Consider the following 124,737-nt stretch of genomic DNA (forward strand, 5'->3'; position numbering starts at 1 on the left):
TCCGCCAGCCGGAGCAGCTTGTCCATGTTTGCTTCCAGAAGGGTGGCCCTCGGGGTCCCCTAAGGCCACGGCTCTCTTTCCTGATGGGAAGAGAAACGGAGCTGGCGCCGTGGGTCGGCAGCTGGGCGGGGGGCAGAGGGACTCCGGGGCCAGGAGTGATGACTCAGCACGCACACAGCCCGGCCCAAAGGACGGGTTCTCCTCTGCCAGAGGACACGTGACCTCTTGCTCTGGCCGGGCCGGGCGGCTCTGCCGAAACAGCATCCTTTCAAGGAGCCGTACGGGACACAGAGGGGCCGCGGACGGTACCACCCTTGCCCTCTCCCACCGTCTTGGAAACCTGGGAGAAGCTGAGGAGGAGGAGCAGGCTGGCTGGGAGCCCAGAGCTCAGAGACTCAGTTTCTCATCTGTAAAATGGAGCAATAGCCTGTTTCCTGTGCCCAGGTGCCGGGGAAGACCCAGGGAGATCGTGGAAGAGGAAGTATTTTGGAAACTCACTCACTCCCTTAAACACTTCGGTAGAAAGCCTGTGACGGGCTAGGCTGGGGAACGGGACATGCAAGGGGGACCGTCCCGCGAGCCCTGCCCTCCAGGTGTTGTCAGTGTGGCCAAGAAGCAAACAGGCCACCAGACCATCATAGATGGGCCTAGGAACCTGAGAGTGCCAGGACATTCCGGAAGGTTCCAACGTCAGGAGGGGAGCTGCAGCTGGAAGCATGAGAGGGCAGTTAGCAGTCTGACTCTGGGGAAAGAGCAATCCTGGAGGCATGAGGCAGTCAGAACACGAACTCACCCCGAGACTCTGGGCCCTCCAATCCCCATTGGTCATTGAGGAAGCTCCTCAAACAACCAGTGAGGATCTGAGGCCCGGGAGGGAGTGACTTGTCCAAGGGCACACAGCTAGCACCTGGTGGAACCTTCCCATGACAGCCTGTGCAAAGGCCCTGGGGTGTGGGGGACTTGGGAGAAGTGACAAGTTTGTATTGGGGGTAGGGGCAGGCTCTGAGATTTTAGGGCCACCCCCAGCCCTGAAACTGAAGTCGTGAGATGGTGATGGGAAGGTGTGGGGCGATCTGAGCCAGAGGGGAGGCTGCGGACAGAATCCTTCAGTCCCCGTGGGAAGCACACGTGCCAGGAGCTCCATCCATTCCCTGGTGACTCTCCTCCTCCAGAGTGGGGTGGGGGGAGACTTTCTGGCTGGGGATGTGGGACACTGCTTGGCCCTATCCTTCTGGACAAACATTTGGAGCAGGGTGGGGACATTTCCTCCTGGAGATAAGGCCAGGGCAGGCCTCCCGGGCAGCTGCCTGCAAGGACAGCTGTAGACACAGAGCCTGGCTCCCTGGGCCTGGAGATGCTGCAATTTTTCTGCTGATAATTTAGCCCCAAGCCCCCAAAGATCTTAGGGGCTTAACCCACCTCAGGGACTGTATGATGTTTTCAGACAAAATCCAGCTGGAAAGTCTGTAGCCTTTAAAAAAAAAAACAACCCACAATTTGATGGGCTGCTCTCCTTTGCTGTGCTATGTCTGAAGGGCTGACCTTGAAGGAGGGGCTGCAGGACAGAGCCCTAACTTGGAGATGAAATTGAACTCAGGTAACTTTTCTAAACTTTTCTGCTTAGCGGTCAATTTGGGAAAAAAATCAAAATGTTCACAGGTCACTCTTTCCCTCCCCGCCCCTCATGAACAATAAAAAAATAGCTTTAGGGCATCTCATGGGGAAAACATGGGTATTTTTTTAAAGGATCTCTTTTGGGATATAATTCACACGCCACACGATTCACCCTTTTGAAGTACACAATTGGGTGGGTTTTAGCATATTCAGAGTCTTGCAACCATCAATACAATGACTTCTAGAATATTCCATCACCCCTAAAAGAATCCCTGTACTCTTAGCCATCCCCTCCAATCCCCCCACCCCCATCCCAGCCCCGGCAACCACGAATCTGCTCTCTGTCTCTATGGATTTTCTTCTGGACGTTTCATATACGTGGAATCCTACAAGCTGTGGTCTTCCGTGTCTGGCTTCTTTCACCCGAGCATAACGTTTTCAAGGTTCATCCACGTTGCAGCCTGTGTCAGTGCTTCATCCCTTTTTATGGCCAATATACTATTCCATTCTGTGGAGGGACCACGTTTTGCTTATCCATACATCCGCTGATGGACATGTGGGTTGTTTCCACTTTTTGGATGCTGTGAATAGTGCTGCTATGAACGTTCGTGTGCAAGTTTGTGCGTGTGTACCTAAGTTTTCATTTCTCTTGGGTGCGTAAGTAGAATGGCTGGATCATACAGGAACTCTACAACTTTCTGAGGAGCAGCCAGACTGACTGGGAAATCACAGAGTTTTACAACTTAAACGACCCATTTATTAAAAATTCACTAACACTTGTTTAGCACTTACTCTGGCCAGAGTGTCACATGAATTATCATATTTCATCCCCACAACAAGCTTATATGGTGTGTACCACTGTCGTCCCCATTGTACAGGGCAGGAAGCTGGGGATCAGAGAGGTTGAATCACTGAATAGGGTGGCCCAGCTTCTGAATGTAGAGCAGGGATTTGAACCCAGGTAGTGGGTTCCCTTCCTTCCTGAAGACCCCTGATGGGCAGCCTCTATTCTAGTGTCAGGAAAAGGACTGGGCTTCCTTTTTAGCTGTAGATGTTGTCATTTTGGAGAACTGACAACCCAAAGACCACTTTCTAATTCCTCCTCCTGGGAATTGATTAGGGACTGGGTCACGATGTTGTATGACCATAACTGACTCATTCGTCCTTCACATTAACCACCCACCTGGCCCAGCTCGGGCCGAGTCCTGCCGGGCTGGATCCCTGCTCCAGACCAACATCCTTGTAGCAAACTGCACCAAACTGGGCTTTTCTTCCTCAAAGCAGTATTGACATGTGACTGAACACGAACCAGTGTTACCATCTTGCCTGCTTCACTGAAAGCAGTGGTTCTCAACCCTGAGCTGATCAGAATGCCCTGGAGGGATGTTAAAACCCAAATTGCCTAAACAACCTAAGTGTCCATCAACAGATGAATGGATAAAGAAGATGTATGTATCCACAATGGAATACTACTCAGCCATGAAAAAGAACAGAATAATGCCATTTGCAGCAACATGGATGGACCTAGAGATTATCATACGAAGCGAAATAAGTCAGAAAGAGAAAGACAAATATCATATGATATCACTTATATGTGGAATCTAAAATATGACACAGGGAATTCCCTGTGGTCCAGCAATTAAGAATCTACACTCCCAATGCAGGGGGCCCGGGTTTGATCCCTGGTCAGGGAACTAGATCCCGCATGCCGCAACTAAAGATCCTGCATGCTGCAACTAAAAAAAAAAAAAAAAATGACACAAATGAACTTATCTATGATATAGACACAGATATAGAGAAAACACTTGTGGTTGCCAAGGGGGAGGGGATATGGGGGAGGGATGAATTGGGAGTTTGGGATTAGCAGATACAAACTACTATATATAGAATGGATAGGGCTTCCCTGGTGGCGCAGTGGTTAAGAATCCACCTGCCAATGCAGGGGACACAGGTTCGAGCCCTGGTCCAGGAAGATCCCACATGCTGCGGAGCAACTAAGCCCGTGCACCACAACTACCGAGCCTGTGCTCTAGAGCCCATGAGCCACAACTACTGAGCCCGTGTGCCACAACTTCTGAAGCCCGTGCGCCTGGAGCCTGTGCTCCACAACAAGAGAAGACAACGCAATTAGAAGCCCGCGCACTTCAACGAAGAGTAGCCCCCGCTCGCCTCAACTAGAGAAAGCCTGCGCGCAGCAACAAAGACCCAACACAGCCAAAAATAAATCCATAAAATAAAATAAAAATGAATAAAATCTATCTTTAAAAAAAAAAAAGAATAGGGCTTCCCTGGTGGCGCAGTGGTTGAGAATCTGCGTGCCAATGCAGGGGACACGGGTTTGAGCCCTGGTCTGGGAAGATCCCACATGCCGCGGAGCAACTAGGCCCGTGAGCCACAATTACTGAGCCTGCGTGTCTGGAGCCTGTGCTCCACAACAAGAGAGGCCGCGATAGTGAGAGGCCCGCGCACCGCGATGAAGAGTGGCCCCCGCTCGCCGCAACTAGAGAAAACCCTCGCACAGAAACGAAGACCCAACACAGCCAAAAATAAATAAATAAATAAATAAAATTAAAAAAAAAGAAAAGAGTATTAAAAAAAAATGGATAAACAAGATCCTACTGTAGAGCACAGGGAAATATATTCAATATCCTATGATAAACCACAATCAGAAAGAATAATGAAAAAGAACATATATATGTATAACTGAATCACTTTGCTGTACAGCAGAAATTAACACAACATTGTAAATCAACTATACTTCAATAAAATAAATAAATAAATAAAACAAAGCCAAATTGCTGGGCCTACCCTCAGAGAGTCTGATGCTGTGGGTCTGGGGTGGGACCTGAGAGTCTGCATTTCCAGCGAGCTTGCAGGTGAGGTTGACTCTGCTGGTCTGAGGCAATAGGAAGTCAGCAGTATCAGGGCTGGTCCGTATGATTTGAATAAGGTGTAAAGTGCTTCTTTCTCTAGTTGGGCAAAACTGCATGTGAGGAATGAGGTTCCTGATTCATTTGGGACCTTTCTGGACCTCCACCTGGGGGATGCTTGGAGAGAATGTGGATTCAACTGGAAGGAAGAAGAGGGGCTGCCTAGACGGGGAGGGCAGGGGTTTCACAACTTATCAAAGTACCAATTCAGACCCCTCCCTTTGTATTTGTAAATTGATCCCTGGTGCTCTGCTGCCCCCTAGTGGTGGGCAATTCTGTACCGCCTCCTTTGGGAGGTGCCCCTTGATTGCTGACTGTAGGTGGGGGGTGCCTGCTCCCCCGACCCCAAGGCCAGGGTCCTGGTACTTGCTCTTTCTTGGGAACTGATCTGCTGTCAGTCATTTACACTTTAGTAAGAGTCAGTTCAAGTCCTTGAGCTCCGTTCCAGGGGAGACTGCCACTTAAATCCCAAAGCTTATGCTGGAGAACAGGAAGGATTCCCCACTGGCTTTAAGTTTCATGTGACAGAGAATAAAGGGAAGGGTCCTTCCAAGAACCCTGCAGAGCAGCTGCCTCCTCTGACCTGGCAAGGTGGGAGAACCTGGCCGAGGTCCTGTTTCCCAGCTCTGGGCACTGCAACCTGGAAGGGCGGGTGTGCATTTTACATCTGCCTTGTGAGATGCTCACCTCTGATTCTGGGCGCTTGCCCTGCGCTCAGCATTATTGCTGCATCTTACAGCAGCCCTCCAAGGTCACAGTTACCAGCGGGGGCTCAGACAGGCTCAGAGGCTTGCTACCTTCATAACCGGAAAGCGAAGTGTCTGGAAGACATCTGAGTGGGCAGGCCAGTGGGTGGTTGATCCTGGAACTCTATGGACCTGGAACTCAGGGAGGCAAAAGCTGAAGGGGGATGTAGGGTGACCTGCACGTTAATAGCACTTAAAGCTTTTCAGGGAGGGTGGGTCCAAGGAGGAGGGAAGAGGCCCAGGGTCAGGCGTCAGAGGGGAAGGAAAGGAGCTGGCAGGAGACGCCAGGAGAGAGGGGAACGGGGCGGGGGGTGAGGACTGTAGGTGTTGACAGGCAGATGCCAGCTGGAAGTGTGCAGTCTCAGAAAAATCCGTCGTTTGATCAGCCACTTTGCTGGCTGTAGGTCAAAGCCTGACTGCTTTGAAGAGGGGCCAGGGACCCAGCCTGCAGCTCCGTCCCTGGGGTGGAACTGAACTCAGGCACCTTCCCCGTCCTTTTGCTTGAAGGCCAATTTGGAGGGATGCGGCCACAAGCCAAAGAAAGTCTGGGGCCACCAGCAGCTGGAAGGATCTTCCCCTAGAGCCTTCCGAGGGAGGTGACCCTGCCAACACCTTGATTTTTGGACTTCTGGCCTCCAGACTGTGGGAAAATATATGTCTGGGGGTTTTTTGGTTTTGTTTTTAATTAATTTATTTATCTTTGGCTGTGTTGGGTCTTCGTTGCTGCATGCGGGCTTTCTCTAGTTGCAGCGAGCGGGGGCCACTCTTCGCTGCGGTGCGCAGGCTTCTCATTGCAGTGGCTTCTCTTGTTGTGGAGCACGGGCCCTAGGCCCGCGGGCCTCAGTAGTTGTGGCACATGGGCTCAGCAGTTCTGGCTCTCGGGCTCTAGAGCGCAGGCTCAGTAGTTGTGGTGTACGGGCTTAGATGCTCCACGGCATGTGGGATCTTCCCGGACCAGGGCTCGAACCCATGCCCCCTGCAGTGGCAGGCGGATTCTTAACTACTGCACCACCAGGGAAGCCCCATGTCTGTTGTTTTAAGTCACTCAGTTTAGGTACTTTGTTATGGCAGCCCTAGAAAACTAATATAATAAATATCGAAATATCTGTATACATATATAGATATAAAATAGATAGCCTCCCTTGCCTACATATATCATACATTGTATAAAATGAGAGTATACCGGCCGTGTCAGTGTTTGTCAAAGTGTGGTCCGAGGAACCCCTGCATTGCCTGGGGACCTCATCAAAAATGAAGATCGCCGGACCCCTCCCAGACCTACAGGACCAGGCTCTCTGGGGGCGGCCCCTAAATGGGCATTTTAAGCCAGCTTTCCAGGTGATTCTGAAGGACCCGGAGGCCTGGAACTCCAGCGGTCCCCTGGATGTAGCCGTGAGGGTGACTTGAGGGCAGGTGGGAGGAGAGTCATCACGGAGGGCCCCGGAAAGCATCCGAGCAGAAGAGGAGGGACAAGGACAGACTGTTCTGCTGAGGGGAGGTGGCTGGCGTGCCTTCCTCGAGGCTGGTGTGTGCTCGGCCCAGATGTTCGGGGTCACAGGGACCCAGCTCCTCCCCCTTGCAGCTGCCTGTGGGAGGAGCCAGGAGCACAAAGGCTGCTTGACACGGTCCCTCTGCACGCCTGGCCTTCCCAGACGCTTCGGCAGCTGCTCCGTGTCAGGCTCCTCCAGGAATTCCAGGGCCCAGGAAAGAGGCCGGGGTTGACATCCCAGAAGCAGCTGGTGGGATGGGCCACAGGCCCATCTGGAAGTTTCCGGGCCTCAGGGAACATTTATGTAACCAGTTCAGAGGGGACGTTTGGACGGTGGATTAGCTGAGGACACAGGAACCCCCCACACGCTTCGCCGAGGGTCAGGGCAGCCCCTCCCAGCCAGTCCGTGTAACGAGGACCATCCCTTATCCTCAAGTGGGAGCCAGGGAACCCGGGAGAAACCCTTAGCCCAGCCCTGGGAGGGGACCGTCCCTTATCCCGCATGACCCCCGCCTGCTCCACGCTGCCGGGGGAGGAAGGGCAGATGCACATGTGTAAGCTCTCCTTTTGCTTCGTCACTCACAGTTGGCGGAGGGCTTGGCACGCAGTAGGCGTTCGCTAGAGTTTGCCGAGTGAACGCGTGGACGCATGGACCAGGTTTCTACCCGGGAGGTGGGATCTGGGCCGAGCAGGGCTTCTCAGAGCGGGGTGCCCGGCCAGCAGCATTAGCATTCCCTGAGAACTTGGTAGAAATGCAGGTTCCTGGGCCCCGCCCAGACCTCTTGAATCAGAAGCCCGATGGGTGGGTGATAGGCTCTATAACCTTTGGGGGTCCTGCTGCCTCCCCGAGGGAGAGAACTACTGTGTAGCGGGGTGACGGTCAGCCCTGGCTGAGTGCTAGCGTCACCTTGGGAGCCTACAGCGCCAAACCAGCACCGGGCTCCCTGCAGGCTGGCGGATCAGAGCCCCTGGCGCGGGGCCGGGCCTTAGCTGCGCCCCGTGATTCTCTTGGGCAGCCGGATTGCGAACACACAGTGGGCCTGGGGAGTGACACGGGTTTGGGTTCAAATCCTGGCCCTGCCTCTTAAAAGCTGGGAGACTTTGGGGACATCAGTTTCTTCATCTAAAAACAGAGGACCGTGGTAACAGGACCTTTCTCATAGGTGCCATGGAGAGTAAGGTGTTCATTTCTGTCTCGTGCTCCCAACAGCGTTTGGGACAGAGCAACTAGTAAGTGGGGGCTGCTATTATTGGTAGTAGTAGTATTACTATTCTTACTATTCCTCCTACTGTTATTATTACTACTACTATTACTACCATGATTATGATCACTACTATTACTCCTGCCATCACTATTACTATTACTACCATCATTATCACTGTTATCACTATTGTTACTATTGCTACTAGTATTAATACTATTATCACTGTTATGATTACCACTGCTATTACTATCATTACTAGCATTGTTATCATTGCTACTATTAATACTATTACCATTATTACTACGATTAGTAGTACATTGCTATTGCTACAGCTTCTATTATTACTGCTGCTAGTATTATTACTATTAGTATTATTGCTACTATGACTATTACTACTGCTGCTACTATTTTGTCAAGGCAGAAGAACTCTGTCCTCCAAAATTCTTCAAGGAGGGACAATCACCTCTCATGCAGGCTGAGTTCTGGACTCTTGGATCAGGAACGCAACTAAAAGTCCAACCCTTTGCAGAACCAAAGGGGTCAAGGTCTTCCCGGGCCTCCAGTGCTACAGCACCTGGCTGCACCCATGGTGGGGGAAAGCCCTTTGGCATTCACTGGCTGGAGGCCGCAGAGGCCTGGAGCACGGCCTCCTTCCCCTGCATTTGCATTTGGGGGGGTTTATCTCCCTGGAATGGGGCCATGATCTTCCCCAGACAGTCGGGGGATCCCCCTGTGCCAGACTCAGTCCTTCAGGCTCACATTTTAAAACGTTTCAAACTTTTGTCCTTCCTGAGCAAACAGATGAGATTTACGGGGGAGGTTGCTTCCAAGTGGCTCTTCCCCACCCAAATCCTATCTTCTCGGGGTTAGACGTGAAACAAAACAGTGCACCTCTCCACGCTTTTGAAGCCAGGGAAGGGAACACCTCATTTTTTTAGAAAGGCCCAAGTACTGCAGGAAGATGTCAAGCACTTGGAGCTGTGGTGTGCTTTGCACGTTCCTTTGGGAGAAAGGGAGAAAATATGATACTGAACTCAAAAACGAAATTCTTTTAGAATTCAGAATACAATCCACACACCTGGACTTAACAAATGGAGCAAAAATTTCTTGCAGAGATGGTGAGGACAGAGCTTGGCTGGCAGCTCCTGGTGGAAACAGGTGAGGTTAAACTATGGAGTCCCCACTATGGGACTTTTCTCTCCCTGCTCTGAGCAGCCAGACTTACTCTCTGGAAAAAGCTGAAAAACTACCTCCATCAGAGGCAAGGATTGTCCTAGAATTGATCGAATGCATATTGATTTTCACTTGTGGTTTTCCCTAATTATTGTATTAGTACATGGTCATTAGCGATCATTTGGGAAACAGAAAAAGGTAGAAAGAGGAGAATCCTGTGTTCAGAGAGAACCTCTGTTGATCTTTGGTGAATTTCCTTTCAGTCTTTTTTTTGTACGTTTTAAAACAAGGATATTGTACTGCAGATTACGTTTTGTATTTTTTAAATTTACCACGACAAAGATTTTTCTTTCCCCCGCCCAGCACCTGGACCAGTTTCTCTAAGCCAGTCACCTGGGGGTGACTGTGACCCTGCCTTCTCCCTCTGCCCAAAGCCCATGAACCCCCAAGTCCTGTCAGGGTGGCCCCCTCAGTATCTCTCAACCCACCCACTTCTCTCCATCCCCTCGGCCACGCCGCCCAGAAGTGGAGGGAAGCACTTTAGAAATATTTGGCTGTGGGCCTCTCACCAGGGCTGGGCTAAGGTCTCCTCCCGGGTTCCCTGGCTCCCACTCTGAACTCCAACCATCCATTCTCCACACTGTAGCCAGAACACGCTTTCAAAATGCAAATGTGATCATGTCCCCCCACCCCCACCCCGGTTAAAACCTCAATTGCCGTAGCCCACTGCTCCTAGGATAAAGACCGGATTCCTCCTCCAGGAAGCCTCCCTGACTGCACACATGAACACGCCCACTTCATGGCACCGCACGCCCCCGACTGCCATTCTCGAGGGTGTTGGCGGGTCCACCGTCCAGCATCCCTGAATCACGGCCCCTTTGGGAACCACTCCATCGGCGGTGCTCAGCCAAGAGCAAGCACTCTGAGAACGCATCTGTGGATGAATGAGCGCCATCCATAAACAGTGCTGGTGCAGCCTTATTATTCACATCGCGATTTCTTACGTCTTGCCTTCTTGCCGGAAGTTAGGATACGTGATCACGCAGTGTGGTGCATCTCCACACAGCCACAAAATTTTGGCATTGCCATCTTAAATGCTGAGGATGGTATGATCACTCCAGTTTCATCTGGTTCTTAGTCTATAGACTTTCTGGGGAAATAGCTCGGCAAAAAAGTGGAGACTAGAGACAGTGGTCCCTGGAAACCCTGTTAGTTACCTGCATCCTTGCCTCCCAGGCATGGAAGGAGCAGCCCCAACCTGGGATGTCCCCTCTCCTGGGGTCGGGAGATGCAGGTGTCCTGTGACCATTATACTAATCACTGAAGACCACTGTCAAAGAGGGAGCCGCCTGGGGCCATTCTGAAAGGCAGCTGCCCAGGTGAGCCGAGGCCACAGGTCCAGCCCAAACAAAAAAACTGTTGGAATCTTCCCAGGGGCCAGCTTCTGAACTGTCTCTCCTCGACTATACCTTGGGGTTAGGTCCCCAAGCCCCTGGGGCCAATGCAGCAATGACACAGGAAGAGGCTACCGAGGGGTGAAACGTGGAGCCTGAGGTTTTCGGGGACCCGTCCCTGCCGACACTTCAGGGTTTTCCTAAGGTTCCCTAAGGTTTGCCATCACTGTTCTTTCGGTTGAAATAATAATTCTCTTCCAAAGGGGCAGGTGGTGAGGTTTGTGACTCTTGCTTTTGGCAAAGAAACAAGGGGAAAAACAAACCCACACAGTCTGGAAGGAAAGGAGCTGGCCAAAGAGTGAGATTTGGACCTAGTTCCTCAGCATCTGGGCCACGAACGGAGAAAATGAAGTGTTTCAGCCTCAAAATCATCGTCATTCTGATCAACATCGCCGCCGCCGTTATAAAGTTTGTCCAGCCTTGAGCCAAGGCTGTGGGCACTATTACTGTCTGTATTTCAGGGACAAGAAGGTGGAGGTTTAGACTCAAGATGTCAGGGCTTCTAAGTGGCAGGGCTGGGCCTGCGCCGCACGCAGATTCCTTACCTGGGCATCCTTGTCTGCGGTGTTCCCCTGCGCCCCGGACATCCAGCCAGCTCCGGCAGGTAGAAGGCTGGGAAGTTGAAAGATCAGGTTGAGTGGGGACCTTGGGCCCAATTTTCCCATTGGTGTGATCACTCCAATTTCATTATCAGGGGGAAGAAATCTGGCTCTTAGTCTATAGAATTTCTAGGGAAATAGCTCAGCAAAAAGTAGACACTAGAGACAATGGTTCCTGAAAATCCTGTTAGTTATCTGCATCCTTGGCTCCTGGGGATGGAAGGGGTGGCCCCAACCCCAGACGTTCCCTCTCCTGGAGTGGGTTCTGGTCTCCCCGTAGATGTCACCCCTCTTGCTCATAGGAGGGTGTGGCAGTGTTCCAGTGTGGATCCCAAGGCCACCACGTCCTAGCCACAGCACCTCGGGCAAGTTAATTACACGCCTGGAGCCTCAGTTTTCCCACCTATAAAATGGGCTCAGGGTACCTAACTCACAGATTTGCCGGGAAGCCATTTTGCCCCCTCTCCTCCTTTGGGCCTTGGTGTAAATTATTTCCACCTGGAAGCCTTTCCGCTCCCACCCTGCTCCGGACAAGTAGGTTCCCGGAGCACCTCTCCTTGGACCCTCCTCACCCTTGAAATTCCTGTCCTGTGTTCGTTGCTTCCCTGAGGGCGAGGGCGGGGGCGGGGTCTGTCTCGTTGACCCTGGAACCACCAGGGTCAGCTCCAGGGCCTGGCACACAGTGGGTGCTTTTGGCATCTCTGGAGCTGGGAGGGACAGGTGAGGATGTCGAGGGCAGCCGGGGCCTCTCAAACAACCCGAGCAATGGGCCGCCCACCTGAACGTGGTAATCTGCAGCAGCCACTGGGGGGACTGAGCGGGCACAGGTGTGTTTCAGTGTTTGTGGATGTCGAGCACCTGAAAGACAGGTGCTGGGCTGCGCTGTGACATCACAGATTTGGGGCTACTTCCTTTTTTTTGGTGGTTATTTTCTGTAACCTTTTTATTTTGGTATAATTGCAACAGAAAAGTTGCAATAATATAAGGGATTCCCGTGTACCTTCACCCAGATTCATTTACATCTTGCCCCATTCTTTCTCTATGTTTTCATGTAAATATAATATATACATAAGTTGCAAACATCAGCCACTTTTCTCCCTAAACACTCTGGTGTGTCTTTCCTAAGAACACGACTTTCTATTACCTAAATGCAAAAAAATGATCCAAATCAGGAAATTTAACATCTTACCAGAGTATAATACAGCTGAACCTCAGAGATATTGCTGGCTCGATTCCAGACTACTGCAATAAAGCAAATATTGCAATAAATCACCCGAATTTTTTGGTTTCCCAGTGCATATGAAAGTTATGTTTATACTATAGTCTGTTAAGTGTGCAATTACATTATGTCTGAAAAAACAATGTACATGCCTTAATTTAAAAATACTGCATTGCTAAAACATTCTAACCATCATCCGAGCCGTCAGTGAGTCATAACCTTTTTGCTGGTGGGGGGGCTTGCCTGGGTGTTGATGGCCGCTGACTGATCAGGGCAGTGGCTACTGAAGGATGTCATGACTGCGGCAATTTCTTTCTTTCTTTTGTTTTAGAGAGCAGAAAAATAATTCATTCCAAAGGAGGGCAGAAATAAGAAATTCATCCTGAAAACATACTTTGGTATAATTCTGGTGGGACAGATTTTCCCTCTGAACATGTTCTCCTACTGACTGCCCCACTGGAGTCTTATTGTCACGTAACAGTTTTTAAACACTTCGCTGATTCTCATGTTGTGAGTAGGCAGGAGCCATCTTCAAATCCACAGTTTCCAAGGAGAGAGTAATGTTATTTCTCCGAAGAACAGCATTTTCTACCTCGGAAGAGTACATAAACATTTTATAGAGGCAGCACAGTTTAGACTCAATAGGCACACCATTCATCAAAGTGCAAAAAAGGTGACAGGAAAAAATACTGCATTGTCGAATAAGATATTCAAATGTGGTGGGAACGTTTAAGGCAGCTGACGGCCAAAGTGGGCGAGTCAAGGAAGGTGGTCTGGGTATGGAGGTGATTTTGCATCCAGAGGAGTTCTCTTCGTGACCTCAATGACTGAGCACTGGCGAGCAGGTCTTCTTACTCAAGGCCAATGATGCTTGAGGTTCCAGATGGTTTCATTTCTCAACTGTGGTCCAAAGAGGGGGTTGAGTTGGGCCAGAACTGCAATCAGCCAGAAGAGGTACCTGCAAACGGAACAGGTCACCAACATGGTGATCCTGACTCCCCGGATGGGACCCTTAGGGATGAAGCAGGGTCACCAGGAAGCCGACGAAGCCCCAGAACACGCGCATCACGATGAGGGACGCGGTGAGGCCGGTATACGCCACGGTTGCTGCGGGAGGTGCCAGTCCCTGCCCCGCCGCCTCACTCGCGGCAATTTCTTAAAATAAGACAACAGGGGCTTCCCTGGTGGCGCAGTGGTTGAGAGTCTGCCTGCCAATGCAGGGGACACGGGTTCGAGCCCTGGTCTGGGAAGATCCCACATGCCGCGGAGCGACTGGGCCCGTGAGCCACAACTACTGAGCCTGCGCGTCTGGAGCCTGTGCTCCGCAACAAGAGAGGCCGCGACAGTGAGAGGCCCGCGCACCGCGATGAAGAGCGGCCCCCGCTTGCCGCAACTGGAGAAAGCCCTCGCACAGAAACGAAGACCCAACACAGCCATAAATAAATAAATAAATAAATTAATTAATTAATAATAAGACAACAGTCAAGTTTGCCACATCGATTGACTTCCGTGAACAATTTCTCTGTAGCATGTAATGCTGTCTGATAGCATTTGACCCACAGTAGAACTTCTTTCAAAACTGGAGTCAGGGCTTCCCTGGTGGCGCAGTGGTTGAGAATCTGCCTGCTAATGCAGGGGACACGGGTTCGAGCCCTGGTCTGGGAAAATCCCACATGCCGCGGAGCAACTAGGCCCGTGAGCCACAACTACTGAGCCTGCGCGTCTGGAGCCTGTGCTCCGCAACAAGAGAGGCCGCGACAGTGAGAGGCCCGCACACCGCGATGAAGAGTGGCCTCTGCTTGCCACAACTAGAGAAAGCCCTCGCACAGAAACAAAGACCCAACATAGCAATCAATCAATCAATCAATCAATCTTTAAAAAAAAAACAAACAAAAAAAACAGTCAGGTTGGCAGGACAAGGGGTCCCGGAGAGCGTGGAAACAAACAGCCACCCCATCCTAAACACAGACCAGCTTTCTTTAATAAATGCTGTCACATAATAAACATCATTCATCAAGGTTTCACTTCATAAAAAAAACAACAAAAAAAAAAAAACTGGAGTCAGTCTTCCCAAACCCTGCTTTATCAACTAAGTTGATATAATATTCTAAATCCTTGGGACATCCCTGGTGGTCCAGTGGTTCCACTGCAGGGGGCGCAGGTTCCATCCTTGGTTGGGGACTAAGATCCTGCATGCTGCGTGGCGTGGCCAAAAAAAAAAAAAATCTAAATCCTTTGTTGTCATCTCAACAATCTTCACAGCACCTTCACCTGGAGTAGATTCCATCTCAAGAAACCACTTTCTTTGTTCATCTATAAGAAGCAACTCCTCATCCGTTCAAGTTTTATCATGAGATTGCATCAATTCAGTCACATCTTCAGGCTCTACTTTTCTTTTTTAAACGTTATTTCCAGTGCACTTTTTTTTTCTTAATTAATTTATTTATTCTTGGCTGCCTTGGGTCTTTGTTGCTGCGCACGGGCTTTCTCTAGTTGTGGCGAGCAGGGGCTTCTCACTGCGTTGTCTTCTCTTGTGGAGCATGGGCTCTAGGCGCGCAGGCTCAATAGTTGTGGCACGTGGGCTCAGTAGCTGTGGCTCGCAGGCTCTAGAGCGCAGGCTCAGTAGTTGTGGCGTGCGGGCTTAGTTGCTCCGTGGCATGTGGGATCTTCCCGGACCAGGGCTCGAACCTGTGTCCCCTGCATTGGCAGGCGGATTCTTAACCATTGCACCACCAAGGAAGCCCCCAGGCTCCACTTCTAACTCTAGTTCTCTTGCTGTTTCCACCACATCTGCAGTTCCTTCCTCCACTAAATCCTGAACCCCTGAAAGCTGTCCATGAGGGCTGGAATCAACTTCTTCCAAACTCCTGTGTATGTCAATATTTGGACCTCTTCCCATGAACCATGAATGTTCTTAATGGCTGTTTCCTCTGCCGTGACCATCTCTCGTTCAGTGCAACCACCTTCATGGATGATCTGAGCCGCAGCTTCTGGAGGACTTGCTGCAGCTTCCCCCTCGGCACCTGCGGCTTCACCTGGCGCTTTCGTGCTACGGAGGCGGCTTCTGTCCTTCAACCTCATGAACTGACCTTTGTTTCAGACTTTCCTCTGCAGCTCCCTCCCCTCTCTCAGCCTTCGTAGAACTGGAGAGAGTTGGGGCCTTGCTCCGGATTAGGCTGTAGCTTCAGGGAATGTGGCTGGTTTGATCTTCTATCCAGACCATTCAGACTTTCTCCATATCAGCAGTACGCCTGTTTCACTTTCTCATCATCCGTGTGTTCACTGGAGCAGCACTTTAATTTCCTTCAGGAACCTTCTTTTGCATTCACAACTTGGCTGACAGTTTGGCAAGAGAGGCCTCGCTTTTGGCCTGTCTTGGCTTTTAACATGTCTTCCTCACTAAGCTTCTAGCTTTTGATTTAAAATGAGAGATGTACGACTCTTCCTTTCACTTGAACACTTAGAGGTTATTGCAGGGTTATTAATTGGCCTAATTTCAATATTGTTGTGTCTCGGAATAGGGAGGTCCGAGGAGAGGGAGAGAGGGGGGAACGGCTGGTCTATGGATTGGTCAGAACACACATGATATTTATGGATTAAGTCTGCCTTCTAATATGGGTGTGGTTTGTGGCGCCCCCGAACAATTACAAGAGTCACATTAAGATCACTGATCACAGATCACCATAACAAATATAACAATGGAAAAGTTGGAAATATTGTGAGAATTACCAAAATATGACACAGAAACAGGAAGTGAGCAAAGGCTGTTGGGAAAATGGCGCTGATAGACCTGCTGGACACAGGGCCGCCACAAACCAGCAATCTGTAAAAAATAGTATCCAAGAAGCGCAATAAAGGGAAGTGCAATAAACCAAGGTTGGCCTGTACTAGTAGGGCATCACAGTATATTTCGTGTACTCTAACGTGTCACAGTGCTACTGTGTAACCCACAGCTCACTCTCTAGGTCATCCCAGCGAAGCCTCTAGGAAGCCTTTATTTCCCGGGCCCAGGACCCACTTGTGTGTAGTTACCCCGTTCCTTTGTCTCCTCCGATTTGGAATGGTTTCCTGGACTGTCTTTCTTTCTTGACTTGCTTTTTTTTTTTTTTAATATTTTTGCCTTGTTTTGTGTCCTCAATTGGTTTTTCACTTCAGTTACTTTTTTTTTTTTTTTTTAATTAATTTATTTATTTATTTATTTATTTTTGGCTGTGCTGGGTCTTCGTTTCTGTGCGAGGGCTTTCTCTAGTTGTGGCAAGTGGGGGCCACTCTTCATCGCGCTGCGCAGGCCTCTCACCATCGCGGCCTCTCCCGCTGCGGAGCACAGGCTCCAGACGCGCAGGCTCAGCAACCGTGGCTCACGGGCCCAGCCGCTCCGCGGCACGTGGGATCTTCCCAGGCCAGGGCCCGAACCTGCGTCTCCTGCATTAGCAGGCAGGTTCTCAACCACTGCGCCACCAGGGAAGCCCCTCTTGACTTGCTTTTAAGAGTGTCCTTCTTGGACTTCCCTGGTGGTACAGTGGTTAAGAATCCACCTGCCAAAAAAAAAAAAAAAAAAAGAATCCACCTGCCAATGCAGGGGACTCGGATTCGAGCCCTGGTCCGGGAAGATGCCACATGCCGTGGAGCAGCTAAGCCCATGCGCCACAACTACTGAGCCTGTGTGCCGCAACTACTGAAGCCCTTGTGCCACAACTACTGAGCCCGCGCGCCTAAAGCCCGTGCTCCACAACAAGAGAAGCCACCGCAATGAGAAGCCTGCGCAACGAAGCCCACAACGAAGCCCGCAACAAAGAGTAGCCCCTGCTCGCCGCAACTAGAGAAAGCCTGCGTGCAGCAAGGAAGACCCAATGCAGCCAAAAAAATATATAAATAAATGAATAAATTTATAACAACAACAACAAAGAGAGTGTCCTTCTTGTTTTGACGCATGAGTTGGGAACTCTGAAAGCCATTCGGAGCCAAGTTTGGAGAATCAAGTGTGTTATGAAACTGATGCCCACCTTTCTGGTTACATCCTGTCACGTGGCCCTGAAATGTGGCTGTGAGCGACCCTGGGTCAGGGACTCCCTCTGAGGGTGGCGTGGCCTAGCGGTCAGGAGCAGGCAGTTTAATCCAACTGCTCGGGCTCAAATCCTGGCTCTGTTCCTTCTAGCCTGTGTGACCTTGGGCAAGTCACCTACCCTCTCTGTGCCTCAGTTTCCTCATCTGTGAAATGGAGATAATACTGGTAGCTACCGCATGAGGCTGTTATGAGGATTGATAAGTTAATATTTGTAAAGAGCTGAGAACAGTGCCTGGCATGGGTGAAATGGGGAGGATTTTTGGAATACGGTGGCTGTGGGGTTTCAACCATACAATCTTAAAGATGCAGTGAGTGTCACATTAATTCTGGGTACAGTGACTCGGTCTTATGAAAGTATTCATGCTCCCCGCTGTTCCTTTACCCTGGACTCTCCCTTTACACACACACACACACACGGGAGGAAACACAAGACCTCCTTTTCTCTGCTGATTTTCTAAGCCCAGAACACCAGGCGGGAAGGACATTTAAACTGTCACCTGAGGCTCCCAGCCTCCAATCCACTGCCTTCCGAGACTCTGGCTGGAAAAGGATTGGTTGCCACTCCCCAGACAACTCACCGGGAGAATTACTCCCCTTCACTGTTTTCCCTATTTTAGCTAGAATCACTGAACGAGGCAGGCAGGGTGAACATGGGGAAGGGGGCCTTGCAGAAACAAGTCCTCTTCTCGTAGGGCTGAGGAAGCAGCCTGTGGACCCAGCTCGCAGGTTTCCTGCACAGGGAAATCAACTTCTCCCCCTTCCATCCGTGTGGGCTCGGTTTACAACCACACACATCCTCACCTACAGCCCAGGGCTCCTGACACCGGAAAACAGGGCCAGGCTCCCATGGGCTTCTCCTGGTCTAGTCCGGTCAGTTTCATGTTCATTCATTCACTCATTTGTTCATCCATGTGTTGCTGGTATGAGCACTTTCTGTTGCTCAGCTATTTTTATAACCAGTCACTTATTATTGTGATACAATCAGACACATTTGCAGGGCTTTCTTTGTTATCGTATTATTCATCAGCCTTTATTAAATAGTCCAGGTGTTGTTTTAAACACCTTACACACACTATCTCATCGACTCCTCGTGACCACTCTATGAGACAGGTACTATTATTGGGCCCCTTGTACAGATAAGGAAATGGAAGCACAGAGAGGTTAAGGAACTTGCCCAAGATCACACAGCTAGAAGGGACCCCACAGGGACTCTGACCCTGGGGCTCCTCATTCTTTAGTTATACCCCCTTGCTTGATGATATCAGAGATGAAAAAGAGTTCTGAGACGGTGAGAGAAGCTGATGGTCACGTGGTTTGAGGATGAAGCCCAGCTCAGGCCTATCAGCTGTGGGACAAGTCTCCAAGGCGGGTGGGTCTCCCACTGGGGCTCAGAGAGGGACCTCAAAGACCGCCTACACTCAGCAAGTGGAGTGGACCTGGGATCCAGCGCAGGTCTGAGGTTCTGGCTGTGCACCTGGGTGCTGTGTGCCCCGGCGTAGTGGCCAAGGTCACAGAGGGGCAGCCGGGTCTACGGGAAGGTTTGGCCAGCATCTGGTTCTGCCTCTTGTCTGCATGACTTTGGCCCAATGATTTAACTCGGGCCTCTGGCAAGTGGGCATAACAACAACTCTTAGGTCATGGGGCTGACGTGACGACAAGATAAAGCATTTTAGCACGCTCAGCTCAACAAGGAGGAGGAAACAGGGCCCTTCACTTTGACATTGTGCTGTATTTGTTATCTTGAAGCAAGCCAAGGGAGGGGAGGGGGTGGCAGTGTGGTTTGAATTAAGCTGTTTATATGCACCCTCGTCCAGTGACAAATGGCTGTAGTGACGGAGGAGCGTGGTTTCAATTTTCCATCTGGGATCAGACGTCTCGAGGCTCTGCCAGCCTTGTCCGGAAGTGGGCAGGTCATCCTAGCAGCCTCGGGAAGGGGGGAAGGTGGCTCTTGATCCGCCTGCCTGCGCCACCAGACCAGCCGGGGGAGGAAGACAGTCCTCGCTGACCTCGCCTGGGCCTCGCTGGGACTTTCGCTCTGTCCTCGCCGGTGTGTCCACACGCACCCCTGCGTGACAAGGCCATCTTATTTGAGAGGCAAAACCGTGTTAGCCCAGGTCCACGCCCATCAGTAGAGATGCTTCATCTCAATCCACCCATGGGCCAGGGCTGGTGCTTCCAGCCCAGCCCAGCAGGGAGGGTCGGGCCATATCGGCAGCCGGAAGGGCAGGCTGGGCTTCTGTTCATTTCTGTCTTGATTTCCGAAGTCCCACAGAGTGCAAGGGCTCGCCAGAGGCAACTCAAGCTGGAAAGAAGCTCGTGATGAAGGCAGGTCTGGGATTGAGCTCAGGGGACAGATGGGCCTGGGCAAGGTGCTCGGCTGCGCTGGGCCTCGGTTTCCCCATCTGTAAATGGGGTATGTGGGGTTGTGGCGAGGAATAAATAGGGGATGTCTGTGAGGTGCGGTGAATTTTCCAGCCACCCACTCCTGTGAGGAAACTTGACCTTTGGATCTCAAGTCCCCCCCTCCTCTCCCCGCTATCTAATGAACTTGGTGGAATAAAACTGGTCATTCAGAGAAAGACATCCTGGTTTTCCGTGTTGTTTCAAGTTTAAATCAGTTCATTCAGAAGGCCCTCCTTCCCCCGTTCTCCTTGAGGTGGTTTTTAATGGCCTTTAAAAACAGAAGTCAGAGCCCAGCCCTCCATGGCCCTGGACCCACCTGTGGCCCCCATTTCCCTGGAGTCAAACCCCAGTCCTTCCCACGGCCCGATGGCTGTCCCCAGTCTGTCCTCGGCTCTCGCTGCCCTTGCCCGTGCTCTCCCTCCCCGTGGCCTCCGTTGGGCCCTTGGACCAGGCACGTTCTCTCTCCAGCACCTTGGGGCTCGCCGCTCCCTCCACCTGGAACTCTCTGCCCTCTGACTGCCACTGGGCTCCTCCCTCACCTCCATCCCCCCTTTTCAAATGTCACCTTCTCAGGGACCTGACCTCACCTTCCTGACCAATCAGTGTAAAATACCAACAGCCCCAGACTCGGCACTCCCTGACCCCTTCCTTCTTTGATCTTTATAGCACTTCTCACCAACTGACATAGAACGTGTGTAACTTGTTTTGTTTAATGCCTGCTTCCCCCACATGAATGTAAGCTCCATGTGGGAGCAGACACACTTGTATCTATTGTTTTTTTTCATCTGTAGTGTCTCTAGGACCCAGACAGTGCCTAACACACAGTAGGTGTTCAATAAATGTCAGATGGATGGGGGAAGGGATGAATGGATGGATGGATGGATGGATGGATAGATGGATAGATGGATAGATGGATGGATGGATGGATGGATAGATGGATGGATGGGTGGATGGATGGATGGCTGGATGGTAGATGATGGATGATGGATGGATGGACGGATGAATGGATGGGTGGGTGGGTGGGTAGATGGTGGATGATGGATGGATGGACGGAGGGATGATGGATGGATGGATGGATGGATGAATGGATGGGTGGGTGGGTGGGTAGATGGTAGATGATGGATGTTGGATGGATGGGTGGGTAGATGGATGGGTAGATGGATGGATGGGTGGGTAGATGGGTGGATGGTAGATGATGGATGATGGAGGGATGGGTGGGTGGCCGTCTTCAGTCTGCAGGCTGGGGAATCCTGCAAGTTCTGGAAGGAAGTGGGGAACAAGTCCCTTCTACTCTCCAGTTTCCTGGAACTGAGCTGGGGGTTTCCTCCCTTTGTCCCCGCCGGACTCCAGCACAATGAGAGGCAGGCACAGGTGGCCCTTCACAGCACCCTGTACTTATTTAAGCAAAAAAGGGACCTGTTACAAGAACACTGTGATTCCCACAGAATCTCAAGGAGGGCTGGAGGACCAGGCAGGGGGGTTCTGCAGCCAGAAATGACACCCAAAATCAGAATGGTCTGGTGGGACCAGACCTGTGGGTAGCTGCCATACAGCCCGCCAGGGTGGGAGTCCAGACTCTCCTGTTATCCCATGCCTAGGGTTGCCAGATGAAACAGAGGTGAGCCAGTTCACTTTGAACTGCACAAAAACAACAGTATTTTAGTAAAGGTATGTTCCATACAATATTTTAATGTTATTATTATTATTTTACTTTGTCTAAATCTGGCACCCCCACCTGCTATCCCTGAAGTCCCTCCCACTGCTCCCCCGAGAAAAGGCTCTGGACACCAGCTTCCTTGCACCAGGGGCTCCCAAGTGGAAGTTACAGAAACACGTCCCAGGCATGCACCCTAGCTGCAAGGGATTCTGGGAAAGCAAGTGTCTCCAAGTTGCTACAGCACGAGGGAGGCTCAGCCTCCTGGGGCTGGGGAGCCCCTCAGACCATGGCCAGCAGCTGGGTTTAGGCTTCTGCTCTCCCATTCTCTGCAGAGGCTGGGCAGGGTGAAGAACCAGATTCTCCCCAAACCTGCTGTGTGGTCCATGAGATGTGGCTTTTGAGATCCGAGCATCCTTTTCCTCAACCTATTTTCTCCACCAGAGAGTTTCACGTATCTATTTAGATACAGTCTCCACCAAAAGGAAGTAGGGCTCCTTGGAGAAATGACTGATTCCAGGACTAGGGCAAGGCAAGTACAAGGCGAGCCAGGAACACCTTGTGCCAGAAAGCTGAGCCAAAACTGATGGGCTGTGTCACAAGGACACAGAGCCAGCTGGAAGGGGCTCCCGTTGCTCAAATCTGGGATGATTGGAGCATCAGAAAAAAAAAAAAGCAACCAACATTGTAATACACTGCATAAAATAAGAATTAGTGAGTCCACAACAATATATGCCTGTGTGTATATATATTTGTATATAACATGTGTGTATATATATTGTATATAACATGTATATTCCAAGTAATACACTTGGAATATACGTTTATAAAATACAACGTGTGTGTGAATAAATAAACGAATACGGGAGACGGGAAACCTCTTCCTTAGAGGAAAGAGCCAACTGATAAATGTGGAAGGTGTAGCATAATTAGAGCAGTTACCATTTGACAGCCATCATAAAATACTTGTTTCAGGGAAGAGGCATCACTAGAGGGTAAAACTGGTGAGTGAAGGTTTTCTGGGGATAGGATATTTACATAGTTCCAATATATCTCTCTGCAAGATAATTATCTATTACCAAAAAATATAGGAACTTCACAGTGGAAAAATCTGGCAGACACCACCTTAATCAAGATCTCAAAATTGACATCAGAGCCCACAGCAAATAGACACATGCCCTTGGTATGAGGCACTGAGAAGCTTACAATGTCACTTCTGTGAGATTCCTTCCAAAAACGTGTCATCTGAATCTCAAGGAAAAAACATAAGACAAACTTGATTTGAGGAACGTTCCACAAAATATCTGGTCAGTAATCTTTTTAAAAATGTCAACATCATAAAAGAAGAACATAAAATAAGGAGTTGTCCAGATTCAAGGACACTAATAAGACATGAAAACTGAACGTGATTCATTAGCTGAGATTTTCTTTTGCCATAACGGACATTCCTGGGACAATCAGCAAAATCTGAATAAGGTCTGTAGATAAGATCACATAATGCATCCATTTTAACTTCCCTGATTCAGATAATTATACCAGGGTTTTGTAAGAAAATGTCTCCTTCCTCAGAAGAGAATGTTCTTGTTCTTAGGAAATACTGAAATATTTAGAGATAAAGTGGGTCTCATGTCTGCAACTCCCTCTTAAATAGAAAAGAAAAAAGGCAAAAAGGATGATCAAGGAAATGCAGTAAATGTTCATATCTGGGGAAGCTGCATGAAGGGTAGAGGGGAATTCTTTGGAGTATTTGTGTGACTTTTCTGCAAGTCTGAAATGACATCAAAAGAAAAAATTAAAAAAACCAGAAATCTGTCTAGTAAATCAAAAGCTAAATAAAATTCACCTCTTTGTTCCTGCTGTTCTGCTGTGGTCTCCCTTCCCTGAGAACAGCAGGGGCTGCTGCCTGAAGGCCCAGGGCAGGGTTTTAGATGGAAAAAAGTGGCAGGAATGCACAATATATTTGTTAAAATAATGGTATACAACTAACATGTATACAGCATTTATTATGTACCAGGCTTCCAAATGTTTTTAAAAAACTGTACTAACTTCTTTGAATCTCGTAACAACCATACAAAGTAGTTGCTATTACAGCACTACTCACAACAGCCAAGACATGGAAACAACCTAAATGTAAACAGATGAATGGATAAAGATGTGGTACATATATACAATGGAATACTACTCAGCCATAAAAAAAACCGTAATGCCATTTGCAGCAACATGGGTGGACCTAGAGATTATCATATAAGTGAAGTCAGACAGAGAAAGACAAATACCATATGATATCACTTATATGTGGAATCTAAAATATGACACAAATGAACTTATCTACGAAACAGAAACAAACTCACAGACATAGAGAACAGACTCGTGGTTGCCAAGGGGGAGGGGGAGTGGGGGAGGGAAGGAATGGGAGTTTGGGATTAGCAGATGCAAACCATTATACAGAGAATGCATAAACAACAAGGTCCTACTGTAGAGCACAGGGAAATAGATTCAATATCCTGTGATAAACCATAATGGAAAAGAATATGAAAAAATATATATGTGTGTATAACTGAGTCACTTTGCTGTACAGCAGAAATTAACACAACATTGTAAATCAACTGTACTTCGATAAAATAAATTTAAAAAAAAACACAAAGTAGCTGCTATTATTGTTCCCATTTTAGGGAAACTGACGCACAGAGAGGTTGAGTAACCTGTCCAAGGTTTCGCAGAGTGTCAAGTAGTAGAGCTGGGATTTGAACCCAGGCCCGCTGGCTCCAGATTCTTTTCCCACCCCTCAGAAGTGTCATATTGGGAAGATTTAAAGATTCAAACTATGAGGGGCTGAAAAGGGAAAACGGGACACGGCACAGACTGGAGATCGGAGCCATATCACTCACTAATTCCCAGAGTGCTGCCCCAACAGCGAGCGACGGAGGGGCTGGGGCAAAGACCCCAAAGAGCGCATGGTGGCCAATCCAAGTGTCCAGGGAGGTAAGCTATCACGTGGGCAACCAGCTACCACTGCTCAGCCTGCAGGACTGCTGTCTACCTGTTAGACTGGGTTGAACAGTACCCCTCCCAAATGCATGCCTTCCTGGAACCTCAGAATGTGACCTCGCTTTGAATTGGGATCTTTGCAGGTGTAATTAGTTAAGGATCTTGAGATGGCCATGTAAGCTGGGGCAGAAATTGGAGTGATGCGGTCATAAGCCAAGGGATGCCTGGGGCCCCCAGAAGCTGGAAGAGGCAGGAAGGACCCTCCCCTGGAATCTTCAGAGAGAGCGTGGCCCTGCCCACACCTTGATTTCAGACTTCTGGCTTCCAGAACTGTGAGAGAATACATTTCTGTTGTTTAAGCCACGGTACTTGTGGTCATTTGTTACAGCAGCTCTAAGGAACTACACCTGTGGAAGTTCACAGGTGAGCTGCACCTTAACTACCCAAGGTCCCTTCTCCCATTCTTCTTCATAGGACCCGCTTTACAGTTGGATCTGCAATGTGCTCAGGAAAAAATATGCATCTCTCCCAACTTCCTTGCAGCTAGGAATGGCTGTGGGACCCAATTCTGACCAACAAATTGTCAGTGGAAATTTACCGGCTGCGACTTCTGGGAAAGCTATGCTTCCATTGTTTTTCTGGGTGAGTTAGACTTGGGTTCTACTCTCCCAGCAATGGCAGAGTAGCTACAATCAGACCAACCATTCTATACGTGGCAACCATGAACTCCAGACAAAATATAAAATACAACGCTCTGATGGTTATTGGGAGAAGCAAAGGCAGGCAGAAACTGCATGGGAGTCAACACTTGGAGGAAGGGGACTGCACTGTGTGAGTCTCCAGTGTTTTTCAACTTTTTGCCTGAACACAGCCCTAGTCACCATCCTAGAGGGGTGGCTAAACGTCTAAAAGAAGCCTCAAATCTTGAAGAACCAGAGGATGCAGCAGCTGGAAAGTGAGAAGGGAACCTCCAGAAAGGAGAGAGTTGCAGAAGGGGAATGCCAAATTCTGGGTACAAGCTCTGCCCAAGTCTCTGGCTGGCCGCTGAACCAGGCATGCACACAGCAGACTCCCAGCAGCTCAGCGGAGGCCAACAGAACCGAGAGTGATTTCAGCTGCAGGCCACTGCAGTGGAGAAGAGTTTGAGTCCAGACAAGTTAATTCCCTGCTCAAACAAAATGTAACAACCTAGAATCTCCAGGGTGCCTTACTGACAATGTCCAAGATATAATCTAAAATTACTAGACATACAAAGAAATAAACAAACCAAAAAAATGTGTCCATCCTCAAGAGAAGAGGTCAGCACACTATGGCCCAGGGGACGGTCGTCTGCTTTTTCGTTTTTCTTTTTTTTTTTTTTTGGTCTACTTTTAAAAATGAAGTTTTACTGAAACACAGTCACGTGTATCCACTTACATATCGTCTACGGCTGCTCTCAGACCACAACCACAAAGTTAAATCATGACAGAGATGCTCACAAACCTAAAATATTTATCAATCGGGTCCTTTAAGAAAAAGTATGCCAACCCCTGTTCAAGAGAAAAGACAATGAATGGTGACTGGTCCAGATACAGGGATTAGCTGATCTATATCTAGGTTGAAGTCATAAAGAAAAATACATTCAAAATAAATGAAAAACTGAGAAATTTCACCAAGAATTAGAAAATTAGGAAAAGAACCAACTGGACATTCTAGAATGGAAAAATACAATATCTATAATAAAAGGGGGCAAAATCAACTGCCATATGGCTTCTGCCTTTTGAAATGTCTCTTCCTTTCTGGAATGTCTATGACTTGCTGGAGGTGAACCAGTCATTTTTCTTTTTTTTTTAAATTAACCAATTAATTAATTATTTATTTTTGGCTGCGTTGGGTCTTTGTTGATGTGTGTGGGCTTTCTCTAGTTGTGGCGAGCGGGGGCTACTCTTTGTTGCATGCGTGGGCTTCTCATTGCGGTGGCTTCTCTTGTTGCAGAACACAGGCTCTAGGCGCACCGGCTTTAGTAGTTGTGGCACGCAAGCTCCGCAGCTGTGGCTCATGGGCTTAGTTGCTCCGTGGCATGTGGGATCTTCTTGGGCCAGGGCTCGAACCCGTGTCCCCTGCACTGGCAGGCAGATTCTTAACCACTGCACCACCAGAGAAGTCCAAAGCAGTCATCTTTCAACCGCAAGGACACATGCCATGTGCTGAGGATGGCAGAGCAGTAAGTGGGAAGGAACCTGGTCCTTGAGAACTCCCCAGCACTGCACCCGCTCATCTAGGAAATGGGAATTTCTCACAACATCCTCACCCTCCTACCTTCCACTGTGGCTGGGTCTCTGTTACATGCAGCCCAACACATTTCTAGCTGACATGTTGACAAAGAAAATCTAATTAGGATTTGAATTATTGTATTCGACAAGTATATTGAATTAGCAAGTTGCTGATGGAGACGTGTGCTTATTAGATGAGACAGCATGTGTTTGGTGCCCATTCAGTGCTGGCACATGGTGGCACTTGGCACAGGTGAGTTCCTTTGCCACCTTCCTGGGTCAGGTAGGGGCGGGGGCAGCGGGCCTGGGCTATGACAGCAGGATGGAGAGGAAATATCCTTGGGACCACAGCCATGCTTGGTGTAAGAAGGTGAGAGCAGGTGAGCTACGAGCCTGCTGCCTGACGAAGCCAGCCCATCCCCGTCCAGCGTGGTGGCAGCCAGGTCCCACAGGGAGGCCTTTTGCCCACCTCGGAGGCAGGCCAGGCTCTGACAGAAGAATTGGTTTAATGGTCTGTCTCCCTGGTCCTTGGGTGAAGGCTGCTACCACTTTAGTTGGCCAAGATGAAAGAGCCAAAGGAATGCCATGAGGTTTTCAACACCTGGGCCTTTGGCAACAAATTTATTTTTTTAAGGGGCTAAAAGACTTTTTAAGGCCCAGTGGTAGTCTAGGACAGGTTTTGGTTTGGTGTGAAAAACTGGAAGGAAAATGGATAAAACAAACAAATAAAATTGAACCCAGTAAAACATAACGGTTTCAGGACCACCTACAAAGCTGTAGGGTTTTTGTTTTTCTTTTATAGAATGAAGTGGCCATGGTTTGAAGAGCCAGGATTCCATAGCTCATGTCACCCCTTCCGTGGGTCCCCAGGGCCCTCTGGGCAGGGCGGAGGAGGGAAAGGCAGGTCTCTGCTGGGAGCCAGAATCAGGAAAGAGGATTTAAAGGAGATCTAGTCTGAGGATCTTCTAGCTTCTGCTTGTATTCTTCCAAGGATGAGGAGCTCACTCTCTCTTCACAGGGGCCATTTCATCTTTGGAAGTTCCACCAATTTGAATCTTCTTTATTGTATTTGGTAGAAATCTGTCTCCCTGGGGCATGTAACCCCTGGCACTAGTTCCATGCTGCAAAGCGATATAGTGATCAAATGTGGCAGCTGCGTGTGCCCACCAAGGGCTGAGCACGTCTCAAGTTCGACCTCATTTAATCCGCATAACCACCCCTTGGAGTAGACACTGTTATTATTTCCCTTTAACGGAGGAGGTCACTGACGCTCAGAAAGGTTGAGCGACTTGCCCGGCGTCACACAGCTGGTGAAGAGCTGATGTGGGATTCAAACTCCGGCATGTCTGCGTCCTAGCTCTTAACTCTTACACCACATGACCCCTTCATGGCCCCCGGTCAGCCTCTCTTTACTCTAAACCTTCCTGTTCTATCACGACTCCTCGTGATAAACCTAGGAATGGGCACGTGACCCATCAGTGATGAAAGGGATTTAGAAACAAGTCTGCTGGGTGATCCCGGGAAAGATTTTCTTCCCTGAGAAAAGAGAGAATACTGTGAGAAGGAGGACCCTCCCCCTCATCCCTTTGTCCCGTCTCAGACTCAGTGCGGGGACAGTTTGCGGCCGGTGGCCGTCCTGACCACAGAGGACGGGGCGAGGTTTGCAGGGATGCTGACCATGTGTCCCGACATCTCTGAGCTGCTGTCCCCGAATCATCTCCCTCCTGACTTCTCACATAAGATATCTGAACGTTTCTCCGAGCGATGATTCTGCTCAGGCAGCAGAATCACCCTGAGGGCTTGTTAACTCCCAGAGGTCTGACTCACTGGGTTTAGGCTGGGGCCTGAGAATCTGTCTTTCTGACAAGTCCCGGGGCTGTTAGATGGGCTTTGTGTTATCTGCAGCCCCGAAGCATGCCAACCAGTACACACGGTTGCCATTATTAGTCGAGCACCTTTCAGCCTACAGCTCCCCTGTAATCTCTGCACTGCGGTGGGGATGCTGTGAGAAATTCCCATTTCCTAGATGAGCAGCCTGAGGCCCGAAGAGGCAAGAGTGACTTGTCCGAGGTCCCTCGATTGGTAAGAGGTGGAGGCAACCCAGGGACTCCCAAGTCCGTGCTCTGTCCCTGTGTCACCTTGTGCCGGAGCCCCCTCTGTCGGGGGTCCCCAAGCAGCGTGGCGCTGGCATTCAGCCTGCTTACAGCACTCCTGCAGACCTTTGCTGCGTCTCAGGCGGATTCTGCAAGAAGGAAGGGCCAGCTCCCTCCTCAGCTGCCAGTTCATCGTTTGTATGTTGGAGGTTTGGGGACCAGAAGTTTGGGGCCCAGGATTGTGGCGTCCTGGGAGCTCAGAAGAACTTCCAGAAACAGGAGAAAGAGGCACACCAAGGAAGGCTGCAGATTCTGCGGGAGGAAAGCCGGAAGGAAGGCTCCCAATGCCCTGGGGTTGCTGTCAGTGGGGTTGGGGAGGGCATTTCTATGGCCCTGACAATGCATTCGTCAGAAACCAGTATTTCCCAAACATCAGTCACTATTACCCCATCTTCGTGGGTTCTGCGGCCCACCTGCACACCTGCTTATGTGATATTTTAAAATCAACATTTAAAAAGCCTTAGATATATTTATTTAAAAGGAAAGCTGGGAATCCCATGGTGGTCTAGCGGTTAGGACTCTGAGCTTCCACTGCAGGGGGCACGGGTTCGATCCCTGGTCGGGGAACTAGGATCCCGCATGCCACATGCGCAGCCAAAAAATTTAAAAAACTTGGGACTTCCCTGGTGGCGCAGCGGTTAAGAATCCGCCTGCCAATGCAGGGGACACGGATTCGATCCCTGGTCCAGGAAGATCCCACATGCCGCGGAGCAACTAAGCGCGTGCGCCACAACTACTGAGCCTGTGCTCTAAAGCCCGCGTGCCACAACTACTGAAGCCCGTGCTCCTAGAGCCCGTGCTCCGCAACAAAGAGAAGCCACCGCAATGAGAAGTCCGCACACCGCAACGAAGAGTAGTCCCCGCTCACCGCAACTAGAGAAAAGCCCGCACACAGCAACGAAGACACAACACAGCCAAAAATAAAAAATAAATTAAAAAAAAAATTTTTTAAACTTAAAAAAAAAAAAAGGAAAGCTAACCCCGCCATCAATGAAAATGAGAAGCACTTGTTATAAATAGAAGGACCATGAAAGAAAAGGCAGAGGGTGGATGGCGAGAAGAAAAAGTCAGCCAGGAGCTCCCAAAATCGCTTGTAGGTGACAGCGTTTGGAACACAGGGGGACACACGACTCAACTGCACAAAAAGGGGCTGATGCCTGGGAAGAAGGTGACTGTTAAGGACTGAATTGGGTTCCCCCCTCCCCAAATGCATATGTTGAAGCCTTAATACCTGATATGACCATACTTGGAGACGGAGCCTTTTAAGGAGATAAAGTTAAATGGAGTCTACAGGGTAAGGCCCTGATCCTATAGGACCCGTGTCCTTATAAGACGAGGAAGAGACACCAGGGATGCTCGAACGAAGAAGAGGACACATGAGAAGGTGGCCATCTGCAAGCCAAGGAGAGTGGCCTCAGGAGAAAGCAGCCCTGCGGCCCCTTGATCTTGGACTGCCAGCCTCTGCAAGTGTGAGGAAACAAATCTCTGCGGTGTGAGCTCCCCCGCCTGCGGCGCTTTGTCACGGCAGCCCAAGCTGACTAGGACAGTGCTGGAATGAGGCTAAGCCCGTCGTACTCACCACGCACAGTGTGACTTGGAGGTCGGCAGTCTCAGCGCCACCGGGAGCCCGTGCAAACTGCAGCCCCTCATGCCCCAGGCCCAGACCTGCCGGACCCGGAACCTGCGTTTCGACAAGCCCCGCCCCCCCCGCCCCACGTGATCCACGCACATCTCAGGTGAAAATACTGCAACAATTAGCATCCGGACGCCCCGTGCGCCACGTTCCCGGGAGGAGCGGCGTAGAAAAAAGTAACGCGCCTGCAAGGAGGTTGTCATTGTTTTATTCTACAAACTGTTGAGATGTGTCCGTAAGAGATACGTCCCAGAAACGTTTTAGAAATCAAACCAGTTTTATTGAAACGACAGCAACGTGGTCCCTGTTCATGCGAAGCACACACAACATTTACAATAAACTTTTGTACATAGGAAGTAGTAAAATACATCATTTTTCATAGAAAAAAGCACACACGTAAGCTGCGGGCTGAGTGAGCCTACAGACAGTATGAAAAATCAGAACACGATGGGGAACAAATCAGAAGGAAACCAAAACTTTTCATTTTGGGGGGCCCAGTAACACTGTTGGCCGGAGTTACCATGTTTTTATGGGTGAAGTGCTGAAGGCACGATGGCCCTTTAAACACGCTAAATTAGAAGGGGCTCCCTGATTACAACGTCTTATACTTTGTAGCACTGTGTCCATTTCCGGAAGATAAATGGTTCCAGTTTCAAAATGTTTGTGAAGGTGAAAAAGACAGCAAGGTCTGGCTCTGGGCGAGGAGTTTCTAGCCCATTAGAGGGGGCGGTTAATGAGGCATTCGGGAACTCGGGAATTTTATTTCAAAATGAGAGCATCCACTCACATTGGACGTTTCAGATTCTCCCTCTGGCAGGATGCTTCAAAAGCAAACCTACTGAAATTCCCCGGGACCATCACTAATTCTAAAAACCCAAGCTTGCAGTCTGGACGTGGCCACAGACACAAAAGCCTGGTGACAAGCGAGAGTCCGACAGCATAATACCTAAAATCCAGAGGGTTCCAAAGACTCAGATCTTTGGCGGGAACTAGACGCGGTATCTGACAGTCTGAGCAAATTCTTCCACACTGACATTTGGAGTCGAACAGTCAGTACTTGTGAATTAAAACAAGCCCACAAGGCACAAAGCAAAAACAGTTCTACTCATTTCAGCTCTGTTAAGCTAAGAGTTTCATTGCTTTTACAAACTCCTTCAGGGGGGTGGGGGGGGGGGGAAGCTATTTACCTTCTGTTTCTTCACTAATTAGGGTTGCCCTGAAACAACACACCGACTTGGTTCCCCAGGCTGAGTTCCTTGTCCAGACTATCTTAGGTTTTGTTTGTCTGTTCGTTTTAAACTTTCTGCTAGTTCTTTTGCCTTCGAAATATTCTGATGGAGAGTGAAATCAACTTTGAAATCAGCATTCACGAAAGTGATCTACTGGCCGGCCTGGTGGAGGAGGGTGGAATTTCACCTTCTGCAAAGAAATGCTATTTACAAAAGGGTATTTTATTTCACCGTGGGTTTTGGGTCTAGGCTGATGAAGGAGTTTTGTACAGTGATGGCAGCCAGAGAGCACCGTACTCCTCGGAGCCTCAGGAACATTTGGCAAGAACTGTTTCACAAAAACAGGAAGAGAAATCCTTCTAGTGTGTTACCATCTCTCGTTGTTATGCCGCAGGACGTTTCATAACTGCAGGCTGTCCCTCTTCCCAGAGCTGCTAACCTCGGCGAGGAATGTACCGAGGAATGAAGCCATTCCTCTCATTGCTACAAAAATAGGTCATCCGACGGATGGGAAATCTGCACAGTTCAGTGCCATTTTTTAAAGGCAGCAACAAAACAGCCCTTCTTTGGCTGTTCTTAGACATCTCAGTGGAACCCACAGAGACAAGGAGGTGGAAAGAAAAAAGCGGGCTTCAAACAGAATTGTTTGCCAAGCAAAGACCCTGGTGGGAGACACAGAAACCAGTCTGGGCAGGGCGTGAGCCACAGCAGGGAGGGGTCAAGAAAGGGTCCTGGTTCATTAGTCCTCAGTGAGACCAAAGGTCACGGCAGCAAATAGATGGGCCACGTGGACGAAGGGAAGGACCAAGACAAGATACATCTCTGGAGTTACGGCTGAACTCGAAGTAAACCAGCACTGCTGTGCATAGAACCAGCCCGCACGCAGCAGGACGGGAACAGGACAGGTGCCAGGGCAGAGTCCCCTTGTTCCGGCCCATTTGTCTGACCAGCAAACATGAAACCCATTTTTCTCCATTGGTAGGGACGGACTGTGTTTTTTAATGTTTTAAATAGCTACCTTCTACTCCATCCCTGAAACTCCCCCCTGAGCGTTCTCAGTTCGCCCCTTCCCACACGCCTGAATGCCTCGCAGCATCAGCTCCAAATCCTTTGGAATCCTCTCTCCATCCACAAAAGAACACCTCCCAGGGGGAGACCCCCGGGCCTCGGCAGGATGGTCACCGGCTGTCTGCTCAGGACCCCAAGGATGCTCCCCTGTGTCAAGCTGAGACCAAGGCACGGCGGATGGGACACAACGCCAATCAAAGGAAGTTTCCTGACTCTCCATATCCCCGGCCCACCCCCCAAATGACAAAATAAAAATAAAAAGCGAACCCCCGAAGCCCTCTTGAAGACGCCCCCTTCTCCCCGACCCTGCAAGCTCACTGCCTGACGGCAAAGATCCGGAAGGCCTTTCCGTCTCGAGGGGTCCTCAAGCTGAAAAAGAAGGGAGAGCAGATGTTACCAAAAGATCTGCAGGGATGGAGCGGGGAGTGGGGGGGGGGAACTGGGTGTCCCCAGGTCCCCGCGGTGGAAGAAGCATGGCCGAGGGACACTTCGCGAAGCTGTTGGGAGCAGAGCATGCCCCAGGTGGAAGCAGCTGGCAAAGCCCTTTGCCTCTGCAGACGCGCCTGGGTCTCAAATGAGGTCAGGGTTGTTAACTTGGAATTTGCTGGCCCCCGTCTGCCTGAACTGAACCCAGCCTCCAGGACTTCTGCCTGGTTTTTGCTACCACCTGTCAACCCAGAGAGTGGCCACCTGCTTGACCAATGAATAGGATGGCATTATAACAATAATGCACGTGCTCCTGTTACTAAAATGGGCACACGGATCCAATTGGGCTCAGATACCGTGCAAAGGATTTTCTATACGCCTTTACCTCCTTCCGATGAAGAGCCATTAGTATCCCTATTTTGCAGGCAATGGAGAAATTAAGTGTCTTCAAGGTCACACAGCCAATAAAAACCACCCTCTCAACATAGGAGCTAAATCCCTTAGCTAACTGAACGCCTTTAAAAAACAACAAACAAACAAACAAAAACTTCATTAAGATATAACATGCCACGAAATTCACACTTCTGAAGTGTACAATTCAATGATTTTTAGTGATTTTGGGGGGCGGGGCTCGTGCAATCATCTCCACTATCCAGTTGTGGAGTGACCCCAGCTGCCCTGCTGGTTTCTCGGAAGCTCAGATTCCAGCGCCCTCCTCAGGCCTCTGGGCTACAGGATTTCCCCGGATCCTCTGCCCAAATGACGAGTCTGGGAGAATCACCCGGGGCTACGAGGCGCTCAGCTGTTCCACGTGGTGGGGAAGCCACACGGGGGACCATTGCCAGGGTTTGTGATGCTGACTCATTACCAGCGATTCTACGGACGGGGCAGTGGGTGCCTCCACGCACAGGGCCCCCTGACAACCCAGGGACAAGGGGCCACTCAGGCTGTCGTCCAGGCAGGTACCCTAAGGTTCCTGGAGGTCCTGCCCAGTCCTATCAAGCATTCCCATTGAACAACTGGCCCACCCGGAAGGCACGAGCGGGCCCCGCTGAACCGGGTGTGAATTTCTCAACACGTCACACAGCTGGCCGCCTAGGTATCATGTGACACCAGCTGTGGTCCCTTCCACTGCTTCAGGCAAGGGGGGGGGGGTCCCTATTGTTCAAGCTTCAAACATTTACTGAGCTCTAGTTCCGCTAGGAAAGTTGCCAGTTGTGTGTGTCTGATGAAAAACAAGTGTGATCGGATAAATTATAAGATAATCTCCTTTTCTAAATCTTGCCCTCTGACTCTTTTTAGCCTAGTTTGTAGCTCCCACAGGTATACGAAAAGGAATGTAAATTGGCACAGCATTTCTGGACAATTTTCACAAAAGGTACTGGATGAATTTTCTAAAAGATATTGAACAATTTTCGTTAACGGGCATTAAAAATCCTACAAGCAGTTCTGAACAAATAGCTGAACTCAGCGTTCTGTCTGTCATTCAACCAGTGTTTACTGGAGACCTACGATGTACAGGCATCAAGTTGGATGTCAGGGACACAGGGTTAACCAGACCGATGGGATTCTTGCCTTCATGGAGCTTATACAGTCTGGGGGGTGGGAGATCAACAGCTAAATATGTGTGAGAAATACAACAATTTCAGACAGTGGTGGGTCCTGGGAGAAAAACAGCTCAGGGTGACGGGATCAGATTAGATCGGGGAGGAGGGCTACTGCAGACCCAACAGCGGGATAACGCTTCCTCGGACAGGTGGCATTTGTATGTAGGTCTGAACGACGTGCGGGCCCAGCCATGGGAGGTATAGGAGCTGGGAGGGTCCGGGGTTGGATACTGGCAGGTGCAAAGTTCCTGAGGCGAGATCTTGGTATCCAGGAACAGAGAGAAGGCTAGGGACAGGCACTGCTGTGACGAGGAGGGTGATACACCAGGAGGGTGGAGAAGCAGGTGGGGTGGTGGTAGGTGTGGACCGCCCAGTAAGGGGCGAGGATTTTATTCTCAGCCCCAGGGGGCAGGGTATCAACAGGAGAGAGACACACCGTGCATCCCAGAAAGAAGTCGATTTGGTAGCTGTGGCTACTCTGATAAAAGGAAGTTACCGGGGGCTTCCCTGGTGGCGCAGTGGTTGAGAATCTGCCTGCTAATGCAGGGGACACGGGTTCGAGCCCTGGTCTGGGAGGATCCCACATGCCGCGGAGCGGCTGGGCCCGTGAGCCACAGCTGCTGAGCCTGCGCGTCTGGAGCCTGTGCCCCGCAACGGGAGGGGCCACGATAGTGAAAGGCCCGCGCACCGCGATGAAGAGCGGTCCCTGCACCGCAATGAAGAGTGGCCCCCGCTTGCCGCAACTGGAGAAAGCCCTCGCACGAACCGAAGACCCAACACAGCCAAAAATAAATAATAAATAAAATAAAAAGCAAGTCTTTATAAAAAAAAAAAAAAAAAAGGAAGTTACCTAAGAAAAGTGTGGGGAAAGCACACGGGCTTGTGCAAAGATGTCCTTTGCTGTGTTGTTTACAAGAGCAAAAGAAAAAAAGGAAACAACCCAGATGTCAGTCAGCTGGGTGAAGAAACGATGGTCTGGCCACACAACAGAATAGCGTGGAGTCACAGAAATGACAGCATGGCTATGTCAGGCATTGGAAATATCGGAAAGACACTCACAACCTGTTGCTGATTGAAAAAAAAAATAACAGAACGATGCAGAGAGTCTGATCCCTTTTTTTTTGGAGAAACAAAAACAAAAAACAAAACAAACACATAAGAAATAAGCTGCTAGTGTGTAAACAAAAAATCTGGAAGGGAACATACCAGAACGTTTACAGTGGGTGTTTCTGGCTATGGGGTTTTCCATGATAGTAATTTCTTTTCTCTCTTCTTTTTTAATTTAAAAAAATGTTTTGGCCACACCGCGTGGCACGCGGGATCTTAGTTCCCCAACCGGGGATCGAACCCGCGCCCCCTGCAGTGGAAGTGCAGAGTCTTAACCACTGGACCGCCAGGGAAGTCCCATGATAGTAATTTCTTAATATTATTTTCGCTATTTCTTGAAGTTTCTCTAATCTTATTATGAAAAGTAGGGGGAAAAAAGGAAGGAAGGAAGGGAGAAGGAGAGAAAGGAAAAGAAAGAAAGAGAGAGAGAGGAAGAGAGAGGGAGAGAGAGAGGAATGGAGGAAAGAAGGGCGGGATGGATGGAAGGGAAGGAAAACCAGCACAAAAATCCCCTTGCTGAACTGGGAAAGAACCTCAGCTGGTCTGAGAAGCTTCTGGGGCATCCCCTTGGGCTGACTTAGCGCCCAAGGGTCGCTGACCTATTGGGTAAGCTGGGATGGGTGCTCTGGGAAAGGTCGAGTGTCTGCAGCCTCGGGCGGTGTCACCCGCCCAGCCCCGCGGAGTGATTCCAGGCTTCTGATGGCCACTCACCCTGCCCTCGGCTCCAGTGCCCAGCCCTTCGTGCCAGCGGCTGTACCCGGCACACACACCACCATACCCCAGACGCCACCTCCATCCTTTAAGTAATCCTACCCCGTCCATGCCTCACAGCCCCACCCACCTCAAGATCTCTAGGGCTCCTCCCACTTACAGAGAGGGAACCAAGGCTCTGAGAGGGGATGTGATTTGCCCCAAATCCAACACCTGTGCCAGGTACAGCTGGGAGGTGGACGCAGGTCTGTCGATGCTCTGGGACCCTTTCCCAACCCTTATCCTAAATGGGTGGGCTGTGGCCACGCCAGCCCTGAGGACCACACTGGCCAACCCCGCATCGCAGTGGGGGACTCAGAGGCTGGGAGCCCCTCGGAGGTGGGAGGTCACAGGTCCTCCAGGAGCCGCAAGCATAAGGCTGCGTCCTGGAGGCTCACTCCTGCCGGTGAAAATTACTCAGGGAGGAATTGATCGGCGTGCAGCAGCACACAACACAGACTGGATTAAAGAGAGAGGACCGCCAGCCATCTGTCCTGGGAGGGACGGAGGGGTCAGCCACCAGTTGTCCGCTGACCCCATGGAGTCATGGAACCCAGAGATAAAAGGATGGCAGAGGATTGCTCTTCTGGCTTTTAAATGTGCAATATCTTGTTTATTATTAATATCACTTGTATGTGCACACGTACATATTTGTATTTATAGATGTGTGTGTGTTATACATATATATACAATTTTTCTTTTTAAGATTCTAACCCTATTCTCCCACTGTCTCACCCTCTACTGATCTTCCAGGAAAATTCAAGAGTCAGACACAGTTTCAGATCTTATCTGTTGGCCCTTGGGGTGGTTAATCTATTTCTCTGAGTCTCAGTTCCCACATATGTACACAGGGTCTATAAAAGTACCCCCTCCTCAGGGACCCTGTAGGAAGTGAATGAGCTTATCCAGGGAAAGCATCTGAGTCAGTGCCTCGCATTTAGCGGGCGCTCAAAGCCATGGGCCATGGATACCATCGCCCTGCTAGGTTTAAGCCTTGTTCTCCCATCAGGAGAACGGTGGGTACATGCACGGCGATGAACAAATTATCCACACAAAAGCCCAATCCCCAAGGAATCATCAAACCTCTTCATCTTATTTCATGAAATATGAAATATTTTTTAGAGAAAAAAATTTCAGAGCAGGGTGTATACACAATCTCCATTTTCATTTTTATGTGTGTTGCCCAGGGGGAAAAAAAGGCCTGGAAGAGCTCTAAATAAGCAGTTAACAGAGGTTAATAGGGTGCCTGCAGGAACTCTTTTTTTCTAATCCCTAGACATATTATTTAAATAATAAGTGTGTATTTCTTTTCTAAGAAATATTTTTAGGGTTACAAACAAGTATACCTTAGGACTGTAAGGCTCACCTCAACCCCTTCTGGGAGGGGCCTGTGCCCCAAGGTCAATGATTTGTCTGCGGTGAGGAGTCATGTGTGCTGGTTACAAGCATGGGTGCTGGAGCAGGCGTCCTGGGTTCAAGTCCTGGCCCTGCTGCTTGTTGGCTGAGTGACCTTGGGCAAGTCACTTTACCTCTCTGTGCTTCCCTTTCCTTACTGATAAACTGTGGTCCCCGCCTCACGGGGCTGTTGGGAGGGCGAGATGAGCTAATGTGTGGACAGATCTTAGAGCGCTGGGAAGCGGGTACAGGGAGGGAGGGAGACGGCAGAGGAAACCAGTCCAGCCTTGGTCCAGCCGGCCTGGGGGAGAGTGCTAATAAGCTCATTTGATCTGGAAATAACGGCTCAATTGTTTCTGCTTCCCAGAGTTTCTGGACATGTCGAGAGATTTTCAAATGCCCAACCCTCGAGACTCCCGGAGCTCACAGTGGCTACCGAGTGCTTGAAATGCAGCTCGCCCAAACTGAGACGTGCTCTGTGTGCAAGATACCCGGTAGGTGTCCCAACTCTTATGAATAAAGGAGAGTGCAAGTTTCTCATCAATACTTCTTCTATTCATACGTATTGAAGATAATATTTTTGATACACTGGATTAAATGAAATATACTCTAAATTCTCCCTTCTGTTTCTTTTTACTGTGATTACTAGAAACTTTAAAATCCCATATGTGGCTCGCCGTACGCGTCTGGGACATGCCGCGGTAAACAGAGGCCCCTGAGGATGAGGAATTTTGTCTCTTCTGTCCCTGCCATGGCTCCAGCCCCGAGCACTGTGCCCAGCACACAGGAGCTGCCCCATAAATGCCAGTTGAGTGAGTCTACTATTTGGATAAAGGTCCATCCACATATATACCATCAACCTCTGTAAATAGGTTATATCTGTTAAAACCAAGTGACCAAGGATGTTATCTGCCATTGTGTGGTATATTTCCCAATCTCATTGTAAAATCTGTCTTAAAAAATGGTCCTGGTCTCAGAAAAAATCCTGAAAGGATATTCATCCAGATGTCCAGCTTCTTTCCGAGAACATTTGGACAAACCCTGGTCCCAACATCTAAAGCTCTTCCACACCCCTTTTCCTTCCCTTCCTTCATGGGCACGTGTGTGAGAGAGAAAGTGCCTGTCCTCTTACATTATCCCAATTCTGCATGGTCATCTTTCAAAACTTTCAGGAAATCCTCTTCTAAAAACAGACAATTGCTAAACCAAAGCCACTCTGAAGCAGAAACAACTTTTGGCCCGTGTCCTGAGAATTCTGTATAGGAGGTTTTGTTTGTTTGTTTGATGGATTGAAGGATTCCCTAAATTTAGAACGCAGCTTGCTGTGAACGGGTTGCTATATGTCCAGTGTCCACGTCTCCCTTGGGACCGCTGTGACCACTCCAGGGTCCCAGAAGACACTGGGGACAGAGCCACCCTCCGGCCCCAGGCTGGGTTCCCAGAGTTCCTAATGGGAACAGGCTCTGGGGAAATTTCTCAGCCCTCGTCTCTACGCAGAGGGCCACTGAGGTCCCATCTAAACGAGGGGAGGATGGGGCGTGGCCCTGCCTGGGGCATCCAGATGTCTCCGCAGGACCCATGTCACCAGGGAGGCACCTCCAGATAGTAAGATGGGGCCCCGCTTGGTGTACTCAGCTCCCTGGTACCTCCCTCCATAGCCATGATGCCTGTGCCCTGCTACTGATGTTGTTATTTCTGCATGGTCTGTCCCCCAACTAGATGGCAAGTCCCACCAGGGCAGAGATCAGCCTGTGTGTTCCCTGCTAGGTCCCAGTGCCTGGGACATCATAAGGGCTCACCACGCGTATGCCACCTGATGGGCGAGTGCAGGTGGAAAGGATGGATGCCAGGGCGAAAAAATAATTCCTGTAGGATGCTTTTGCCCTTGTCCAGAAGATAATCCACGCAGGCTATTTCCTACAATTGAATTACTTGCCCCTACGTGAAAAGAACCATAGCGTCTTGAGGTTTGCAACAGGCCTTAGAGGTTATGTCATAGCAACGAGGCCAGCGGATCTATCAGACGCTTCCTCAGAGCCACTGGGTGAGTGCTTTGCACATACTGTCTCATTTAATCCTCACAGTAGTCACTGATAGAGGAGGAACCGAGGTGTGGGGAGACTGCCTGCCCAAGGACACCCAGCTGGGGAGCAGTGCGGCGGGGCCACAAACGCCATCAGACCCTGTGTGCCCTCCTGGCCTGGCCTCTTCCCTCTGTACATGCAGGGCGGACTCTATCTTCCTGGTGCCCACGGATCCCAGCACCGGTCCAGGCCACCCTGAATATGTAGTAAACCAAAGACCCTTCATCACAAACTATCAGAATCACGGACCGTGCCGCCTGTATGCCAGGGGCGTGGTCACCCTTGCATCACCCTCACAGTAGCAGCTCTCCCCCTCCAGTGGGCATCAGGACCCCCGGAGGGCAGATCCACGCAGACTGCCCAGCCCGTTCCCTGAGTGTCTGTCTGAGGTGGGCCGTAGGGTGTGCTTTCCTAGCAAGCTCCCCATTGATTTGGATGCCACTTGGAGACCCACTGTTTTACCACCACCCCAGGGGGTAGGTGCTATCATTTTCCCCTCTAAAGCTTGGGAAACTCACGCAGACATCACCACAGATTTCAGCACGCAGGACCTACTCAGGGCGAAAGGGTTCGAGAAGGAAGGGAAGCAGCATCTCCACTCGCTAAAACTTTTCTGAATAGTGCGGAGGGCATCAGCCACCTTGGGCCCTGGGGAAGGCTGCCTGGAAGAAGATACAGTCGGCCTTCCGTATCCGCGGGCTCTGCGTCCATGCACCCACGATTCAGTCATCCGCGGCTGTGGCGTCCGTGGATACAGACGGCCTCCTGTACTCTGACATTGTATATAAGGACCTGAGCATCCGCAGATTGGGGTATCTTTGGGGGATCCTGGAACCAAGGCCCCGCGGATACCAAGGGGCCACTATACTTATAATGACAGCGCAATTTGGGCGGGTCCTTTGGGCAGAGAGAACTACTGGTGGCGGGGGAGTTAACAGTGGGGAAGAAGACACTTTGGGGGAGCCCCTCTCAGTCCCTAACCCTCCCCAGACACCCACCTGTGTCCCAGCCCTGGGATGGGGGTGGCGGCTGCTGGGGTCTCCTCTCTCTAAGGTGGGCATAGAAAACAAAGCCCAGCCTACCAGCTTCTCACCAAGACAGTTTCTCTTAAAGGGGCACCAAGAGCTCAAGAGATTGGTGTCCTGGGATTTCTTTCCAGCCTGGCCAGGAAATTCCACCTAATCAGCTGCTTCATTTCCCTCCCATTAAATCCATGGAATTTCCCTTCATTAAGCTTCTCCCAAACAGAGGTTGCAAACTTTGAAGGAGAAAATGCAGAAGCTCTTAACTCTAGCTCTTCGGGGCTAGCTCTTCCATGACCGTGCAGCTCCCTCCCCACCCTGGGATTCTGCATCACTTGATTCTGCAGGGTCTTCCCAAACAGCACCGTCCTGAGGCTCAAAGCGCCCCAGCAGGCTGGGAGGGTGGGGACAGCCGCGAAGCTCCCTGGAGCCGTGAAAGCCCAGGCTTCAAGGGACCCAACATACTTTTTATTCTTGATTTTACATTCCTTTTCTAAAGCGGTCCCTCAAATATAAAATCTTCAGCATTCCCCTCTGGTATGGGCTGAACTGTGGCCCCCCAAGTTTATCTGTTGAAGTCCTAGTCCCCGGTACCCTCAGAATATGACTGTACTTGGGAGACGGGGACTTCAAAGAGGTGATTAAATTAAATGTGGTCATTAGCGTGGGCCCCAATCCAACGTGACTGGTGTCCTGGCAAGAAGAGCTAGGCGGGGTACTTCCCTGGTGGCGCAGTGGTTAGGAATCCGCCTGCCAATGCAGGGAACACGGGTTCGGGCCCTGGTCCGGGAAGATCCCACATGCCGCAGAGCAACTAAGCCCGTGCGCCACAACTACTGAGCCTGCGCTCTGGAGCCCGTGAGCCACAACTACTGAGCCCATGTGCCACAACTACTGAAGCCCACGTGACTAGAGCCCGTGCTCTGCAACAAGAGAAGCCACCACAATGAGAAGCCCGCGCGCCGCAAGGAAGAGTAACCCTCGCTCACTGCAACTCTAAAAGCCCGCGCAGCAGCGAAGACCCAACGCAGCCAAAAATAAATAAATTAATTAATTAATTTAAAAAAAAAAAAAAAAAAAAGAAGAGCTAGGCAACATCTCCATCAAGCCTCCCAACAGCCCCCTGAAGGGGAGACTATGGTTATCCCCATGTCACAGGCGAGGAAATGGAGGCTCCGGTGGCCTGCTCAAGGTCACAAAGCTGGTAAGAAGCACAGCCTAGTCTGTTGCACTCCAGACTCGGCTCTTATTTATGTAACGAAATGCAACTACATTCTGATGTAGCTGTACATAACCATCGTGTGACTATAATTTGATCCCACTGTTTTGTTGGGGACGTGGGCAGGGGGCCGCACACACACATATAGAAAAAGGACCCTTCTTTGGGACACGCATCAAAAATCTCAGCAACTCTCCCAGGTGAGACGTAACGGGTGGTTGTTTTCCTTTGGGCTTATCTGATGCCTCTAAGTTGTCTACAGAACATGTGCTGGTCATAGAGAAAAGTTCTCATTGTGAAAAAAGAAAGGAAGAGAAAAGAGAAGGACAGGCTTGTCCCAGGTGTTCTGATATTTTAAAGGGCACCGTCTTTGGCCCTCCTCCAACGCCCCTCACTGGCCTTGGGTGTCGAGGGTCCGAGGACGCAGCCCTACCTTTCAGACTGAACTCCGTTCCTGAGAGAGCCCACGTAGATTTCCTTTTTGTCAACGGGCATCACGTCCACGTAACCCCCGCTCTTGTTCCTGATGACTCCTGCATGCACGGCGGTCCTACAGATGCTTGAACTCTGAAAGCCCAGGAAGAGCTGTGATCAGTGTCAAGGTCAGGTGCTCGGGTGAAGCCCTGCTGGGGTCAACCGTTACTTGGCCTCCTGGCTGGTGGCCAAGGAACCCCTAGGAAGTAACCACAGCCTAGGAAGTAACCGTGGCTACCTCGATTCCTCAGTGGTCTCTCCAGGGAGACCTGGCCTCATCCATCCATTCATTCATTTGTTCATTTTATCGACAAATATTTTCTGAGCACCTACTATGTGCCGGGCACTGTACTGGATACAGGAGGATTCAGCGGGGAACAAAATAAAGACTCTGCCTTCATGGAGTCAAGGGAGACGGACAAACAAATACACAAACAAGGGACTCAGGCTATGAAGAAAACAAAACCAGATCATGAGATAAAATGACTGGTGGAGGGGGCTCTTTTAGAACGGTTAACAAGGGAAGACTGCTCTTGACGTGACATCTGAGCTCAGATCAGAGTGACAACACGGGAACCAGCCACAGCCATGGGAATATCTTTGGGCAGAGCATCCCAGGCAGAGGGAGCAGCTCGTGCAAAGGCCCTGGGGTGGGAATGAACTTGTCGTGTCCAAAGTACAGAAAGAGGGAGAGGGTGGCTGGAATACAGTAAGTCCAGCAGAATGTGGCAGGAGAGGGGGAGAGGTGAGAAGGGGCCAGTCACGTGGGTCTATGAGGGCCACAGGGTGGGGTCTGGGTTCATTCCAGGTGCCAAATGAGCCACTGGTTTTCAAGCAAGGGTAGGACGTGTTGTTTTCTAAAGTCATCACATCATCTAATTCCTGGGTAACAAAATTGTCGAGTTAAACTTTCATTAGGGTCTTAACTTACGCAATAGAAAAATGGTCCTCAGATTGGATTGTCTGAGAGTAATTCATCATTTCCCAAAGTTGGGGAAATTCATTCAGGGGTGGGGTGGCTGGTGCCTGCGAAAGATGCAGGTTCCTGGGCCTCACCTTGACCTACTGACTCAGAACCTCCCCAGGTGAGGGCCAGCTGATGCTGACACCCACTCAAGGTTAACAACCAGGTAAGTAGCACCCTCCTGCCTCTTCCACGGTCGTTGCATCTGGCCTGTGCTGGAACCTGACACCGGCCTTGGCAGTGAGTCCCCACCCTCACTGCAGCTCAGAGCCACCTGCAGCATCTTTATGTGAAGATGATGGCCAGGTGCCCGCCCTTCCCATCCCTCCCCCCCCAGATTCAACTGCTCTGGGGTGAAGCCCGAGACTGAGTATTTTAAACACTTGCTGGGTGACTGTCAGGTGCAGCCGGGGCTGCAGACATGAGCGGAGCTAATCCATCTGTGGGGCGAACAGCCTCCTTCATGGTAAGTGGAGCTATCGTCGACTCTGGGCTTATTAAATACCAGCCTGGGCTGCCTTTTGTTTGTCATCTCATTTAATCTTCCAATGACATGGGGGACTACTGTTATTCCCACTCTACAGGCCAGAAAGCACAGGCTCAGTGAGATTAGATGACATTGCCAACGCCCTGCAGACAGTTCAGGGTTTGGTAGTGATTCCAAATGAGATCTGGCGGACGGCAAAGTCTGTGCTTCTATGGTCGGCAGAATAACGGCCCCCAAAATGCCCAGCCTCATCCCTGGAACCTGTGGATATGTGACCTGACATGGCACAAGGACTTTGCAGATGTGACTAAGTTAAGGACCTTGAGATGGGAGAGGATCCTGTATTACCCAGGTGGGCCCAGTGGAATCTCAGGGGTCCTTACAAGAGGGAGGTGGGAGGGTCAGAGGCAGAGAGAAGCAGCATGAGAAAGACCCAACAGCCTTTCAGACTGTCAGCTCCTGCCACGTCCCTTCAAATTCCAGGTCATTCCAGACAAGTTACTGGTTTTGCAGAAGAAGGAAAAAATGCTCACACCAGAAGGCCCCGCCCTGCCTGCTCCCTGGGAAGTTAATACTGCTGTTAAAAGGTGGACAGTCTCAGAGTTGAAAGGCACCCTCATACTAAAGACGGGAGAATTGGATTTCTTGGTTTCCAGCACTAATTGACTTGAGTAACTGAAGGCCAGTTTTTCTAACCCCACACAAACATGTCTTGTCTTCAGTAAATAAATTAAATGGATGAGGGCAGGGTTCCTTAGCCTGAAGTGGGCTCTGGGGGTGTCTGTGGGGCCCTGAGGCTACAGGCATAACTCTGTGGGCCTACAGGGTCAGCAAGAACTTCCGAGGTTTTAGCACCGAGCCCAGGAAACCCCGCATCCCAGGCAAACTGGGATGGTTGATCAACCCTGTCGGCACAAGGAAGCCTTTTTATCCCCCTGGAGGAAGGATCCACGGCTTTTCAGTTCTCAGAAGGGTTTGTGCCCCCAGAAGATTAAGAAGCAATAGATCTGCCGCCATCTAAAAGAGAGGCAGGGAGACTGTGGAAATGAAATGATCATTGTAGAATCCTTCGAAGTTCGCCGTGAGCGGGGCTGAGCGGTGGAAGCGAGCATGGGCGGGGCTTCTCACCGGCAGGCAGAGCTGGGATTTTTTTCTGTCTCCCTCAGTATTGCTCACTCTCTGAGTTACCAGCCCCAGGGCCTGCCCGGGGAGGCACAGCCTCTGACGGTAGCTGCCAGGAGGTGGGCGCTTTGGTGTTGTGGCCTCTGTGACAGTCCTTTGCCCCGTCCCCGGAGGATTTCTGGGCACCAGAGGCACAGAAGTTTCCCATGATAACATCAAGCCGTGGGAGTGGAAACCACACACACACAGCCTGATTCTCCTCCCTGCACGGGCCCAGCGATCACTGCACACGTCTCCCACCGCTGATGCCGGACAAACCCTTTCCTCCCCTTTCCCCCTCCCTCTTCCCACCCCTCTCCTCTCCCTGCTTCTTCCCCAGAGGTACAAGTTACCTGCTTTCTCTCCTCAGGACCCAAGGCAACACCGATATCTGAATATTTATTAACAACCACTATCAACAAAGATCTGGTCTCAGCAACCCTGTCCCCACCACTTGTTGGCTGTGTGGTCTTGGATGACCTATTTTAACCCCCGGAGCCTCTATTTTCTCAGTATAAAGTGAGGATCAGGGGCTTCCCTGGTGGCGCAGTGGTTAAGAATCCGCCTGCCAGTGCAGGGGACACGGGTTCAAGCCCTGGTCCGGGAAGATCCCACATGCTGCGGAGCAACTGAGCCCATGTACCACAACTACGCCTGCGCTCTAGAGCCCGTGCGCCACAACTACTGAGCCCGTGTGCCACAACTACTGAAGCCCGTGCACCTAGAGCCCCTGCTCCGCCACAAGGGAAGCCACCGCAGTGAGAAGCCCGTGCACCGCAACGAAGAGTAGCACCTGCTCGCCACAACTAGAGAAAAAGCCCGCGTGCAGCAATGAAGACCCAACGCAGCCAAAAATAAAATTAATTAATTAATTAATAAAGTGAGGATCATCATGGGTAACCCTTTTGAGCATTTACCACGGTGGGCCCAGTTCTAGGTGTTTCACATGATTGATATGGCAATCTCCCAGTAACCTACAAGGTAGGTATTATTATTATTATTATTATTATTATTATTATTCCCTCTTAACAGGGGTTAAACGACTTGCCCCAAATCACTGGGCTGGCAAACAGCAGAGCTGCGACTGCCACCCAGAGCCAGCAAGCTGCAGACTACTCTACAGGGGTCAGTAAGAACCTAAGAGGGCCCATCGAGACAGTTAAGTAAGATCAAGGGCTAAATGCAGGCTTGCACACAGTTAAGCGCTCAATAGATGTTAGTTGATAAGACAAATATCACCATAATCATCACTCTCACCACCACCATTATCGAAAATTCTCAAGGGACTGTCGTCTCTAACCCAGTGGTCCTCAATGTGTGGTCCCAGACCAGCAACATCAACGTCACCTGGGAACTCGCTGGAAACGCAGATTCTCTGGCTCTACCCCAGACCCCGTGAGAAGGAAACGCGTGGGGTGGGACCTGGAACTCTGCGTGAACAGCCCTCTGGGGGATTCTGATGCATGCACGAGTGTGAGAATTTATCCAGCCACCGAGGGAGACGGGACAGGTAAGAAAACTGAGGTTCAGAGCAGGGAGAGGCTTGTCCACCATCCCACGACCGGTAAATGTCACAGCTAGGGCTTCAGTTTGCATCTTCTGACCCAGACTTCGTTCGTAGGCTACACCCTGCTGCTTCTCCTGCCTGCAGCTCACCACAAAGCATGGGCTCTGCCAGCTAACGCACTCCGGGGGAGCAGGCAGGAACTGCAGGCATTATTAGGCCCTTCGAAGGTCTGGAGACAACTCTCCCAAAATAAATCTCTCAGCTACACAGACATTTTCCAAAAGGCATCATCATTTCCCAGAATACAGAGTGACCTAGAAACCAAGGCCAGAAAAGAACCTCTGAAATGGAGGTAGCTTTCTCTTTCTCCCTTTCTTCCTTCCTTCTTTTATTCTCTCAAGAGCTGTTTAAGCACTGACTACTGTAGTATTTTTGCTGATTTATTCTTTCAACAAACATGAATAGAACAATTATTGTGTGCCAAGCCCTGCCATGAGCACAGTGGTTCCAAAAGCTCAAAACCCTAGTGAAGAAGTAAGAGACTGTATACAAGTTTTCACAAACAGGCCTGTTCACACCTGTGTATTTTTGAGTGTGGGTGCATTCACACAAGGCAGGACAGGGTAGGGAAAGAACAGACCCTAAGGCAAGATACACCCTCATTTGCATCTCGCCTTTGCCATGTACTAGCTGTGTGATTTGGGGCAGGTTATTCTGAGCCTCACTTTCCTTCTCCGTAAGACGGGGATAACAATACCTAGAGACAGTGTTTAAGAGCCTAAAACATAGTAAAAAGTAGCCTTATAATATTACCAAATTTTCATCAAGTTCTCCTTGTATTTCTAAATGTTTTTTTCTTTTTCTCTTTTCTTTTTCTTCTTTTTTTCTTTATACGTTTAGCTGCTACACTGTTTGGCGCATACAGATTTGATTTTCTTACCTTCATAAATTGTACCTTTTGTGCCACTGCATAACTAATTGTCTTGTCCCATTCAGTATGTTTAACTTTAAATTCCACTTCATCCGATAGCAATATTGTCACTCCTGGGACTTCCCTGGTGGCGCAGTGGTTAAGAATCCGCCTGCCAATGCAGGGGACACGGGTTCGAGCCCTGGTCAGGGAAGATCCCACATGCCACGGAGCAACTAAGCCCGTGCGCCACAACTACTGCCTGTGCTCTAGAGCCCGTGAGCCACAACTACTGAGCCCATGTGCCACAACTACTGAAGCCCGCATGCCTAGAGCCCACGCTCCACAACAAGAGAAGCCACTGCAATGAGAAGCCCGCGCACCGAAACGAAGAGTAGCCCCCGCTCACCGCAACTAGAGAAAGCCTGTACGCAGCCAAAAATATAAATAAATAAATAAATTTAAAAAAAAATATTGCCACTCCTGCTTTATCTGTTTCTTTGTATTTTGCTGGAATCATTTTGCTCATCCCTTTATACTTAAAGCACTTGAAAATCGAAGACGCTGTCTTCTAGTAGCAGATTTTGGCTCAAACATTTAGTATAACAATTGATACACAATATTTTACTCCTTCATGAAACTTTTAGAGCTCAATTTTGAATCAGCAGCTTTCAAGGAGAAAAAAAAAGACTCATTTAATCGGGAAAGAAAAAAAGATGGGAGTGGGGGGCAGGCAGCCACGAAGGTCGCTTTGACTTTGCAGAACTCGGTGAGCTCACATTTACAGGCCTCCAGAATAAATGAAGGCAGATGGGGGCGAAGGTGATGGTCGTGGGTGAGGGAGAACGGTAGAAATGAAGGCTGAGTAAAAATGTCAGCTGGGGATGAGCGATGCTGATCTCCTCATGGACTTTTAAATCTAGAAGATTTCCTGAACTAGAAAATCCCAGCTCTGGCTCATTCTACAGAGAGATAAGCAACTTGGCCAGAAGATCAAATAGTCTGTTGGGCAGAACTGTGACCACATTCACATCTTCTGGGTCACCGTGTCCCTAAATCCTGGACCACTGGAGCGAGCAGACTACTTTCTGTAGGATTCACTTCAGAAAAATCAGGCTATGCAAATGAAATGTTATATATAGGATGGATAAACAACAAGGGCCTACGGTACAGCACAGGGAACTATAGTCAATATCCTGTGATAAACCATAATGGAAAAGAATATGAAAATATACGTATATATGTGTAACTGAGTCACTCTGCTGTACAGTAGAAATTAACATAACACTGTAAATCAACTATACTTCAATAAAATTTTTAAAAAAGAAAAAGAAAAAGAAAAATCAGGCTAAAGTTAGGAGGGAAAAATGGAAGAATAGACTCCAATATAATAAGAGTGGTTATTCACAAGTAGTAAATTGGAGGTAGTTTGTATTTTCTTCCGTGTGCTTTTAGCTCAGTGTGTACACAGCCAAAAAGAAATGCAGTGAGTAGAGTGGATGAATAGCTATAAATGCATCAGGAGAGCCAGAAAGGTTATTAAATATCTGGGGGAATGAAGTGTGTGATGCATGGAAGCCTTCACATGAAAAAAGCACGTCAGTAGAGAAGCAGAATTCAATTTACCGAACTCTGAAGCCATCTGTGTAAAAGGAGGTACACCTGTGTCTGTATTCATTAGCACACATTGGTGGAAGTTCAAGTATTTCTGTAAATGGAGAAACTAGGGCAATGGTAGCAAAAAATGAGTGATCTAAATTTAGCTAGAGGCACAGGAATGGGATCTCAAGTTTCTGGTGTCCAGACCTTGGAATGTGGTTTCTGTGGGGTGGCAGCTGAAAAGGCCAGAATACTCACGTCTGCATAGATATTGGTTCCAAGCACAGGAGCCCAGTAGGACGGCTCATCTTTGCAGTGCGCTGGACAATGAACTCTGGAAAACAAGAAGCATTTAGGTGATGGTTCTAATCAGCAGAAAACAAAATTTCTTGAGAAAAGCAGCTGGCCCTCTTTATTTGAACATCAAGATTTAAGTACTTAGGTGAAAGGCAACTACCACACGGTTTACTCTTTAAGAAAAAAATACGCCTCTCCTACCCTAGCAGTGATAAAGATATTCTTCCTTAAAAGTGCATATAGAATTTTAAAACCCCTATGGGGAGGCATAAATTGGGAGATTGGGATTGACATATATACACTACTATATATAAAATAGATAACTAATAAGGATCTACTGTATAGCACAGGGAACTCTACTCAATACTCTGTAATGGCCTATATGGAATAGAATATAAAAAAGAGTGGATATGTATGTATAACTGATTCACTTAGCTGTACATCTGAAACTAATACAACACTGTAAATAAACTATACTCTAATAAAATGTTTTTTAATAAATAAAATTTAAAAAAATTGTAACTAAAATGAAAGGTTTTAAAGGTTTTCGGGTCATTTGCTGGTTGATTACTTGATTAAAATTGCTGGTTTACTCAGTGTACCTTAGTAATACATGCTTTCTGTTTCTTTTTTCTGACCAGTCACTTATTAATAAAATGGAATATCTTTATGGAAAAAAAAAGCCATACGACAAGACCTGTACAAACAGCAAGGTGAAAGGAAATAAAAATCTAAGAGAGGGGAGTATGGGATTGTAAGGGCTTGTTCCTCCCATTCTTGGATGTCAGCTGGTTCATACTGTGTCTACATTATGGAGATTACAATCAATAGATTTTTTCAAAGCCCACTTCCCTGTGTAGGGGAGGAAAGGGTGGAGGCCTTCACCTCCGTGAGTCACAGAATATTCCAGGCAGGGGGCACTGATAACCCGGGGCAGGAAGGGTTAGCTCACCGCTGTGGCCGTCAGCACATCCCTGCCATAGGGGATGAGGAGAGGGCCTCAACTGGAACCCCTCACACCAGGAAAGAGCGTGAGCTTTACTTAAACAAAGGTCTTTCGTCTTTACCCAGAACAGGTACACCATAGGCTGGAGCCCAGGGACCAAGGAACCAAAACGGCAGCCGGGAGCCCTCTGGCTTGCGAGTAGCAAAGGGGAGGATTCAGGAACCCCATCTGGTCCCCTCACTGGCCCCCTCCCGGGGCTCTTCCCTGCTCACACCTTGGGGTTCTCCACCTGTTAGGTTTTTGTTTTGTTTTTGTTTTTGTTTTGGCCATGCCGCACAGCTTGTGGAATCTCAGAGCTACATAACCCAGCTTCTGACAGGATCTAACAGGTATTTTGGAGATACCCCTTCTTTTGTTCTGATGCATCATCCTCCCAAAACTCAGCCAATTAAGGTTTGGGCAGATGCATGTAAAACCCACTCCTTAGACAAACAAATTGCAGTACATCCACAGAATGGAACGCCACTCGGCAACAATGAAAGGATAAACAAGTCACCGATTCACTCAACAACACAGATGTATCGCAAAGCACTGTGCAGAGTGGAAGAAGCCAGATACACAAGTCTCCACGCTGTGACGGCTCCATGTATATGAGATTCCAGAAAAGGCACGATTGTAGGGACAGAAAGGAGGTCAGTGGTTGGCAGGGATATGGGTGGGAGTTGGAGGGAGGGGGGCGGACTACAAGAGAACTTGCTGGGGTGATGAAAATGTTCTCTGCCTGGATCGTGGTGTAATTTGTCAAAACACATCGAACTGTATCCTTTTAACAGGTGGCTTTTGTTGTGTGTAAATTATACCTCCAAAAAGCTGAGTTTTAACGAGCTTGTTCTAAAGTGACCCATAGAAAACATAACAGATCAAGTAAAAGAATCAAAGAGCTGATTCCAAGGGGACCAGTGGCACCCAGCTTCCAGAGTTCTTGACTGATCTAAGAGGCCAAGAATGACAGGTCCCAAGGTCTGTCTGGGGGCTTGGGAAGAGCTTGGTGGCAAATGAAGTCAAATACTCTCTCCTTCAAGTGGAGGTGACATCGACAAGGGCAAAGTCATCTTTTCAGTTAAGTTCCCAGAGCAGGGCCCTGGGGCCTAGCTACACACGGGGCTCGCCCAGAAGCTTCTAAAGATGTGGGTGTCCTGCGGGGCCACGCCCGGAGACGGGGATTTGTTCTTTTAATGCCTCTCAGGCAATTCCAATGTGCAGCCAGGGTTGAGAACGAGTGGTCTCAGGGAGAGGTCAAGGGGGTCCTTGACTCGGAGCACAAAGCGACTGACTTCCTGGGTGGACACACAGCAGGGCCACGTCTAGGACTCAGCTGTGCATGGCAGTGACCCGCAACCCAACCTGGCCCTTCTTCTCTCGGCCCCCATGTTTGCCGATCCAGATGCCAGGGAGCCTTACCTGGGGCAGTGGGTCCCCGGCCTCTCATATGGGCAGAGCTGGGCCACAGTGGTGTAGCAGTCTAGGTCCTGCTCTGTGAACAGGAACACATAGGGGAAGGGTCAGGTCATGGGCAAGCCTGGGCCTCAGGCTACTGGCCTGTGAAACAGGCTGCTGGACAGCGGGTCCTAGGGGTTCCTTGGGCCCCCGAACCGGGAGGAGAGCCGGGATGAGGCCCCAGTGCTCCCGGCACCTCCCCCAGGGGCACTCTGGGGATGAGATAAAGCCCAAGGCCCAAGTGTTTTCACAGGTCAAAGGTGTCAGCACCCTAAACAGTTCCTCTGTGGGGCGAGCGAACTTTTCACTTGCATCGTGCTTTTCCACCTTGAAGCCGCTGCCTCTAGTTTATCCTGCTGGAGTCTCATGGCGGGTATTATACTCATTATACAGATGGGGAAACTGAGGTCCAGAAAAGCTAAGAGACCTCCTGAGGCTGCACAGGGCATGGTTGAGGGTCCAGGTTTCGAATTCCCAGCCTAGAGCTCTTTGCTCACACCCTTTCCAAGGGGCAGCTGACTCTTTCCTTCAAGGTCACATGTTGTGTTTTAACAACAGATGTAAGAAAGCGGTTCTAATACTGGCCACCTGTAGTCTCTGACAGCCTGTCCTTGTCCGGTCCAGGGCTCGCCAAACTCTTTCTTAAAGAGCGAGAGAGTAAATATTTCCAGCTCTGTGGGCCCTCTGGTCTGTGTTATTACCACTCAGCTCTGCCATTGTAGCAGGAACCAGCCACAGACAATGTGGAAAGGAATGGGTGTGGCCAGGTGCCACTAAAACTTTATTTACAAAACAGTCAGCAGACAGGATTTGGCCTTGAGGGTTGTAGTTTGCCCACTCCTGGTCCAGCCTATCACTTGGATGGGCCAGGGGTCTATGCAGCAATCCAGCAAGGGGATTGGTTTACTACACCAAGGGTCTGCTATACAATGGGATGCTGGGGAAATCATTAAAACGAGGTTTAGAAGTCCACTTAAAGGCACAGAAGACTATTCTTGATATATTATTATTTGAAAAGAAAATCAGGTTACCAATTCCATTTCAATTTTTAAAAACATATCAATGTATACATTACCAATGTATATACTCTTAAGGCAGAGGGAAAAGAAACACTACAGATATCCACCAAAATGTTCAGAGCAGTTATCTCTGAATGGTGGAATTTAGGTCTTTTTTTCTTTTTTTCAACAATTCTCTGTATTTTTAAATTATCTGGAATAAACAGACATTACTTTTGTAACAGGGGGAAAAGCTGCTATATGTTTTTATAAAGATATCTAACCAGATATTCTTGTATCCAGGGCAAATGACAAGAATTGCTTTCCCAAAAGAAGAAAGGGTCAGTGGGCAAGGATCTAGGGGAGGGTCCAGGGGAGGGTGCTGGGTGGGGCACCCTGGCATCCCTGCCTGCGTGAGACTATTCCAGTCAAGTGCCCAGTCTGGGCAACTATAACCCAGACCCCAATTCTGGTTATAGCGTGCTCTCCTGTGGATGCATGCCACCCTGCCAAATGAACATCCCGGAGGCCATACAAAAAGCTGGGCCAGAGACAGCAAGTATGGGCCACGGACTTCCCCACGTTTCCCTCTCTTGCCCATGGCAGACATTACTAATCTATCAAGCTCCGTGCTCTGCTGAGCCCAGAATGAGGCCTCAGAATCCTTCTCAAAACAACGCTCCAGCTAGCCACTATCACTCACTAGAAATTGACACTCCCTATGCAACCTATTAGCTACTCTAGACCCAGGCATTAGTATTTCTGTGACAGTCAGCTGGGAACCCATGCCTGTGTTTCAGGTTAGCTATCTAGGTCCATTGCCAAGTTCAGATTTTTTATTTTCACCTTGCCCCACGGTTTGCGGGATCTTAATTCCCAAACCAGAGATTAAACCTGGGCCACAGCAGTGAAAGCGCCAAGTCCTAACCACTGGACTGCCAGGGAACTCTCCCTAAGTTATGATATTTTAAAAAATTAGTTAAAGAATTGACCTCCTCAGGAACCTCTTAAACATCTTTACAAGGCTGAGAACAGCAATGTCAGCAGACATGGTAAACATTAAATCAATAACTAAGAGGAATGAAATTCCAGGGAAACCCAAGATAACCTGTGTATTGTGGTCATATAAGAAAAGCTGGCCAACTTACCTTTTACTTTTGACACCGTGAATGAGCTGGAGGACTTGTATTTGCTGTAAAAGGAATCATTAGGTAAATGCAAACAGAAATGCGTCTACAAGTACACGCTTGTTCCTGCACTTATTTTATTTACGGCCTCAACTTTACATTTTCCTACTTGTTTCCCATCAGCCTGAAAGCCCTTAGGACATTCCAGAGCAGGATCTAGAATGAGAACATTCTAGAACAGGGCTCGTTAGTCTTCTTTGTGCCAAGGATCCCTCTAGCAGCCTGGTAAAGCCCATGGACACCTTCTCAGAACAATGATTTTAAAATGCAATGATAAATTTAAAAGATTAGAAGGAAATCAGGTATTATTAATATCATTATCAAAGTATTAAAACAAATTTGTTAGCGTAATAGCTGTGCATCTTTATTAACGTATTAAAAACAGAATCTAGAGGCAGGTCTTCTAACTACTGTCATTTGGGGATCGTGACAGCAGAGACTGTTTCAAGGTGTCTCCGTCACGTGGATTCCTACCCGTGAGAAAGTCACTGGCCCTACGAGTGCTACTCAGATTGGGGGCTAACATCCATCACGGAAGAAAATACCACATTTCAATTAGAGGTTAGTGAAACTAAAGCTTTAATTTGCTTTGCGTTCACAGACTCCCTGACTCTAATTCTAAGACGTGAAGAACCCCACTCTAGATGTAAAGTTGGCCATTGGAAGGGACCAGAAATGGATTCAGGACAAGGGTCCCAGGCAAGGCAGGACCTGAACCCTTGGTCAAGCCCACAGCTCCATCGGTGGCGGGGCTGAGCTTCATGAAGGCTGGGGTTGAGGTCACCCAACCGATCTCTCCATGAATATTTTCTTTGCTTTCGTTTAAACTTCCTTGCTCTTTTTTTGTTTACATAAAATCCCCAGCTAAGACAGAAGAAGGACTATTGCAACACTGCCCGAAGAACCAGGCCTTTCCAAACAGAATGACTCACGTAGTTTTTGAAATGTTCTGAGTGGCCTCACTATTTGGAAGGGACATGGACATGCCACCTTGTAACTATCACAGGAGCGTCTGCTGGGTGCCTTCCTGCTGCAGACCCTGGGATGGGCACTGACACGGGGGTCCCTGACATGCTGCCTTGTGGTGGGTTAGCTGGGTGTCAGCCCTGGGTCCTGCCGTGGCCCTCATTTATAAATGAGGGTACTGCCACCCCGACGCGATGAAGAAGCCAGCCCAGATCATGCACAGGGAGAAGGCAGAGCCGGGTCTGTTTGACCCTAGAGCCCCCAGTGGGTCTCACCAGCTCCTGGTCACCTTATGCCTCAGATGCCATGGACAGGTCAAGACACGACCTCCTGCTGTTCTTCATGGTCCCCCCACCCCATCAACCCCCAAAAGTCAGAATGGCGAAGATGGTCTGCCCCGTCAGCCATCCACATACCTTACATGAAAAACATCTTGCAAAAACAAGTAAGTATATTTAAGAAATGAAAAGCCTCGTTCTCAGGGGGGAAAAAAAAGTGCCAATCAAGAATTAGCCTACGGGTGGGATAGGGAGGGTGGGAGGGAGGCTCAAGAGGGAGGGGATATGGGGATATGTGTGTGCATATCGCTGATTCACTTTGTTATACGGCAGAAACTAACACACCATTGTGAAGCAATTATACTCCAATAAAGATGTATAAGAAAAAAAAAGAATTAGCCTACAAACTCAAAGATACCATCAGTCATTACTGAAGTGTCTGAAGAGTTCTCAGGGACAAGGAAGGGAGAAAAAGCAGGATTCAGAACTCGTATCAGACTGCAAGACTATATGCTTTGGAAGGTCATGTACCTAGATTATCTCTGGGAAGTGGGAATGAAGAGATTAGTATTTCCTTATTTCCGTTTTTCTGTATCTTAATGGCTGTGTGTACATTTCATAATTAAGAGCAGTGTTAATTTTAAATACACAATAAACTTTCCTAAAACCTACAAAAACAAACAAACAAACAAGAAACAAAACTCAACCACATTAAACACACATACCGAAATCCACTGGGATGAAATAGGCTAAACGGCCCATAGGGGAGATTTCTGAGTTATGGGATTAAGGTCATCTTTACTGTTTTCCTGCCTCTTTATATTGTTCAGTACTTTTCAAAGTTTCAACAGTATTCTCATAATCAGAAAAGAAGTTTTCAGGAACCCTGATCACCGAATAGTTACCTCAAAGACTGCACGCCGTTCCTCTCAGACTTGACGAAAAAGGGGACCTTCCCATTCCTGGTGACGTCCACCAGGCCTCCCTTGTCGTCCAGGACCCCGTAGTGAATGGCGGCCCGGCAGATGCTGGACACCTGCGGGGGACAGGCCAGACTGTAAGTACATCTGAATTCACCTTTGTCTGCGATCATTTCCAGAAAAACCCAAGATGTTTGTCCTCAACCCACAAAAAGCCAAAAAGTTGGGCCAAGGCTCACCCCTCTTCTCACTCTGACTGTACTCTATGACACGTCTTTGTTCCCAGGGGTGGTTATCTTTAAGAACTCATCCAAGTTGCTTTACAAACTAAGAACAGGGACAAACAGCCCCTTCTCCCCATCCAGTGGAGCATTGAACGCTCGGGCTAAAATGGAGACTGGTCTGCTCGAGGGTCAGCCCCAGTTCCCAAAAGTGGCTTCACACGTTTATGACCCCAGAAACACACATGGATCAGCTCTACAAAAAGGGGGGTTTGACTAAGGAGTGGGAAGAAAATCTGTTCACCTGAAAACCAGCCACCTGCTTTTAAAACATAGACAGGAGTCCACACAAGCCATTTAAAGAAATGCTGGCCATACTTACGCTTTCATAAAAGAGAGTCCCAAAGATCTTTGCCCTGTTGTGCAGGCAGCCTCCTGGGCACTGGTACCTGATGGAGAAGAAAGAAGATGATTTTCAGAGGTAAACATGTTCCTGAAACCTCATCATGAATTTATTGCGGTTTTTTCCTTCAATAGCTCTATTATTACATATAGAAAAGCGTCAGTGATATAGCATGCATTGTTTTGGAGCAAGTCACAGTTCACCCAGGCTGAAGTTTCTAGTCACACGGACACAATTAGATTCAACTTGACCTCCTTAAAGACTATTTTCACGTGCTTCGGGTTCAAATTGAATAGATGGACAATTCTATGAATAGATGGACAGTTCACAGAATAAAGACAAATGGCTTCAAAGGCACCAAAAAAAATCCTCAGACATCAGTCACCAAAGACGTGCAGACTGAAAGGAGGTGGCATTTTCCAGGCGTCAAGGGTTTTTTAATAGAATAAAACTAAATGATGGTGATCATGTTCACAAATAACAGTTAATCGTTCCAGAAAGCCTTCAAAATTCATATCCCTTAAACCACAAACAAAACGAAAAGACGACCTCTGCAGTGGGAAAAAATATTTGCAAATGATGCTACCGACAAGGGATTAATTTCCAAAATACACAAACAGCTCATACAGCTTAATATTTTTTAAAAAACCACAACCCAATCCAAAAATGGGCAGAAGACCTAAATAGACATTTCTCCAAAGAAGACATACAGATGGCCAAGAGGCACATGAAAAGATGCTCAATATTGCTAATTATTAGAGAAATGCAAATCAAAACTACAATCAGGTATCACCTCACACCAGCCAGAATGGCCATCATTAAAAAGTCTACAAATAACAAATGCTGGAGAGGGTGTGGAGAAAAGGGAACCCTCCTACACTGTTGGTGGGAATGTAAATTAGTACAGCCACTATGGAAAACAGTATGGAGGTTCCTCAAAAAACTAAAAATAGAGCTACCATATGATCCAGCAATCCCACTCCTGGGCATATATCCAGAAAAGATGAAAAACTCTAATTTGCAAAGATACATGCTTCCCAATGTTCACAGCAGCACTATTCACAATAGCCAAGACAAGGAAGCAACCTAAGTGTCCATCAACACATGAATGGATAAAGAAGATGTGGTATATATATACAATGGAATATTACTCAACCATAAAAAAATAAAATAATGTCATTTGCAGCAACATGGATGGACCTAGAGATTATCGTACTAAGTGAAGTAAGTCAAAGACAAGTATATGATATCACTTATATGTGGAATCTAAAAAAATGATACAAATGAACTTATTTACAAAACGGAAACAGACTCACAGACATAGAAAACTTATGGCTACCAAAGGGGAAAGCGGGGGGAGGGATAAATTAGGAGTTTGGGATTAACATATACCTACTACTATATACAAAACAGATAACCAACAAGGACCTATACTGTATAGCACAGGGAACTATACTCAATATCTTGTAATAACCTATAATGGAAAAGAATCTGAAAAACAATATATATACGTATAACTGAATCACTTTGCTGTACACTTGAAACTAACACACTGTAAATTAACTATACTTCAATTAAAAAAAAATTCATATCCCTTGATTCTTGAATCTCCTAAGCAAAAAGACAGAAGGTCAGACCTCCATGTTATTCCAACCATTTGTAATAGGGAAAAACTGGAAATAAGTCAGCAGGTGTCAAAGGAATAGCCAAACATATTTTTGTGTGGCCAAATGTCAGAGTATTATGCAGCCACTAGAAATGAAGTTTTTGAGGAATTGTTACTGACTTCGGAAAATCTTAAGTGAAACCAGTACCACACAAGATCGCGTAACAGTATTAGCCTAATCAGCGCACAGAAACTACATAGCATTGTTACGGATGTTCATGAGATTCTGGGACACTTATTCTTTCCTTTATACTTTTTTTTGGTTGTTGTTTTCCTGAATTACAGTGAGCAAGAATACCTTTTAAAGTCAGAAAAAAGTCCAGTAAATATTATTTTTGTAAAAGCACCACGTACAGAAGACTGATGTACCAGATGGTGGGACGGCTTCCAGCAGCTGCACCATGAGCGTCCTTGCGGCTGCAGGTGGGCTGAGTTCTATATCTTGACTGGAGGCATCTAACAGTCTTCATGTGGACAGACCCCTGCCTTTTCCGTGCTTGGGGAGGGTCCCATCTATCCCCAACCCTGCAACTCTTTTGATGCCGACAACAAATGTTCTCCAGACCCTGTCATTTTGTCCCACTGAATATTCAGGCGTGATGCTCTTGTAACAAGCTTGCGGTTCAGATAGGCACGTCACCACCAAGGGGCAACTCGGGAGCGTTCCGGGAATCCCAGACCTGTGAGTTTGCAGAGCGGAGACCCCTTCCGGTGCGAGGGGACAGACGGTTATTCCACCACCCTCATTGCCACGTCTTGCTTATCTCACCAACAAACTGCCTGGATCTGCTTTCGTAGTACTTGCTGGCCCATCGCCAGCTGCTCGTGGGATGACGTACGAGCCCCTTGAACATCTGATCCTGGGCTGCTCTGTCTGTCCCAGGACACTCCTGCCAAAGTCTGAGTGATGCACTGTCCTGGTAAACCAGATCCCAAAGTCCCCATGGTATAAAATAGGACCCTCTCTTTTAGGTAATACAATATACCTTCTCTTTTAGCATGTGCTTTAAAGAACACGATTCAGGGCTTCCCTGGTGGCACAGAGGTTAAGAATCTGCCTGCCAATGCAGGAGACACGGGTTCGAGCCCTGGCCCAGGAAGATCCCACATGCCCGTGCAACTAAGCCCGTGCGCCACAACTACTGAGCCTGTGCTCTAGAGCCCGCGAGTCACAACTACTGAACCCGTGAGCCACAACTACTGAAGCCCGCGTGCCTAGCGCCTGCGCTCCCCAACAAGAGAAGCCACCGCAATGAGAAGCCCGTGCACCGCAACAAAGAGTAGCTCCCGCTCGCCGCAACTAGACAAAGCCCGTGCACAGCAACGAAGACCCAACGCAGCCAAAAATAAATATAAATAAAATAAATTAATTAAAAAAAAAAAAACGCAATTCAGCTTTAGATGAATGGATGCCAGAATCCATAGGAAGAAGACTAAGGCCCCTCCACCGATAACACAGTTTCCCGCCGTGAACCTGAGGATCTATGTAGGGCCGCCGCACCTGTTGGCCACTCACTGCCAGAAGGGGCAGCCCAGCAGCTACGTTGCCAAAACCAAGCTTGTTCTTCTTGGCAGATGTTTTTCAACATCTGAAACGGACGATACTAAGTGACTCCATCAGCTACGTGAATTTGTTCAACGCTGGGGGACACGCAGGCCGCTCTGTCTGGTGGGGCCCCTGTGGAAGCAGGCCGACTTGGATTCCACAGCAGCCGTGCTGGACCCGTCCACGGTCACACCTGCCCTAACGCTGCCGCAGCCCCAGTCGTCCCCGGCACAGAGCTCTGGGTAACGCCTTCACGCACAGAGATGGGAGGGAGCCCCCAGCCTCACAAAAACTTCAGTCAAGATCTCCCGGTCGATAGCACGTCTGCTGCTGGCATATCTGGCATTTCTGCAGATGTAGATCAGCTGACAGATCATGATGGGACCCATGACCGAGAGCAGGTGCTTCAGAGGGCTGTAGGCGGCGAGATGGGGATGGGCCCGGCCTTACCTGTTGCACGTGGACCCTTTACACTTGTCCTTCATCTTGGTGTCACACCCGATGACTTGGGCTAGGAGAGAAATGCAGAAATACTTGTCAAGGCAAGAAGCGGAGAGGATGAGTCTGAGTTAGAAGACCCCATCCCCCCTCTGAGGAACTCTCTGGAACATTCTGGAATCCATGTCATAACGAGAGCAGGAGCATGGCCCGGTGGCTGTAGGCTTATTAGGGTGAGGTTCAAATCCCAGATCCTCTTTCTAGTAGCACTGTCACCTTGGACACCTGACTTCCCCCTCTCTGAGGTTCAAATTCTGCTTATTAATGGGGATGAGTACAGTATCCACCTCCAACGGTTGCTGTGAGCCTTAAATGAGGAAGTAAATGTAGGCTTGGAAGGGAGCCTGGCACACTAAGTACCCCATAGCCTCACAGGGCTCTGGAGGGCAAGCCTTGTCCAGCCCGGTTGGCGGGGACCCAGCCATTCTCACCAGTGTCGTCTCCCCGCCCCCAGCCAAGATGACTTTGCCAAGCTTTCCTTTTTGGTTGATTTTATAGGGACATATTAGAATCTTGCAGTAGTGTCATAGTTTGACAGAAAGACACATTACTTTGTAATGTTACATTATTAAAGGAAAAAACAACTGAAGTGTTTGGAATTTCTGGACAGACAAGAACATCAGCGTATTTCCCGGTCAAAGAAAGCCACAGCTGACTAAACAGGCAGGAAGCCCAGGAGAAAGACATTTGAAGGCTCAGAGGAGAGAGAATGGTGGGGGCTGAGGGCAGGGCAGTTGACAAAATAGCAGAGGATTTTTGAGAAAGATGGGCATGAGCTGGCCTTCTACTCAGGGGTGAGTCCGGTTTTATGCTGTGTGAGGTTTGGAGGCAAAAGAGAGACACTGGCGGGCAGAGAACCCACACTAGGTGCCGTGTCTGTAAGAAAATGCCCTCCAGAGCCTCAACCCTTCAGTAAAGGTGCCGCATACACAGGTGAGCAGGGGAGGGGGTAATCGGAGCCGGGCAGGGGAGGGCAGAAAGAAAGGAGCAAGCCCTAGGAGGCGAAGTGTCTTGGGAGACCAGGGAGAAGAAAGTGCGACAGAGGTGAGCATGAGAACACTAGGCATCTGGGGACTTCCGGAAGTCTCTGGGAGAACATCCAACTTCTGGCCTTAAGGGGGGGTGTCGGAGGCAACTTGATGGTGAGCTCAAACACAGCTGACACTGGGTGGCCCGCGTTTATTGCAAATAATCCCCACAGCAACCTGACAGAGCTGCAACAGCTCTGGCAAGGAGATGTGTGAGGAGTAACAGATGAGAACGTTGACACACAGCCCAGGAGGCTTGTCCCAGGTCTAGAATCCATGGCCTTGTTCCTTAGTAATTGCTTCAGTTCTCCTTTGTCAAGAACACAATGCCGGGCTTCCCTGGTGGCGCAGTGGTTGAAATCCACCTGCCAGTGCAGGGGACACAGGTTCGAGCCCTGGTCCAGGAGATCCCACATGCCGCGGAGCCACTAAGCCCGTGCGCCACAACTACCAAGCCTGCGCTCTAGAGCCCGTGAGCCACAACTACTGAAGCCTGTGCGCCACAACTACTGAAGCCTGCACACCTAGAGCCCGTGCTCCGCAACAAGAGAAGCCACCACAGCGAGAAGCCCGCACACGGCAGTGAAGAGTAGCCCCCGCTCGCCGCAACTAGAGAAAGCCTGCGTGCGGTAACGAAGATCCAACGCAGCCAAAAAAAAGTAAATAAAATAAATTAAAAAAAAAAAAGAACACAATGCCTCTTGTAAAATATGGACATATGAAGTGCACAGGTCCATATCTCACTGATTTAAAAAAATGCTGACAGAGGCATTACTGCTCCCACTTTACGGATGAGCACATCAAGTCTCAAAGAGTCGGGTGACTGTCCGAGTCACAGGGCTGGTGCATGATGACCACGGGAGCCGGGCTCCACGCTGCACGTTCATTCTCCCTTTGGGAGCCAGGCACTTCCAACAGGAACCCGATTTCAGCCCAAGTCCTCTTTGAAAGGACAAGAGAAGGTCTAACCTTAAAATACCTGCCAGGGGGGAAAAGGCCACCCAAGCACAACTCCTATAATGCTTCTTTTGAAATGACTTAAAAATATCATTTTTTAGAAACGTCTTCAGGTTGTGCTTTTTGCAAGCTACACCCCACCCTGTTCCCTGCTGTTTGTCGACTTGGAGACCTCTCAACCCACCCGTTTCCCTCCTCTGCCCACCCCAAAGAAAACTGCCCCCTCCAGAGGTGGCTGGCAGAGGGCAGAGCCCCACTCACTCATGTAGTTCACGGCGGGGGCTTTCTTGGGCTTTGTGGGTCTGATCACCCTCGAATGGACCCAGATGTGCTTCTCTTCAGGAATGGGGGCCATTTCCACCTCGTTCATCTCGTCCGTTTCAGGTTTTTGGTCGTACGTCTCTTAATAGTGAAGAGGGAGAGAAAAGCAACATGCTGGGATTCAACCAAAATGCATTTCGGAAAAAATAAAGAAGCACTTTGGAAACTAAACTTGTTTGAGGTTTGGTTTCACAAAGGGTCATTTCAGTGGCAAAGAGAAAGTTACATTTCAGGACAGCGCTGGCCAGGTGGAATTCTCCCCACCAAGGGGTGATGGATGGCCCTCTGCTCACCGTGTTTGCTTTGGACACAAGAGCGGCTGGGCTGACCAGAGGTTAGAAGGCCCTGGCGCCCACCCCTGGATCATCAGAATGGTTTCTTGTCCCGTCTCTGCCCAGGGAAGCAGCTTCAGGAAGCCACCTCATCCTCTGACCTCAAACCGTAGCTGTCTCCGCTGAGGTGCCTCTGGCCCTAGGTTCTCACTGGAGGAGGGGCCCGCCTCATTTACACGCCATCATGGCACATGAAGACCCTCGTCAATGCTCTTGGACCCCACTGCCCCTCACCACCAGCACATTCTGCTTCCTTCCCCACTCCTGCAGGTCAAGATCACTTAACCTTTCTCTGCACTGAAGTTTCGAAGCCCAATAACATTGGAACCATCATCTAGAACGAGCCAAAGACCCAACTCTTGGTTAAAAAAACTTAGTTCTTCGGGTCCCAATATTTTCCCCACCCAAATATTATTATTTCTCCAACCATGACCATGACCTTCATGTTTCAAAACATTCTAATTCACCGAATACACTGCATTTACTAAGCATCAGTTTATCTTCCAGTTTTCATCATGAAAGTCAACTATTAACCACTCACTGTGATCTGTAATCAGGCCAGCTGGATACCAAACCATAAATTCCAGCCAAAGTAAAGCAAAGTATTGCTGTTTGAGTTTGCTTGAGCGCCCTTATCAAAGATGAATCGGTGCGCATCTCTGCTGGGGGACCCCCGCCCCTCCAAGGATGTCTGTGGACCCGAGTTGGAAACCCCTGCCTTCCAAGCTCCTCCAATGAGAAAAGACAACAGATGTGTTTGGGTAAGAACGATTTCAAGGAGCAGACACGAAGCGCCCTCGCAGGCCTCTTTGTGTCAACGGATTAAAACTCAAGTCCCATCAAGTGTTCACCAATCCCCAGCCTTGTCCTTACTTCTTCTGAAGAGCAACAACTTTTCTCCAAAAAAGCAAACCAAGGGTTTGTGTTGATACAAGACATTCAAGAATATGAAGGGCAAGTGACATCTTCTCTGATGCTTTTCAAGGCTGGGATACTCTGCAGCTGTTTCGCTGGCCGATTCATCACAGCACAACTACTACCCTGACCCATGAGGAGGATGGACAGGATTTAAGCCGGAGGAGAGCAGCAATCCTGAGTTCCAAGTTCATTATCAGAGCTCACGGACCTCCATGTACTACTCGTGGATGGCGTGCTCACCACCACCCACCTCCCCCACCAGCTGTAAGCTCCCTGAGGCCAGCAGCCAGCCTGCTTCACACCACACTACACCCAGCTCCCAAAACATAGTAGCTGCTCAACAAAATTTGCTGAGTGAAGGATGATCAAAACGCCCAACAAATTCTGTCTTTGAACTCTTTTGGGGAAAAAAAAAAAAAAAGTCCCAGCAAAGCTTAAAGACATTCAGGAAGGGAATTCGGAAAACATCATTTGTAGCCAAACGCTATAGGTGAAATCTTTATGAAGACGCTGGGTTTGCAAACACCACTTGGGACCCACCGGCTGTCTCTTGTCTGTCTTCCCGTCAATGTGGCTATTCAGGTTTGTCCTTCACTGAAAGCCAGAGCTGTCTCTGGAATAAGCTGGGTTTTCTTCCACTGGCCTTTAGGATTTTTATACCTCATAATCGTGGCTTTATTTAGCCAAATATAGTTGGGTAAAGCAGTCTAAAGCATTTGAGGGCTCACTATTTAAGAAAATGGGTAGACGGTCCTCGCCCTCAGACACACACATGAAAAGTGGAATGCTTACCCAGAGGACGGGCTGTATTTAATCACATCCTAATTAAGATCCCCTGTGTGGACCAGTACAGGCCTGGGGAAATTCCGTGCCCGAGTTCGCTGCAAGGTTACCCTGTGCACTGTCCAGCTCCGGACCAGGGGTCCCAAGGCACACAGCATTGCTACATCATTCTGCAGACTCCCACCTGGTTCCATAAGTGGGGACGAAGCTCATAACTAATGTCAAGCTCTCACGTCATCCTCTCGTTGCCCTGGGAGGCATGAGCAGACCCATTTTACAGACGGGAAAACTGAGGCTCAGGGAGGCTATGTGACCTGCCCAAGCTCACACAGCTGAGAGTCGAACCATCTTTCCCCAAAGTCCACGCCCTTCATCACCACACAGGGAAAGGCTGGAGGGATGGAATCTTCTCTTACGGTCTATCCTTACCCCTGTTCCATCTCCATTATAGGTCAAGGCCTTGCCAGGCACCTCAATAAACGCTTACTAAGTAGCTTATGCAGATAAGCTGCTTTAGAAGAGACTTTCTGCATGGTTAGCTAAGAAAATCGGGATGCCCGCCAAGTGAAGTTGGGCATTTTCCACCCAAAATAAACAAGTCCAGGAGGCTTCATTGGGTGGGTTAACCCGCATCTAGGCTATCTTTGTGTGCATTTGTTCTTTGAAAATGACCCTCTGTGGATATTGGGGGTATATTTATTCAGACAACATGCAGAACACACCTGCTACGTGGCCCTGGAGGCCCGGGAGTGAACCAGCAGTTGTAACTACAGGTGAATCAAGTTCAAGGAGAGTCTGGGTGCAGTAAGAGCACGGAGGCAGGTGGGCTGCCTGTCTGCGGACTCAGGGAAGTCTTCCTGGAGGAGGTGTGACACCAGAGCTGGGTTTCCCGAGAAGAGAAGGGGTCTGCCAGGATCCTGAGATGGATGGGGCTCCCAGGCTGGGAGAGGGCCCCCAGTACCTCCCATGTGAGGAAGAACCCCATGCCAGGTGATAAGCGCAGTCATACCTCCCCACTCCCACCTCTCCAAGGAAGTAATGAGCTGTGTTCATAAAGCGCTGACTATGTGCAGGGTGCTGTCCTAGCAACTCACATCCTCCTTGTTGCATCCTCCCAGCAAATCATCTGCGGGAGAATGATGTCATCACTCTTACAGATGGGGAAACCGAGGCTCAAAGAAGGCAAGCAGTGTGCCTGAGCACACACGTCCAGGAACGCAGAGACGCCCCGCTCTGCCTGCCCTGCACCCTGACAGCCTGCCTCGTGCACACACGGAGCCCCCTCCCAATGGGAGAGCCAAGGGGGACCCCAGTGGGCATCCCTCCCTCACGGTCCCCAAATCAGCACTCAGGATCTGATGGGGGGATTTGCCCCTCGGGGTGATTGGACAGCAGCCACGGGACCTGCCTGAATGGGGATTTGTGGCCTGATATGCCTGGAGTGTCAGCCTGCGTTCTTCTCAGCCCTCTTACGACCCACAGGGGCTGACACATCACCCCATTTTCACACAGGAGGACTGAGGCTCAGAGAGATGAAATGCCCTGCCCAGGTGCCCACCGCTGGAACATGCAGGGTTGACATTCCTCAGGCAGATGTGCCGAACTCTAAAACCCATGCTTGTCCCACGAATCCAGGAATCAGAGCTGGGCTATCTGGGAATATTTCACTAAGGACAGGTGTGGGCACCTCCCTCTCGAAGACAGTGAAGAGGTGTTGCCTGAGAGGGGGTGAGAGAGCAGGAGAAACTCCATCTAACAAATGCTTACAGAGCCCCTGCTGCGTGGCAGGCACTGCCGGGACCTGCACATCCCTGTGGGCCCTTGTGCCTCACAGTCTCGTGACCGCGATGCCTCATCTTCCAGGCCTTTGCACACGCTGTTCCGCCTGCCGGAAACACCTTTCCCTTCTCTCATTACTAGGCCGTGTCCTCTTCCGCAATACCGCCTCCTTGGGAAGCCTTCCCTGACCTGGCTGTCGGTGGATACTCCTGCTATTACGCCCTGAGGCAACTGTTACTTCCCCTGAAAGATGCGCGTCACTCCTCGGGGCAGTGGCCCCGCTGGACCTCATGTTCCCGAGGGCAGGACCGTGACTGTCGGGTCCCCACGGTCATCTCCATCCCTATCACCTAGCAACGTCCTGGCACACAGCAGGCGCTCAATACATTCACACCAAATGCACCGACTCTCTCATCGGAGCCTGAGGTACGTCATGGAAGGCTGGAGTTATCATACCCATTTTGCTGATGGGCAGAGTCATCAGCTGGTTTGAGCAAACAGCCTCCAATCATGGAGAGCCAGACCCAGAAGTCTCATGTCCAGACCTTGGGTTGAGCCCCCTGAGTTCCCCCTGGAGGCTCAGCCACCCGCATATAACTCACGACCCAGGGAACCAGCACGGACTGGACCGTCAGATCCTTGCTTCTCCCCCCCTGCAAGAACCCCACGCCCGCCCTGCAGTGGGCAGAATCAGCAGCGAACAGCGGGCCTGGGAGGGTCTGGGAGCCCCACTCTTCACCCCGGAGCCCACTGGACTGATCCTGCGTTCCCCCCCACCCCACCTCTCCTGAAAGACCCCTCTCAGCCATCACAAGACCTGTTGATGGAGCCATGGGAAAAAAAACACATCTCAACCTCAAAAACACGGTCAGCCCCTTGGCAGGCTCTGCTCCTTCTGGGACGGAGCCGGAGGAAACAGTCCCAAATGCGAGGAGCACCTGAGGCATGAAAAATGTGCATTATTCACAGGAGGGGGAACGTGAGAACATTCTGAGCGGCCGGCAATAAGCAAATGCTGGCATCGCCGGAAAACACGGCCTCTGAAAGCTCCAGCTTGGCCTGAGCTGTGGGGTAGGGGAAACAGAGGTTTCTGACGAGTAAGGGCTGGACGAGCTGCACACGCGGCTGGGTGGCCGACGGGGGAACAAGGACGGGCAGGAGGGGCTCTGACAACCCGCGGGGGCGGCCCCTGCCCAGCCTGCAGCTCGCCTGGACCATCAATCACGTGGCTGTTTTAAATTCCTTGTTTGTTGTCAGTTTTATACCAAACTCTGAGCACCAAGAGGGCAGGGATGCCTCCCACGGGAGACGCCCGCTGGGGGGATGTCCCAGGGGCAGCCATGTCCCCGGGGAGCTGGGGCTGAACCCTGAGTCCAGAGATGGGGAGGGGAGGAAGGGAGGGCCGAGGGTGAGGGTGGGAGGGACCAACTTCCCCCCTAAATTGTCCAACTTCCCCGTTTCACGTCAGCCACTCTATGACTCAGGGACTGAGGGGAACCCCGTTCCAAAGGGTTTTGAAGTCGTTTCCTACCTCGGTAACACAAGTTGTTCCTGCAGCTGCCTCCGTACCTGGGCGGGCACTCGGAGCAGGGCCGGCCGGTTCTGTAGGGGGCTTCTCCGATCCAGTTCCCCCTGAGGACAGACCAGAAACACCGTCAGGGGGCCGCCCCGCCAGGGCCCGGGGGGCTTCTCTCTCCTTTCTGGAGCCTCTCGGGACCCCAGACACGGTCAGGGAGGAAGGAAGGTGTGAAGGGGGAAAGGCACCTGCCCTGAGCCCCTCCTGTGTACAGAGTCTAGAGGATTCCAGAAGAATCCCAGTCGGGAGCTACGAAGCATCCTCCTCCCTGCACCTCTGTCCCGTGGCCTCACACCTACCCGCGCTGCTCCCTCACACAGCCCTGACTGCTGCCGGCCACCCCCAGTCCCAGCCCCGGTGCCTCTGCACTGGAAGCTGCTGGGACCCTCTGAAGCCGTTTCTCAAGTGAGTAAACGTCAGCCTGTTCCAGGGAGTGCCTCGTGTTTACCACGTACCTACCTGCTCACTCCACCCTTCCAGCACCCCAGGGGGGACGTGCTGGAGTTCAATCCTTTTTCAGAAGAGGAAACTGAGGCCCAGAGAGGTTAAGGGACTTGCCCAAGGTCACACAACGAGGGAGTGCGAGGGCTGGGATTTGAACCCAGGCCGTGGGGCTCAGAGCCTCTGACCACACTCTGCTCTCGGGGCTGGGACCAAGGTCGCTCTGGGCATTACAGGTGCCATTCGCCTCCCTTTGAAGTCCCCAGGGCAGGAAAACCAGAGGCCGGTCCGTGGGATTTCTCCAGGGGCCGGGTTGCAGGTGGTGAGTGGAATTCCCAAGCCCTTCTCCCAGCACCTGGGCCTTTAGCAGCACAGGCCGGAGAGGTGAGTGATTGGGAGCCAGTCTCCGTGATTTGTTCTAGAAACTTCCTTTGTGGGTGCCCCGTCACCTGTCTGTCCACTCAGGAAAGAGGTTCGCGGCCCCGATCCTGGGCCAAGCATGGCCGAGCGGTGATGAGCAAACGCCCGGGGCTGGACCTGGCCCTGCCAGCCGGGTGACCCCAGCCGATGCCCCTCGACCCTGAGCCTCTGCCCCCTTCTCTGTAGTGGGGTAACCAGGGGGGGTGGTCACGAGATGAAGGGGGCGATTGTGTGGATGCCTCAGACTGGGGCCAGCCCCTGGTGACAGCAACGTGCTCTCTGAGCATTTGCTAAACCAACATCCTCATTGGGTGACGTTTCTGACGGCTGTCCAGGGTGGCCGAGGAGGGGTCCTGAGAGTGATGGCCGGGAGACAAGTGCAGAAAACACACACTCTGCTTGCCCCCGGACGGCTCAAAATAGCGGAACAGCATCACCCAGGGCCACGTGGGCATCGGGCCTGGGGAGAGTGGGAGGGGGGCTGGGGGGTACTGTTATAATCTGCACCCACGGATGGCAAAATAACATCCCCCACCAGGCTGCAGACCCTGCTCCGCTGAGCACCTCTGCCCTGTATGCAGGCAGGCTAGGGACTCATGGGGGGCTTCGGGATGACCCTCCCAAATGGACCATCACCAGGCGGACCCAGGGTGCCCCAGCACCTGCCCTGTCACCGGGTGGGGCTCAGTAGGTTTCTTCAGACCATCCGGGCCTCCCAGACAGGCTCCTCCCCTCCCCCAGCCAAGTTCGCCAGCATAGGTAGGTTCCACATTTCCTCAGCGACAAACCGGGTCTCCCACACAGCTGGAGCAGTAACTCTCCGGGTCACCAGTTGTCGATGCGGACTGGGTGCCAGGCGTCCTGTAGACGGGCAACCTCCCCGCTCCCAGCAGCCCCAGGAAGTAAGCATCCTCTCCTCACCCATGAGGCCGTCAAGGTGCAAGACCACCCCACCCCACCCCCTCCCAAAGAGACCTGAGCCCAGACACCACCCCAGGGCCCACCCTCTCAGCCACTGCCCCCTGCACGGCCGGGGGCTCGGACTCTTGAAGAAAGAGGCTGTGGACATCAATGGAAAACCACAAAGACATCTGAAAAAAACTGCCCACCGAACACACAACACCACAGACCAATCTCCCAGACACGGTGTTGAGAGGCAGACGGCAGGCACAAGACGGCATATCTGTCCATTCACAGGAGGGTCCGAACCAGACAGACTGACCGATGGGGAGGGGTGTCAGAATGTCAGCCACTCTGGGGGGCATGAGGGAGCGCCCCCCCCTTCCAGCCTGGGGTCCTGGAAATACTCCCTCCCTTGACCTGGGTGCTAGTTACACAGGTATACATAATGCATACATAATGCATATACATATGCATGGACTGAACGTGTGTGCCCACCCCCCAATTCGTATGATGAAACCCTAACCCCCAACGTGGCTGCATTTGGAGATGGGGCCTCGGAGGAGGTGATTAAGGTTAAATGAGGTCACAAGGGTGGGACCCTGATCTGACAGGATTAGTGTCCTTATAAGAAGAGACACAGAGAGCTCAATTCCCCCTCCCTCTCCCTCCCCCTCCAACCCCCAGCACACACTGAGGAAACGCTACGTGGAGACACAGGGAGACCGTGGCCATCCGTGAGCCAGAAAGAGACTCCTCACTAGAAACTGACCCTGCTGGACCCTGATCTGGACTTCCAGCCTCCAGAGCTGTGAGAAATAAATGTGTATTGCTCAAGCCACCCGATCTGTGGTATTCTGTTACGGCAGCCTGAGCTGACTAATACATGTCTATATGTGTGAAAATTTATCCAGCTGTGCTCTTAGGATTAGTGTACTTTACTGTACACAAGTCATTATTTTTTCAAGAAAGCGGTAAAGACTAAATAAGGGAAGAATGGTATTTCTGGTTGGATCTTCTAGTGTATTTTTTAATATAAAGACTTAAATCAAATGATTCCTCACTCCCCACCTGCCACTCTGCAAGGAGTTCCACCATGGGGACCACCTTACTGCTCTTCATTGGGGCTCAGGTCCCTCCCATGGATGACGTAACCCCCCTGCCCTCATCCCTGTGGGCTGCTTGAGACACCATTACCACAGGCGTGCCAGATGGTTTACAGAGAGTTTCTATCTTCCTCCCAACCTCAGCGATTCCCTCTTCATCCCACCTTCTCACGGCCACTCCTGATCCAACCCAGTAAATGAGGTCATTCCTGCTTCATGCAGTCATGGAGAAAACATGCCTCAAGGGCACACTGCGTGCAGGGCCCAGTGCTAGGATGGCGGCCAGCCCAGTGGCCAGTGTGCAAACCACAGGCTGTAAACTGGGTGAGCCAGTCTCTGAGAATCAGCACATACTTGTCTGATGAGCAACGGAGGTGAATGAGTAAAGGGATAAGTGACACATTGATGACATCAGGATGCTGTAAAGAGGAAGAGAGACTATGACCTAAAGGTGTGATGAGGTCCCTTCTGGGAGGGGAAATATAAAGATGCAAAAACTAGGACTAGCATGAATACCTATTTTCTAGAGTGCTATCTGCTGCGTATTTTCAGAGAAAAAGAATCCCTATGACAGACCCCACTGGTTGCCCAGCCAACTACTCCTGCTTCTGACTCTTTCAAGTAGCCCCATGGGATGACTTGCAAAGCCAACTGGGGCAGTTCCATTGGTCAAAGCCAACTGGGGCAGTCTGGTTCCCTCTTGTCCATGAGTGGTCTAGTTCTGGCCAATGACATAAGGAGAAAGCGGGCCAGGGGTGAGAAAAGCCTAAGGAGAGAGGCCTTTTCTACCATTCTCTTCCCTTCTGTTTGGGAAGATGTGATGACTGGTGCTCTACAGCCATCTTGGGACCGTGAGGAGAGGACAATACAGCAAGAAGACAGAAAGTTCTCATTGACATGTTGAGCTATTAAGCTAACCTAGATACACCAACCTCTAGATGCCTTGTTATGTGAAATAATAAAGAGATTTTACCACTGAAGCCAGTTTTAGTTGGGTCTTCCATAGCAGGCAAACACACCCCAACCCATAAAACCATGTCACTTGTTCTTACTTTGGAGAGTAATTGCAGACGAGGTAGACCGCATTCTCCCAAACATCTCCCCAGACATTCATCCTCTGGCAGGTGTTCACGGCACAGCCAATCTTGGTGGTTGTGGCCCAAACTATCTGAAAAGATGACATCCATACATCTGAGCTCAAGGGACAAATGACCAGGGTGACATAATCTGGCCTGGATCCATAAGGTGCTGGCACGAAAGGGGTGTGTGGTGAGGAGGTGAAGGACCAGATTCTTCCCCTAACCCATTAAAGATCCACACATTTGTTTAAAACAAAAGCAAACAAACAAAAAAAGAACAAAAAAACACACAAGGAAAATCCCCCAGCAATGTAAAGCTGCCATAGAAGTTTCTAGTGCTTACTCTCAGTTTCCATATTTGTGAACTGGCCACAAACAGCCTGGCCCACCAGCTATACTTTGAGTAGCGCCGAATTAAAGGAAAAAATTAAGGCAATGATAGAGCAGAGGTTTTCTGACTGGGCAACAGTCCCACAGGGCCAGGTGAGTGACAGTGTTTGGGGGTGCCAGGCTGAGGTCACACCTGATCTTCAGCCTTACCTGTGTGTAGTGGGTGCACATGGTCCCAGAGCACCTCTCCGGACACCAGGGGTTGCACTCGTGGGGGTAGGGGTAGGTGTAGTCCTTCACCTCGTCGTACCAGGACTGCACGTGGAAGCCAGGAGAGCGATACCTGCAGGGGCAGATCAGCTTGTTATGTGCCGGCCACCAAGCACCCAACGACGGAGACCCCCGCTGGCAGCACCGCCACCCATGGGGCAGCTGGAGGGGGCGCTCCTTTGGGCCAACAGCCCCGTATCCCACCCAGTATCTGTTAAAAGTGCTTAAAACCCGAATTGGCCTCCTCTGGGTGCCAGGAGTGTCCCTGGGTGACCTACAAGCCACCAGTGTGTGTGGGAAACTTTTACCTGGCCCTCGGTGAGCTCTTTTTTATGTTAATAATTATGTATTAATTTTCACGTACATTTGGGGAATCCCATATTTCACAGATATTACTGCTAAGACAAAACTGAAGGTGCAAGTCCATTTAAAGTCAACGTAGAGAAAAACAGTAAGTAGATAACTGAACAGATCCTGCCCAGATAACTGAACTGTGGCAGGGGAGGGTCTGGAAGTTGGGAAACAGCTGGCTATGGGGGACAGGGCAGACAGGTCCCTGTCACACACACACACACGCACACGCACACACACACACACCCCAAAGAGCAGCCTAAAGCCTCACGTTTCTGTAACGTCATGACCAGCTTCGTTCCTTGGCTGCCAGGGGACCCGAGGACTCAGACACAAGGCAGAAAACTCATTCAAGGCACAGGAACCCACAGGTGTGCAGAGCCCTGCAGTCAGCTGGGCAAACCCTTGTACCAAGCTCCCCTTTGGGATTTTATCACCTGAGCCCTCCCTCGTCCCCAACCCTGAGGAGCACGCCCCCAGCCACTGTTGGTGGCCGCCGCCCCCTCGCTTCAACCCTGTCTGCCAGGTTGGCACCGGGAAAGAAAATAAACCAGATTGGAACCCCTGTTGCTGTCACCAGCAAGCGTAAACAAAGTGGTTTCAATAAAGAGAACAGATGTGGTGGCGACTGGTGACTTCTGAGGGCACTGTGGGGACCCGGGTGGTTAGAAGTCTTGTAACAATTACTGTCAGCACCCAGGGAATGGTGGCGGTCAGTGCCGTGGCTGGAGAAGCAGCCTCCCTTCCTGGGGCCAGCTCGGGGAAAGAGACACACGCAGCAACAGAGCTCTAGGGCCACGGGGAACCCATCACCAGTCTGTCTATTTCCCTGGAACCTCAGAGCCAGGCTGGGGTGGTTTCGGAAAGAGAACAGTTGGCTGCAGAGGGGCCTTCAGAAGAGGGTCTCTTTTGTAAAGTGAGTTGGCAATATTCATCCAGAAGGGGGACAGTCTTTGTGCCCTGGGACCCATCAGTCCTACTCCTCAGAGTTTTCTAATGAAATCATTCAAATGAGCCAAGCGGGAAAAGAAAAAGAAAAAAACCTAGCTACAAGAATGGAATGGCTTGGGCTTCCCTGGTGGTGCAGTGCTTAAGAACCCTCCTGCCAATGCAGGGGACACGGGTTCAATCCCTGGCCCGGGAAGATCCCACACGCCGCGGAGCAACCAAGCTCGTGCGCCACAACTACTGAGCCTGCGCTCTAGAGCCCACGAGCCACAACTACTGAAGCCCGTGTGCCACAACTACAAAGCCCACGTGCCTAGAGCCCACGCTCCGCAACAAGAGAAGCCACCGCAATGAGAAGCCCGTGCACGGCAACGAAGAGTAGCCCCCGCTCACCGCAACTAGAGAAAGTCCACGCGCAGCAATGAAGACCCAACGCAGCCCAAAAAAACCAAAAACCAAAACACAAATAAATAAATTAATTAAAAAAAAACAAAAGAATGGAATGGCTAAATTCCAGTCTGTCGACTTGATGGCCCACAGGCAGCCTTGACGACGTGATAACCATGACAACTATGTAACAGAAAATGGTTTGATATCGTATGAGAAGGAAAAAAAAAAAAAGAATTAACAGCTGTCCTGGCCACAGTTACAGCTACGTGAAAACATGCCGGCCCACAGCCAGATGCACCTCAGAAGCCCAGGAACACGCAAAGAGCTGAACCAGGGCAGTGGATCAATGGGTTTGGCTCCCTTTAGACATTTTCTCTTAATGCTGTCACAAGACTGAGCTCGTAAAAAGCAGAAAAGGACACTGGGTTGCTGTGGTCCCAGGAAGTCACACCTCTGGACCCGTGGTGACACCCGCCCGGGTCCCTCCCGGAAAGGCACTGGCTAAAGGAAAATGCAGCTGCTCGTGGACCCATTACACGCCACGCTTAAAGAGCTGGAAATAGAGTAAATAGGCGGCTGAAGGCAAGCAAACCCTGACCCGAACTTTGAGGGGCTGTTTCCAGTCCAGACCAACTTCTCAATAAGTGCGGCAAAACGAAAGCAGACCCCGGGACCCTGGGCCCCCATTCGGAGGACTCGTGTGCACAGCACGTGGTCAGAGAGTCTTAACCGGCCAGAAGACGTTTTGTCCATTTCCTCTAAGGCAACCAGCCCCCAGGCCGGGAGGGGCTGCCAGCTGGCTTGGGTGCTCGGGAATGTGGCCCGGTTGACCTGGGGGAAGGTCCGTGGGTGACATTTAACAGACACTGTCAAGGCCTTGGAGGTTTGGCGGCGTGAGTGAGACCCCCGTTCACAAGCAGGGGGTCACAGCGGCTCTTACCTGCCCCAGTGCACGGCCAAGTTCTGCCCGATGGACACCAGCAGGCTGTTGGGCCCATGCTCCCAGATGCACTCCTGGGCCCAGGCCACCGCCGACCTCTCCAGCTCTTCATCCCAGGTCTGCAAGGGGACGAGAAATGGGCACCAGGAGGTCAGGGTCAGGGCTGGGTGTAAGAACCCAAACTGCAGAGACGTCCCCAGCTCAGGCCCTGGGAGACCCCGAGGGCCAGGCTTCAGCTTCCGCGACACTGGACACAGGGACGTCGTGCATTGTCTCCGACGCGTTCCTTGCTCGGGAGGTGGGAAGTGGACGGTCAGCAAAGAACCTAGAGGAGCCCCGATCCTCAGAGCACCTGCTCAGCCCCTAACTTGTCAGGGACACTGGCAAGTCCCTTCTCTCAGCCTCAGTCTCCTCATCTGTGAAATGGGAGGATGAATAAATCCTGGAGATGAATGACGGTGATGGTGGTGATGGTTGCACAATGGTGTGAATGTAGTTAATGCCACTGAACAGTGCATTTAAAAATGGCTGAAATGGTAAGTTTTATATTACGCATATTTTACCATTATATATATGTATGTATATATTTTTTTAGGTAGCAAGAAATATCTTCAACTCGCCCAGTCCTGTTCCCCTCCGGCACAGCCCTCCCTGAGTCAGGGGTCTGGGCCAAAGAATCTGCAGCCCTCTCGCCTCCCAGCCGGCCCAGGAAGCACACATAACTCCTCAAGAAACAACACGGTGAACAAGGCAAGCAGGGTCACTTCTCTTCTGCGGAGGGACAGATGCCAAGCGGCCCTCCCAGCTGCGAGCCAGCAGCTGCCCCGCCCCCTCCCAGAGTCTTGGGGCAGATGTTCCAGCTCATGGGCAGCCAGGGGCTGTCCCTCGCTCTGGGAAGCCCCAGCCCCGGCACACAGTAGTTGCTCACTGAAAGCCTATCCAGGCAGAGCCCCGGGACCATCCAGGAACAGGAACAGGAGACTGGTTGAACCAACTGTGGGACCCCTGAACGGGAGCTGCCCACTGCCCTCTCCTCCTCCTGTCTCGCCGTCTCCTTCTGGCCAAGATAACTGCGACTCCTCAACATCCAGGGGCAAGTCCTGCCCCAGGGCAGACGCCTCAGGGGGCCTGGGGTCACACCTCTTGACCCGACGCCCATTTCAGCTGCAGGGGACATTCTGGGTTTGTCGCAGACAGTGCCCCACCTTCAGCGCCCACCAAACCCTGCACCACTTCTGCCTCGGATCTTTCTCCAGTGCCCAAGCACAGCCTGAAACAGGGTGTCAACACCCCCGGAGGCCACACTCAGTCAGTGGGAGACAGGCCTGTTGATAAGAGCACGCACCTCCCACCTTCAGAGGGCAGGGCAGTGAGGTGCTCTTGTTAGGTGAACCTGGGTACGGTGCCAGGCTCTGCCTCTTGCTGGCTGTGTGACTTCAAGCAAATGGCTTCACCTCTCTGTGCCTCTGTTTCCCTATCTCTAAATGGGCTAATGGTACCTGGAATAGGATGTGGGGGAAGGTTGAATGAGAGCAGGCATGGAGCCCCCAGACGAGAAGCAAAGTAGCTCTCAGTCAATGGTACCTGGATATTAAGGAACTTAACTTTCTCAAGCACCCACCAGGTGCCAGGGCATTCATCATCTGAACACCTGCCAGCTGCAGGGAACATTAGCACCATTTTCTTATTTAATTCCCCCAACAAGCCCTGGAGGTATGTTTTATCTCTCCACTGTTACAGATAAAACAAACAAACAAACAAACGAAAACCTCTGAGGTTAAGAGAGGTTAAGTAACTTGCCTAAGGTCACCCAGCTAGGAACTTGTTAGAACTTTAACAAGCCAGCCGTGTCTGGCTTCCAAGGGGGCTCTTCCTGCTCTGCACGCTGCCACCAAGTGCTGGTCCCACTTCACTAAAATAATAATGGTTACTAAAATCATAGCAACAGTATAATTCACGTTTATTTAGTATCATGCATTATCTTATTGACTCCTCCAAACAACTCTGTGAGAAAGGTACTTTTGTCGTCACCGTTGTGCTTGGTGAGGAATTATAAACGCAGAGAGGCTAAGTAATCTGCCTAAGTCACACAGTTAGCATGTGGCAGCTACCTAACCCCAGGCAGGCTGGCTCCAGAGCTTGTCCACTCATAAAACCTCAAAGTGGGGTATCTTAACTTCTGGAGGTTTAAAATCCACCTCTCAGTGCTGAGCGTGTTTCAAAGGACTGTGGCTCGAAGCCCCAGCGAGCAGGGCCGAGCAGGAAGCCATGGATCTGAGACACTTTCTCAAATCAGTGCCACTTGTCTGGGTGGAGACGGGCCGGGCAGCTCTGGGCCGAGGATGCCGGGAGGGAGGGGATGGTGCTGAGCCTTGGACTGCCGGCCCTGCCCCGCGGCCCCCTGCTCAGAGGCGGCCCCCTGCTCAGAGGCGGCCTCAACAACACCCCTAAAGGCTCTACTTCCCCCACAGGGGGGCTGTTGAGACCGAAGGAGCCAGAGCCCAGCTCCAACCCTGAGATACCATGAAGTAAACAAATAGGAAAACACAGCAGGCTAATCACAGGCTGCCCAGGGCCTGTCCCTGCCTGCTGCATCCCCAAGCTCCTTTCCCCTGCCCTGCATCTCCCCCACAAGCACCGGACAAGCACAGGGCATGAGGAAAAGACCGGCAGAAACCCAGCCTGCTCCCCACAGGAGGCAGGAAACGGCCACGACCCTGGCAGGGCTGGGGCTCAGTCAAGCTTCAGGCCCAGGAAAATGCCTGCTCCCTGGTAGGCACCACACGGGGCCTTGGGGTGGGGAGGGGCACAGGATGCAGGGTGACTGATCCAGAAAGAGGTGGAGAGTGTCTTTTCCCCACAGGGACAGACGCCAAATGACCAGCTGCTGGGAAGGAGCGGGGAGGAGTCCGTGCCCTAAAAAGAAAATCCACCCTGATTCTCTCCACCTTTAACCCTATAAAGGTCTGCGCAGCTGCCCCATGCGTTAGCGTGTTGAAAGGGCGCCCACTCTGCCTCCTAAAATTATCACAGCCCCTTCGGAATAAATGTCTGGACCATTTTCTTCAGGGAAAAGAGAAATGGTTTCATAACGAGTTCCCAGAGGACTCGGGGCTTGCTCGGGGCTCTGCGCAGACGGGCATCCATTCATCCGTCCCACAGCTGGCGATGGGCCACCTCGCGCAAGCACAGACAAGGACACCAAGGGACTCACAGGCACACGGGCAGGTGACCGACCGTGAGGGTGGCCAAGGTCGGAGCACAGGCAACACAGAGAGCGGCAGCTGAGAGTCCAGAGGAAGGAGAGGGCCCGGGGCCAGGGCTGCAGGGAGGTGGATACGGGAGTGATGAAGGTGCAGCCCTCCTGGGGACGGGGGGTGGGGGTGGGGTCTGTAACACACACAGCACCCAGAGGCCTCTGCGGCCAAAGGCAAGGGAGGGAAACAGGCTATCCAGACAGACAAGGGCTCCTGATAGGAGCCCTCGGATGTGGGGCGAGAAACGCAGAGGGCACCGAGGCTCCTGCCAGGGCAAAGGCTGGAAGAGAGTGAGATTTAGGAACTATAACGTGATACCAGGATGCAGAATGGGCCGGAAGAGGGCAAGATGGGAGGTGAAACAGCCCCCGCCCCCACCCCAGGGCTGAGGCTGCCCCGATAATCAAGGGAGGATGGAAAAGGCTGGAGAAAGAGCCCCTGGTACCGGTGGGGTCGGGGGTGGGGGGGGAGCGTGGAGAGGGGACAAGAGCATGGGTCCTGGACTCAGCCAGACCCAGGTCAGCATTCGCCTCCGCCTCTACAGCTGTGTGACCTCGGGCCTCGGTTTCGCAGTCTGTAAAGTGGGGGGATACCATGGCGCCCGTTTCACAGGGCTGGGGGGATGGGACACAGAGACACATGAGTGAGGGCAGAGCTGGGGACGTGCACCAGGGAGCCGGCTGCCCCTGCTGCTCCGAAACGCGGGGCTTCTCCAGACGCACAGGGGACCCTCCACTGTCCCTCCTCTACAGCTCCTCCCCAGCAGACACCCCATCACTCACGGACTCGGCCACCCCTCGCTCCTCAGACGGAAGGCGCAGCTAAACGGTGGGGTGAAGCTAAGGGTGACACAAGGACAGCGGTAACAGCACAGCCCCAGGGCTGAGCATCTGTGCCAGGCAGTCAACACATATGCCGTGAGACGGTCACGGGGGCCACATGAGGTGGGATTTCCAAAGTAGACGCTGAGGCTCAGACTGGCTAAGGAGACATCAAGGTCACACAGTGAAGACGTAGCAGAGCTGGGGTCGGACTCACCAAAGCCCAGCCCTTGACCCTCCCCCTCCCCCTCCCCCTCCAGGAGGGTCTGGGAGGAAGAGTCAAGGGCGGGGAGCTCGGGCTGAGCTACAGAGAGGTGCAGCCTATGCTGATCGGGTAGGGCATCCGGAACAGAGGCAGGGGGCCCTCTCTCACCAGAAGTCCCCAAGCCTGCCATCCCCCACCCCTCCCCCCGCTGATGGGGCCAGCCCCAGTGGTGCCCCAGCGCTCACCATGTACTCCATGTTGGAGGCCGGTGGCGACACCTGGCCCCGCAGCTTGTTGTGAAGCATGAGGATCTCCTCCTTGTCCAGCCTGGGGATGGCCCTCCGGACCCGGGAGTGGGGTCTGTCCTGCTGGTATTTGCTGAGCAGCTTCTCTAGGTGCGTGACATTGGGCAGGAAAAAGCCTTGGGCTCCACAGACCAGCAGCACCAGCCCCAAGGGCACAATGCCGTTCAGGACACAGCTCATGGCTCCACGCTGGCAGCAAGGGCTGGGATGACAGGGTGGCCTGGGCTCCTGAGGTGCTCGTGTGCTCTGAAAAGAAGCAGAGGGCGGCGGGAGAAGTCGGTCAGTGTCAAACCCGCGACGGCAGTGACCGGACCGGACATCATTCTCCCCACTTTGCAGATGCGGAGACTGAGGCCACAGAAGCTAAACCACCAAGGTCCCGCAGGCAGGAAGTGGTGGAGCTGGGATTCAAGCCAAGGGTCTCCAGCAAGGCAAGCTGCCTGATGCCGCATGGGACAGCCTGGCTCAGTCTCTCCTGGACTCAACTTCTCATGGAGCCATCTATGCTCGCTCTGAGTCAGCATTTGGACTCATTCAGGACTGCGGTGGGTCGACGGCCTGAATTAAGCTCCATCTCCTGCCCCCAAAAGAGATTGCTAAAGTCATTTCACATCGCGAAAGGGCGTGCCGTGAACCAACGTGAGTGGCAAACTTCCTGGTCCCTGTGAAGTAAGACTCAGTTCCCAAAGCGATTGTCAGGCATCCCCAGACCCATCACTGCATGAGGTCCCACCTATCACGGCCCTTCCACCGGGTACCACCTGTGAAACCGTCACACACTACGACACAATCTCCCAGGACCCAGCCAGGGACCCAGCCGTGCACTCTGCCGATTTGCTCCTTGGAGAAAGTGACAGTACAAAGAGAGAGGACCTCCAAGGGGTATCTGTGTACCCGCTCTCATCCCATCCCTGCCTGGCAAACCCCCTAAACAGCCTGGCACGCAGCCTCCCTCAGGCAGCTTCTGTCTGACAATGAGCTCGCTACAGGCACTGCCGGGTGTTAGTTACCCTTTTGGCTGCTAAGTTAGGGCTTCATATGGGTTATTAGTACCCAACAACTGCATCAGCAGGGCCGAGGGGACAGAAGATGGCGGCTGGGACTCCCGGTCCTTCAAGGCCCATCTTGGAGCTGCACTTCCCAAGGAGCATTTCTGGAACCCTAACCCTGACACGTGCCGGGCTGGGGGCCGTGGTGCACGGCCTCATGGTCCCATTGGTTGGGATTCACTCCTCTCAGAGACCCCCGGTGCCAACTGTGGTGAATCCCTCACTTTATGACCCATCAAGGATCTTGACGATCCCTCCTTGCCTTTGGGCTACAGGCCCTTTTCCCAAATGACGCCGCTTACTAACCTTTCTTAGTTAGCGTCTTAGGAAAAGCTGCCTTAGTCTTGGAATACACTTAGTAATTTTAAAATTCCACGGCCCAAAGTTAATTTGTTAGGTGAATTTCCGCTGTGCCTTGTGTTTCTTCCCAGAACCCTTCCTGAGCATCTACGTGGGCCAGTCACCTCATTATGTCATTTCCAATCCTCACGACAACCCAGGAGGTCGGTCTGTTATCACTCCCATTTTACAGGTGAGGAGGCTGAGGCTTGGAGTGCCGGTCCCAAGGCCGCTGTACTGGCAAGACTCGAACCCAGGTGTGATGTCTCTGAGGGTCCGGGATTTCCCATCATGCCACCCTGGCTCCATGGGTCACACTAAAGGTCACAAGCGTGGTCTTCCTCCTGGCTTATTGTCTGGTCCAAGAAGACAAGGCAGGGCTTGAATGAGTGTGTTCGTTCACCCTCTCGCCTCTGCTTTACTCCCAAGGAGAGTCCGTCAGTCACCCAATGACCTTTATTAGACACCTATTTTGTGCTGGGCGCTGGGACACGAAGATGAAAAGGGCGCTGTCCTGGCCTCAGGGAGCTCTCAGTTGGGCAACAGGCGAGGAAACCCACAGCCCCTACCCAGCGGGACAGGCCTGACAAGACAGCGCGGGGAGCTGGTGGGAGGGGCTCCAGGGCCCCCTTGGATGGGGGGGAGGCAGCCAAGCCTGGACGCTGACCCACCCGGAACCCCGGGTGGCCCCTCTGGTCTTCTCCTATACCAGCAACAGCTGGGTTTTCACCGGTCGCGTGGTCTGGGGCTGCAAGCTGGCAGCTGGAGGAGGACACCCTCAAGGACGCATCTGGGGCATCCCAGGAGGCAGAGCTGGAGTGGAGGAGCTATGGGAACGCGGCAGTTCCCATCTCCAACCCTGGAAACTCTCCAGGGTCCTGACCGAGCTTACGCTTCAGATAAATATAACCGCCATGTAGGGGGAGGCCTGACTCCTTGGGGTGGGTGAGATGTGGCCTCCCTCCCGAGGAGTTCCCTTTGGGGCAGAGCCGCAGGGACCTGGGTTAGGGTGGGGGACTTCTGAGTGCTCGTTCGCCCTGTGGGGATCAAGCCAGAAACGCAGAAGCTCCCAGGGTCCCTGACGTCTCCCTGCTTAGTCACACCACCATATACGAGCATTTCCCAGCTGCAGAGGCCAGGCTGAAAAGGATGCCAAAACGCACTGACACTGGGTTAAGATTTAGGACAAAGAAGGAGCGGGATCGACATCACGGAGTGTCCACTCGGGCGTCACGGCAACACCCGATTTGCTTTACTCTTCGGCATCCTGAAGGGCAGGGCACCCCAAAAGGCATGAAATAGGAATTGCTTACACGACTCAACTAAACTGGGTTTGGTTTAAATCACCAACGGGCACAACTCAAATGACTCTCAGTAGGGGGATGGGTAAATGAATTGTGAGTCAGTGTGGGTGGAATATTATACAGCAAGTAAAAATGATGACTTGGAGCTCTGTGAGTGTTGGCATAAACAAAGCTCAAATCTGATGTTGGGCTAAAAAAGCAAGCTGTAGAATACTATGCTAATTTAACCTGACTGCCACAATTTGTACATATAAAACTTATAAGGAGTATATTATATTTGGAAAAAAATGTAAAAAATAAAATTAAAAGTACAGCACGAAAGAGGAAAAAAAAAGAATACTATGCTAATGGTACTATTTGTGTGCATTTTAAGGCATATAAACCAAACCTTGTATAGTTTATAGATATGTGTATATGTACATACATCTGTGTATATGTGTGTATTATATACACATGTATTATACGTGTATGTACATATATGTATATGGTGTGTGTGTGCACGTGTGTGCGCCTGCATGTGTTTGTACTGTAAAACCGGGACTGAACAGACCAAGTTCATGGTGGTAGATGATGCCAGGGTGAGGGAAATTGAACCAGGAAGGAGAATATGAGGGAACTCATCTTTATGTCTAATATATTGTTTCTATTAAAAGTCTCGGTACTTCCCTGGTGGCGCAGTGGTTAAGAATCCACCTGCCAATGCAGGGGTTTGAACCCTGGTCCGGGAAGATCCCACATGCCATGGAGCAACTAAGCCCGTGCGCCACAACTACTGAGCCTATGAGCCACAACTACTGAAGCCCCCGTGCCTAGAGCCCATGCTCTGCAACAAGAGAAGCCACCGCAATGAGAAGCCCGCGTACCGCAACGAAGAGTAGCCCCCGCTCGCTGCAACTAGAGAGAGCCCGTGTGCAGCAACGAAGACCCAACACAGCCATAAATTCATTAATTAATTAATTAATTTAAAAAAAAATCTCAAGCAAATACGGCAAAGTGTAAGCTCCGTTCACGCTGAGTGGACAGGCTGAGTTGGCAGGAACTGTGATGTAGTCGCCAGAGGAGGGTGTCCTCGGGGGCCGGACCTCGGTGGTGAGTGCATACTAGCCTTTGGACTTGTCTATTTTAAATTTTTAAAAATATTAATGAATAAAACAAAGCAAAATGCCAAAGCATGAAAGGACAGTGAAACCACTGCTGGTTCCAAGTGCATTCTCCCGGCATGTTCTCCTGAACGAGGGCGACCTTATTCCAGAACACTTGGGTCGGCCGCCTTCACTCTGAACATTCAAGGGCCTTGCTTGGTCCATGGGCCGCAGACGGGTCCTTCCCTCCAAGGTTCCGGAGACAACTGATAAAGCCTCGGCTGGAGCTTCAGAGTTGGGAGAACCATGGGGTTGGTTGGTTGGTTGGTTGGTTTATGGCCACACCGCGTGGTTTGCGGGATCTTAGTTCCCCAACCAGTGATTGAACCTGGGCCCTCAGCACTCAGAGCACAGAGTCCTAACCACTGGACCACCACGGAATTCCCAACCCTGGGGTTTAGTCAAACCTTCCCACGGGGAGAAACACAAGTGAAAAGAGGCGTTTCTCCAAGTGGCTTCTCCACCTCGAGACAGTCGCTAGCCTGGACCACACCGACGTGTCTTGGGTTGGGCCATTCAGGGCATGGTGCTGGGCGGCGCTATTGGGTCTGAAAGTGGTCTGGCCTGGCTGGAGCTCAGGGAGGGTTGGTGGGGTCCATGCTGGGGAGGGGGCAACGCCTGGACCTTGACGGCTTCTGCTAAGTTCGGGCCACAGGAGAACACTGAAGATTTAAGCAGAATTGTAACAGTAAGGGCTGGCATCTCACATCTACATTCCAGAGCACAGCACTGGGCTGGCACACAGGGAAAAAAAACAGAATCCTGGACTGAGTTGTGTGGCCCGCAAATTCCTATGTCGAAGTCCTAACCCCCAGCACCTCAGACTGTGACTGTATTTGGAGAAAGGGTCTTTAAAGAGGTGATTAAGTTAAAATGAGGTCATATGGGTGAGCCCTGCTCCAGTATGACTGGTGTCCTTATAAGAAGAAGGGATTAGGACACAGACACACACAGAGGGATGAGAGTGTGAGATACAGCAAGGAGACCACCGTCTACACGCCAAGGAGCAAGGCCTAAAAGAAACCAGCCCCGCCGACACCTTGATCTTGGACTTCCAGACTCCAGAAGTGTGAGAAAATGAATTTGTGTTGTTTAAACCACTCAGTCTGTGGTACTTTATCCTGGCAGCCCTGGCAAACTAATACAAGCATCAGATAATAAGTGAGGAAAACTGTTCTAAGTATCCCACTGGCAGCTGTATGGAAGGGGGTAAGGGAGGAACAGAGAGGCAAATGGGGAGGCCAAGGCTGGGATCGTGGCTGGAACCTGGGCAGTGGCGATCGGCGCTGGGTCACAGCACGAGCCCACCAGCCGAGGCGACTTCGCCGGGGCCACGCCAGCCCCCCTTGGCCTTCAGCCCCTTGGCATTCAGCTTCCACTGCCGAAACAGCTCGATCAGAACTTAGGGAAAAAGCACTTCAGCCCCCTTTCCATCTACAATTTAAAAGAAACAGACTCACAGACATAGAGAATAGACTAGTGGTTGCCAAGGGGGAGAGGGGATGGGGGGGGGATGGAGTGGGAGTTTGGGGTTAGCAGATGCAAACTATTATAGAGAATGGATAAACAACAAGGTCCTACTGTATAGCACAGGGAACTACATTCAATATCCTGGGATAAACCATAATGGAAAAGAATATGAAAAAGAATATATATTTGTATAACTGAGTCACTTTGCTGTACAGCAGAAATTAACACAACATTATAAACCAACTATACTTCAATAAAATAAATTAAAAAAAAAAGTTTTCCCAATGAGACACACACACACTGCCCACCACCACCTGGGGCTTTCCAATGACATGTACAGGCCCCCACCAGGGAGGCCGGCGGGGCTTACACGGAGGGAGACCCACCGCACGCCCGTTGCTGCATTTCTCACTTCACCCTCCTGATGATTCAGAGGTTTGGGCTCTATTGCTCCCATTTTACAGATGAGGAGACTGAGGCCCCTGGAGTGTCAGAAACCTGCCCAGGGTCACACAACTGCAAGCAGAAAACCTGGGGCTGGAACGCAGCTCCGTCTGACCTCCAAGCCCCTTTCTCAATGCCACCGTGCCTTCCCGAGGGGTGGGCTTCCTTGGGGATTTCCCGTCACCACCCACACAGGGGAGGGCCGCCCACAAACAACCCAGCACTCACTGCGACCCTCCCTGCCCTTCTCTGCTTCCTGCGTGGAGAGTGGGGCTCAGTGGAGACAGGCACCGTGCCCCACCCCAGGTCAGAGAGTGACTCTGTCAAGAAGGCATCCATTTGTCGCCCCCAGGGGAATGAAACCTTTACATCATGGTGACATTTCACCAAGATACTTCCCGTCATGGGGCTTGGCACCCACCCAGTCTCTATCTGCTGACGCACCTTTGACTAAAATACGACGCCCGCACCGACGGACCCTCTCTGCCGGGCACCCTCCAGCCCTCCTAACGTCCCCGAGGGGCTCACACTTCAGGGGGTCGACCCGAGCTCCCTTCGGTTCCTGGAGATGGAGGGCCACACTCTCCAGCTCTGCACTTTTGTCCCCGGTTTCTCCTAGGGTTGCCAAACGCAAGCTTCATTTCCAGAGAAGCCCTTCTCCACTCTCTGTCCCTGGCCTCCTACCAAAAGCCTGAAACACCCGCGTGGACGGCCGTACAATTCACAGAAACGCTGTCTGGGAGACATCGTCTCCTTGGCCCCAGTTGCAAAACCCAGCCCGGGAGACCACAAACAAGATAACGGCGCCAGGGTCCCAGAAGCACATACCGGGGGGGAGAGGGGGTGCGGGGAGGGGACCAAGAAAGCTTTCAAGCCCCACGGTCAACGGCCAGACCCAACCTGGGGTCAGATTCCTGCAGCACGGCCTCAGCTTTCAGGTGCAGTTGGACTCTGGCTGTTTCCTACCCCATTTTCTGGAAAACAAAACTGAGCCCGGGAGACGTTACGTGGTTATCTGTGAGGTCGCGGGGCTGGTTTGAGGTGGAACCAAGGCTTGAAATCCAGCTTTCTGGACGCGTGGGAACTCTGAGCACGTGACTGCTGCAACGTCGGCTCTACCGTCACCCCTCCACCCCGGCCAAGGCTCCGGGGACATTTAGGGCATCCACGGCCCCGCGTGTCCCCAATCTAGCCGGGGGTCTCCTCGAGGGCCAGCTCCTGGGGGGATGCAGCCACCAAATTCAACTCTCAGGAATGAGAGAAAGAAAGAGAACGTGGTTGAAGTTCGATGTCATCCCGCCTGGGCTGCCTTCGCCTGTGTTTAGGAAAGCCTGCCAGAAAGATGACTCTTAGGACAGAGCCTGCCAGCCGTCAGCCCCAAGGCCGGGCCAAGCTCTCTGCTTTTGCACATGCTGTTCTCGCGGCTCACCCCATGACCCCAGCCTGCCCCGCCCCCGCCCGGGTCCTGCTGATGAATGAAGTCCGGCTCGTGGGTTAAGACTCAACTGCAGGGTCGCTGCTTAATCATGGCCCCAGACCTGTCCGCCTTGTTCACCGGTGAACCGCCAATGCCTGACCTCGTTGGGACGAGGAGATCCGTACATTCACTCCGTAAAATATTTACTGAACACCGCTGGCGCCTCTGGGGGTGAACAAGACTGACAGGTCTGCAGGTATGATTCAGCTCCAGGAGGCTTCCAGAACGCAATGACCCTTCGGCTGAGTCTTCACTGCTCAGCAGGGATGGATCAGCCTGCAGGGGAGGGGGCAGGCTGGGGTCAAGGGACGAGCCGTGGTACGAGGAATGACGGAGATGAGGAACACGAGTGTTACGGTATTACAGGGTTCGCTACGTGGTCTATGGCTAATAGTGCTGCCTATGACAATACTGATGGTGATGTTAAATGCTCCACAGATGCATTGTTTGGAGGGATTTGGGGAAGGCTGGAATTAATAACGGGGAACACAGTGAAGAAGGCTATTCTCTCTTCACCACGTTATTTCAAAGCCCCACCTCTGCTTTGAGACAAAATCTAATTTTTAAAAATCCAATAAATGTCTAATGCTTGTCGGGGGCGGGGGGAAGCCCACCCCTAAACTTGAGACATGCTTCGGCTCACTGCATGCCTGGGGCCTTGGACACTTTTTCCCAGCTTTCCAGGGAAGTGGGCTCCGAGACGTCACAGACCGGGTCTGCGGCGTGAATGTGACCAACTGGCCGGGAACCGGATTCACAGTGGTGACAGTCAGCCGGTTCAGAGGCCAGTGCGGTTGCAGCGCCGGGTCCCCTTCCAGGGCTCAGCTCAGCTGAGTTCACCGGCCGTGGGTGTCGAGGCCTCAGCAGCCTGCCTCCTGTCTGCTCACACTTGCTGCCTTGCCAGCTAAGACTGGCTGCTTCTTGACGGCTGGAACCATTGCTGTGCTGGTAAATGTTTAACAACTGAGGCTCGAAAAACCCCAAAATACCCACCCTGATCTGTAGTGTCTGCCAATTCCCTTGGTGTAAATATTGCCACCCCAGCAATTTGAAGCCACCAACGTGGGGTCATTGAGCATGGAGTTTCTGGAAAGAGCCTCACAATCACACAGAATGATGTCGTTTTTCCATCACATGCACAGAATAGACATCAACCACCCCAAGAGCAGAGAGAATAGTAAAGCGAGGTAAAAAAATAGGATGCGCTAAGTTTTGAGTACTTATTACCTTTGTTTTAAATAAGACTTATTTCACTGTAAGTTTCTATAACATTTAATGTTGGTGGTGTTCACAGGGAGTTATACTCAACATCTTGTAATAATCTATAAGGGAAAAGTATCTAAAAATACAGGTATATATACATATATATGTGTATATAACTGAATCACTGTGCTGTACACCTGAAACTTACATGACATTGTACATCAACGATACTTCAATTAAAAAAAAAATGATGGCTGGGTTGAACTTTTTGGAAACTTAACCACAAGTTTTCTGAATACTTAACCATGGGCTCTCACAAGCCGGGACAAGCCGGGACAAGCCAGCATGACCCAGTCGGCCAGTTCCAGCACAGCACTGGCTGACTGGGTCTTATTCAACTTGAATCCTCGGCGCGTATTAACTGCCCAGCAAACACTTATCCCCAATAACCCAGCCAACACTTGATGAGTGAGGGCCAAGCGGCAGACATCGTTCTGGGTCCTCTACTCCCAGAATCTCGTATTTCATCCTCTGCACAGACTGATGGGGTCACTGCAATTATGATCCCTATTTTACAGATGAGGGAACTGAGGCTCAACACAGACAAGCAGCTTGCTCACGGTCATACAGAGCGCCTGCGGACGATGCAGAGGAGCCTGCCACCCTCTGACCGCCTACCCATCCTGCTCTCCAAAACGTCAGGGCAGTTCTGACCTGTGCCCCGACGTCAGCCGGACTCAGCGAGAGACCCCGAGGCTAAGCCCCAAGCCCGGGGTACCCCAGGCTCCGCTCTTCTTCAGAAGCACAAAGGAGAACTCAAAACGTGAGCGAGGCCAACGGCAGAGCAGAGTCAGACCCACAAACCACCCAGAAATTCCAGGAATGAAGTGGTGGCTGGGAGGAGGGGCGCGGGACACCCCAGCCTGTCTCAGGCAGATCCCAGGATTGGGTAAGTACCAGACACCCCAGGGGTGGGGATCTCCCTCCTCCATTGGAGCCAGTTTTCCTTAAACCCTTCTCAACAGAATTAGGGCAGGACAATGGAGGAAACAGGCCTGTCCCTTCCCTTGCCAACTGCTCTGCCCTCAACCCCACAAAGATGGACACTAGGCTTAACAAAAATGCCCCCGCCCCCCTGTTGCAGGCACTTTCTTTCCTCCTGTCCCCTCAGCCAAAGATACGTCCTTACAGGATACACAGGGCAATATCTCAGGATGCTTAATTGAACAAATACAATATACAAAACCCATTCGGTTTTTTAAATACTATGCTAAGAATATACACAAAAAGAGAACACTCGCTCAACAAACATTTACTTAATCTACTCTGTGCGGGGGGGGGGGGGGGGGGAAAGAACTAAAACCAGGTTTGTTCAGTGCAAGCCAAGATAATATATAAGAGAAGCCACTTTAAAGTGACTGGATAATAAATTAATATGTTCTTAAAATACCCAGTACATAACTCCTGGGGCCCCTTTCTCCCTTCTTGCAGATGTGCGGATGTTTCCTTGGAAACAACGCTCCCAGCAAAGCTTTAGATAAATGGCAAGAAACCTCCACCTCCAAAGGACAAGAAATCAAGGACTCCCAGGAGGCAGCGTGGATAAGCGTGGACATTGGGTCAACCCCGGTTTGAATCCTGACTCCACATCATTGAGCTGTGTGCTGCCCAGAGGGTCCCTCAACCTCGTGGAGTCTCCAATTCCTCATGGGCAAAACGAAGCCCTGAATTTCTCCCAGGGCTGGGGGAGGATTTGCAGATTATGGAGATAGTGGTTCTAAAGAGCCCAGCAGCAGAGTCCCAGGATTTACCGGTGTTTAATGACTGTTTCTTTCCCTCCTCCTCCTCCTGGGTGAATTCAGGCATCCCAGATCATCTCTGCTCCAGGCTACGAGGCTGACAGCATCTGGACCAGCCTCCCACCTGAAATGCATGATTCACTGGCATTGGGTGGTACCTGCAAGGATGAGTCACAGCCTTGAACCAAGCTCAAGAATTCTATCGCAGCAGGCTATGGAATCTTCACACTGCTTCACAGATGAATATCCCCAGGGCAAACCCTCAGGTGGCCACAGAGTCCTTGGGATAGGCCAGTGAACAAGACTCTGTCCCCAGGAATCGGGGGGGGGGGGGGGGGGCGGGGAGGGAGGGAACATCGCAGCAAATAGACGATACAGAGGCTGGAGGAAGACAGCCCTGGGACATGGGATGGTGAGGCTGGGCAGAGGGGAGGGGCAGGGACCACTCTGGCTGGGGTGAGCTCCAGGCAGCAGGAACCGCAAGGACAAAGGCTCAGAGATGGTCACCATCTTGGCCTGACCAACGAGGGGAGCAAAGCCAGTGTGGCCGGGGAGAAATGGGGTCAGAGAGGCAAGCAGGGCCAAGCAGCCAGGGGCCTTGAGGGCCATGACAAGGATTTTATTCTAAACGCAAAGAGGGGGAACTTCCCTGGTGGTCCAGTGGTTAAGACTCTGCGCTTCCACTGCAGGGGGTGCGGGTTTGATCCCTGGCTGGGGAACTAAGATCCCGCATGCCATGCGGCATGGCCATAAAATAAAAACAATAAAAATTTTAAAAAATAATTGCAAAGAGGGGTGTGTGTGTGTGTGTGTGTGTGTGTGTGTGTGTGTATGCGCATGTCGGGTGCAGGGCAGATGAAGCCAATGGTGACAGGGTCTGATTTATGCTTTGAGAGCCTGGCAGATGTAGCATTGCAGACGAAGCTCACAGACATAACACTGAACCAAAGAAGCCAGACTCCAGTGATGAAACATGCACGGTTCATTTATGTAAAGTTCAAAACCAGGCAAAACCAACCTATACCATCAGAAGTCCGGAAATGGTTACTCTCGGAGGTGGGGCTATGGGAGGGTTCCTGGGGGATGGTCAGGCTCTGTAGCTCTGGGGCCGTAGCACGGGCATGCGCCCTTGGAGAAAATTCATCCCCCAACGCACGAATGCATGTGCATTCTTCTCTAGCATGTTGAACTTTAATTAAAAGTTTAAGAGAAATTTAAAGAAGTTCTGGCTTCTGTTGGAAGAACGGCTCCAGAGAAGCTGGAGAACAGATTATGCAAGAGAAAATCCTCCAGGGCTCTCCCCAGGAGGCTCAGCGAGGAAACAAGTCCGGGGCCTGGTCTCCCACAGCCCTTCAAAGTGAACTTGAAGGTGCTGGAGCCCAGGTAAAGCTCCGTGCTGCCAGAGCCTCCCACTTGGGCCAGACACCGACTCTCCCAGACAGGGCCCAGTTCATCCCCAGTCTGAAGGGCACTTTGTCCAGCGATGCCAAAGCTGAAAATATCTCAGTCCCCGGGAAGCCCGGCCTTGAAGGTTCCCGGGAATAAACAGTGTTTTTACAGCAGCCCGTGCTTCCCCCATGAGAACAGACTGGCTGTGTTGGGAGCCGGTTTGGGGGTGGGATGGAGAGGCGCAGCGGACACGTGCATACACACAGATGTATTTTAAATGCTGGGAAGGAAACAACCCATTCTTGCACAGGGGCCGCTTAGGGGTTACAGACAGACGGACTTCACAAGCTCCTGGGCACACGGGGCTCTAAACACAGGCTGAAGGAAAAGGCGGGAATCCTCAGGACACTTGCTCGGGCCCCAGAGCAACGGGTGCCAACAAGCTGAGCGCTCTTCCAGAAGAAAGTCCTAGGGACACGTCAAGAGCCTGTTCTCAGGGGCCTCGGCTCTGGACAGAAGAGGTCATTCTAGCTCCCAAGCCACTGGCTCCATTCTCGCCACGTGACCTGTTTCTGGTCACACCGGGCCCTGTAAACAGAACCTTCCACCCCATCAGCCAGCCCCGCCCACCCCATTCTGGGGCCGGGGCCCAGGGCAAGTCTTCTCGGCTTTCCAGGGCAATGGGTCCCACCCTGGAGCCCGCACCAGAAAGTGCTGGAAGCCTCGTGAAAGCGCAGATTGCCGGCCCCACCCCCATAGCTTTAGGAGGCTTGGGGCAGGGCCTGAGAACCAGCATTCGGACGAGCTCCCAGGAGCCACTGCTGGTCCGGGGACCCCACTTTGAGAACCACTGCTCTAGGTGGTAACAGCCTCTCAAATCTTCTCACGCCGCACCTTAGTCCAGTGTTTCCCAAACTCCAGCCCTTGGCACACCCCCAAGCTTTGCCCACCTTCCTACCATCTCCCTGTTCTAGTTCATACTGCGTATTTTACTGAAGTTGGCTTGCTTTGGGGGTTCAAAGAAATTTACTTTAAAAAGGGAACCTTCTTGGGATTTCCCTGGTGGCGCAGTGGTTAGGAATCTGCCCGCCAATGAAGGGGACGTGGGTTCGAGCCCTGGTCCAGGAGGATCCCACATGCCGCATAGCAACTAAACCTGTGAGCCACAACTACTGAAGCCCACGTGCCTAGAGCCTATGCTCCACAAAAAGAGAGGCCACAGCAATGAGAAGCCTGCGTACCGCAACTAAGAGTACCCCCGCTCACCAAAAAACTAGAGAAAAGCCCACCCACAGCAATGAAGACCCTACGCAGCCAAAAATAAATAAATAAATTTATTAAAAAAAAAAAAAAAAGGGGAACCTTCTCGGGACTTCCCTGGTGGCGTAGTGGTTAAGAATCTGCCTGCCAATGCAGGGGACACGGGTTCGAGCCCTGGTCCAGGAAGATCCCACATGCCACAGAGCAACTAAGCCCGTGCGCCACAACTACTGAGCCTGCGCTCTAGAGCCTGCGAGCCACAACTACTGAAGCCCACGCGCCACAACTGCAGAAGCCCACGTGCCTAGAGCCCGTGCTCCACAGCAAGAAAAGCCACCACAATGAGAAGCCCGCGCACTGCAACGAAGAGTAGCCCCCGCTCGCCGCAACTAGAGAAAGCCCGCACAGCAACGAAGACCCAACGCAGCCAAAAATAAATAAGTAAAATAAATAAATAAATAAATAAAAAAAAAAGGGAACCTTCTCTCATCAGCAGGTGCAGAGAACCTGAGGCTGGAGTAAAACGGAACACGAGGAAAACGGAAGAGAGCTGGGGCCAGGGGCTTCGCTGTAGAGGGCGCTCTCCGTTGTAGCGAGGTGAGGGCGGGGAGGCATTCGGGGCAGAGGGCACCCCCCGAGACGGTCGCCTTGCTGTGACACAGAGGAGAGAACAGCGCCCGGGTGGGAGGCCTTTGCTGCTGGGTCAGTAGACACACTCAGTCACCTCGGGGACCAGCAGGATGGGCTCCCCGCACTTTGGGGGATGCTGCTCATCCCACAGTGATCTGTTCTCAAGTACAAAGGCCACCCTGTGACTCTCCTGCGCCCCGCAGCCCAGAGCAGGAAATCCAAGCTCAGTACAGCTGGCCCCACCGCAAGGCAGGCTCCTCCGCCCTGAGCCTGACCCTCAGACCCCAGCCCCCCTGAGCTTCTTGTCATTCTCAGGGTGCCAGGCCCCTCCCCTCCTCCAGGCCTTTGCGCACACCTGGTCCCTCCCCTTGGTGCACCCCCCAACGTCACCTTTCCCTGCCAGAGAACGCTGCCTCTTTGCTCTAAAAGGACGTCTAGGATCTTCCCAAGTCAGCCTCAGCAGTTGCCAGCTGAATGCCAGTTCCCAGTTCTAGAGAGATCCAGGATTTTTTCAATACAAAAGAACCTCTGGGCAGGGTCCATTCTGGGACCACCTGACTGCAAACAAAATGGAAGCTGGATTCTTTTCCTTTCTGGGATTTCACCATTCTGTACTCACAGTGGGATGCGATCCAGAAACTTGGACTGAAAATGCGGGATTTCATAATTTATATTTTTTTAAAATGATGGTCCAAAAGTTGCATAATCCTCATTAGGACTTTTCTTTTTCCTCTAAATCTGTGGTTTTTGTCTAAGCTGACACAGCATTTGAGACAATCAGAGAAGATATATCTTCCTCGGGCTGGATCATGAGAAACTGTCTATCCCCACAGCCTGGAAGAGGGGGTGTCTGTCGGTGAGTACCCACAACTGCACAGCCTGGGGTAGAAAGCTGAGCTCCCCCAGGGCAACATCTCCGACAGAAATCTCTGTCACTTGCTCTCCTGGTGCGGAGGCAGGGGAACTGTGAACACCTCCCCCAAAACACCCAGACGCCAGATTCTCATTCCTGAATGAGATGATCTCAGTTGATGTTTCTTCAAGAGGGAAGTAAGAAAATGGGACATGTGTTCCTTAATACCATGTGACCCAGCTATTCTACTCCTAGGAGTAGACCCAAAACAACTGAAAACAGGTGTACAAACAAAAATGTGTACACAGATGTTAATAGCAGCATTATGCACAATAGCCAAAAGGTGGAAATGGCCCAAACTTCCATCAGTGGAAGAAGGGATAAATGAAAGATGGTCTATCCATACACCGGAATAGTATTCAGCCATAAAAAGGGATGCAGCACTGACACAGGCTACATCATGAATGAACCTTGACAACGTTATGCTCAGTGAGAGAAGCCAGACACAAAAAGCCACATACTGTAGGATTCCATTTATATGAAATGTCCAGAATAAGCAAATCCAGAGAGACAGAAAGCAGATGAGCAGTTGCCAGGGGCCGGGGAGGACAGAATGGGGAGTGACTGCTAATAATGGTTATGGGGTCTCCTTTTGGGATGATGAAAACAGTGGTGATGGTTACAGAACATTGCTAATGTACTAGATGCCACCAAACTGTGTACTTTAAAATGTAAATCTTATGTTGATGAGTATTTTACCACAATAAAACCTTTTTTTTCAAGGAAAAAAAGAAAGAAAGAAAAACGAGCATGGCTGGCCCTACCAACCACCACCCAGATCTGCCTGACCCACCCCGTTCCAGAACAGAGTGTGCTCCCTTTGGGACTTTATGAGGGGCTCCAGATGCCCTATCCCATGAAGGTCTGAGAAGCTATTCAGCTCAATGAACTGAAGATGAAATGAAATGACGCCTGTGTTCTATTTTCCTTTCTTGACAAGCCATGAGCCCCTTTGAGTGATGCTGGGTTTGCACATCTGGGACTGATCAAAAACCAGTGAGTCTGCAAAAAAAGGGGGGGAATAAAGCTTCCTAGGTTGGGAGCAAGCAGACACAGAGGCACCTCCCATACGCAGTAAATTACTCTGGTGACAGAGAAAAGAAATGTTCCAGCTCCCACAAGGCCAAAGAGGTCGGCATTTAGGGGTCCTGCCTTTAAAAGCCAGTTTTCAAATGCAACCTACCACAAACCCCAGATATCCAACGTGAGGTCTCTGAGGGAGGGATACAGTTTGGGGGCTTTCAGAAGCTCATGTTCTTCTGCTGAGCTCCAGCCCACCCCCCCCCCCATCAAGCCAGCTCTCCTTTCCAGACGCAGGACTGTGGGAGCAGCTGGCATTGCTCTGGGCTCCCCAGAGGGGCCCTCTGCACGTTGATACAGGTACCTGCCAGCAGAGTGGATCCCAAGCCCCTCTCCAGGCCCACCCCTCACCGGGGCCAGGGATTCAGAGCCCACATGGCAGAAGCCTTGCGCGGCAGCACGTTCTGCGTTGACAGCCCTGTGGCCAGCCACCGGACCGGCATCTTCTTCCAGAATCTCGGGCGGGGTCCAGCCAGGATGGCAGCTCTCCCCCGCTCTGGCCGTGTCACGTGGGGCACATACCTTAATCACTCTGAGCCTCGACTGCCTCCTTGTAAAAAAGGAGGACAGTCCAGCTCATAAAGAAGTCATCAGGATAGGTCATCCATGTAAAACCCCAGGCACGTCTGGGCCGCAGTAAGTGCCAGATAAATGTCAGCTGCTGGTAGGATTACAGATGCTATCATTACTATTCCTACTCCTATTTTTTAAGAGACTGTAAAAATCAAAATCACTCTCTTCATTCTCCTCCCTGGCTGCGTCATCAGGGACAAGGCTGGGGCTCAACTCTGCTGCTATTTCACTCGGAGCCCCTCTCAAATGAAATGGCTCCTTGTGGAAGGTCAGGTTCAGACGTAGAGTCAGCAGTTGGGCAGAGAAGTGCCTTAAAGGAGGCAGGACCCAGCCGCTAAGTGTGTAGGGTAAGTAGACAGAGAGACCTGGGGTGACAACATCACACACAAGCTAGGGGACCTTGGGCAAGCACTTCACCTCTTTGAACCTCGGTTGCTTCATCTGTAATGAACATCTAGAGGCCTTGTGCCCAGGTGTGTTGCAGGTAAAGAGGACGGCAAGGGCCCTCACAGCTAGCACGCCAGCAACACAGCTCTCACACCTTCTGGTCCTTCCCCCATGTGCAAACAGCCAGATCAGGGGCAGAAACAGAAAATCAGGGGCACAAGACAAAGAGCCCTGAGAGTTCCCCCCTGGGTCTATCTGGAGAAGGGGGCACGGCCTTCACCTTGTCCTTCACATGGTCTCTCATCTGTCAGGCTCTAGACCCTTGGTGTCCTGACCCCACTGGGGAAGGCAGGTTCACCCTCTTCTGCCCGGGCAAGGAGACCAAAGGTTCAAGGTAGAAACTCACAAGCCCCCTCTTGGTTGGAAGTTGAGCTGGGTGCCTGCCAGACTCCCAGCTGCTTCTCTTGACCAGAGGAGTAACTCACCTCTGGCTAAAATACAGCCAATTCAAATCGGACTTCGATGAGCAGACATCAGCTGAGCCCTTCCTGGCTTGTCCACCAGCCCAGCCCTTTCAAGGGAGGTTCTGGGTCTGCACTGCACGAGGGGCTCGCCCTGGCTCTTCCACCTGGGGCTGCAGATCTCCTAGAGCCCAGAGCTGAGCCCTCAGCTCCCAGCCGTCCCCCCACAAGAAGTTTACTCAGATATCCACTCTGGTTGAAGAGACCCAGGAACTCTTCCCAAACCTGTAGGAACTCTGATATGCCCCACGCCTGGACGCACCCACAGCCATATGGAGCTTTGGAGGCAGACAGAACTGGGTCCCAGCCTCCGCTCTGCCTGGACACTTCACCTCTCTGACCCTCAGGAAGACTACCTGGAAGGTTTGTTCCAAACAAAATCATAAAGGGGCGTGGCCCTGTAAACTTGCCAAGCAGAACGCACATGCCGCCGTTAGGATCACCCCGGCCCTCCACACGTGGGCGGGACACATTCGAAGTCCTGCCGCATACACACCATCAGCTTTCTATTTATTGACGCCCACTGTGTACACAGGAACGCAACAGATGACGCCCACTGTGTACACAGGTGAGGGAGGAGCACACAGCCTCAGGGAGCACGATTCTGCGGTCAGACAGCCTTTGAGTCCTGGCTCCCTAGCGTCCAGCATGTGAGGTCTCGGGCAACTTGCCCTCGCTGAGCCTCAGTTTCTCCATCTGTGGACGGGCATGCTGCCGAGCATGGTTCTGAGATGCAGGTGGCGCGCTCAGCTAAGTGCCTGCACACAGTAAGCCCTAAGAGGTGGCATCTGCTCTATTTCAGCTCCTCGGAGATTGCGGGAGCGGATCGTACAGTGCAGAGAGGAGGACAATTTAAGTCACACGTACCTCCCTCCGCAGGGCTCCAGCCACCTCCTCGCCGGTGTCTTCTGAGTGGAGGGGCGGCAGCGGCAGCACGGGCACAGCGGACACAGCGGGCAGGTCGCGGGATACGGGACACCGGTGCCGCCGAGAGATGCAGTGGGTCCGAGGACTCTGCCCGCCGCCTCTTGTAGGTTGCCCGGAACGCCGGGGCCACGCCCCGCGGCGGTGGGCGGCGCTGATGGGGCCGCGCCGTCGCGGCCCCGCCCCTGTCCTCCCGGCCTCGCCCCGCCAGGTCCTCCCCCACCCCACCGGCCCCGCCCCTCCCGGCCTCGCCCCAGCCCAGGAGCCCGGAGGACACCCGGAGGCGCGGGCGCCTGGGGTCGGGTGGGGGGCATCGCAAGGAGGGGGGACCACCCGCGTCCGAAGAACTCGGCTTGACAAGAGGAGGACGCGCTCAGTTTCTCGTCATGACCATAAAAGTATCGTTTCCATTGACAGCTTAACGATGCACCCAGAGCGATGCCAGGCACTTTCCACCAGGGGTGTGCAAATTTACCAAATTCCACTTCTCTGGGGCTCAACTGGAAAATGGGAAAAGGGAAGCTACCTCCCGTGGATTGCAGCAAATGAAATCAGGAAGGGCGGGGGCTCCATCAACTACGGTGCAGAATACACACTTGCTAAATTTATTTCCATCCTCTATGCGTGGATAGAAAACTTCACTCTTGCCACCCTGACACACACACACACACACACACACACACACACACACACACGCACAATTTCCAGGGTGCGAATGAAGACAGGAAGACCTTACTGGATGAAGGCAGTAAAGCCGAGGTCCAGGCTAAGCACTTTACTGTCATTATTCCAGTACAGGTTCACAGGAATCCAGTGAGATGGAAATGAACCCATTTCACAGATTGGGCAACTGAGGCTTGGAGAAGAGAGTGCCCCAGGTCCCCGGAGGACAGTGCAGTTTAACACTCTAATCAATTGAGAGCCAGAAGCAACTGCCTTTGAGAGATGTAAAGCCAAGGCCCTTGTTGGCAGGGGAAGAAACCAAGGCTGCAGGAGCTAAAGGACTCCCCCGTGCTCCCCACTCAGTCACATAGTGTGGACCTACTGCGTGCTGGTGGTGCCCAAGGGTGAGATGGAGCCTGTCCTCACCACGTTGCTTATTCCTGCATGAAGACACCGAAGCAGCTCACTCAGTATCGACTCCACCCACACAGCCCCCATCCAGTCACTCTGCACCCGCCCGTGTGCTAGGCGGGGATCTCAGCGTCTGGGGCACCCGGACAGGTCAGAGCACACGGGGCGGGGAGGGGGTGTGGACAGGGTTGGGGCAAAGATAAGGGAAGAACCTCAGTGATTGGCCAGGCATGTGTGACACGGATTCAGAAAGGTGGAAGCTCTTGAAGATTTTGGTGCAGCTCAAATGCAGATAAAAAATAGTTATCTTTTTTAAACTCATATTATTTTCATTTCTTTTACTTTTCTTCCTTTTCTCAGTTTTTGAAGCATCATTCTCAGCTCAACATTCATTCATCCAATACTTATTAAGCACCTACTATGTGCCAGGCTCTGTCCCAAGTACTGGGGCATTTAGTGGTGAGCAAAAGACTGCTGCAGAACAAGTGTCCTCGGTTTGACAAAGAGCAAATCCAAGGGGAGAAGAGATTTGTATTCTTTTTTTTTTTTTTTTAAAGACTTTTATAGCTACTTTTTTTTTTTTTTTTTTTTTTTATTTATTTTTGGCTGTGCTGGGTCTTCGGTTCGTGCGAGGGCTTTCTCTAGTTGCGGCAAGTGGGGGCCACTCTTCATCGCGGTGCGGGGACCGCTCTTCATCGCGGTGCGCGGGCCTTTCACTATCGCGGCCCCTCCCGTTGCGGGGCACAGGCTCCAGACGCGCAGGCTCAGTAGTTGTGGCTCACGGGCCCAGCTGCTCCGCGGCATGTGGGATCTTCCCAGACCAGGGCTCGAACCCGTGTCCCCTGCATTAGCAGGCAGATTCTCAACCACTGCGCCACCAGGGAAGCCCTGTATTCTTTTTTTTTTACTTATTTACTTTGGCTGCATTGGGTCTTCATTGTTGGGTCTCCGTTGCTACGCGCGGGCTTTATCTAATTGCGGTGAGCGGGGGCTACTCTTCGTTGTGGTGCGTGGGCTTCTCATTGCGGTGGCTTCTCTTGTTGCAGAGCACGGGCTCTAGGCGCACAGGCTTCAGTAGTTGTGGCACACGGGTTCAGTAGCTGTGGCTTGCGGGCTCTAGAGCGCAGGCTCAGTAGCTGTGGCGCACAGGCTTAGTTGCTCCGCGGCATGTGGGATCTTCCCAGACCAGGGCTTGAACCCGCATCCCCTGCAGTTGCGGGTGGATTCCCAACCACTGCGCCACCAGGGAAGTCCCAGATTTGTATTCTTGACGGATGCCTCTCAGGTACCCAGCCTCATACCCATCATCCTGGCAAACTCCCCGCTCCCAGCGGCCCTCTGAGGCTGGTGCTGTCATCATCAGGAAACTGGGCACAGAGAGGTAAGTAGCTTTCCCAAGGTTACACAGCTCCCTAGTGGAGGAACTGGGATTTGTTTTTTTGTTTGTTTTTGTACTAAGGGAGAAATTTTATTTCAGATTTACAATTTCAATTAAACTTTGGTAGAATAGTGACTGTGCATCTGAATCCCAGGAATACTGAGCAGCTTTCTTAAGGCCTCACTCACCTCTCACCTCCCAGGCTGGTTCCCTGCTCTCACGCACACTCCCTCCCATCACAAGGAACTGGGATTTCAACTCATGCTCACCCCCACTCAGCTGCCACCACCTTGTGTACCATGAAACCTGGGGTCCGGGGGAGTGGGAGAAAGTGGTCCCTGCCCCAGCAGAGGGGAAGGGAAGCCACACAGAATCAGATTTCTCATGGGCCCAGCATCTGGGTGGGGGTGGGGGTGGGGGTGGGGAGGTGTGGTCAGTACCGAAGCATCCATAGCTCAGCTTGCTCGGGCCTCTGCCTCCTTTTTGTGGCGACTCTGCAGGCTCCTCGCTGGTCCCGGATGGCTCTGGGGACATCTTTCCCAGCTCAGGTGTTCCAGGGGGGCTGTTGGCAGAGCTGCAACCTGAGGGCACCTCTCTACAATGTCGCCCCCCCAGCCGAGCTGCCAACTCCTGTCCAGACTGGCAGCCGCTGCCCCAGCACCCTGCACCAAGGAACTTCCAGACCCCCACCTCCATTGTTTCTCCTTTCCTCTCCCTCTGTGGTCTCCTCTTCATCGGTCCACCTGCTTCTCGTCTGCCGTGCTGAGAGACGGGATCTGACCGTGCCCAGCACTGCCTGCTGACTTCCATCCAGCAAGCGCTCACGCCTGTGACCTTGGCCCTGAACCAGGTGGTCTGAGAACAGGGAGCAGGATTGCCCGCAGCGTGAACCCGTTGGGCATTCTAAGCGACTTCATTTCTCTTTAACATCTCAGTGGGGTTAACATTTCTCAAATGGGATGTTATGGTCACTGGTGCTGTGTAACAAACCATCCCAAAATGTAGTGGCTTAAAACAACCATCTTATTTTGCTCGTAGTTTTGTAGCTCAGGAATCTGGGATGGGCCCCGTTGGATGGTTCTTCCTTGCTTCATTGTGTGGTTGCAGTCAGATGTTGGCTGGGCTGCAGACGTCTGAAGGTTCCACTGGGCTGGTCATCCAAGCTGAGTCACCCACGTGGTAGGAGCGCCACGTGGCCTTTCCAGGAAGGTAGTCTCAGGGTAGTCAGACTTTTTACTTCCCCCAGAGCAAGCCTCCCAAGAGAACCAGGCAGAAGATGCAGGACCTTTAGTGGCCTGGCAATGGAAGTCACAGAACATCACGGCTGCCATACCCTTGGTCAAGACACAGAGCCTGCTTGGGGTCAAGGAGAGAGCGCATGGACCACACTTTTTAACAGGTAGAGATCAAAGAATCTGCAGGCTTGTTTTAAATCCTCTCCAAGTTTTAAAACGGACACGATAGGGAATTCCCTGGCGGTCCAGTGGTTAGGACTCTGCACTTTTACTGCCATGGGCCTGGGTTCTATTCCTGGTCAGAGAACTAACATCCTGCAAGCTGTGCCGCGTGGCCAAATTTATTAATTAATTAGTTAAATAAGTAAATAAATAAAACAGACACAATATGTGAAAACACACAGACAGTGCCAAGCACCAAGCAGACACTCAGTGAAAGATAATCAATCCTTCTCAGGGAGCTAACTAGTTAGTCCAGGGGAAGGAGGGTCTAGATGGATGTTTGAATCCTGACTCCACCAGCTCTGTGTCTTTGCTCAAGTCACCTGACCTCTCTGAGCTGCAACTGCCTCCCAGGCTGGATCACCCAAGGGGCAGGTTGAGCCTGAGTCTGTAGCTTGCGGGTCGTGCCATCTTCTGGAACCAGTAGAACTGGGTTCAAAACCTGGCTCCTCTACTTCCAAGCTTGGCCTGTGTTCAGCTGCCCATCTGTAAAGTGGGTTGATGATAACAGCATCTTCCTTCTTCAGGGCTGCCATTAAATGGTTAATATATGGAAAACAGAACAGGGCCTGGCACTTAGCAAGTGTTAGTTAATATTATTGTTATTAGGGGCCAACAAGGTACAAAGAGAGAGGTTTGCTTTCCATCAACTTTTCCATCATTGTGCAATCTTAGACTCTAATTTCCAAAAAATAACATTTGAATTTGAATAAAATGGTGTGTCATGGGCAACATGGGCTCCTGGGAGGTCCTGGACGGGAAGAACCGAGAGGCACCCAAGAGTCCTCCTGAGAAGGGACTAGCCACTTATATCCTTGGAAATCCCAGCAAAGGATCCCGTTTGTACCCAGGCAGGAGTTAAGTCACGGAGAGTTTGAGACCAAGGAAAAGGCCCTTCTGGTCATAATGAAGCCCCATCTGGAAAAAGGAACGCTCCGGCCTGGAGAAGTTCCATCCCTCTCTCCACTCGCTCTCTTGGAACCAAGGTGGGCTGATGGGAGGACCACACACGTCTGCAAAATGGTGGGGTCGCACCAGACGGCATCAAGGTCTTTCTTTCCTATCTCGTGAGGTGGTTGCCGTAAAACTAATGGGTCTTGAACTCACATCAACATCTTCTCACCAGTTGTTTTGATTGGCGTCTCTGGTTTGGACACCCAAGAGCCAAGGCTGTGGAGTTCCAGCTTCTCGTTTGTTCCTGCCACACCCATTCAGCAGCTGCCGAAAGCCACTGAGCCTCAATTCGGCATCAAAGACCACTAACAATTTGAGTCAAGGAGACACAGGCGTACCATTCTGTGACGGGCATGGCTTAGAAAGAGGAACGAAAAGGACGGGAAAGATGATGGTACCTCTGTGTTGACAGGTGCCGATCATGTGGTCCTCCGGGATCTCAGTGGGGTGGATTTGCTTGACTTGCTGGAGAGGAAGGGTACAAGCGTGAGTTCCACATCTTATATCGGCAGGCAGCTCTTTGGGGGAGGGGGTGTAAATCTAGGGTAAGATCTTGATCAATTGAAGTTGCAAGTAACAGAAACCCACTCGAGTTAGCTGAAGCACAGAAGTGGGGTGCTTGGTAGGATACTGGGTTATTGTGGAATTCAAGGACTGCCAAGACCCTCAAAGAACTAGCATTAGTCCTGGAAGGGTGTCAAGCACGCTGGCAGTACTGTCTATTTCTCACACTCTGAAAGGGGTCCCTCCCTTCTCCCTCTGCAGCCAGGCCTTGCCCATCCCCTGTGGACCTGACCATCCTACCAGCATGGGAGTTCACATCTCCCTTGTTCCAGGGACCAGCTCAGGTTGTGCCCAATCATCTCCCAGTTCTAACTTCGTAGAGAGAGAACCTAACTGGCCGTGTTGGGAGCACATGTCAATCCATGGCCAATCAAATGAGACCAAAGCCCCAAAATGCCTGGGACTTAATGCCCCTGAGGCATCGGCTGACAAAGGCTATCAGGGCTGGGGGTGTAAATACCCCAGATCCTGCGCTCTCGGCTGGGATGATTCAGAGGTGGACGTTTCCCAGAAGGATTCTCTAGCTGATCACATAGTTGTCGGCTTAATGCTGTACACTTTACCACGTTCCTTCCCTTCCCTGTATCTCTTTCCTGTATTCCTTGCATCTCTCAAATAAGCTGCCTGCCCTCAAATCCTCAGTTCAGGGTCTGCTTCTGGGAACCCAAACTAAGACAAGGACCCTGAAGTCTGGGGAAGGGAATCCAGGAGTCTCTCTGTTCTCTGAGGATATCTGTGCCTTCATTCTTCTATGCACTGAATATTAGTTGAGCACCTACTATATGTCAGACAAAGTGCAGGCAAATATAAGAGAGAAATAGGAAAGAACTGAAAAAGTCTAGCCATATAAAGAGGAGGGCTTTTTACAAGAAGAAATTGGGAAGCCAAAGGCTGAGCTGTGGTATTATTTAACTATATAAAAACTATGACTCACATAGGAAAAGTGAACACCAAATCCCAGAATATGATGAGTACCCCCTTAAAGTTTGGGAGAGGTAGTTTAGAGCAAATTAAAGGAATTCTTCAGCCAACAGTGAAAAGCAAATTTATCCACCTCAAGTTACCCCACAAGAAGTAATACAGGCAGAAAATGTAAATATATTTTTAAAATAAATGAATGCTGGAGTTCAGTTTTCATTCTATTTGAAGACATTTACTGAGGACTTCCTTTGGACCAGGCATTCTGGGAAGAAAGAGATGAATAAGGCAGACATGAGACAAGCCTTTTGATGGGGGGACCCCGGGTGGACAGTCAATGCATCCTCTGTGCTGAGGGCAGTGACAGGGACCTACAGGCTTCCAAGGAGCCCAGAGGGGGCGGGTGTCTGGACCAAGGGGTGAACAGAGGCGTCACGGATAGACGTGATGCGGGGCCAGATGCAGGTTATGGAAACGTAACTAGGACAGACTGAGGAAGAAAAAGAGGTGATGTATCGGCTACTATGAGTGGGAGGCCCAGGGGAGAGACAGTTTCAGGTACACCTGGGACCAGGGCCTCAAAGAAGATGGTCACATCCCCCTCCCTTCCCCTGACCTCCCCCCTTCTCTCTGGGCTCTGCCTGGCTCCTCTGGTCACCCCACAAGGCAGAGAAGGTGGCCACTGGCAGCTATGATTCAACAGGCCACACCTTCCACCTGGCTACAAATTGAGAAGTAAAATCCCGAAGTAAAAGACACGATTGGCCCGGCTCAGGCCACATGTCCACTTTGGCAGATGCTGTCATGCCCCATCCTGGTCCTTGAACCCTGACGGCTGCAGTGCCTGCCTGCCTGACTTTCAGCTGCCGGCACAGACATTCCTTTGCCCCTGGGCACGGTGCCCATGGCAGGCCAAAATTGGCGTGGAATCACACCCGTTGGAGCAGCATCAACCAATAATTGAATAAGACCTGGAGTATAGATACCCCAGCTCCCTCACCACTCAGGGGATGACACTTGCTCCCAGAGAACCCAAGGGACTACACTCCAGGTGCCCCAGTGATAGCTGATGTGATGCCCACTCTTCATTCGCTCTTTCCCTTTCCCCCCTCCTCCTGGTATTTCCTGGGATCATCTCCCCATTAAACTGCTTGCACTCACATCCTGTCTCAGAGTCTGTTTTGGGGGAACCCAAACTAATACACCCAGCCATCACAAGCCTGTGGCCAGGGAACAGGACCTGGCTCACATGTTCACCCAGTGGCCAGGGCAGCCCGAGCTGTTGATCCGACTGAGGGTGGATCCAAGGCAGGGGGGCTGGACAGAGAGATGGCCCTAGAAGGATGAACAGGAGACACAGGGACCATACTGGGGAGGCGAGGCTGGGGGTAGGAGCCTGAGTGAGCCTGCTAAGCAATGTAGATGTGAACATGGGGGAAGAGAATTAGGAGCCCCGAAAAGGCAGACTTCCATCTGGGGCAGATCATGAGGCAGCCATGGGGAGGACGGCCTGGGGCCAGGGGAGCTGGAATGGATGTCTCGGGGGGAGCTCCTGGCACCAAAGAGGACAGTCAGCCACAGCCCCCCAAACAGCTCCCTTTCTCTCTGGGCACCTGGGTGCTGGGTGAACCCCGAGCCCACAAGAGGGAACTAGGAACCCAAGCTCATCATCTACTGAGTGCTTTGGGAATTCTTTGGTTAGAAAGTACTGGAACATTCAGGGAGCTTTTCTTTACAGGATTTGGGATGGAAACACTTTAATGGTTTTGAAGTATAAACAATTATCCTGGAACACTCATGAATCCTTCCTCCTCAACCAAGGAAAAGCTTATGAAAAGTGGTAAGTTTGCCAAATCATCAACACCCAGGGTGACACAGTTTGTGGCCATCCTGGGACAATATTGCCAGCTTCCCAATGCTCCATCTCAGTGCTAGATCCCTTTAACCACAAAATTCCCCAGCAGCGACACAGAATGCTCAAGTTGCCTCCAGATAGCTCCTCTCTTTTCTTCCTTAAAAATAGGAAGATTCTTGATTTCTAATCGAGTGCACTGTCACTCAGCTAAAAAATGATACTTCTCAGCCAGACTTGCACCTTCTCCTTTCTGTAGAACTTCATCTAAGTCAAAGAGGAGTGAGTGGAATAGTTTTGTGTGGCTTCAAGGAAGTCTCTCTAAAGGGAGGGGGAGGTTTGCCCTTCGTGGTTCTCCTTCTTCCTTCCTGCCTAGAATATGGGTATGATGGCTGGAGTGCAGCAGCCACTTTGGACCATGAGGTACCTTGGGAACAGAGCCATAAATGGTGGCACTCGGGTCCATGACTGATATAGGTCTCTATATCAGTTCTACTACCTACATCAGTCTTCTTTTATATAAAAGAGAAAGAAACTTCTATCCCTATTCAGGTGGGGAGGAGGGTGGGGTTTTTGTTCCTCCCCAATAGCCAATCCTGATAACGTCTTTAGTTTAAAAGTGATAATAAATCTAACGTTAGAACAAGGGAGTTTATTTTTTGCTGTTATTGTTTCTTTGTTTTCTCTTGTTTGTTTGTTTGTTTGGTTGGTTGGGTCTTTTTTTGGGGGGCCGCACTGCGCGGCATGCGGGATCTTAGTTCCCAGACCAGGGATCGAACCTGTGCCCCCTGCAGTGGAAGTGCAGAATCTTAACCACTGGATCTCCAGGGAAGTCCCTGTTTTCTCTCTTTTGAATCATCCGTCTGGAACCTCTTCATTCTCAGAGGCAAACAACAAAATGGAAGTATGATTATATCTTTACGAAAACGGAAAGACTACCTTTCGCAATTTCATGAGACTCATTGCTCACGCTGCTTTGAAATCATTAACCTGAAACACGCCTGGGTTCCCGCCATCATCAGGGTTTCTGCCCCCCTCTCTTCTCTCCAATATCCAAGGAGAAGAGCCAGAGAACACCGATGACCGTGGCTGGGAACGCCTCAGGAAACGCGGCTCTTTTGGCAAACGCTACAACGGTGATTGCTTTCTCCCCAGATGACAATCAGGCTTTTCCAGAGGAGGCTGGGCCCTGGGTTTCACACCCAGGGTGTGGCATTTCCGGAAGATTCTAAACCTTTCTGTCAGCCTCGGGGGAAGCCAAGCAACCCAATGCTGCCTGTTCTCTCACGAACGGCATCCCCCAGCGTGTGTGCTCGGTCCTTATGTGAGCTGGACCCCTGCACACCAGCCAGGGAAGTGAGGGATGAACAGAATGAAAACTGGTCTCCCCTCCAGCCCCCAGCAAGGGAATCACAGCACTGCACCCTCCTGCTAGGGAGGGGCCCTGAGCCTCTAGATCTCCTGCTGGACCTTGAATCCAAGCTCCATCCCTCCTGGCTTGAGACCCTGGGCAAGTGCTTTGACTTCCCCATCCCTCAGTCTCTCCATCTGTGAGATGGGAATAGTAACAGACCCACTTTACAGAGCTGCTGTAGTAACGAGTTAATTGTCGAGAGTTCTCAGTATCGTCCCTCTCATCCATGTCCTCTGAGTCGTCAACACTCCTGTTTCTTTTTTTGTAATATATTTATTTATTTTTGGCTGTGTTGGGTCTTCGTTGCTGTGCGCAGGCTTTCTCTAGTTGCAGTGAGAGGGGGCTACTCTTTGTTGCGGTGCACGGGCTTCTCATTGCGGTGGCTTCTCTTGCTATGGAGCACGGGCTCTAGAGGCGCAGGCTCAGTAGTTGTGGCACGTGGGCTCAATAGTTGTGGCTCGCGGGCTCTAGGGCGCAGGCTCGGTAGTTGTGGCACATGAGCTTAGTTGCTCTGCGGCATGTGGGATCTTCCCATACCAGGGCTCGAACCCGTGTCCCCTGCATTGGATTCTTAACCAGGGAAGTCCTGCCACTCCTGTTTCTATAAATACCGTCCCTCCCAAGCACTATCGCCTATGGGACACACTCCCTAATCTCCCCCACCCCAGAAAACTATCAAATAAGTGGAGTCAGCAGTCAGAGTTTGAAAAGCAGGGTAAATGAGCGTATCTGCGTCACAGGTGTGCCAGAACAAACGACCACAAACTGGGCGCCTCAAAACAACAGAAGTTTGTTCTCTCACACTATCCGAGGCCAGAGTGTGAAATCGAGGTGTCGCAGGGCCAGGCTCCCTCTGGCACCTGGAGGGGAGGATCCTTGCTCTCCTCCTCCAGCTTCCGATCTGCCGTGTCCCCTCCTCTCCGTATAAGGACACTAGTCACGGTGTATTAGGGCCACACTAGTTCAGCATGACCTCATCGTATTACATCTGCAAAGACCCCTTTTCCGAACGAGGCCCGATTCTGAGGTTCCAGTGGACATGAGTTTTGGAAGGACACTATTACCTTGACTCTGAACTGTGTGACCAAGAATGTGGCAGAAGTAATGCTGTACCAGGCCTTAAGAAGCTGGTAGCTTCCACTTCTTCCTCATGGGACGCTTGTACTTGGAAGCCCACCGCCATGCCGGGAGGAAGCCCAAGCTGCCCCGGGGAGGAGAGCCGGCAGCCAGCACCAACGTGCAGTTGCAAGTGCGGGTCCTCCAGACCCGGCTGATGCACGAGCAAAATCAATGATTGGTGTTGTTCTGAGGTGGTTAAGTTTGGCGGTTTGGTTTCTTGTACAGCAGCAATAGGTAACAGGAACAGGAAGGGTCAATCCGCTCCTTGCTTTTACAGCACAGGGCCAGGCACACAGAAGGCGGTCACCAAACGTTTGCTGACTGTAACAGAATCATCTCTGACTCCCAAGAAAGCACTCGACAATGGCAACAACCGAAGTCATTAATACCCCGTGATCTATTGAAAAGAACGTGACAGGGCTCTGTCTTCCTTCTTGCCTAAACTGAGATAAATTGAGATTCTTATTTTCAAATGATGGTGTGGCCTCTGTGTTCCTATTAAATACTGGCCCTAATGGAAGACAGACTTCTGGAGTCCCTGGCAGGCTGTGGTGAGTCAGTGGATTCGTGCAGATGTGCAAGTCCTAGCGGGTCTCTGACCCGGGGACAATTGTAAGAATGGCCTCTCCCTGCGCGCATGTGTTCCCAATCGTCAGTTGAATGACCTGGGTCTGTTGCTCACTGGGTGTTGCTTTCAACCCAAGCCAAAGCTGGAATCGTCTCCTCAGGAGAGTCATGACCACGTGGTCCATCGTTACCATGACGGCTCCCAGTGACCCCCGCCTCCCCGTGTCCTCGCCCCGCTGTGACTCTGCCCCTCAGCTCCTTACCAGGTGGAGGCTATTCTTCCGCCCTTATACCTGGCTTGGCTGTGTGGTTTACTTTGAACAGTAGATTACGGTGGAAGTGATGGGGCACCTGCTCCAAGCTTGGGACCCACAGGGTCTGCAGCTTCTGCTGTCACTCCCTCAGACCCAGAGACAACTGTGCTATAAAGAAGCCCAGTCTAGCCCACTGGAAGATGAGAGGATGGGGAGTAGGGGGCGCGGGGGACCCCAGTACCTGAGCTGACAGCCAGCCCCAACTGCCAGGCACATGAGTGAGCGGCCTTGGACCCTCAGCCCTAGCCAAGCTGTCAGTCCCCAGCAGTGACACCACAGAAGGACCACCCCACAGAACCTGAGAATAATACACTGCATTGTTTGAAGCCCCTATGATTTGGGATGCTTTGTTACGTGGCAAAGGCTGACCAAAACAGACCACGCCATGTAACCTGTTCAAGGATAGAATGTTCTGAAAGCCATACATTTCCCCTCCAAACAGCCAACTTTCCAGTGAAATATCCCAGGGAATATTTTGTATTTCTCTTATAGGCTGAACTGTGTACCCTGTCCCCCCAGATCTGCATGTTGAAGTCTGTTAAAAAGAAAACCGCAGGCCCGAAATGGCGTCACTTGCGCTAAAGCCCATGGTAGCAAACCTAGACTTCATACCTGGGTTAACTGCAGTCTCCAGCAACCCAGCTCCTCCCCAGCATGGAGGTTTCTCCTCACCTCTAAGGCTCTGTGAAAGGCTGAATAATGGCCCCCTAAGATGTGCACATCTTGATCCCTGAAGCCCGTGAAGGCTGCTTTATATGATGCATGAGTCTCCTAGGGCTACTACAAAGGACCAAAAATGGGGAGGCTTGAAACAACAGAAACTTATGCTCTCACAGTTCCGGAGGCCAGAAGTCCAAAATCCAGGTGTCAGGAGGGCCTTGCTCCCTCCAAGGCTCTGGGAGACGATGGGTTCCATGCCTCTGGCAGCTTCCACTGGTCGCCAGCAAGTTGGGGTTCCTAGGCTCTACATCCCTCCCATCTCTGACTCCATTGTCACACGGCCATCTTCCCTGTGTGTCTGTGTCCAGATTCCCCTCTTTTTACGAAAACACCAGTGACTGGATGAGGACCCACCCGAATCCAGTAGGACCCCAACTTGATTACATGTGCAAAGACCCTATTTCCAAATAAGATCACATTCTGAGGGCTGGGTGGAGATGAAATTGGGGGGAACACCAGTCAGCCCACTACACATTGTAAAAGGGACTTTGTTAATGTGATTAAGGATCTGGAAATGAGGACATCATCCTGAATTATCCTGTGGGTCCAGTGTGATCACAAGCGTCCTTATAAGAGGGAGGTGGGGTATTATAGGAACGGTGGCGACACGGTGTTCCGGAACCAGAGTGGGGCGTAAGTAATCTTGCTGCTATGCTTCCAAGCTGTAGTTCTGAATCAACCGAAATTTTAAACAGAAGGTGAACCTCTGAGAAAGTCAGATATACTTTAAAAGTCAGGATGCGGGATCAAGGAGGACGGCCTTGGCAGCAATGGCCCTTTGCGTCAACAACAATGGATGCAGTCACTCCAGCACCAGCAGGACCCCAGCCAGATCGACTGAGCTGCACTGGCTCAAGCTTGGATTGCCCAAAGAGAAGCTTCAGGGCAGCAAAGCATGGTGAACCACCACCAGGAACGATGCCAAATGGACAAGATGTGTCTACAATGGAGTCCGGTCCAAACAATCATGGGAATTCCCAAGGGGATTCAAGCTTTAACAGAATGTGGCAACAGGCTGACGGGGGCTGGGAACACCAGAAACCTCACTCGGCATCTAGGGAAGACAGCAATCTATGACTCTCTGTTGCAGCCTCTGGCCTTTTTAGCAGCAGCACTGCCAGAGCAAAACATGTCTGGTCTCTCACTGAAGAAAAACTGTGTCACTATGTGACAAATTAGTCTGTCAGAGATACTCTGCCCCTACCATCCACCCATCTTCCTCTTCCCTTTTTTTACAGATAGTGAAGATCTTCCATACGTTTTTATCTGTTTATTTTTTTGTTTGCTTTTTTTACTTCACAGTATGATTAGGTTCCTTGATGCTAGTTCAGTTTTCTATGACTTGTGTTATTATTATTTTTTTTTTAATTTATTTATTTTATTTATTTATTTTTGGCTGCTTTGGTTCTTTGTTGCTGTGCACGGCTTTCTCTAGTTGCAGCGAGCAGGGGCTACTCTTCGTTGCGGTGCGCGGGCTTCTCACCGCGGTGGCTTCTCTTGTTGCGGAGCACGGGCTCTAGGTGCACGGGCTTCAGTAGTTGTGGCTCACGGGCTGTAGAGCGCAGGCTCAGTAGTTGTGGCGCACGGGCTCAGTTGCTCCGCGGCATGTGGGATCTTCCCGGACCAGGGCTCGAACCCGTGTCCCCTGCATTGGCAGGCGGATTCTTAACCACTGTGCCACCAGGGAAGCCCTTGTGTTATTATTTTTAACAGTCACTTCAAATTATTTATAGGTGAATCTTATTTTGATTATGCTAATGGTGAAGTCATAGCTCCTCTTCCTGATTAGTACTTATTATTGTTTCTCAATGTAAGAATGGAAAACTCAGGAAGTAATCCTCTAATATCACTTTTAAAAGAATAACGAATATTCTAATCTTTAATAATGGGAAGTAGTTCATTTCTAGTTTTCTGGAATCTGTGCAAAATTTTCCCACATTTGAAAATGTTTTGGTTTCTAAGTTCAGCAGTGATTCACCCTGGCATTCCCACTTCCCCGACTTTACTCTGCTGGTGTTCTTTGGGTCCCAGGCAAGTGATTTAACCTCTGGGTGCCTCAGTTTCCCTTCCTGAAATTGGCAAAAATAGTACCTGATTTCGCCCTACCTCACAGGGGTGTTGTGAGGATACATGTGTTCACGGAAGAAAAAAATTATATAAAAATCTCAAGGTATTATTTTTATGGTATTGTTACTGAACAGAAATAGAAAAATTCAACAGGGAAAAAAAAAGAAAAGGGAGGCGGGGGTCAGAGTCGGAGAAGAAGGAGGTGTGATGCAGAAGCAGAGGCTGGAGGGAGGCACTCTGAGGATGGAAGAGGGGGCCACGAGCCAAGGGATGCGGGCGCTTCTAGAAGCTGGGAAAGGCCAGGAAGCAGATTCTCTCCTGGAACCTCCAGAGGGAACCAGTCCTGCAACACCCTGACTGCAGTCCAGTGAGACCCATTTTGGTCTTCTGACCTCCAGGCCTGCAAGACCATAGGTTTATGTTGATTTATGCTGTTTTAAGTCTCTAAGGTTTGGTTCACTTATTACAGCAGCCACAGGACACTAACACTGGTCCGTGATCCGCTGTGACTGCAAAAGGGCATCGGGGCAGTCACGAAGCTGGGCCGCAGGCTCCCGCGCTGCCCCTCAAAGGGGGAACAACGGTGAGTCAGCTGCCAGCGCAGGCAGCAGCTTCCAGGCAGCGTGGCTCGCGGACCACACAGCTCTCGGCTCAGCCCTGAGTCATCTGGCTCCAAAGGTGCCTCCTTAGGGCCTCTCTGCCGGAAACGACCCAGGTTCGCCTGGTTATTTTTCTAGCAATCAAGTAACACTTTCCAGATGCAAAAATCGGACAGGGGCCAGGCTCAGCCTTCATCCCCGCGGGCAGCAGCCACCCTCCACCACTGCGGGAGCCCCAGGACGCCTGCAGAAGCTCGGACCAGACTGGATGTGACCGTGGCCGAGACCGTGGGCAGAGACCCCGGGCATCCTCGGCGTCTCCCCTCGCTGGCCTCCTCCTCTGTGCACTTCTCATCCCCGTGGGACAGACGGCTACGCTCACACCACATGTGCTCAGAGGTGTGTGTCTATGTTCTACAACAGGGCGGTTGGAGGTGGTGTGGGAAGTGGTACTTGGACCTGACAATAAGCAATATCCCAGTTTCTCTCACTTGACAGCACCTTTGCGCATTTGAAAAGTCTCAGGTCACTAATCTGAGACACGCCACCCAGGGCCTCTCACGGTGGCTGCTTCCCTGACTCTCTCCTTCCTGTGATGCCTCCTGGGGTGGGAGGAAAGTCTACGGTCTTTGTGGTTTTCCCAGGGGAGGGGAGGGGAACCCACCCAACCCCCAGATCCTTTTACGAGACACAGGAGCCAAGATTAGTGTCCTGGGGCTGCCAGAACAAATGACCACAGACTGGGGGGCTTAAGACAACAGGAATTCATTTTCTTGCAGTTCTGGAAGCCAGAAGTCTGAAATCAAGGTGTGGGCAAAGGGTCTGGGGAAAATCCTTCCTGCCCTTTCCAGCTTCTGGGGGCTCAGGCATTCGTTCCTGTGGCTGCATCACCCCAATCTCTGCCTCCGTCCTCACACAGCCTCTCCTCTTCTCAGAGGGACGCTGGTCATTGCATTGAGGGCCCACCTGGGTGATCCAGGATGATCTCATCTTGAGATCTGCTACATGACCACTTGATCACATCTGCAGACTCTTTCTCCAAACGAGGTCACATTCGCCATTCTGGGGGTTGGCGCGTGGACACAGCTTTTTAGCAGCCCCCCTTCAATGCACTACAGCAAGCTTGGGCTCAGCTCTGGCCACTTCCTCCTAACCAGGCCACTGCAGCAGCCTGGGCCCATGGCGCTGCCCCGTGTTGGAGCTGGCCCGGTGCACGGTGGTCTCCCCTCCACGTCGCACTGGGGGTGGCTCTGAGTCCTTCTGCTTTCAGCCTCCCCCTCAATCTCCCTCCCTCCCTCAGCTCTGGCGGGAGGGGGGGCACCCAGCGGGACATCCCAGGGCACTTCGCCACCCCCATTTCTTTCTCATTCCCCCCTCACCCGGCTGGAGCTGGGAAGGAAGGATTTCCCACCTTCTTGTGTTGCAAGGATGCCCCTTTCACGAAGCCCTGAATTGTACTCCCTCTGCCTGATAATCAGCTTGGAGGCCAAGTTCAATGTGTTTTTGTTTTTTTTTTAATTGCAGTACAGTTGATTTACAATGTTGTGTTAGTTTCAGGTGTACAGCAAAGTGATTCGGTTATACATATATATATTGTTTTTCAGATTCTTTTCCATTATAGGTTATTAAAAAATATTGAGTATAGTTCCCTGTGCTATACAGTAGGTCCTTCTTGTTTATTTTATATATAGTAGTGTGTCTTTGCTAACCCTAAGCTCCTAATTTATCCCTCCCCGCTACCCTTTCCCCTTTGGTTACCATAATTTGTTTTCTATGTCTGAGTCTGTTTCTGTTTTGTAAATAAGTTCATTTGTATCACTTTTTTTAGATGCTACATATAAGTGATATCATATGCTATTTGTCTCTGTCTGGCTTACTTCACTTTGTATGATAATCTCTAGATCCATCCATGTTGCTGCAAATGGCATTATTTCATTCTTTTTTATGGCTGAGTAGTATTCCATTGTATATATGTACATCTCCTTTATCCATTCATCTGTCGATGGACACTGAGGTTGCTTCCATGTCTTGGCTATTGTAAATAGTGTTGCTATGAACATTGGGGTGCATGTATCTTTTTTTTTTTTTTTTTGGCTGCCTTGGGTCTTCGCGGCTGCACGCGGGCCTTCTCTAGTTGTGGCGAGCGGGGGCTACTCTTTGTGCGGTGCACGGGCTTCTCATTGTGGTGGCTTCTCTTGTTGCAGAGCATGGGCTCTAGGCGCACGGGCTTCAGTAGTTGTGGCACGCAGGCTCAGTAGTTGTGGCGCAGGGGCTTAGTTGCTCCGCGGCATGTGGGACCTTCCCAGACCAGGGCTCAAACCCATGTCCCCTGCATTGGCAGGCAGATTCTTAACCACTGAGCCGCCAGGGAAGCCCGCACGTATCTTTTTGAATTAGAGTTTTCACCTTTTCTGGATATATGCCCAGGAGTGGGATTGCTGGATCATATGGTAGCTCTATTTTCAGTTTTTTAAGGAACCTCCATACTGTTCTCCACAGTGGCTGTACCGACTTAAATTCCCACCAACAGTGTAGGAGGGTTCCTTTTTCTCCACACCCTCACCAGCATTTGTTATTTGTAGAATTTTCGGTGATAACAGGCCTGGCTCTTGATGCATAAGTGGGAGCTAAAGGGATTTAGAAAACCTTTGTCTTTACCAGTGTCCACTTTCAGGCCTCTGATCTCAGTAAGAACTCTAAAAGCTAGACTCCGACTCCTCTCTCATGCTGAGCTCCTGAAGCATCCCTGGTCCCCCAGAGGCAGAAAGACGCCTCAGCTGAGAAGGGGAAAGGCCAGGTACCCCGAAACACAAAAGAGGAAGGCGCATCCGCGTGTTCTCACATGATCCCCTTCCACTGACTAGCGGCGCCCACACTGACCCAAACTCACCAGCAGGGGGCCTCAGAGGTGTTTTAAAATCAAACCTATAGGAGGTCGACTTCAAATCCAGCTCAACCAGTTCCAACAAATGTCTATACCGCACAAACACAATCACAGGTAGAATGTTTCCACCACCTCATGCCCCTCCCCAGTCAGCCCTGGGCCCTCCCTCACCTCCCACCTATCTCCCACCTCCCCCAGCTTTGGCTGTTCCAGAAGGTCCTGTAAATGGGATCATACAGTGCATTAAGAGATGACCCTTCCCTTCCCCTACCGGTGAGCACATTCAAGCCTCCAGCTCGTCAAGTCTGGCCAGTGAGGAGAGACTTTACAATAAGTTAAAACTCACTGATTTGTAGGCTAAAAAAAAATAATACTGGGGACTTCCCTGGCAGTCCAGTGGTTAAGACTCTGCAATTCCAATGCAGGGGGCACGGGTTCCATCCCTGGTCGGGGAAGTAAGATCCCACACGCCGAGCAGAGCGGCCAAAAAATTAAAAACTAAAACCCCCCTTATAATAATAATACAGATGTCACGAGGTTGTTGTGAGGTTTAAATGCAAAGTGCCCAGCACGTCTTTAAAAACCTGTAAGCGATACTCATTATTGCTATACCTCCTCTCTTCTCCACTTTGCGGCCAGAACTGTCATCTGAAAGTTCAAGCCTGACCAAGACACTCCAGCTTCATCCCTGGCTGCCTTCTGGGGTCCTCTCCCGCTACTGCAGCCACTTCCCTGCCCCTCCCCTCACACACACAGCCGCCCACGCTTCCGCCTCCTGCCGCTGAACCCACAGGGGCCTTCCGTGCCCCTGGGCCTTGGCACATGCTCTACCCCCTCCGCCTGGGGAGCTCCCGCCTCGCATGACCCAGCACAGATGCCACCTCCTCTGTGAGGATAGATGGTTGGCAGGTCACAGGTGCTTAGGTCACTGTCTTCCTCAGCGGCACCTTGTATTTCCTCTTTTTTTGCATTTATCATGCAATTTACTTTACTCACCTGTCAAAACAGATGAAGTAAATCGAATCAACTGAATTACTGATTCGTCACTAGGCTGGAAGACTGTTCTGCGGCCCCATGGCCTGGGGGCTTGCGTGGCTGGTGGGCAGAGAGTACGTCCCATCTCTTGACTTTGAACTTGGCTATGTTTGATCACTTTCTTTGTTCAAAGGGCTTCTAAGATGGCTACAAGGAGAACATGCCCCAGGCCACACTTGGGGGACCAGGCACAGAACAAAGACGTGGGAGCTGGAATGGGATCCAACCTGCAGCCTGGAGGCAAGCCCAGCGGAACCTGGCACAGATCAGGTGATCCCCACCCCCATCCCCAGCTACCTGCAGACGTGGAAGCCAGGTAACGCCAGTAACAGCATCTCTACGACAAACACCATGTCTCGTTCCCTCTGTCTGTTCAGCACCAGCACAGGGCTGATTCCTGAAGGGGAAGACGTTTCAAAAGGCTCTGTTAAATATTTCATTGTTCATCTCAGCCGTGGGGAAGAACAGACAAAAACAGGAGATCCAAGCACGACGGGCCCTCCCGGGGACAGCTCCGGGGTTCAGAGCATGGGTTCTGATGGGTGGACAGCCTAGACATGAATTCCAGCCGCTGCTGGAAGGGCTGGAGTCTCAGTTTCATCACCCACAAAGTGGGGCTAATTACAGCGGGGACCTCCCAGTGCTGTTGGAAGGAACAGATGAACTAATGCAGATAAAGCTCTGAGTGTGGTACCTGGTGCGTTGTCACTCACGCCCTTCACCAAAATATGCCCTAAAATCGATGCACTGGAGAGACACGCCAGCTAACCCAAGAGCTGGACTTCGCAACTACTGGAAAACACTAGTCAGAAGTATGCTTTGGCTGGGGACGTTTTGGAGCACGGAACACACAGCTCCGGGGAGAGACGTTTAGGAGAGAGAGGCTTAGCACAAGGGAACGGAGGAGAACCACAGGGAAAAGGGGAGCCGAGCTGAGCTCGTCACTGCTGAGGGCTGGGCTTTTAGCCGTCACCTCATTTCTCCCAAGTTTCCAGAACTCTCCATTTTGCTCCTTTGACAATTCAAACCATAGACACCACACCTGTGAGCTTGGGGAATAAAAGGCCCTTGGCTTCTGGGGTAGGTTTACTCTGTTTCCTACTGGTAACCAGAGGCAAACCCAAATATGCATTTTTATTATTATTCACCTTTTCCTTAACCAATTAATTGTCTCATGACTGGTCTCATTATTTTAGGGAAAATGGCTACTTTCTATACATCCCTAATGAAACTTCAACTTTCTAAATATCTACAAGTAAATAAAGGAGATAAATCAGAATCAGACAAGCTATGCAATTAATCTAAAAGAAGAGAAGAAAAAATGATAAAAAAGTAACAAAGAAGAGATAAGACAAGTGGAAAGCAAAGAGCAAGATGGCAGGTCTTAACCCAACAAGGTTATTTATTTTAAATGTAAATGATCTCAACACTCCAATTAAAAGGCAGAGATTGTCAGACTGTATGAAAAAGCAAGGTGCTGGGGACTTCCCTGGTGGTGCAGTGGTTAAGAATCCGCCTGCCAATGCAGGGGACACAGGTTCGATCCCTGGTCCAGGAAGATCCCACACGCCGCGGAGCAACTAAGCCTGTGCACCACAACTACTGAGCCTGCACTCTAGAGCCCATGAGCCACAACTACTGAGACCGCATGCCACAACTACTGAGCCCATGTGCCGCAACTACTGAAGCCTGCGCACCTAGAGCCCGTGCTCCGCAACAAGAGAAGCCACTGCAATGAGACACGCACTGCAACAAAGAGTAGCCCCCGCTCACCGCAACTAGAGAAAGCCCGCACGCAGCAACAAAGACCCAACACAGCCAAAAATAAATTTAAAAATGTTTTTAAAAAAAGAAAAGATGAAAAAAAAGACACCTGCACCCTTATGTTCACTGCAGCATTATTTACAATAGCCTAAGGTATGGAAACAACCTAAATGTCCACTGATGGATGAATGGATAAAGAAGATGCTGTGTGTATATACAATGGAATATTACTCAGCCATAAAAAAGAATGAAATCCTGACACTTGCAACAACATGGATGGATTTAGAGGGTATTATGCTAAGTGAAATAAGTCAGAGAAAAACGAATACCATATGATTTCACTCATATGTGGAATCTAAAAAACAAAACAAAACCAACAAACAAAACAAAAACTCATAGACTGTACACTTAAAACTAACACAACATTATAAATCAACTATACTTCAATTAAAAAAAAAAACTCATAGATACAGAGAACAGATTAGTGGTTACCAGAGAGGAAAGGGGCTGGAGGGTGGGTGGAAAGGGTGAAGGGGGTCCACTGTATGGTGATGGGTGGTAACTAGACTCATGGTGGTGATGACTCTGTAGTATATACAAATGTTGAACTATAATGCTGTATACCTAATACTTATATAATAACAACAAAAAATAATAATCCCAGCAAGTTATTTTGGGTAGACATTAACAAGCAGATCCTCAAATACATATGGAAACACAAAGAATATAAAATAGTCAAAACAAATTTGAAAAAAGAATAAAAGTTAGAAGGTTTACATTTCTATTCAAGATTGTTAACATAAAACAGAAAGCAAGACCCACACAGGTATGGTCAATTTTTTGTTTGCCAAAGTGCAAAGGCAAATTTGATGAGGAAAGGAGAGTACCTTCAGCAAAAGGTGCTAGAAGAATTAAATATCTAAATGCAGAAAATTAACTTTGATCTATACCTCGTACCATATACAGAAATGAACTCAATCAAATCAGAGACCTACATGTAAAACCTAAAATCATAAAACTTCTAGAAGAAAACATAGGAGAAACTCTCTGAGACCTTGGGCTAGGAGGTGATTTCTTAGATACAATATCAAAAGCACAATCCAGGGCTTCTCTGGTGGCACAGTGGTTGAGAATCTGCCTGCCAATGCAGGGGACAGGGGTTCGAGCCCTGGTCTGGGAAGATCCCACATGCCGCGGAGCAACTAGGCCCGTGAGCCACAACTACTGAGCCTGCGCGACTGGAGTCTGTGCTCCGCAACAAGAGAGGCCGCGATAGTGAAAGGCCCGCGCACCGCGATGAAGAGTGGCCCCCGCTTGCCGCAACTAGAGAAAGCCCACGCACAGAAACGAAGACCCAACACAGCCAAAAATAAATAAATAAATAAAAAAGAATTCCCCTTCTCCACTTTAAAAAAAAAAAAAGCACAATCCATAAAAGAACAAGTTGATAAATGGGATGACACTGACTTGTTGGTTTACAATGTGTATAGAGATGATACCTGTGGCTACAGTAGCATTCAGTATGGGGGAGGGGTACATGAAAATATACTGTCGCAAGGGTCCTGTATTCTCCTGGAGTAATTCAATATGAACACTACGTAGGTTGTGATCAGTTACAGATACATAGTGAAATCCCTAGAACAACCATTAAAAATAATGGTGTTTCCCATGACGAGAGGGAATGCTTCTAAAACATACTAAGCAAAAACAGAGAAAAAGAGCATCATATAAGGGTACAAGCCTAAAAACATATATATACATACCCATATATATATATATGTGTGTGTGTGTGTGAATATAAAAAGGCCAAAAAGAACTATTCACACATATGAATGTTGAGATCACAGAGGTTTTGGATTTTTTTCCTTATTGTTCAATGACTAACAAACACGTTTCCAGTGAGCATGTATTACCTTAGGGGGAAATGTGCAAAACAGGAAAATGAAAGAAATATGAGGAGGGAGGGAAGAGAAAGGAGAAAACAAGGAGAGAAGGGAGAGAGGGAGCAAAGGAACACCACCTTTTGCCAGGGACCTTAGAGAACAGATGGAGGAGGGCTTCCCGCCCTCTAAGGCACCTGCCAGGTACCTGCAAGAGCTGGGCATCCGGTGAACGTGGAGGAGACATGTGCCTGTCAAACAGTTCACACCTGGAGCTGCCTGGTCTGTCCTCAGTGTGGACTGAGGGCAACTGGAGGCATGGTGCTACTTTCCTATTAAGTGAGAACAGCAACCAAATCCACTTCCTGCCTCTGTGCAGGCGCGTACACAAATGATGGGGATGAAGTGCTTTTGGTGCGTGGATGGGGTCCCAGAGTAGCCCCACTTGTGGCCTGTTTCTGAGATTGATCAAAATGATAAGGAGTCGGGGAAATTCCCACTTCCACCTCTTGACAAGCCCTAGGGGACGGGTCGGGGTTCGGGCCGCTGAGTCAGTCTTGCTAACCAGGACAGGGATGGGTCAGCCCAAGAGAAGGTTCTAAAGTTCCCGGGAGTGTCGGGATCTTGCTGCATCCGCAGAAGGAGCCAACTCTGGCAGGGAAACGGCAGCTCTCTGCACAGAAAGACGTCTCTGGCCTCCCAGAATTCTTAATCAAAACAAAACATCAACGTACAAACTCTTCAAGGGTCACTCTTTCTTTACCAGTATTTCCTGCCAGTAAACAAAACTCATCTGAGAGGTTAACGACTTAGCTGGTTTACGAGGTCTCTGTGACACAGGGGCTGATCCGCCGGTTATGCATCAGAAAAGTTGTGATCAGCAGACCGCTGAAATTACGAAAGTTCGCCCTTGAAAGATAAGCCAGCTGGCCCGCTGTGTTTACCGGGAAGACGTGTCTTCAGAATTTGATTTTTTAGTTTCTCCTGGCTAAGAAGCACCATAAAAATGGGCTTGGGTTTGAATCCCTGCCATAGTGCTTCCTTGCTGTGTGCCCTTGGGAAAGTCACTTGCCTTCTCTGGCCCTCACTCCCCTCTGTAAACGAGGATAGTAAGCATGACCTACCTCAAAGGGCTGCTGTGGAGATAAATGAGAGGATTATGAAGTGCATAATGGTCAGGACGCATTAAGTGCTTACTGAGTGGTAGCTCTTATGATCAGTATTTAAAATACAGACTCTGCGTCACGTGCGATTGACCCAAGCGTTTCACTGCCTAGATGCATCGTGCTCTGTTAGCCGAGACCCCAAGCACCCCCCCAGTGGTGTCACAGCCTGGCCCTGGGACGCAGAGACCAGGTAGGACCCTCACTCTGCCACACCTGTCCTCTCTGTGCCTCAGTTTCTCCAGATGGAGAAACATACAATCGGGATGGAGATGGACGCACATGCGCCCAGGAGAGTTGAATTCAGGGTGAACCTTACGCTATTGTAGAGGAAAAAGTCTTCTAAGCTTAAACCTGATTGACTTCTGCGTCCCTGCGACGCCAGGACGCGCTGAGTTCCTTGACACCCTCAGCTGCCGTGGGCTCCCACACTGACTACCATTATTAAAAATAAAACCATGGAGGTTTGGTGCTGTCAAGATGAACCAGCACTGTCCTTCCTGCCTCTCCCACTGGAATCAACTCCGAAGTAAACAGAGGCAGACAGACCGGGGGAGGAGCCAGAACTCAAGGCATCCTGGGGCAGCGGTGAGTTTCCACGCTTCTCCTGGTATCTCCTGGCCTGAGCTCATAGGCGCTGGAAGGGAACCGTGCACCAGGCGGGGCAGAGAGAGCTCCGAGAGAACCCTTCTGTTTCTGCACTGGGCAACGCCAAAGGGAAGAGTCAGAGAGAGTGGGGAGTGCCCTGAGTTATTTTCCCTTTGTTCTGTTTTTCCGGTTGTCTCCTGTCCTGGCCCCCAGGGAGTCTGTGGCAGGGAGGCGGTTGGGCAGGCACCTAGAACTTCAAAATCTGAAAAGCTTCTCTCTAATCAGAAAAACTGTGGTCCCAAGAATGCGTGGGCACCCCCGTAGCTTTTCCCTCACTCTGACCTCTTGCCACTTGGTCCTGGAGGCAGACAGGGGCAGGAAGAGCATGGCAGAGCCAGGAACTAAGGCCCAGTCTCTGTGGCCATGGGAGGGGGAAGGAGAACCGGAGTTAAGGGGAGGTGGGAGGAGGAGGGAACTCAAGAAAGCGACCCCATGAAGTGGTAGAGGAACTCCTAGGCTCATCTCTGTGCTGCACATGCATGGAAGTCTCAAGACATATTAGAAAATGTTTTGAACTGAAAAAGAAAATACAAAGTGTCAAAGTTGGTGGGATGCAACTAAAGCCATCTTTAGAGGGAAATGTATAGCATTAGAAAATACTAGGAAAAAAATAATAAAGATCTCAAATCCACAATTTAAGCTCCCACCCTAAGAAACTGGGAAAACAAGAGCAAAATAAACCCATAGCAAGCAGAAGAAACAAAATAATAAAGACGAAAAGCAAAAATTAATGACACTGAAATCAGTGACAGAAAACCAATGAGAAAATCAATGAAATCAAAAGCTAAAACTTTTAAAAGGCCAGTAAAATTTGACAAATCTCTAACAAGGCTGACAAAAGAGAGAGACAGACAGACACACACAAATGGCCAATATGCGGAATAAAAAGGAGCTAACACCATAGACAGACCAGAGACACTAAAAGGATAATGAGAGAACACCTTGAGCATCTCTTTGCACTTAAACTCAACAACTTAGATGAATTAGAGCTATTCCTGAAAAGCCACAGATGACCAAAACTCACCCAAGATGAAAGAGATTATCCAGGAGTCCTATATCTATTAAAGTAATTGAACTTGTAGTTTAAAACTTTCTGAAAAAGAAATCTTTAGGCCCAGATGGTTTTACTAGTGAAAACTACCAAATGTTTCAAGTAGAAATAACACCAGTCCTACACAAGGAGGGAATATTTACCTATTCATTTTAAGAGGCCAGTACTATTCTGACACCCAAACCATACAAAGACAATACAAGAAATGTGTATGGACCAGTGTGCATCACAAACACAGACACAAAAATCTTCAACAAATATTAGCAAATAGAGTCCAGCAATGTATAAAAAATACACTACACCATGACCAAATGGTGTTTATCCCAGGAATGCAGGCTGGTGGAGTATTAAAAAACCAATCAACACACTCCATCATATTAATAGACTAAAGAAAAAAAAAAAACACAGAATCATATGAATTGGTGCAGAAAAAAACATTTGACAAAATTCAACACCCATTCTTGATTAAAAACACTCAAAAACCTCAGAGTAGAAAGGAACTTCCTTAATCTGGTAAAAGACATCTACAAAAATCCCACAGCTAGCATATTTAATGGTGAAAGAACTGCCTTCCCTTAGGACCAGACACAAGGCAAGTATATATACACTTTTTTTTTTTTTTGGCCGCATCGTGTGGCATGTGGAACTTCCCCTACCAGGGATTGAACCCATGCCCCCTGCAGTGGAAGCATGGAATCTTAACCACTGGACCACCAGGGAAATCCCAAGGCAAGTATATATATTCTTAACATTCTTATGCCTCATTTTACTGGAAGGTCTGGCCAATGAAATATGGCAAGAAAAAGAAATCACAGGCATAAAGACTGGAAAGGAAGAAATAGAACTGTCCCTATTTACATACATCTTTGTCTGTGCAGAAAATCTTAAGGCATGTATAAAAGCTTATATGAGTTTATCAAGGTCTCAGGATACAAAGTCAACATA

The 124,737-nt window shown here is 50.6% G+C and overlaps 1 protein-coding gene and 2 pseudogenes across 2 annotated transcripts; 1 reads left to right on the forward strand and 2 right to left on the reverse strand.

Annotated features, from left to right (window-relative positions):
* Positions 1-13,284: 13,284 nt before the first annotated feature.
* Positions 13,285-29,077, reverse strand: LOC114236509 (V-type proton ATPase subunit e 1-like; annotated as a pseudogene).
* A 1,722-nt stretch (positions 29,078-30,799) lies between these two features.
* CRISPLD2 (cysteine rich secretory protein LCCL domain containing 2) lies at positions 30,800-98,471 on the reverse strand. 2 transcript variants are annotated; one of them, XM_007172591.3, is made up of 15 exons: positions 98,314-98,471; positions 80,407-80,712; positions 75,879-75,997; positions 73,190-73,322; positions 72,623-72,738; positions 68,659-68,759; positions 63,256-63,396; positions 60,962-61,022; positions 57,279-57,345; positions 56,661-56,791; positions 54,473-54,516; positions 52,291-52,363; positions 49,845-49,920; positions 42,918-43,051; positions 30,800-33,243 (listed from the first exon to the last, which is right to left on the reverse strand). In XM_007172591.3, the coding sequence occupies exons 2-15, from the start codon at positions 80,644-80,646 to the stop codon at positions 33,189-33,191; spliced, it is 1,491 nt and encodes a 496-aa protein (XP_007172653.2). In that variant the 5' UTR covers positions 80,647-80,712; positions 98,314-98,471; the 3' UTR covers positions 30,800-33,188. The 2 variants fall into 2 exon arrangements, with proteins under 2 accessions (XP_007172653.2, XP_057390335.1); XM_057534352.1 differs by lacking the exon at positions 98,314-98,471 and adding an exon at positions 90,706-90,834.
* A 12,968-nt stretch (positions 98,472-111,439) lies between these two features.
* On the forward strand, positions 111,440-111,778 carry LOC114236510 (arginine/serine-rich protein PNISR-like; annotated as a pseudogene).
* Positions 111,779-124,737: the final 12,959 nt, after the last annotated feature.

Source organism: Balaenoptera acutorostrata, chromosome 19 (assembly GCF_949987535.1).
Source record: "Balaenoptera acutorostrata chromosome 19, mBalAcu1.1, whole genome shotgun sequence".
Lineage (NCBI taxonomy): Eukaryota > Metazoa > Chordata > Mammalia > Artiodactyla > Balaenopteridae > Balaenoptera > Balaenoptera acutorostrata.

What these genes read in the sequence shown, in the direction of transcription:
- CRISPLD2 (XM_007172591.3), bottom strand. Translation starts at nt 80,646, where the DNA reads ATGAGCTGTGTCCTGAACGGCATTGTGCCCTTGGGGCTGGTGCTGCTG. An exon ending in TGTGCACCCACTACACACAG is followed by an intron (nt 72,739 to 73,189) that starts GTAAGGCTGAAG and finishes TCATCTTTTCAG; the next exon opens with ATAGTTTGGGCCACAACCAC. An exon ending in AACGGAGTTCAGTCTGAAAG is followed by an intron (nt 33,244 to 42,917) that starts GTAGGGCTGCGT and finishes CTTCTTTTTCAG; the next exon opens with CTTGAGGACCCCTCGAGACG.